Here is a 144,179-nt window from a genome sequence, read left to right as displayed (position 1 = left end):
ATGAACTTGGACAAAAACTCACAGTGGACAGACAGGCCTATTATCCCAGCCAGTAGAACACACAGCAGCCCCAGACACACTGCAGCAACTAGGAAGGGTCTCTTCCCTGAGCTATCAGGCTCTGTGGACACATACAAGAGACGTTTACGTTTGTGTGTGTGTGTGTTGCCTGATGCTGGTCTTCTGGTCCATTGTTAGGAGCAGTGTCTGGTTCTCTGTTGGTCCTCTCTCAGGGTGTCTGATGACGTAGTTCTCTATTTTACTTGACCTTCTTGTTCATATCTGTCTCAGCATAGATTACCTTTGACATCTTTAACAATGCCTGGTCTTTCTTTCTATATAGGTCAACTATACATTATCTCTCTTCTAGAATTAATGTGTGCTCTTAACATGGCCGAGGCGTCGTATGTCAACTGCAAACCCTCTATACGTAAAGTCTCTGCTTCTAGTGATATCTCTGTCTCAAAGTCATCTGTTTGTCTCTGTCTGTGTGACTGCTGTAGGTGTTAACTCTAAGGAAGTATCAACATAATGACACAGGTAGTTGTGGCTATGCTAATACAAAAAATTGAACAAATTTGAGTACTTGTGTGCATGTATGCTTGTGAGAGATTATTACAGTGGTTATTATTAAACCATTTTCTGTGGCACAATATAAATCATTTCATGTCTCTACATGGTCATCTTATCCAGAGTTTATCTCAACACAGTCCTCCTGCCCAGGGAATGAGACTTACTATTTGTGATGATGGACAGGACACTATCATACCAGGAAGATATAGATAATAGAGTGGAAGTGGAGAACAAAGTCTAGCTGTTAACATATATTACATATCATATGTAACAGCCCCAAGATAATTCAGGGGGTTTCCAGAACTCCGCCTTCCTTTCACCTTTCTGCTGATTTGGACCCTCTGTTTACTCTGAAATATACATCAACATGTTCAGGAGGTCCAGGACTACAAACATGGGTCATTATAATGTCCATACAATAGATTTGACACTACAAACTGCTCCAAGTGGATATTGAGGGGGGGTCGGCTTAACCAGTGAAGATGAGATGACAACAGTAACCACCAGGGCTCTGCTCTACTTTTACAGATAAGTCATTTAAGCAGACGCTCTTATGCAGAGCGACTTACCTGAGCAATTAGGGTTAAGTGCCTTGCTCAAGGGCACATCGACAGATTTTTCACTAAGTCGACTCAGGAATTCAATCCAGCAACCTTTCGGTCACTGGACCAACGATCTTAACCGATAAACTACCTGCCGCCCTCTCTCTTAATTAACTTGATTGGTCGAGGAGATTTTGAGTGACAGCTGGTTGAAAATGTGAAAATATCCACTTCACTTCCCTCTTTTGGGACCCATATAGGGGAACAACAGTCAAATATGATCATTTGATATTGTGCTTCTATGTAACTTGACAACAAAGACTGACTGTCAAGATTGTTAGGAGAACACACAGCAGCCCCAAACACACTGCAGCAACTCCAGAGGGTCTCTTCCACCACTGAACATGTACTGAATCACAAATTATTAAAGAACTTTGGTAATGTGTTTTACTGCATAATCCAGGATTGGGACAAATAAAGCTATAGTACTACAGGGTAATCTCACCTATTTAATATATTGTGTGTAGTGTGTGTGTGTGTGTGTGTGTGTGTGTGTGTGTGTGTGTGTGTGTGTGTGTGTGTGTGTGTGTGTGTGTGTGTGTGTGTGTGTGCAATCTTACCTGAAGCAACAACTCCATCTCTTGGACTGGGCTTGAAGGCTCCTATGTTGGCATATAATTGGCCATCAATGTCTGTGTTCTTCATTGCATCAGGCTTATCGTCTTCAAATCCATCTTGGATTTCATAGACTCCTTCTGACATTTTAACACCCAAATACAGTAACTTCTACTTCTAACCTCAGCTCTAATGTACGTCTGTACCTGTGTCTTCTCCCTGCACTGTCCTTTGTCTGTGTGACTTTGTGAAGTGAAACTCTTTATCAGTCAACCACAGTGAAGGGGAAATTGTGAAATTAACACAACAATGGCCACCACGTGACTCCCACTAGCCTTAGTTTGATAATATAATAAATGATATTACTCTATACGATGCTATAGGATGTATGTGTGAATTCACAAGGTCCCATTTTGGATGTGTTAAAATAAATTGGGATCTTGTTCATACACATATACACTACGTATATCCTGACTGACTTCACAGCCCCCCCAGCCTTCAAATAGAGAGAACATTATGGCTCTCACTCTGTGACCGGTTGTGTAAGGGGAAGTTGCCCCTAGATGCTGATCTTAGGTCAGTTTAGCATTTCCTACACAAATGGTTAAAGTTAGGATTGGGGGAGGGAAACCTGATCCTAGATCTGAGGCTAGGGGAAACTTCACCCGTCGGAGCTTCATTGGCCACCGATGACCATATAGGGATATTTTTTCTATCTATGCTGACCGTGAAGAGTTACTCAGAATTAAACTCTGTCAGTCAACATGGCTAGGAGGGGCATTTCACCAAAATCAGAAGTTGTGACAATATCGCCATAGTTTCAGTTTGACAGATTTAAGAGACAAGAAAGAAGAATAAAAAACATTCACATGTTTTATGACAACAAGTTCATATTTCCACCCTGAGTTTTAGTACAACATTACATTTACATACCGGTTACGTCTAATGACACAACTCTCTTTGCACTGATTCCACTGTTCCACATGACATCTACCTACATTAACAATTATACAACTCTATAGCTCTACTCTATTCCACAGTAGGAGAGAAAGCATCACACATATCCTTAGATACAGGGACAGAATCAAAGGTGGCCCTCTGGTGGACATAGTACTAACTACAGGTACAGCTGTAGTGTTGGTGACAGAGACCTGGGTGGATGTAGTACCAACTACAGGTATAGATGTAGTGTTGGTGACAGAGACCTGGGTGGATGTAGTACTAACTACAGGTACAGCTGTGGTGTTGGTGACAGAGACCTGGGTGGATGTAGTACTAACTACAGGTACAGCTGTAGTGTTGGTGACAGAGACCTGGGTGGATGTAGTACTAACTACAGGTACAGCTGTAGTGTTGGTGACAGAGACCTGGGTGGATGTAGTACTAACTACAGGTAGAGATGTAGTGTTGGTGACAGAGACCTGGGTGGATGTAGTACTAACTACAGGTACAGCTGTAGTGTTGGTGACAGAGACCTGGGTGGATGTAGTACTAACTACAGGTACAGCTGTAGTGTTGGTGACAGAGACCTGGATTGATGTAGTACTAACTACAGGTACATATGTAGTGTTGGTGACAGAGACCTGTGTGGATGTAGTACTAACTACAAGTACAGATGTAGTGTTGGTGACATAGACCTGGGTGGATGTAGTACTAACTACAGGTACAGATGTAATGTTGGTGACAGAGACTTGGGCCCGGTTACCCAAAAGCATATTAAAGCTAAGTTAATCTTAGAACAATAGGATCCTATGGTTGTAACGATGGACTTAGCCTTAAGATGCTTTTGGGAAACCGGGCCCTGGGCTGTAGAGCTCATAACCACCCCCATAGAGTCCTTCACTGAGCCCAGACACACCCAGTTTGCCTGCCCTGTCCACTACCACCAGTTCTACCTTCTTTGAACAGCAGGTGGCGCTGCAGGCCACCCGGGTCACGTTCTCCGCCCTGGGGCCCACCGCCGTAGAAGTGTTGAGGGTCCCGTGCATAGGGTGATGGTGCCCGTCCTGTTGACACCGTCGGTGATGTTGGCAGAGAGCTGCCAGTTGGATGAGCTGCATGCTACCAGGCAGTCGGAGACCACTGAGGTATAATAAGAGCTGGAGACTGTGTCCAAGATGTCCGCCCATTGTTTTCAAGGTAATCATGTTCGCATTCGCAGATTCATGGACGTCTATATCTGGGTTGCATCCGGTTTACAGCCCAACATCACACCAGCACTCAGTGCACACATGGAGCAGCGACAACTTCAGTACATCATCCAAAAACATGGCAGACATTGGATGAATATAAAATGTTTTTAAAAAATAGGCGTCAGTGACAGGTATTTGAATAATTCAATGGATGCTTTGTGCACAATTTTCAAATCTGACTTCTCTATGTGGCCGTGTATGGAAATTGTATTTCTGAGCCGAGGGTCCGTTAAACGGCTGTACCGAAACAAATCTGTAGGAGCAATCGGAACCGTGCTTCTAGGCAAGAACCCTGGTCCCTTGGAGGAGACGCCTGGTAGCCCGCACTGGGGAGCGTTAAAATCTGTCACCTGGAAGGAGGGAGGTGTAGTATCTGAACAGTTTATAATTTTGGCTGACGTTTGCAAATGGTGTGTTAGAGGAATTTTACTCTGCTTTGCTGAAACATCTGGAAAGCATTACTACAGGGGCCCCTTGAAACAGAGGAGACTTGGATATGTGGAAGCCAGGGTTTGGTCTATCAAAATCCACCCATATTATGTTACATAGGATTAAATACCATGGTTGGAACAAAGGATGGGGAGAATAATCATTTTTAGATTGGGTTAGTTGTTCTCCGGATTTCTGCAGAAATCTGTAAATTGACGCTGGAACTTTTGATATAATAAACCTTTATAATCAAGTACAGTGTCAAGCGGATTTCTTGTCTACACAGCATATCAGCATCGTTGTCTTGACTCCACAGTGGGAAGGAAGGAAGGAGAAGGGGGGGATAGATAGAGAGAGCGAGAGAACGAGAGAGCTTAGTCAGACAACTGATGTAGCTGATAATAACTGGAAGCTTACAGCAACCAATTCCTTTCAAATCAGTGGCTGTGAGGGAGAGATGATATGAGAAAAGGAGGCCATTTTAGAGTTTTGAAACAAGACCCTTAACTTGCTGACAACGGAGAGACGCAGGAATGCATTGTTGAAGTCTGCGGCTCCAGCGGCCTCCTGGTCAGGGAGAGGTCCATTCCTGACGGTGTCATGAGGCTCACCGTACCATTTGCCGCGCCGCCCCCAGTCACCATGGAGATGCTGGCAGGGAAGGAGGAAGTGAAGCTGCGGTCATTGGTGGCTCAGACGGTAAAGGTTCCTCAGGTTCCATTGGCCGTTTCCACGGTGAAGGGGACGGAAATGGTGGAAATCTATGTCTGCATCTTAATCAGAAGTTTTAATGGGGAACTTTAAATTATGTTTGTGTGTGTCCGTGTGTGTGTCCGTGTGTCTGTACGTGTGTCTGTACGTGTGTCTGTCCGTGTGTCTGTCCGTGTGTGTCTACATGCTTGTGTGCGTATATGTCCTCTCAATACTCTTCTGATCTCTATCAGTGACCAACTGCAGGTGAAACTGCTCTAAGTATTCAATCACATTCAATCAGGTAGCTGGTAGACCTGCTAGGACATTGTAGGACATTAAATCTCCCCTTTCCACAAAGTGGTCATGTTAGTTTTGTAGGCCAAACCGTTTGGACCCTACAGACATTTTTGTGAGAAGACCGATTTTTGGGATGTCTCATGGTCTGACAAACACCTCTTTAACTCGGGCACCTTCCACTGCAGATGAGGAAGGGCAATATCGGCGGATGTGGTGGATTGAGACGCAGCCCATGCAAAAAAAACAGCTTAAAATTAACAGATTTTGTTGGGGATTTTTTTATTGTGTTCCTTAGATTAATATCTGTAGAAAGTAAGAGTAATATATTTGAACTGGAAATGAGGAATTGCATAAAGTCAAATATGCTAATGTAATGTTGATTTGTCAATAATAATATGCCATTTAGCAGACGCTTTTATCCAAAGCGACTTACAGTCATGTGAGCATACATTTTTACATATGGGTGGTCCCAGGGATCGAACCCACTACCCAGGCATTACAAGCGCCATGCTCTACCAATTGAGCTACAGCTTTTCTGGTATACAGAAAGATACAATCTGAGGAAATAACTAATGGTATACAGGAAGCAACAATCTGAGGAAACAACTACTGGTAAACAGGAAGCAACAATCTGAGGAAAAAACTACTGGTATACAGGAAGCTACTATCTGAGGACATAACTAGCAATTTTATGAATATGCTACTACAATCAAATAAAACAATATGTGTGTGTGTGTGTGCATGTGTGTGTGTTGGCTTGAGAGAGAGCGAGAGAGAGACAGAGAGGGAGAGACAGAGAGAGAGAGAGAGAGAGAGAGAGAGAGAGAGAGAGAGAGAGAGAGAGAGAGAGAGAGAGAGAGAGAGAGAGAGAGAGAGAGAGAGAGAGAGAGAGAGAGAGAGAGAGCGAGAGAGAGAGAGAGAGAGAGAGAGAGAGAGAGAGAGAGAGACAGAGAGAGAGAGAGAGAGAGAGAGAGAGAGAGAGAGAGAGAGAGAGAGAGAGAGAGAGAGAGAGAGAGAGAGAGAGAGAGAGAGAAGACATTGCTCCTGTATTTTTAACAAAAAATATAGATTTAGAGTTAGATAAAGTAGGATTCTTTGGCAGGGACATATACAGGATGCTACCCTCCACAACATAACCTTCATTCCAAACCAAAACTCCAAACCTACAACCTGATTTTGGACGGAATTACCTGGAAGGCTTTCTACTACCAAGGATTACTATTCTCAAACTATACAGCAAATGGTCTGGCAAACAAACAGAAACCTGAAAACACCATCCAACCTGGAACTGAGTGAGTAATGTTTAGTATGAAGCTATTTTTCACTTTCAAAAACCAAGAAGAAAAATACATTACCATGATATATTTTACCTAATAAGGACTGAATGCTAAGGCTACCACGCTTGCTAGTACAAAGAGATACAATTTCAATTAGCACTGACGTGTGAAGTGAGAGGTGTCAAAGCCCTTGAGCCCAACAATGGCAGGAGAGTCGCACAGTCTACCCCAACCAAAAAGAGAGGCCTTAGAAGCACCCCCCCGCTGTTCAGAGGTCATTAAAATACAGTACCCTCTGAATGTAAAAAACGACAAGACACGAAAAGAGTACAAATTGAAACTTATTTTGGGGAAGCAGGAGACACTTTTTGCTGATTTGTTTAAAAATGGGAACATAAGCAACCTTATCTTCCACACAGACCATCCCCTGGCATTGCACAGTGCTATACTATCATACTACCCCTCTGTTAAGAGGGGGGGTGTTAGCGATGGGTGGAAACTCAGGATACTGGACAGCGAGGACTCTGAGTCGTCTAATATTAACCTCTATAAATCTGGAACCGTTTTGGTTCAAGGCAGCACCAAACAGTTCCAGCTGGACTTTCACCTAATCAAAGAAATAGCTCAGCAGGAGAAGCTCTCCCTTGAGAAAGATACCCCTACCCCGAGCGGGTCAGACCAGACCTCTTCATTAAATAACCCCACAGAGCAACCCCAAGCAGAAAGTCAACTTCCCAGTACAGAGTACTACTCCCTCAATGAAATGAAGGAAAAATTCACCCAGCTGGAGGTAAGGCAGGTGGAGCTGGAACAGCAGGTGAACACACTCCAGTCAGCACAGACCCAGAGAATAGTCCAGCACAACAACACCCCCTTAACTAGACCTGGAGAGCTGCAGGTAGAGTGAGACATGTCTGCACTCTGGACTGTGGTGAGACAACATCAACAGGAGAAAGAGCAGGAGCAGGAGAAGAACAGAGCACTAGAGGAGAGGATCAGAGTGCTGGAGGAGAAGGTGAGAACGATGACGGGTGACAGAGAACAACCCATTAGAGAGCTGGCCACCCCCGCAGAGAAGCCAGCAGAACAGCCCACCTCAGATCCTGGCCAAAGTCTCGACACCGCAGCAGAACAGTCCACCCTAGACCCTGACCATAGCCTCGACATCACACCCAGACAAACAAATGAAGCACCCCAAGCCCAGGGGATCCCAACCCCTCTGAGCAACCCCCCAGTCAGACACCCTGATAGCCCTCATGATGACCCCCCCACACCCACTGAGGACATACACAAGCCACAGATTGTACTCCTTATGGACTCAAACGGGAAACACATACAAGAAAATAAACTTTTTCCAAAACACACAGTGTCTAAACTCTGGTGTCCAAACACCCAACTCGCCCTAGACTTTCTGTCTGAGGACCAACTAGGATCACCCAGCCACATAATAATACACACAGGCACAAACGACCTGAGAACACAGCAGGAAAGGCATTTACATTTACGTCATTTAGCAAACGCTCTTATCCAGAGCGCCCTTCAGTTATTTATTTTTATTTTTTTATACTGGCCCCCCGTGGGAATCGAACCCACAACCCTGGCGTTGCAAACACCATGCTCTATCAACTGAGCTACATCCCTGCCAGCCATTCCGTCCCCTACCCTGGACGACGCTGGGCCAATTGTGCGCTGCCCATGAGTCTCCCGGTCGCGGCCGGCTGCGACAGAGCCTGGATTCGAACCAGGATCTCTAGTGGCATAGTTAGCACTGCAATACAGTGCCTTAGACCACTGCGCCACTCAGGAGACACAGCACTCAAGGGAGTGATAGAAAAAGCTTCTTCTACTTTCCCCAACACACAAGTGGTTATCTCAACCCTGTTACCACGAAAATACTTCCACCCTGCTACCATACAGCGGGTAAATGCAAGTATTTCCCGTGACTGTGCATCAAAATCAAATGTCTACCTGGCCCACCACTCCTCCCTGGACGTGAACAGCCTTTATGACCAGGTCCACCTATACAAGGCAGCAGTGCCCACCTTCGCCCGGACCCTAAAGGATATCGCCCTCAACCGCAGACCCAACACCTCACACAGGAGCAACAGATCAACAGACACCCCGCCCAGACCAGCGAGACACTCTCCCAGACCTGCGGGACCCCCCCCAGGACCTACACATAGAGGACCACCGCAGAGAGGACCTACATCCAGACCACAGCACCATCAACCACATCTACACCCCCACCCCCGCCAATTAACTCCCCCCCCCAAGTCAACCATGCCCACACCCCATTTAGGCCCCCTCAGATCAGACCTATGCCCCTCCTACCCACCCCAAGCCCCCCACTCCCACAAAGAGGGCCTCAACATGAAAGTCACACATACGCCCAGGCCGTGAGCAGGCAAACAGGCAAACAGGCCCAACACCCACTCTTACAGTAGCCCAAGCCAATGGCATGTACCAGATGCTCAGCAGGCTCTGCTCACAATTACTGTCCTGAGGCTAAACCACACAACCAACAACATTAGACACTTTATGGAACACAAAGCCTTCACTATTTCATCCTGGAATATCCAAGGCCTGAGGTCATCTGCCTTTGGCCTAAAGAGCAGCAATCTGGACGTCACCAAAGAAATCGGAAATACAGACATTTTCATCATACAAGAAACATGGTATAGAGGAGACGGACCCACTGGTTGCCCTCTAGGTTACAGAGAGCTGGTAGTCCCATCCGCCAAACTACCAGGTGTGAAACAGGGAAGGGACTCAGGGGGTATGCTAATTTGATATAGAGCAGACCTAACTCACTCTATTAAATTAATCAAAACAGGAACATTTTACATTTGGTTAGACATTCAAAAGGAAATTATCTCAACAGAGAAAAATGTCCTCCTGTGTGCTACCTATATCCCCCCACTAGAATTTCCATACTTTAATGAAGACAGCTTCTCCATCCTGGAGGGGGAAATCAATCATTTCCAGACCCAGGGACATGTACTAGTCTGTGGCGACCTAAATGCCAGAACTGGACAAGAACCTGACACCCTCAGCACACAGGGGGACAAACACCTACCTGGAGGTGACAGCATTCCCTCCCCCATATGCCCCCCTAGGCACAACTACGACAACATAACCAACAAAAATGGGTCACGACTACTGCAGCTCTGTCGCAACCTGGGTATGTACATAGTCAATGGTAGGCTTCGAGGGGACTCCTATGGTAGGTACACCTATAGCTCATCTCTTGGCAGTAGTACTGTAGACTACTTTATCACTGACCTCAACCCAGAGTCTCTCAGAGTGACACCCCCTATCAGACCACAGCAAAATCACAGTCTACTTGAACAGAGCAATACTCAATCATGAGGCATCAAAGCCAAAGGAACTGAATAATATTAAGAAATGCTATAGATGGAAGGAAAGTAGTGTTGAAACCTACCAAAAAACAATTAGGCAACAACAAATTGAAGCCATTCTAGACAACTTCCTGGAAAAAAACGTTCCACTGTAATAGTGAAGGTGTAAACTTGGCAGTAGAAAACCTAAACAGTATATTTGACCTCTCAGCTTCCCTATCAAATCTAAAAATCTCTAACAGAAAACCAAAGAAAAGTAACAACAGTGATAAATGGTTTGATGAAGAATGCAAAAACATAAGAAAGAAATTGAGAAACCTATCCAACCAAAAACATAGAGACCCAGAAAACCTGAGCCTACGCCTTCACTATGGTGAATCACTAAAACAATACAGAAATACACTACGGAAAAATAAGGAACAGCATGTCAGAAATCAGCTCAATGTAATTGATGAATCCATACACTCTAACCACTTCTGGGAAAATTGGAAAACACTAAACAAACAACAACACGAAGAGCTATCTATCCAAAACGGAGATGTATGGGTAAACCACTTCTCCAATCTTCTTGGCCCTATAACAGAGAACAAACAGCAAAAAAATATACATGATCAAATGCAAATCTTAGAATCAACTATTAAAGACTGCCAGAACTCACTGGATTCTCCAATTACATTGAATGAACTACAGGGCAAAATACAAACCCTCCAACCCAAAAAGGCCTGTGGTGTTGATGGTATCCTCAATGAAATGATAAAATATACAGACCACAAATTATAATTAGCTATACTTAAACTCTTTAACATCATCCTTAGTTCTGGCATCTTCCCCAATATTTGGAACCAAGGACTGATCACCCCAATCCACAAAAGTGGAGACAAATTTGACCCCAATAACTACCGTGGGATATGCGTCAACAGCAACCTTGGGAAAATCCTCTGCATTATCATTAACAGCAGACTAGTTCATTTCCTCAGTGAAAACGATGTACTGAGCACATGTCAAATTGGCTTTTTACCAAATTACCGTACGACAGACCACGTATTCACCCTGCACACCCTAATTGACAAACAAACAAACCAAAACAAAGGCAAAGTCTTCTCATGCTTTGTTGATTTCAAATAAGCTTTTGACTCAATTTGGCATGAGGGTCTGCTATACAAATTGATGGAAAGTGGGGTTGGGGGACAAACACACAACATTATAAAATCCATGTACACAAACAACAAGTGTGCGGTTAAAATTGGCAAAAAACACACACATTTCTTTCCACAGGGCCGTGGGGTGAGACAGGGATGCAGTTTAAGCCCCACCCTCTTCAACATATATATCAACGAATTGGCGAGGGCACTAGAACAGTCTGCAGCACCCGGCCTCACCCTACTAGAATCTGAAGTCAAATGTCTTCTGTTTGCTGACGATCTGGTGCTTCTGTCACCAACCAAGGAGGGCCTACAGCAGCACCTAGATATTCTGCACAGATTCTGTCAGACCTGGGCCCTGACAGTAAATCTCAGTAAGACAAAAATAATGGTGTTCCAAAAAAGGTCCAGTTGCCAGGACCACAAATACAAATTCCATCTAGACACCGTTGCCCTAGAGCACACAAATAACTATACATACCTCGGCCTAAACATCAGCGCCACAGGTAACTTCCACAAAGCTGTTAACGATCTGAGAGACAAGGCAAGAAGGGCCTTCTATGCCATCAAAAGGAACATAACATTTGACATACCAATTAGGATCTGGCTAAAAATACTTGAATCAGTTATAGAACCCATTGCCCTTTATGGTTGTGAGGTCTGGGGTCTGCTCACCAACCAAGAATTCACAAAATGGGACAAACACCAAATTGAGACTCTTCATGCAGAATTCTGCAAAAACATCCTCAGTGTACAACGTAAAACACCAAATAATGCATGCAGAGCAGAATTAGGCCAATACCCGCTAATTATCAAAATCCAGAAAAGAGCCGTTAAATTCTATAACCACTTAAAAGGAAGCGATTCCCAAACCTTCCATAACAAAGCCATCACCTACAGAGAGATGAACTTGGAGAAGAGTCCCCTAAGTAAGCTGGTCCTGGGGCTCTGTTCACAAACACAAACAGACCCCAGAGAGCCCCAGGACAACAACAACAACAACAACACAATTAGACCCAACCAAATCATGAGAAAACAAAAAGAGAATTACTTGACACATTAGAAAGAACAAACAAAAAAACAGAGCAAACTAGAATGCTATTTGGCCCTAAACAGAGAGTACACAGTGGCAGAATACCTGACCACTGTGACTGACCCAAACTTAAGGAAAGCTTTGACTATGTACAGACTCAGTGAGCATAGCCTTGCTATTGAGAAAGGCCGCCGTAGGCAGACCTGGCTCTCAAGAGAAGACAGGCTATGTGCACACTGCCCACAAAATGAGGTGGAAACTGAGCTGCACTTTCTAACCTCCTGCCAAATGTATGACCATATTAGAGACACATATTTCCCTCAGATTACAGCGATCCACAAAGAATTCGAAAACAAACCCAATTTTGATAAACTTCCTTATCTACTGGGTGAAAAACCACAGTGTGCCATCACAGCTGTGACGACCCTCCCACTCTGTCTGCCGTATTCTCTCTTTGCTCTTGTTTCCTTATTAGGATGCCGGTGGGGCGGAGTTGGGGGTCGATCAGTTACATGGGAAACACCTGGGCCGGGTGTGTCCCGGGATAAATGGACCTCTTCCACATTCATTGGGGAGACTCTCTCCAGGCAGATACTTTGATCTTGGTTGTGATATTTTGAGGCCTTTTTGGGTTGTTTGCTTTGGCACTTTTCAACACTTTTCCATATTACATTTATGCATGCAAACATTCACGTACACTACTGATTACTGATTACACACACCATTGTTATTTGATTTAGTTTACTTTAATTAATAAATATATACTTTGAGTACTCCTTGTCTCCACGTGTCTCCCCTTTGTTACGAACTTGAGCCGGTTCGTGACAAGTGGGGTTCGTCCGGGATCTTGAACTGGTTGTGTTTGGGAGAACGTGGAGTTAATGTCCAATTCTGTAGGGTTTTTTCTTTGTAAATTTTGTTAGTTTGTTTGAGTTTGATAGGCCAGTATTGGTTGCCTTTGGGTTTTGTACTGCGTTGGAGAGAGTACATTGGTTAGTTTCCAGTCCCTGCCCAGCCTGGAAACTCTTGCTCTCCGCTGTTGGGACATCGGTCTGAGGTGAGTACAATCGGCTGTGTACCTCAGTGGGAGATTGGGTAGGGTAGTGACATTTGCTACCCGGAGCTATAGCTTTTTCCCCTGATAGGCTTAGTGACGTGTTTTGTTTTGGGATACGTGGGCATGGTTAAATGTTTGTTATTTTTGTGTGGTGTCAGTGGACTGAGCAGTTGTCTCGGGGCACATCCGTGGCTTGGGGAAATCTACCAGCGTGCTGGGGGTTTAATTCCTTGCCAGCGGGCTACAGTGCGTAATTACCCACCGCAAATCTGCACGAAGACTAGGGTTGAGTTATTGTAGGTTTTGGGGAAGCTCCATATCCCAGCTCTTTTCTGTGGTGCTCGGTGTGATTGTATTTCTCTTGTGTCTGGTGTGCTCAGCAGAGGGGTTGAGCAAGATTATTATGATCTATATATATTTAATTTTTTTCCCTGATTATGGCGTCTAATGTAGACGCAGTTCATTCGCTTTCCATCAGAAGAACTGTTAGAATTATGTACTAAAGAACAGCTGTTGAAGGTTGCTGAACACTACAAGGTTGAAATTAGTGATAAACGTCTAAAAAATTCTATTAGGTTAATATTGAAGGCCAATTTGATGGAGAGTGGTATTCTGGATGTTACCACTGGGGCAGCCTCTGCTGAGGACACGTTGTCTCCCGATATGTTACAATGACCGTTCCATCGGTTAGTCATAGTAGTCTTCTTTTTGAACAGCAGAAAGAACTGCTTCTGTTACAGCTAGAGCATGAAAAAAATGGACAAAGAGCTAAAATGGAGCATGAACAAGCTAAAATGGAGCATGATCGTGTAAAATATGAAAGGGAATTGGAATTTAAACAGGATATGGAGCGTGCTAAAATCAAGCTGCAACAAGAGCGACTAGAGTTGGTTAGGGAAGGAAAGCTCTCAGGGGAGAGTTTGCTCTGGGAAGGTGACCCAGAGTTACCTAGGGGTCGTTCCTCTTTTGGTCGTAATCCAGAGACATTTGATGTTGTAGGGAATTTCACAGTTGTTGCCCCAGTTTAATGAAAAGGACCCGGAGACATTCTTTTCATTGTTTGAGCGATGTTGCTGACGCTAGGAGTTGGCCTGATTCTGATCGCACTTTGATGTTGCAGTGTGTGCTGACTGGTAAAGCGCAAGAAGCATATTCAGCTCTTAGCGTAGCAGACAGTGTTAGTTATGAGAAGGTTAAAACGGCTGTGTTACAGAGTTACGAATTGGTCCCTGAGGCTTACCGCCAACGATTTAGAACTTTAAAAAGGGATGATCAGCAGACTCATGTTGAGTTTGCGCGAATATTATCTTCACAGTTCAATCGCTGGTGTTCTGCCTCTGCAGTTATGACTTTCCAAGGGCTGTGTGATCTGATTATGTTAGAACAATTTAAGGACACAATCCCTGATCGTATAGCGATGTACATTAACGAACGAAAAATAAAGACTGTTGCTGAAGCTGCGGTTTTGGCCGATGAATATGTGTTGACTCACAAAAATGTTTTTGCCGAACCCCGTATTCGGAGTGAGTGTGGGCGTTCGCAGAGATTTGGGCCTCGCTCGCCGAGATACTTCGGTTCCCGGGCAGAGTTTCATTCAAATAGGGTTGAGACTGATACCCGTGGTAAAACTGACGTTGGTCAAGAGTGTCACTACTGTCAAGAATTAGGTCATTGGAAAAATGAATGTCCGATTCTTAGATCTAGGGGTAAATTCAGTACAGGTGCTTATGGTAAATCGAGGCCTGCAGCGTTAGCCGCGCCTGTTCCACATCAGTTCACTCATGACGCATTGTCTCCTGCCCGGAGCCAGGTGAAGGGTTATATTGATCCCGACTATTTACCTTTCGTTACGGAGGGTTTTGTGTCTATGGTAGGAAGTAAGAACCTAGTGCCAGTAAAGATCCTAAGAGACACAGGTGCCTCTGAATCATTTGTGTTGAGTCTGTGTTACCCTTCTCTGCGGAGACTGATTCGGGGAATAGTGTTCTAATCAGGGGAATAGGTTTGAACACTCTGTCAGTTCCATTGCATAAACTGATGTTGGATTGTGGACTGGTGAAAGGTGAGGTTGTTGTGGGGGTGCGTCCTTCATTGCCTATTGAGGGTATTGACGTGATCCTTGGAAATAACTTGGCTGGGGAGCGTGTGTGGCCTATCGTGTCTCCATCTTTAGTGGTTTCCACTAAGCCGTCAATTGTAGGGATTCCTGATGAGAGTGCGCAGGATTTCCCAGAGGTGTTTTCTGCGTGTGCAGTGACGCATTCTATGATCCATGACGACCTGGTCACGGAGCTGGCTAACGAGAATACCATAAAGAAGTCTGTTACTGTTTTCCCTGTTATCCCGTTATCTGTATCCCGCTCCGATTTAATCGAGGCGCAACGGACTGACCCTACATTGGAGGAGTTGCGGGACCAAGTTGTGTCTGTGGAACAGTTGGGAGATGTCGCACAGGGCTATTTTCTCCAAGAGGAGGTCCTGATGAGAAAGTGGATGTCTCATGGTAGTTGTTTTCTGGGGGAGGCGATTAGTCAGGTTGTGGTACCAGTTAAGCTTCGTGAGTTGGTGCTGACAACTTCTACAACGACGTTGCTGGGCATATGGGTGTGAGAAAAACCCTACAATCGCATATTACGAAAATTTTTTGGGCCAAGATTAAAGAGGGATGTTTCTGATTTCATCAAAACTTGTCACACCTGTCAATTAACTGGTAAACCTAATCAAGCTATTAAGCCGGTACCACTGTTCCCTATTCCTGTACTCAGTAACCCTTTTGAGTATCTGATTATTGACTGTGTTGGTCCTCTGCCTCGTTCCAGAAAGGGTAGTAATTATTTGTTGACTGTGATGTGTCAGACCACTAGGGTTTCCTGCCGCCTATCCTCTCAGGTCTATCACGACTAAGTCTGTGTTAAAAGCTTTGACTCAGTTTTTCTCCACTGTTTGGAATCCCTAAGGTCATTCAAAGTGATCAAGGATCTAATTTCACCTCTAATCTCTTTGGACAGGTTCTCCAACAACTCCATATTAAACACAACTTGGCTAGCGCTTATCATGCCCAAAGTCAAGGGAGCACTGGAACGTTTCCATCAAACGCTAAGTCTTTGTTGAGATCTTATTGTACTGAGATGGATAAGGATTGGGAGGAGGGGTTGCCTTGGTTACTGTTAGCTGCTAGGGGAGGTTTCACAGGAGAGCACAGGTTTTAGCCCAAAATGACCTAGTGTTTGGACATAAGGTGCGTGGGCTTTTATCTGTTCTCCAGGATGACTGGAAGTCTCCCGAGCCTCCTCAGTCCCTGTTATCATATGTGTGTGATTTTCGGCGACGCTTGTATGCCGCTGGTGAAATGGCTAAAGAGAAGCTATCATCTTCACAGGACAGGATGAAGAGCATATATGATCGAGCGAGCTGAGCCTCGTCACTTTAGTCCAGGTGATCAGGTTCTGGCTCTGCTGCCAATTGTTGGTTCTCCTTTTCAAGCCAAGTTTCAAGGTCCATATACAGTGGTGCGCCAGGACACTGAGCAAAATTATCTAGTTGCCACTCCAGAACGGAGGAAAGCACATCAACTGTGCCATATAAATTTGTTAAAACCCCTATTATGCACGTTCCTCTGAGACTGAACAGGGGGAGTCTACAGAGGACGGTAAGGCTGTTCTTTTGGCTGATACTGTTTATTCCCTGGATTCTGGTCATGCTAGGTCTGTGCAGGAGCAGGAAGATGTTTCTGGTCCCGACGATTGCATACTGCAGGGTAGATTGAAGAATTCAGAGACACTGGAGATTTTAGATAGTCTTCTTACTCATCTACCTGTTGATGGCGGAAAGAGATGGTGGGTCTGATTCGGAGATTTCCAGGGTTGTTTTCTGATACACCAACACGTACAAACTTAATAGAACATGATATTGACATTGGAGATGCTGACCCCATTCGTCAACGGTTCTATAGAGTTTCTTCAGAGAAACTGCGTTGTCTGGATGCTGAGGTCAGGTACATGCTGGAGAGTAAAATAGCAGAGCCTTCTTTCTCCAGTTGGGCTTCTCCCTGTATCTTGGTCAGTAAATCGGATGGAACAAACAGATTTTGTACGGACTACCGTAAGGTAAACGATGTCACTAAGCCGGATTCATTTCCTCTTCCTCGGATGGAGGACTGCGTTGATCAAGTCGAGCGCAGCTAAGTTTGTGAGCAAATTTGACCTGTTAAAGGGCTATTGGCAGGTGCCACTGACGAGTAGGGCACGTGAAATCTCTGCCTTTATTACACCTTTTGGTCTGTACTCGTATTCGGTTATGAGTTTCGGGCTGCGTAATGCGCCTGCAACTTTTCAGCGACTTATGAACAGGGTTGTCTCTGGTCTGGCCGGGTGCGCTGTTTATCTGGACGATGTAGTGATATATGCAGATACTTGGGAGGAACATCTGTCCCGTATTCAAGCCTTGTTCGAACGTCTGGCTGCGGGTCGTCTCACGATAAATTTGGCTAAATGTGAGTTTGCTCAGGCGACTGTGACATACCTTGGAAAGGTGGTTGGGCAGGGTGAAGTGCGTCCTGTTCGGGCTAAAGTGGTAGCTATTGATGCATTTCCACTACCAACTACTAAAAAGGAACTGATGCGTTTCTTGGGAATGATTGGGTATTATCGTGGTTTTTGTAGGAACTTCTCTACTGTGGTCGCTCCCTTGACAGATTTGCTGAAAGCTAAGGCTGTGTACGTATGGTCTTCTCATTGTCAACAGGCTTTCGAAGATGCAAAGAGGTTGCTTACTTCAACTCCGGTACTGGCTGCTCCTCGTGTGGATTTGTCATTTACCTTGCAGGTGGATGCTAGTCATGTGGGGGGCGGGTGCAGTGTTGCTGCAAGCAGATGTGGCTGGGGTTGAGAGGCCTGTTAGTTTCTTTTCCAAAAAGTTTAACCATTATCAGTTGAACTATTCTGTCATTGAAAAAGAAGCATTAGCACTTATATGGGCGCTACAACACTTTGAAGTGTATGTTGGGTCGGGTGTAGTACCTATTGTGGTTTACACCGACCATAACCCTCTCACATTTTTTGAGGTCCATGAGGTGTCCTAACCAGAGGATAATGAGATGGTGTTTATTTTTACAATCTTTCCATCTAGATGTGCGGCACATCCGGTACTGATAACGTGATTGCTGATGCGCTCTCTCGTGCGCCCTGTTCATGAATATTGATGTGACCGACCAGTGTTTGATTTTGTCATGTTCTATCTTTCCTGTTTGTCCCCTCCTAGTCTTGTGTTTTTCTTTCCTCTTAAAGGTTGCTGAGGTCTGGAGAGGAGGATGATGGGTGGGGCAAGTGGAGGGGTGAACATGTACAACTTGTCGGTTTGGGACGCAGGGGCTGGTACGTTGGGCCGGGGTCCTTGTTGGTCCCCGGTCTTATGGGGGGTGTGACGACCCTCCCACTCTGTCTGCCGTATTCTCTCTTTGCTCTTGTTTCCTTATTAGGATGCCGGTGGGGCGGAGTTGGGGGGTCGTCAGTTACATGGGAAACACCTGGGCCGGGTGTGTCCCGGGATAAATGGACCTCTTCCACATTCATTGGGGAGACTCTCTCCAGGCAGATACTTTGATCTTGGTTGTGATATTTTTGAGGCCTTTTTGGGTTGTTTGCTTTGGCACTTTTCAACACTTTTCCATATTACATTTATGCATGCAAACACTCACGTACACTACTGATTACTGATTACACACACCATTGTTATTTGATTTAGTTTACTTTAATTAATAAATATATACTTTGAGTACTCCTTGTCTCCACGTGTCTCCCCTTTTTGTTACTGAACTTGAGCCGGTTCATGACACAGCTGCAAGATTTGTGACCTGTTGCCACAAGAAAAGGACAACCAGTGAAGAACAAACACCATTGTAAATACAACCCATATTTATGTTTATTCATTTTCCCATTTGTACTTTAACTATTTGCACATTGTTACAACACTGTATATATGCATAATATGACATTTGAAATGTCTTTATTCTTTTGGAACTTCTGAGTGTAATGTTTACTGTTAATATTTATTGTTTATTTCACTTTTGTTTACTATCTACTTCACTTGCTTTGGCAATGTTAACATACATTTCCAATGCCAATAAGGCCCTTAAATTGAAATTGAAATTGAGAGAGAGAGAGAGAGAGAGAGAGAGAGAGAGAGAGAGAGAGAGAGAGAGAGAGAGAGAGAGAGAGAGAGAGAGAGAGAGAGAGAGAGAGAGAGAGAGAGAGAGAGAGAGAGAGAGAGAGAGAGAGAGAGAGAGAGAGAGAGAGAGAGAGAGAGAGAGAGAGAGAGAGAGAGAGAGAGAGAGAGAGAGAGAGAGAGAGAGAGAGAGAGAGAGAGAGAGAGAGAGAGAGAGAGAGAGAGAGAGAGAGAGAGAGAGAGAGAGAGAGAGAGAGAGAGAGAGAGAGAGAGAGAGAGAGAGAGAGAGAGAGAGAGAGAGAGAGAGAGAGAGAGAGAGAGAGAGAGAGAGAGAGAGAGAGAGAGAGAGAGAGAGAGAGAGAGAGAGAGAGAGAGAGAGAGAGAGAGAGAGAGAGAGAGAGAGAGAGAGAGAGAGAGAGAGAGAGAGAGAGAGAGAGAGAGAGAGAGAGAGAGAGAGAGAGAGAGAGAGAGAGAGAGAGAGAGAGAGAGAGAGAGAGAGAGAGAGAGAGAGAGAGAGAGAGAGAGAGAGAGAGAGAGAGAGAGAGAGAGAGAGAGAGAGAGAGAGAGAGAGAGAGAGAGAGAAAAGTTGTGTGCAGTGTAGGCTACTGTATGTGCATGCATCTACACTTCAGTGTTTGTTTGTGTGTGTCGGTTTGAGAGAGAGAGAGTGAGTTGTGAGGGCTACTGTATGTGTTACAGTATGTTGTCATGGTGATGTTAAACCACTTTCTCACAAATCCAGTTGAGTTTCCTGTCACATGACAAGTCATTCCATGCCTTCAGAAGACTCTGATCTTTGAGTATCAAAAAAACCAGTACATCACTGGGCAAAGCTTCCTGCCATCCAGGACCTCTATACCAGGCGGTGTCAGAGGAAGGCCCTCAAAATTGTCAAAGACTCCAGCCACCCTAGTCATAGACTGTTCTCTCTGCTACCGCACGGCAAGCGGGTACCGGAGTGCCAAGTCTAGGTCCAAAAGACTTCTCAACAGCTTCTACCCCCAAGCCATAAGACTCCTGAACAGCTAATCATGGCTACCCCCGACTATTTGCACTGCCCCCCACCCCATCCTTTTACGCTGCTGCTACTCTGTTAAGTATTTATGCATAGTCACTTTAACTCTACCCACATGTACATATTACCTCAACTACCTCAACTAGCCGGTGCCCCGCACATTGACTCTGCAACGGTACCCCCTGTATATATAGCCTCCCTACTGTCACTTTATTTTACTTCTGCTCTTTTTCCTCAACACTTTTTTTTGTTGTTGTTTTATTCTTACTTTTTTTGTTTAAAAATAAATGCACTGTTGGTTAAGGGCTGTAAGTAAGCATTTCACTGTAATGTCTGCACCTGTTGTATTCGGGCGCATGTGACCAATAAAATTTTATTTTATTTTATTTGATTTTATCTCAACACAGTCCTCCTCACCATATTTTGCATGGCCACCACCATTATCAGGCTGTTGATTACACCAGTACCTACAGGGCTAAAAACCATCAGATATCATGGTTAATACCAGTACCTACAGGATTAAAAACAGTCAGATATCATGGTTAATACAAGTACCTACAGGGTTAAAAACTGTCAGATATCATAGTTAATACCAGTACCTACAGGGTTAAAAACAGTTAGATATCATGGTTAATACCAGTACCTACAGGGTTAAAAACCATAAGACATCACAGTTAGAACATCACAATCCTAAATAATATACAGAAATGCTTCATCTTAAAGTTAACTTTGTTAACTGCTGCCATCAATAACAATAACATGTATAGAAAAGGGTTTAATGGATCCTTATTGACAGATTAGTTATCATCTCTCACCCCTGTGGTCAGTGGAGTGCCGTCCACCCATTTCCAGGTCCCCTCATTAATAGAGTCAGTCAGACCAATCCAGACACTCTTCTTGAGGTTGAAGAGAAATGTCTGTTGTGAGAAACATAAATATACAGTGGGGAAAAAAGTATTTAGTCAGCCACCAATTGTGCAAGTTCTCCCACTTAAAAAAGATGAGAGAGGCCTGTAATTTTCATCATAGGTACACGTCAACTATTACAGACAAAATGCGTAAAGAAAATCCAGAAAATCACATTGTAGGATTTTTTATGAATTTATTTGCAAATTATGGTGGAAAATAAGTATTTGGTCACCTACAAACAAGCAAGATTTCTGGCTCTCACAGACCTGTAACTTCTTCTTTAAGAGGCTCCTCTGTCCTCCACTGTTACCTGTATTAATGGCACCTGTTTGAAGTTGTTATCAGTATAAAAGACACCTGTCCACAACCTCAAACAGTCACACTCCAAACTCCACTATGGCGAAGACCAAAGACACCAGAAACAAAATTGTAGACCTGCACCAGGCTGGGAAAACTGAATCTGCAATAGGTAAGCAGCTTGGTTTGAAGAAATCAACTGTGGGAGCAATTATTAGGAAATGGAAGACATACAAGACCACTGATAATCTCCCCTCGATCTGGGGCTCCACGCAAGATCTCACCCCGTGGTGTCAAAATGATCACAAGAACGGTGAGCAAAAATCCCAGAACCACACGGGGGGACCTAGTGAATGACCTGCAGAGAGCTGGGACCAAAGTAACAAAGCCTACCATCAGCAACACACTATGCCGCCAGGGACTCAAATCCTGCAGTGCCAGACGTGTCCCCCTGCTTAAGTCAGTACATGTCCAGGCCCGTCTGAAGTTTGCTAGAGTGCATTTGGATGATCCAGAAGAGGATTGGGAGAATGTCATATGGTCAGATGAAACCAAATAGAACTTTTTGGTAAAAAACTCAACTCGTCGTGTTTGGAGGACAAAGAATGCTGAGTTGCATCCAAAGAACACCATACCTACTGTGAAGCATGGGGGTGGAAACATCATGCTTTGGGGCTGTTTTTCTGCAAAGGGACCAGGACGACTGATCCGTGTAAAGGAAAGAATGAATGGGGCCATGTATCGTGAGATTTTGAGTGAAAACCTCCTTCCATCAGCAAGGGCATTGAAGATGAAACGTGGCTGGGTCTTTCAGCATGACAATGATCCCAAACACACCGCCCGGGCAATGAAGGAGTGGCTTCGTAAGAAGCATTTCAAGGTCCTGGAGTGGCCTAGCCAGTCTCCAGATCTCAACCCCATAGAAAATCTTTGGAGGGAGTTGAAAGTCCGTGTTGCCCAGCGACAGCCCCAAAACATCACTGCTCTAGAGGAGATCTGCATGGAGGAATGGGCCAAAATACCAGCAACAGTGTGTGGGAAAACCTTGTGAAGACTTGCAGAAAACGTTTGACCTGTGTCATTGCCAACAAAGGGTATATAACAAAGTATTGAGAAACTTTTGTTATTGACCAAATACTTATTTTCCACCATAATTTGCAAATAAATTCATTAGAAATCCTACAATGTGATTTTCTGGATTTTTTTTCCTCATTTTGTCTGTCATAGTTGACGTGTACCTATGATGAAAATTACAGGCCTCTCTCATCTTTTTAAGTGGGAGAACTTGCACAATTGGTGGCTGACTAAATACTTTTTTCCCCACCTGCATATGTATGTTTGATCATATCTACCCCCTGCACACCCATACACACACACACACACACACACCCATACACACACACACACACACACACACACACACACACACACACACACACACACACACACACACACACACACACACACACACACACACACACACACACACACACAGTGTCTCTCTCTCTCTCTCTCTCTCTCTCTCTCTCTCTCTCTCCTCTCTCTCTCACCTGTTCCTTATCGCTGTTTATGATCACCAGGTCTGCTCCTCTCTCCAGACAGTCCTCTCTGCTCTCCTTCCAGATTTTAGTCTCAGTGGACAGGAAGTACCAACTGGATGCAAACTTCTGCCAGCCTTCAGAATAAGTTTGTTCTACAAGATGAAAAGATGAATTTCCTTCATCACTTAATGAAAGAATAGAAACACACGATAAGGTGTGTGGGATTAATACCAATTTATTACTGTAGGTTTACTCACTGAGATTGGTAAGCCTCACGCTAAAGAAATCTCTCTTAGCCTGTAGCTGGTCTCTCTCTTCAGTAAGGTTGTTGTAGCTGGTCTGTAGCTGGTCTCTCTCTTCAGTCAGGTTGTTGTATCTGATCTGTAAATGGTCTCTCTCTTTAGTTAGGTTGTTGTATCTGGCCTGTTGGTCTCTCTCTGTTGAGTCGTGATGACCAATGACTCCATCTGTAAAAGGGAAAAGTGAATCAAACATGTAAATACCACACCATTCATGATTAAGTAGGCTACTTAAGTCTCAGTGACAACTTACTAAACTTACAGTAGACAGACAGGCCTATGATCCCAGCCAGTAGGAGAACACACAGCAGCCCCAGACACACTGCAACAACTCCAGAGGGTCTCTTCCACCACTGAACATGAACTGAATCACAAATTATTCAAGTAAGAACTTTGGTAATGTGTTTTACTGCATCATCCAGGATTGGGACAAATAAAGGGTAATCTCTAATAAATAAAAGAAAGGGTAATCTCACCTGTAATGTGTTTGTGTAATTTGTGTGTTTGCGTGCGTGCGTGCGTGCGTGCGGTGTGTGTTCATGCAATCTTACCTAAAGCAACAACTCCATCTCTTGGACTGGGCTTGAAGTCTTTTACGTTGGCATATAATTGGTCATCAATGTCCGTGTTATTAATTGTATTAGGTTTGCCGTCTTTAAATCCGTCTGAGTTTTCATAGACTCTCTCTGACATCTTAACACACTTGTGGTCAAATACAGTAACTTCTAACTTCAGCTCTAATATACGTCTGTACCTGTGTCTTCTCCCTGGACTGTTCGGTGTCTGTGTGACTTATGGTAGTGACACTATTTTTTAAACTGCCAACCACAGTGAAGGGGAAACTGTCAAATCAACACAACACTGGCTACCACGTGACTTGCACCAGCCTTAGTTTCTAATCTAAACATGGTTGTTTCCCATCTGTTTTAAACGATTCAAGATATAATTGAAGTGATCATCTATTTTAGCAGATAAAAAATTGGACCCTCTGAATTTGCACATAGATCATATAACATTACTGAGGCTTTGACATCCCAGCCTTCATAAGGAGTTCACATCAATGGCCATATAGGGTCCTTATTTTTCTATGTATGCTGTCTCTGTGTGACATCAGTGTGAGGAGTTATTCAGAAGTGGTGGGAAATCTATATCTGCATCTTTATCAGAGGTTTAAAAGGGGAACTTTACGTGTGTGTGTGTGTGTGTGTGTGTGTGTGTGTGTGTGTGTGTGTGTGTGTGTGTGTGTGTAGGTGTGTGTGTGCATGTGTGTGTGTGTGTGCCTGCGTGTGGCATGCAGTGTGTGTGTGTCCTCTCAGTACTGTTCTGCCCTCTGTCTGTGTCCAACTGCAGGTCACACTGTTATCAGTATCTAATCACATTCAGGCTGATAGACCTTGTTAAATGACATTGTTGCTGTTTTATTAATACGTCCCTTTGTTTTTCTTGTAAGTATAAAAGCGATATATGTTAATAATTTAATATGAAAACATGTTTAACATGTTTACTTAAATAAATATAATAACTACCATCACTTAACCATTCATCATGACCATCAACATCATAACTATTAGACATCATCACTTAACCATTCAGCAAGACCATCAACATGATAACTACTAGACATTAAGTAACATGCTTTGATATCCTTAGATATCTCTACTATACTCATTGATTGGGGATACAGTCAACTCCTGTACAGTGTATGTACTGGTGGATTGGTACTGTCTGGTATATTTGCACAAGGCCTAAATTGGAGCATGTAAATATCTGCAGCAAGTGAGAAGAATGTATTGAATTGGAGTTGATGAAATGCACTGCATGCAGAGCGTGAACAAAGTCAAATGTACTGACTTCATGTTGTTTCTGATGACGTGTCAAACATAACTACTGGTACACAGGAAGCTACAAACAGGAAAGAAGTAGGACTTTTATTAATATGATACTACAAACAAATACAATAATAGGTGTGTTTGCGTGTGTGCGAGTGTGTGTGTGTGTGAGGTTGTGTGTGTGTGGGTTTCAGACAGAGAGATAGTGTGTGTGAGAGAGTGAGAGAGAGAGAGAGAGAGAGAGAGAGAGAGAGAGAGAGAGAGTGAGAGAGAGAGAGAGAGAGAGAGAGAATGAAGGAGGAAGTTGTGTGCACTGTAGGCTGCTGTATTGTTTCAGTATGTTGTCATGGTGATGTTAAACCACTTTCTCACAAATCCAGTTGAGTCTCCTGTTACATGACAAGTCATTCCAGGCCTTTAGAGGACGCTGATCGTTGTTTATCTCAGCACAGTCCTCCTCCCCAGTAGGACATGCATTATCAGGCTGTGGGTCATACCTGTACCTACAGCGCTAAAAACCTTCAGATATCATGGTTAATACCAGTACCTACAGGGTTAAAAACCATCAGATATCATGGTTAATACCAATACCTACAGGGTTAGAAACCATCAGATATCATGGTTAATACATTTACCTACAGGGTTAAAAACAGTCAGATATCATGGTTAATACCAGTACCTACAGGGTTAAAAAAACAGTCAGATATCATGGTTAATACCTTTACCTACAGGGTTAAAAACAGTCAGATATCATGGTTAATTCCAGTACCTACAGGGTTAAAAACCATCAGATATCATGGTTAATACATTTACCTACAGGGTTAAAAACAGTCAGATATCATGGTTAATACCAGTACCTACAGGGTTAAAAACAGTCAGATATCATGGTTAATACCTTTACCTACAGGGTTAAAAACAGTCAGATATCATGGTTAATACTTTGATGAGGTAATGGAAGGAGTCAGGCGCAGGAGTGAAATAACCGAATAAAGTTTAATCTGTCCAGACACATAAATACGCTGAAAAGCGACAACAATAAATATGGCACAGGGGAACAATCTACCCTGGCAAATATATAGGAGAGTAGCTCAACCGAGCTACTCTACTCACACAATGTACAATCACTCACAAAGACACGGGGCATAGGAACTCTTATACACAGACTAATTAAGGGAATGAGAACCAGGTGTGTGTGATTACAAGACAAGACAAGTGGAGTGGTGATAATGGGAGCGGCAGTGGCTAGTAAGCCGGTGAAGACGAGCGCCGAAGCCTGCCCGAACAAGGAGGGAGGCAGCCTCGGCGGAAGTCGTGACAGTACCCCCCTTGACTCGCAGCTCCAGCAGCGCCAACCCCGACCTCGGGACGGCCAGGAGGACGCGGAGCAGGGTGAGCCGGATTGCGACGGTGGAAATCCCGCAACAGGGAGGGTTCGAGGATGTCCCTCTCCGGGACCCAGCACCGTTCCTCCGGACCGTCCCACTCCACGAGGTACTGAAGGCCCCCCACCCGATGCCTCGAATCCAGGATGGAACGGACCGAGTATGCCGGGCCCCTCGATGTCCAGAGGAGGTGGAGGGACCTCCCGCACCTCAGACTCCTGGAGCGGACCAACCACCACCGGCCTGAGGAGAGACACATGAAACGAGGGGTTAATACGGTAATCAGGGGGAAGTAATAACCTATATGTGACCTCGTTTATTCTCCTCAGGACTTTGAACGGCCCCACAAACCAAGGACTCAGCTTCTGGCAGGGCAGGCGGAGGGGCAGATTCCAGGTCGAGAGCCAGACCCGATCTCCCGGTACGAAGACCGGGGCCTTCTTGCGATGGCGGTCAGCGTTGTCCTTCTGACGACGCACGGCACGCTGGAGGTGAACGTGGGCAGCGTACGCACGACACGCTGGAGGTGAACGTGGGCAGCGTCCCACATCTCCTCCGCACGCCGAAACCAGTCATCCACCGCAGGAGCTTCGGTCTTGCTCTGGTTCCACGGTGCCAGAACCGGTTTGGTAACCTAAAACACATTGGAAGGGCTTTAGGTTAGTGGAGGAGTGGCGGAGAGAGTTCTGGGCATATTCTGCCCATGGCAAGAACACCGACCACTCCCCCGGCCCGTCCTGGCAGTAGGACCGCAGGAACCTACCCACATCCTGATTTACCCTTTCCACCTGCCCATTACTCTCCGGGTGGAACCCAGAGGTCAGACTGACTGAGACCCCCAGACGTTCCATGAATGCCTTCCAGACCTTGGACCTCGGTCAGACACTATATCCTCTGGTAGCCCGTAGTGCCGGGAAGACGTGAGTAAACAGGGCCTCCGCAGTCTGCAGGGCCGTGTGGAGACCGGGCAGAGGAAGGAGGTGGCAGGACTTAGAAAAGCGGTCGACAACGACCAGGATGGTGGTGTTACCTTGGGAGAGGGGAAGATCAGTCAAAAAGTCAATACTTAGGTGAGACCATGGTCGTTGTGGAACTGGTAATGGTTGCAACTTACCCGCTGGGAGGTGACTAGGTGCCTTACTCTGGGCGCACACCGAGCAGGAGGAGACGTACACCCTCACGTCCTTAGCCAAGGTAGGCCACCAGTACTTATCGCTCAGGCAGTGCACTGTACGACCGATACCTGGATGACCAGAGGAGGGTGACGTGTGTGCCCAGTAGATCAGACGGTCACGGACAAGAGCAGCCACATACCGCAGCCCAGCTGGACACTGAGGTGGAGATGTATCTGTGCGTAATGCCTGCTCTATATCCGCATCCATCGCCCCACACTACCGGTGCCACAATGCTGGAGGTCGGAATTATGGGGGTGTTGTCTCTGGGCCTCTCCTTTGTGTCATACAGCCGGGACAGTGCGTCTGCCTTCATGTTCTTAGTACCCGGAATGTATGACAGTGTGAAATCAAACCGGTGAAGAATAGGGCCCACCTGGCCTGGCGAGGATTCCCAGATGTACTCCAGGTTACGGTGGTCCGTCCAGACGAGGAAAGGGTGTTTTGCCCCTTTGAGCCAATGCCTCCACCCGTGTCAAAGCTCGGACAACAGCCAACAGCTCCCGATCACCAACACCGTAGTTCTGCTCTGCCGGGCTGAGCTTCTACACTTGGGTGGTGTGCCCGAGCGTTGAGACAGGACAGCGCCTATCCCTACCTCGGACGCATCCACCTCCACTACGAACGGTAGTGATGGATCGGGGTGGGCCAGTACCGGGGCTGAGGTGAACAGACCCCCGCAGTTTGCTGAAGGCCAGGTCAGCCTCAGCAGGCCAGCGGAGCCTGGATGGCCCACCCCTTCAACAGGGAGGTAATGGGAGCTGCGACCTTGCCAAAGCCCCGGATAAACCTCCGATAGTAGTTGGCGAAGCCAAGGAGCGCTGCACCTCCTTAACCGTGGTTGGAGTCGGCCAATTACGCACGCCTGCAATGCGGTCTCCCTCCATCTCCACCACCTAAGGTGGTAATGCGGTATCCGAGAAGGAGACGGACTGCTGGAAAACACACACTTTTCTGCCTTGGCATAAAGGTAATTTTCCAACAGTCGGACCAGTACTTTGCGAACCAGGGACACATGCTCGGCGCGCGTAGCGGAATACACCAGGATGTCATCGATGTAGACCACCACACCGCGACCAAGCATGTCCCGAAACACCTCGTTCACAAAGGACTAGAGCATTCATCAAACCGTAGGGCATCACCAGGTATTCATAATGCCCCGAGGTTGTGCTGAATGCTGTCTTCCACTCATCCCTCTCCCGAATACGCACCAGGTTGTAGGCACTCCTGAGATCTAATTTGGTGAAGAAGCGGGCCCCATGCATTGACTCAATCACTGAAGGAATGAGGGGGAGAGGATAACTAAATCTTATCGTCACCTTGTTCAGTGGTTGATAATCAATGCACGGGCGTAAACCGCCATCTTTCTTCTGCACAAAGAAGAAACTCGAAGAAGCAGGTGAAGTGGAGGGACGTATATACCCCTGGCCCAGGGACTCGGTGACGTATGTTTCCATAGCCTCCGTTTCAGCCTGCGACAGGGGATACACATGACTCCTGGGAGGTACAGCGTCTACCAAAAGGTTTATCGCGCAATCCCCCACCCGATGAGGTGGTAATTTAGTCGCCTTCATCTTAGAAAACGCGAGCGCCAGATCATGGTATTCAGGGGGAATGCGCACGGTGGGGGGTACCCTTCGGACTTTCCACCGTGGTTGCACCAACGGAAACACCTATGCACCTACCCTGTCACTCTCCCGATCACCCCGTGAGAACCTCTCTGCGGCCATGAGAAAGTGGGGTTGTGGAGTACTAGCCACGGGATACCTAATACCACCGGGAAAGCAGAGGACTCAATGATCGAAAAAAATAACAATGAGTCTCCTGGGTGATCATGGTGACTGGGATAGTAACCTCCGTAACCAACCCGTACCCTATTGGTCGACTATCAAGTGCTCTGATGGGGAGTGGAATGGATAGGGGAACCAATGAAATGCCTTGACGGCGATGCGAATGCCCTGTCCATAAAGTTCCCAGCTGCACCTGAATTGACTAGCGCCTTACACTGGGGAACTACCATGTAATTGGGAAAGTAAATGGTTATGGTACAGTGCGCAGCAAAGGGCTCTGAACAAGTGTGGATGTTCGATACCTGGGGTGATGCGTGAGTGCCCTGCCTACCGCCTCCAGACCCAAAAGAACATTGACTGTGATGTGAGGTGTATTGTCCCTTCGTGTCACCAGAGTGGCACTGTCGCTGTCCTCCTCCGCTCTCTCAACCGCAGCTCCACCCAGCTCCATCTGCTCGGGATCTGAGTTGTCCGGGGTGGGAACGGGCAGACCCCCGAGGACGTCCTCTGGCTGCCAGTAGATTGTCCAGCCGGATGGCCATGTCCACCAGTTGGGAGAACGATAGCATGGTATCCCGGCAGGCTAGCTCCCGTCGGACGTCCTCCCGTAGATGGCACCGGAAATGGTTGATCAGGGCCCGCTCGTTCCACCCGGACCCACTGCCAGCGTCCGGAACGCCAGCGCGTAGTCCTGTGCGGTCCTCGTCCCCAGCCTCAGGTGGACCAGCCGCCGCCCGCCTCTCGACCCTCGGGCGGGTGATCGAAAAACCGCCCGAAAGAGGCAAGCGAACTCCCCGTAGTCCTCCAACGCGAATCGGGCAGATTTGTCTTTGTGAACGACGCATGAATCAAGCCACGTACAAGGTTGTCCTGGATGAAAACTTGCTTCCTTTTGCTCTGACATTGTTCCCCAACTCTGTGGATTGGTTTTTCCAGCAGGACAATGCGCCATGCCACACAGCCAGGTCAATCAAGGTGTGGATGGAGGACCACCAGATCAATACCCTGTCATGGCCAGCCCAATCTCCAGACCTGAACCCCATTGAAAAACTTCTGGAATGTGATCAAGAGGAAGATGTATGGTCACAAGCCATCAAACAAAGCCGAGCTGCTTGAATTGTTGCGCCAGGAGTGGCATAAAGTCACCCAACATCAATGTGAAAGACTGGTGGAGAGCATGCCAAGACGCATGAAAGCTGTGATTGAAAATCAGGGTTATTCCACCAAATATTGATTTCTGAACTCTTCCTAAGTTAGAACATTAGTATTGTGTTGTTTAAAAATGAACATGAACTTATTTTCTTTGCATTTTTGAGATCTGACAACACTGCATCTTTTTTGTTATTTTGACCAGTTGTCATTTTCTGCAAATAAATGCTCTAAATGACAATATTTGTATTTGGAATTTGGGAGACATGTTGTCATTAGTTTATAGAATAAAACAAAAATGTTATTTTCCTTTTATCTTTTACTTATCAAAGACTTAAGTTATATCTTTTTTTTTTACAAGCGGAGTGACCCCTCAGGAGCTACCCAAACACATACCTATAAATAGTAAAACCAGAGAAACTGATAATTTTGCAGTGGTCTCTTAATTATTTCCAGAGCTGTATATAAAGGTTGAATGAACTGAAAATTAGAGCCTTATTGTCAGAGTAGTTATGATCTCTTACTCTGTGGTCAGTGTTGGTCCGCCAGTTGGGTATGGAGGACCTAGACTATGAATAACACAGAGAATCTGTCCTACTCCTTCCACTGTGTTCAGTGTTATTAGAGCAGTAGTGTTTTACCTTGGGGTGGTCAGTGGGGTTCCGTCCACCCATCTCCAGGTCCCCTCAGTAACAGAGTCAGTCAGACCAATCCAGACTGTGTTGTTGAGGTTGAAGAGAAATGTCTGTTGTTGAGAAAGATAAAGATATACCTATTTGTTTGATCATATCTACCATCTGTACACCCATCTCTCTCTCTCTCTCTCTCTCTCTCTCTCTCTCTCTCTCTCTCTCTCTCTCTCTCTCTCTCTCTCTCTCTCTCTCTCTCTCTCTCTCTCTCTCTCTCTCTCTCTCTCTCTCTCTCTCTCTCTCTCTCTCCCTCTCTCTCTCTCTCTTTCACCTGTTCCTCATCACTGTTTATGATCACCAGGTCTGCTCCTCTCTCCAGACAGTCCTCTCTGCTCTCCTTCCAGGCTTTAGTCTCAGTAGACAGGAATTACCAACTGGATTCAAACTTCTGCCAGCCTTCAGGACAGGTTTGTTCTACAAGATGAAAACATGAATTTTCTTCAACTTATCACACTGGACACTTAATGAAAGAATACAGACACATGATAAAGTGTGTGGGATTAATAATAATTTATTACTGTAGGTTTACTCACTGAGATTGGAAAGCCTCCCGCTAAACAAATCTCTCTCAGTCTGTAGCTGGTCTCTCTCTTCAATCAGGGTGGTGTAACTGGTCTGTAGCTGGTCTCTCTCTCTGGTCAGAAAGCTGTAACTGGCCTGTAGCTGGTCTCTCTCTATTGAGTCGTGATGACCAATGACTCCATTTGTAAAAGGGAAAAGTTAATCAAACATGTAACTACCACACCATTGATGATTAAGTATGATTAAGTAAGCTACTTAAGTCTCAGTGACAACTTACTAAACTTACAGTAGACAGACAGGCCTATGATCCCAGCCAGTAGGAGAACACACAGCAGCCCCAGACACACTGCAGCAACTCCAGAGGGTCTCTTCCACCACTGAACATGAACTGAATCACAAATCATTAAAGTAAGATCTTTGGTCGTGTGTTTTACTTTATGATCCTTGATTGGGACAAATAAAGCTATAGAACTACATGGTACTCTCACCTGTTTATTGTGTGTGTGTGTAATTTATATGTGTGTGTGTGTGTGTGTGTGTGTGTGTGTGTGTGTGTGTGTGTGTGTGTGTGTAATCTTACCTGAAGCAACAACTCCGTCTCTTGGACTTGGCTTGAAGGCTCTTACGTTGGCATATTATTGCCATCAATGTCTGTGTTCTTCATTGCATCAGGCTCGTCATCTTCAAATCCATCTGAGTTTTCATAGACTCTCTCTGACATCTTAACACACTTGTGGTCAAATACAGTAACTTCTACTTCTAACCTCAGCTCTAAAGTACGTCTGTACCTGTGTCTTCTCCCTACACTGTCTTGAGATGTGTGGCTATTGGTACTGAAACTCTTTATCAGTCAACCACAGTGAAAGGGAAACTGTCAAATCAACACATCACTGGCCCCCACATGACTCCCCCCACTTTAGCTTCTAATGGAAATATGTTTGTTTCCCGTCCGCTTTTAAACCTTTCAAGATATAATTGAAGTGAATAACTATTTTAGCAGAGAAAAAAATTGGACCCTCTGAATTTGTACATAGATCATTACATTTACATTTACGTCATTTAGCAGACGCTCTTATCCAGAGTGACTTACAGTTAGTGAGTGCATACATTATTATTTTTTTCATACTGGACCCCCGTGGGAATCGAACCCACAACCCTGGCGTTGCAAACGCCATGCTCTACCAACTGAGCTACATCCCTGCTGGCCATTCCCTCCCCTACCCTGGACGACGCTGGGCCAATTGTGTGCCGCCCCATATAACTTTACTGAGGCTTTGACATCCCAGCCTTCATAAGGAGGTCACGTTATGGCTTGTACTCTGTGACCAGCCATCGATGGCCATATAGGGACCTGTTTTTCTATGTATACTGTCTCTGTGTGACATCAGTGTGAAGAGTTATTCAGAAGTGGTGGGGAAAATCTATATCTGTATCTTTATCAGAGGTTTAAAAAGGGAACTTTACGTGTGTGTGTGTGTGTGTGTGTGTGTGTGTGTGTGTGTGTGTGTGTGTGTGCGTGCCTGCGTGTGACATGCAGTGTGTGTGTGTGTCCTCTCAGTACTGTTCTGCCCTCTGTCTGTGTCCAACTGCAGATCACACTGTTTTCAGTATCTAATCACATTCAAGCAGGAGGCTGGTAGACCTTGTTAAATTACATTGTTGATTTTTTTATTAATATGTACCTTTGTATAAAAGCGATATATGTGAATAATGGAATATGAAAACTTGTTTTAATAAAAATAATAATAATTACATTCCGTGTACACACTTAAGCATTCAGCATGACCACCAACATAATAATATGCCATTTAGCAGACGCTTTTATCCAAAGCGACTTACAGTCATGCATGCATACGTTTTTTTTATGTATGGGTGGTCCCGGGATCGAACCCACTACCTTGGCGTTACAAGCGCCGTGCTCTACCAGCTGAGCTACAGAGGACAAACATGATAACTACTAGACATCATCACTTAACCATTCAGTACTGTATCCAACCCTCAACATCACTACTAGCCTACCAGATAGAGAGAGAGAGAGAGAGAGAGAGAGAGAAGAGAGAGAGAGAAGAGAGAGAGAGATGTGTGTATAGCCTACATGCAATGCTACATAGTGAACTATAAATCTTAACATTGACAATGGCTATTGAGTGATATATATGAATATACAGCACATTCGGAAAGTATTCAGACCCCCTTGACTTTTTCCACATTTTGTTACGTTACAGCCTAATTCTAAAATTGATTAAATTGTTTTTTTCCTCATCAATCTACACACAATAACCCATAATGACAAATAAAAAACAGTTTTTTAGAAATGGTTCCAAATATATTGAAAATACAAAACTGAAATATTACATTTACATAAGTATTCAGACCCTTTACTCAGTACACTGTTGAAGCACCTTTGGCAGCGATTACAGCCTCGAGTCTTCTTGGGTATGACGCTACAAACTTGGCACACCTGTATTTGGGGAGTTTCTCCCATTCTTCTCTGCAGATCCTCTCAAGCTCTGTCATGTTGGATGGGGAGCGTCGCTGCACAGCTATTTTCAGGTCTCTCTATCATACCAGGAAGATATATATTATAGAGGGGAAGTGGAGAACAAAGTCTAGCTGTTAACATATATTAAATATCATATGTAACAGCCCCAAGACAATTCAGGTAGTTTCCTGAACTCCCCCTTCCTTTCATCTTTCTGCTGATTTGGACCCTCTGTTTACTCCCAAATATACATCAACATGTTCAGGAGGTCCAGGACCACAAACATAGGTCATTATAATGTCCATACAATAGATTTGACACTACAAACTGCTCCAAGTAGATGTTCAGGATGGGTAGGTTTAACCAGTGAGGATGAGATGGCGACATAATTGGCTGCAGCTCTCTCTTAATGAACCTGATTGGTTGAGTAGTTCTTGAGTGACAGCTGGTTGAACCACTGAAAAGATCCACTTCCCTCTTTTTGGGACCCATATAGGGGAACAACAGTCAAATATGAGCATTTGATATTGTGCTTCTGTGTAACTTGACAACAACAAAGACTGACTGTCAAAGATTATTAAGTAACATCCTTTGATACCCTTTGATATCTCTACTACAGTCATTGATTGGTGATACAGTCAACTCCTATACATTGAATGTAATGGTGGTTTGGTACTGTTCAGAATGTTTGCACCAGACCTAAATTGGAGCATGTAAATATCTGCAGCAAGTAAGAAGAACGTATTTGAATTGGAATTGATTAAATGCACTTCATGCAGAGTGTGCACAAAGTCAAATGTACTAACTTCATGTTGTATCTGATGACGTGTCAAACATAACTACTGGTACACAGGAAGCTACAAGCAGTTATGATACAAAAAAAAATACAACAATAGGTGTGTTTGCACGCATGTGAGTGTGTATGTGTGTGTGTGAGGGTGTGTGTGTGTGGGTTTCAGACAGAGAGATAGTGTGTGGAGAGAGAGAGAGAGAGAGAGAGAGAGAGAGAGAGAGAGAGAGAGAGAGAGAGAGAGAGAGAGAGAGAGAATGAAGGAGGAAGTTGTGTGCACTGTAGGCTGCTGTATTGTTACAGTATGTTGTCATGGTGATGTTAAACCACTTTCTCACAAATCCAGTTGCGTTTCCTGTCACATGGCAAGTCATTCCAGGCCTTTAGAGGACGCTGATCGTTGTTTATCTCAGCACAGTCTTCCCCAGTAGGACCTGAATTATTAGGTTGTGGGTCATACCAGTACCTACAAGGTTAAAAACAGTCAGATATCATGGTAAATACCAGTACCTACAGGGTTAAAACAGTCAGATATCACGGTTAATACCAGTACCTACAGGGTTAAAAACAGTCAGATATCATGGTTATTACCAGTACAGGGTTAAAAGCAGTCAGATATCATGGTTAATACCAGTACCTACAGGGTTAAAAACAGTCAGATATCATGGTTAATACCAGTACAGGGTTAAAATCAGTCAGATATCATGGTTAATACCAGTACCTACAGGGTTAAAAACAGTCAGATATCATGGTTAATACCAGTACCTACAGGGTTAAAAATAGTCAGATATCATGGTTAATTCCGGTACCTACAGGGTTAAATACCATCATATATAGTGGTTAATACCAGTACCTACAGGGTTAAAAACCATCAGATATATTGGTTAATACCAGTACTTACAGGGTTAAAAACAGTCAGATATCATGGTTAATACCAGTACCTACAGGGTTAAAAACTGTCAGATATCATGGTTAATACCAGTACCTACAGGGTTAAAAGCAGTCAGATATCATGGTTAATACCAGTACCTACAAGGTTAAAAACAGTTAGATATCATGGTTAATACCTGTCACACCCTGGCTCTGGGGACTCTTAAATCTTGAGCCAGGGTGTGGATTTTCTATGTTTAGTTTGCTATGTTTTTGTTCTAGATCGTTTAGATCTATGTTGGCCAGGGTGGTTCCCAATCAGAGGCAACTGTAGCTCGTTGTCTCTGATTGGGGACCATACTTAGGCAGCCTGTTTGGCACTAGTCGGTGTGGGATCTTGTTCCGTAAAGGTTTGTGTTGTGTAACCTAGGACTTCACGTTTCGTTGTTTGTTGTTTTGTCGTAAGTTAAGTACCTAATAAAATGTACGCTTATCACGCTGCGCCTTGGTCCGTATCTTCCGTATACGATCGTGACAATACCAGTACCTACAGGGTTAACAACAGTCAGACATCACAGTTAGAACATCACAATCCTAAATAATATACAGACATTTTTCATATTAAAGTTAACTTTGTTAACTTCTATCATCAATGACACTAACCTATATTGAAAAAGGTTGAATGGAGCCTTATTCACAGATTAGTTATCATCTCTCACCCTGTGGTCAGTGGTCTGCCGTCCACCCATTTCCAGGTTCCCTCCTTAACAGAGTCAGTCAGACCAATCCAGACTCTCTTCTTGAGGTTGAACAGAAATGTCTGTTGTTGAGAAAGATAAACATATATACACTACCAGCCAAAAGTTTTAGAACACCTACTCATTCAAGGCTTTTTCTTTATTTTTACTATTTTTTTTACATTGTAGAACAATAGTGTAAACATCAGAACTTTGAAATAACACATATGGTATCATGTAGTAACCAAAAAGTGTTAAAACAAATCAAAATATATTTTATATTTCAGATTCTTCAAATAGCCACCCTTTGCCTTGATGACACCTTAGCACACTCTTGGCATTCTCTCAACCAGCTTCATGAGGTAGTCACCTGGAATGCATTTCAATTAACGGTTGTGCCTTGTTAAAAGTTAATTCGTGGAATTTCTTTCATTCATAATGCGTTTGAGGCAGTCAGTTGTGTTGTGACAAGGTAGGGGGGGGGGGGGTATACCTATTTGGTAAAAGACCAAGTCCATATTATGGCAAGAACAGCTCAAAAAAGCTAAGAGAAACGACAGTCCATCATTACTTTAAGACATGAATGTCAGTCAATACGGAACATTTCAAGAACTTTGAAAGTTTCTTCTAGTGCAATCGCAAAAACCATGGGGGGGTGCTTTGCTGGTTACACTGTCTGTGATTTATTTACAATTCAAGGCACACTTAACCAGCATGGCTCCCACAGCATTCTGCAGCAATACACCATCCCATCTGGTTTCGGCTTAGTGGGACTATCATTTGTTTATCAACAGGACAATGACCCAACACACCTCCAGGCTGTGTAAGGGCTATTTTACCAAGAAGGAGAGTGATGGAGTGCTGCATAAGATGACCTGGCCTCCATAATCCCCAGTCCTCAACCCAACTGAGATGGTTTGGGTTGAGTCGGATCGCAGAGTGAAGGAAAAGCAGCCAACAAGTGCTCAGCATACGTGGGAGCTCCTTCAAGACAGTTGGAAAAGCATTCCAGGTGAAGCTGACTGAGAGGATGCCAATAGTGTGCAATGCTGTCATCAAGGCAAAGGGTGGCTATTTGAAGAATCTCAAATATAAAATGTTGATTTGTTTAACACTTTTTTGGTTACTACATGATTCCATATGTGTTATTTCATATTTTGATGTCTTCACTATTATTCTACAATGTAGAAAATAGTACAAATAAAGAAAAACCCTGGAATGAGTAGGTTCTCCCTCTCCCTCTCTCTCTCCCTCTCTCCCTCTCGCTCTCTCTCTCTCTCTTATACAGTCTTGTGTGCTGTCCTCCCAGGTTCTCTCCTCAGTAGAGAGGAAGTAACAACTGCAGTCAAACGTCTTCCATCCATCAACACGTTTTCTCTGTTTGATGACACAACACAATGCTGATACAATACAAGAAACATCACATTTTATTTTCCATGATTCACTGGACTAGATCTCAATTAAGAAATTGAATTTATATTAAAGAAAACCAGCTCACTCACCAGAAAGCAAATTATGAAGCCTGTCTCTCTGACCAGTCAGGTTGTTGTATCTGGTCTGTAGCTGGTCTCTCTCTTTATTCAGGTTGTTGTATCTGGTCTGTAGCTGGTCTCTCTCTTTAGTCAGGTTGTTGTATCTGGTCTGTAGCTGGTCTCTCTCTTCAGTCAGGTTGGTTTTATAAAGAGAAAAATGCTTCTCTTCAGAGTCTTTGATGCATCTGTTATCTGGAAAGGATTGATATATATAGCAATTTCTTACTGCAACTGTAAGTTACAGGCATTAAAAACAAACAGTCTAAACCAGGGTTCTTCAATTCCGGTCCTGGAGGGCCGAAACACCTCTGTTTTTCATCCTCTCCTTCTAATCAGGGGCTAATTCAGACCTGGGACACCAGGTGAGTACAATTAACTACCAGGTAGAAATAAAAAACAGAAGTGTTTCGGCCCTCCAGCACCGGAATTGAAGAACCCTGGACTAAACAGTGCTAAAAGTGGACAGAATATCTTGAATGTGGTTTGCAAGTTCCTTAAACATGTCTAACAGAGGAGGCATTTAGTGAATTTGGACCTTGACTTGCTATTAGCATTTTTCTGTGTTTGTGTAAGTCTTTGTGTTATGATGAGTTTCTAGGGTATCAAGTGATTACGAATGTAAGGATGTACTTAGACACTTTTGATGGGGAGTTCATATATTTAATATGTACCATGGTTAGTTATAAAGAATAAGGACATAGCCCTGCCTCTGCCATCTTCCTAACTCCAGAACAAAGATCCACTCTCTCTACATATACACTCTGTTACCAGTCTCTTCCCGAACATCTGGTAAACCTCCATGGGCACTCCCATTCTTTGATGTTATTACTCTTTACCCCCAAGTCATATATCCTGTCCATCAATCATTTCTAAGATCAACATCAGTAACCTCCTTTGACATAACGGAATGTAGACTCTGTGGCAGGAAACCACTTACTCTATCTACTAACTCTCCCCTGGTCCACACAATACTATGACATGACATCATTACAATTCACTTTCTTTTTTATTATTTTGTGGTAAGTAAGATTACTTAACCCCCAACAATTCATATAAAATACAATATTCCCAATCAGTAGTATATATCTGACTAGATCCTAACCTATGCTAAATAACTGACCCATCATCTTATACATGCTACCAAGAAAACATCCATAGAAATAAATTGTGACCATCATGACATCATCCCCACAAATACAAAGATCCATAACCATTACTAAATTACATGGATATTATAATCTGGTCACATGAATATAAAAATAACAAAAATGTCCGTCTTCGTCATCCATGCCCAGTCAGATGAACCCCAAGCTTTTCCCTTGTCACTTGGGGCGCTATCTTATCTACTGAGATAGTCTTCTTTCCAAATCTTCAATCCTGTAAACCTTAAAATCCACTTTACACATCTCCATCTTAACATTCCTTATTCCTCAATCAACATTATCAATGGACTCTAAACTGGAATAACACATAGATGAATAATTTATCCTTTCTCTCCTTGCATTTATACTGACTGATACATCTCAATTCATACTCCTAATACCTTCCTATATGTCTATAATATTTCCCATAGCTTTATTTAAATTCCCAATATCTTCCTAATCTTAATGGCCAACATGTATCCCCCATATAATCACATACATTCCCTCTTTATCTACTATAATAGCATCCAATGCTATGTGATTATCACTTACATAGTCTAATGAGTGACATCTCAGACCCAATTGCTTGAAAATCCAAGACTGTTAATAGATACAATGTTTAACTCCGACTTTGTTCTACTATTATTCCTGAGATAGGTACACATTATAACACTCTATTATCACTCCCTGTTAAATCATCACATCCCTAAACTATTCATACTTTAAGAATTCAACCAAAATCAGATCACATGAAAATAGCATAACCCCCTGATAGGAACCAATTAAGTACTTGCCTAGCAACATAAATATTTACCACTCTAAACATCTATATCAATTATCACCCAATACTTCAAAAGTATATACTTACTAATCTATTAATACGTTAACCCAATTAATCAACATATTCATGATTTCATTCACAATCCTCACATTAACTTCCAGGTTTCCAACATTATGATTCAACAATGTCTACTCAAAATAAATCATAAGTGTATCCTAAGACAATACAATAATGTATCACTGTTTTTAACCCATATTATCTATATAAAACTGTTCTAAATTGTACAATCAATATCCTTCATTTTGAAAATATTTATACTAATACATACTAATGATTCACTTAAATCACTCAGTCATCTTATAAATTCTAACCCAAAACCAAATGACTTAACTCAACCAAATTTAAAATGACAATCCTTATTGATTCCCTTTATCCTTATCAATGAAAATTAAAACCCTCAACTTTATCACCCATTACAACTGTCAGAATGTACACTAATATTAACATACATTATAAACATCCATAATTCTATTATGACTTTCCTCATCCTGATAATAAATACAGATCAATATCTCAATGCATTCTTAATACTATTAATTTAGCAGTGTATATACAGTGGGGAAAAAAGTATTTAGTCAGCCACCAATTGTGCAAGTTCTCCCACTTAAAAAGATGAGATAGGCCTGTAATTTTCATCATAGGTACACGTCAACTATGACAGACAAAATGAGATTTTTTTTTCCAGAAAATCACATTGTAGGATTTTTTATGAATTTGTTTGCAAATTATATGGTGGAAAATAAGTATTTGGTCAATAACAAAACTTTCTCAATACTTTGTTATATACCCTTTGTTAGCAATGACACAGGTCAAACGTTTTCTGTAAGTCTTCACAAGGTTTTCACACACTGTTGCTGGTATTTTGGCCCATTCCTCCATGCAGATCTCCTCTAGAGCAGTGATGTTTTGGGGCTGTCGCTGGGCAACACAGACTTTCAACTCCCTCCAAAGATTTTCTATGGGGTTGAGATCTGGAGACTGGCTAGGCCACTCCAGGACCTTGAAATGCTTCTTACGAAGCCACTCCTTCGTTGCCCGGGCGGTGTGTTTGGGATCATTGTCATGCTGAAAGACCCAGCCACATTTCATCTTCAATGCCCTTGCTGATGGAAGGAGGTTTTCACTCAAAATCTCACGATACATGGCCCCATTCATTCTTTCCTTTACACGGATCAGTCGTCCTGGTCCCTTTGCAGAAAAACAGCCCCAAAGCATGATGTTTCAAATTATGGTGGAAAATAAGTATTTGGTCACCTACAAACAAGCAAGATTTCTGGCTCTCACAGACCTGTAACTTCTTCTTTAAGAGGCTCCTCTGTCCTCCACTCGTTACCTGTATTAATGGCACCTGTTTGAACTTGATATCAGTATAAAAGACACCTGTCCACAACTTCAAACAGTCACACTCCAAACTCCACTATGGCCAAGACCAAAGAGCTGTCAAAGGACACAAGAAACAAAATTGTAGACCTGCACCAGGCTGGGAAGACTGAATCTGCAATAGGAAAGCAGCTTGGTTTGAAGAAATCAACTGTGGGAGCAATTATTAGGAAATGGAAGACATACAAGACCACTGATAATCTCCCTCGATCTGGGGCTCCACGCAAGCTCTCACCCCGTGGGGTCAAAAGGATCACAAGGACAGTGAGCAAAAATCCCAGAACCACACGGGGGGACCTAGTGAATGACCTGCAGAGAGCTGGGACAAAAGTAACAAAGCCTACCATCAGTAACACACTACGCCGCCAGGGACTCAAATCCTGCAGTGCCAGACGTGTCCCCCTGCTTAAGCCAGTACATGTCCAGGCCCGTCTGAAGTGCATTTGGATGATCCAGAAGAGGATTGGGAGAATGTCATATGGTCAGATGAAACCAAAATATAACTTTTTTGGTAAAAACTCAACTCGTCGTGTTTGGAGGACAAAGAAAGCTGAGTTGCATCCAAAGAACACCATATCTACTGTGAAGCATGGGGGTGGAAACATCATGCTTTGGGGCTGTTTTTCTGCAAAGGGACCAGGACGACTGATCCGTATAAAGGAAAGAATGAATGGGGCCATGTATTGTGAGATTTTGAGTGAAAACCTCCTTCCATCAACAAGGGCACTGAAGATGAAACGTGGCTGGGTCTTTCAGCATGACAATGATCCCAAACACACCGCCCGGGCAACGAAGGAGTGGCTTCGTAAGAAGCATTTCTAGGTCCTGGAGGCTGCCTAGCCAGTCTCCAGATCTCAACCCCATAGAAAATCTTTGCCGGGAGTTGAAAGTCCGTGTTGCCCAGCGACAGCCCCAAAACATCACTGCTCTAGAGGAGATCTGCATGGAGGAATGGGCCAAAATACCAGCAACAGTGTGTGAAAACCTTGTGAAGACTTACAGAAAACGTTTGACCTGTGTCATTGCCAACAAAGGGTATATAACAAAGTATTGAGAAACTTTTGTTAATGACCAAATACTTATTTTCCAGCATAATTTGCAAATAAATTCATTAAAAATCCTACAATGGTATTTTCTGGTTTTTATTTCCTCAATTTGTCTGTCATAGTTGACGTGTACCTATGATGAAAATTACAGGCCTCTCTCATCTTTTTAAGTGGGAGAACTTGCACAATTGGTGGCTGACTAAATACTTTTTTTTCCCACTGTAACTACTACCCAAATTAGCAAATTTATATAAACCTAATTTTATTATCAACACAGCTAAGCAACCCCTCTATCTCCCAGCACTTAAATCTTCTGGCGTCTCTTCATTATGTACTTCAGACAGCTTCATAGTTCAAAATGACTTGCCCATGACAATGTCACAACTACAATGTATCATTCCATTCACCACCAACTCCACAACCTCATTGTCTTGTCCATTTGCCAACCATTATGCCCACATCATAACAACTGTTGCATTTGAACATATCTTTCTCCATTCTCACTCAATGGTGGACTCCTGCCCCACTCCTTCGAGATAGAAACATGAGAAAATCCCTTGATAGCTTCGATTGGTTGTTGTAGACCAGTTGCATGTAGAAGTGATATTTTACAAAAACATCTTCACTGATATTCATGTTCAGCCGGTTCATAGTTTGCTACTTTTATTTATTTAGGTTCACACCATGCTAGGCCAAATTATCCCTGCTATGCATCAAGACACCATCTGTATTTACCTCACTAGAAGACAAACATAACAGTTTAATTGATGTCATTTCTAATCCAATAAATCCATACAATCATTGACCATATGACAAATTATTATGTTTTAACAATTCTTCTTAATACCAATTTCTAATATACTTCCCAATTTCTGTTCACATCGCTCTGTATAGCATCCTTCTTGCATCGCACCAATATGGATTCAAGATTCACTGCTGCAACGACACACAGATATAAACACAAAAACCAAAACAATGCTCCACAGTGGCAGTTCCATCTTCCTCCTATTGTTTTTAACACTCCTACAGTGGGACAAATACAGTTGAAGTTTACATACACCTTAGCCAAATATATTTAAACTCAGTTTTTCACAATTCCTGACATTTAATCCTAGTAAAATGTCCCTGTCTTAGGTAAGTTAGGATCACCACTTTATTTTAAGAATGTGAAATGTCAGAATAATAGTAGAGATAATGATTTATTTCAGCTTTTATTTCTTTCATCACATTCCCAGTGGGTCAGAAGTTTACATGCACTCAATTAGTATTTGGTAGCATTGCCTTTAAATTGTTTAACTTGGGTCAAATGTTTCGTGTAGCGTTCCACAAGCTTCCCACAATAAGTTGGGTGAATTTTGGCCCATTCCTCCTGACAGAGCTGGTGTAACTGAGTCAGGTTTGTAGGCCTCCTTGCTCGCACACGCTTTTTCAATTCTGCCCACAAATGTTCTATAGGATTGAGTTCAGGGCTTTGTGATGGCCACTCCAATACCTTGACTTTGTTGTCCTTAAGCCATTTTGACACAACTTTGGAAGTATGCTTGGGGTCATTGTCCATTTGGAAGACCTATTTGCGACCAAGCTTTAACTTCCTGACTGATGTCTTGAGATGTTGCTTTAATATATCCACATAATTATTATTATTATTATTATTATTATATAATTTTCCTTCCTCATGATGCCATCTATTTTGTGAGGTGCACCAGTCCCTCCCGCAGCAAAGCACCCCAACAGCATGATGCTGCCACCCCCGTGCTTCACGGTTGGGATGGTGTTCTTCGGCTTGCAAGCCTTCCCCTTTTTCCTCTATACATAACGATGGTCATTATGGCCAAACAGTTCTATCTTCGTTTCATCAGACCAGAGGACATTTCTCCAAAAAGTACGATCTTTGTCCCCATGTGCAGTTGCAAACCGTAGTCTGGCTTTTTTATTGCGGTTTTAGAGCAGTGGCTTCTTCCTTGCTGAGCGGCCATTCAGGTTATGTTGATATAGGACTCGTTTTACTGTGGATATAGATACTTTTGTACCTGTTTCCTCCAGCATCTTCACAAGGTCCTTTGCTGTTGTTCTGGGATTGATTTGCACTTTCGCACCAAAGTCTGTTCATCTCTAGCAGACAGAATGCATCTTGTTCCTGAGCAGTATGATGGCTGCGTGGTCCCATGGTGTTTATACTTGCGTACTATTGTTTGTACAGATGAACGTGGTACCTTCAGGTGTTTGGAAATTGCTCCCAAGGATGAACCAGACTTGTGGAGGTCTACCATTTTTTTCCTTTTGATTTTCCCATGATGTCAAGCAAAGAGGCACTGAGTTTGAAGGTAGGCCTTGAAATACATCCACAGGTACACCTCCAATTTACTCAAATGATGTCAATTAGCCTATCAGAAGCTTCTAAAGCCATGACATCATTTTCTGGAATTTTCAAAGCTGTTGAAAGGCACAGTCAACTTAGTGTATGTAAACTTCTGACCCACTGGAATTGTGATACAGTGAATTATAAGTGAAATAATCTGTCTGTAAACAATTGTTGGAAAAGTTACTTGTGTCATGCACAAAGTAGATGTCCTAACCGACTTGCCAAAACTATAGTTTGTTAATAAGAAATTTGTGGAGTGGTTGAAAAACAAGTTTTAATGACTCCAACCTAAGTGCATGCAAATTTCAGACTTCAACTGTATATGCACAAATCTATCTTCTACTGTCCCCTCCATTGCGGTAGCCAGCAACGCCTAGTACTAACCACTCCTTCTAGATTCTGTCCAGCTCTGACTTCTATATTCCTCCACTGCCACATAGTCACCCATGCGCAGAAAAATCCCAGATTCTCCTTTCATGTTGGCAGAGTTGCCTTCACCAAAGTCTGCAGAACATTGTTAGTTGAGACACAGTATGCTACTTTACACTGTCTTCTTATCAATCAGTCAGGAAAAGTATCTATTAGGAAGTGCACATCCTTGCATCTTGTTATAGTCACTCTTTCCATAGACATGCCTCCACTACATTCTACCTTATACCACAAATACATTTCCACCTAAAACATGTAATCTAACCCATAACACATTGATTACTACTGCTCATATTCTTACTACAATATGCAAATATACCAATAAATCCTCTTACCATCAGTACTACCCCCTTTTCTGAACACATGAGTCACAACGTGATTCATGCTTTCAAAAACAAAACACCAACATTGTTTATTAAACCATAATAAAAATGAAATAAAAATGACAACATTTGATAATACCTTAACTTACTTATATCCCATAAAGTAATCCAAGATTAGTACAATTAACTAGCAACAGTTATCCCTCATTCAGGGAAAGCTCTCTCTCTCTTTTGTTATTTTATGGTTTGAATCATATATATTATTACCAAATTATAAACTAGTATTATAAATTACCCTCAACTCTGTAAAATAAACTATCTTAAAGTCCTCCTCTCATGCCTTTAGAATTAACAGTGTGGGTGATCAATTCACACTAGAAAGTCAGTACAGAGTGCAGAGGTCATTGAAATCATTCAACGAAATGTTCCATCCTATAGTATACTAATCATTACCAACATTCAAAACATTTCATAAATGTTGTGTACCCCAAGTGTACATTAAGTCCTCATGACATTTCTTCTCATAAGAAATCATGTATAACCAAATCTCATATAATTCACTGTGTGTGCTCCTTTGACCTGTTGAAGCCTTTACAATCAAAATAAGAACCCTATATAAACCTCATCCTAGGTGGGTTGTGTGTTTATTTGAAAAACCCTATTGGAAAACAACATACAAAAATAGTCAGGCCTTACTTAATTTTGTAGCTCCCTTTTACGACCTATTACGGCTTAACTTCACTAAACTGTTCCCCCTAGCCCTGCGCAACATTCCAATGAGATAAGGAAATCCCCTTTCTCCTGGAAGAGAAATTATACATGTCATTAACATCCAATTACAATCAGTAATCCAAAGATAGTAAGTACACACAAAACAGATACAGATATACACAGTCCTATCTCATCAATCATTGTTTGTTCCAATGTAATTCCTCATAACTACTCCATAATAAGATTATATAAAATCTCTAAAAAGATGATAACCACTCAAAATTCCTCGAGTATACAATGATTATTTTTAATTGATTACTCTTCATACTTTATACTCTTTAAATATCACAATGATTATTAAACCCTTAAATCTGCTCCATGTGATCTCATATCAAATGATCCATTATCGTTTACTTGATCAACAACATAGGAAAATCTGTTTCCCCTTCTATTGTTCCTGTCACCCCTGTAAATGTCATATTTAATTCATTAGCCAATACAATCACGTACTCCACATAAGTAAGCCTTGATATTTTATCCCAGGCATCTATTTAAAAATGGTTTGATACATTGTCTCCTACTTTCCCTTAACATATACTGTAGGGGATTTCTATCAATCCTGGAGAAAAATATCTCCCACTCAGAAGACACTAGATACTACCACGTTTTCTTAAGTTCACTACACCTTCTACTATAAACCTATAACCCCCTTTTTGTTAATTTAATCATCGCAACCTGTTGCATTGATGTTTTAAAATATAAACCTATTGTTTAATAACTTCATAACTTACAAAAAATGTTTACTTCTTCATCAGCCTAATAGTAAAAACTATCTCCCATTGTTCAACCTACCATAAACAGATTATTGCTTTTAGAATTAATGAACTGTCTGCATAACTAACTGTTGTTTAAACAAACTATAGAATTTAATAATAAAAAAGTTTTAATTGTCAAAGAACGTTCCATATTCAACAATCTAGACATGTTCTTCATATCATCCCAATGCTTCCTACATATGTCAATATAGCCCAACTATCACTACTTCCTTTCACCCTCTTACGAAATCATGTCATTAGTAAATTGTCTCCACAAAGCACTACTACCTAATAACATATTTTCATTCACCTAAATATAAATAATTATTTTAATACCAGTCTTATTAAACAATCCAATTCAACATCAATTTATCATGTCTCATCATCCAATTAACTTACTTACTTTGTAACACAGAAAACCCTCTACAATATCTATTATTCTCTATCGCTGACCTTCCATCTAACGGTACTTCAACAGATAACAAATTATTGTGAAGTTATAGTCAAAACTAACAAAACATCTATTCACAGATATGCAACTTTAATTACTATGTTATCCTATCCGCTATGTGTTGGTAAGACAATCCCTTTTACATAATGTTATCAATTCACCTAGTGATCTAGGTCAATAGCATCAATGTAAAAGTTTTGCTTTCTGTCCGTACCTGGGCTCGAACCAGGAACCCTCTACACATATCGACGACATTCACCATCGAAACACCGTTACCCGTCGCTCCACAAAATCTGCGGTATTTGCAAAGCAAGTTAAACAACTACTTCCACGTCGCATAGCAAGTTACGTCACCACTCTAAACGTCACTAGTTCTCACCACTAACTAGCTAGCCCTTGCACACCAAACATTCAACCCCCACAGCAACCATTGATCCTTGTACACCTAACGTAACACATCATGTCCCTTACAGCGCTCTCATGTTTCAGCTAGCCCCAATGGTTAACACCCGCAGACAAAAACATGGAAATTCTTCAATTTTTTACTAGCAGACCAAATAACACATTTTCAAACAGCGTTCTACATTTCCCTCTATCATAGGGTTTAAAAACTAACGTAACAACATTAACCATCCTAAATTGCTGTAGTAATGTAAAGTTTGATTCAGCTTATCTATTACGATAGTATGTCCATAATACTTCTGTATTGACCTCAACCAAAAGTTGCCATAGTTCTCAGTCAATGTTATATTTCCTTTTATTCTCAGAATTCCCCTGCTTCACTTCCCATAAAGATAAGACATTCGCTTCTCTATGCTTCCTAAAATACATTATATTTCCCCTGTAATCAACTAAGATCATAGTCACAGCTCATATGAAAGCACCCATCCGCTATTATCAGAATACATCGGATCTAGGTAACTGTCCTTTCTAAGTAGGCTACAAGTAACACTAAACACTTGCTGTAGTTTACCATCATATATTGAATTCATATCCAGTTTATTTATTTATTTATAGACATTACGCCACCATTCTCAATCGTTTAATCTAGCAAACCCTTAGGCAATGCCCCAAAAAATTACTACCACGCAATCGTCTCTCCATACCTGTTAAATAAGTGAGTCTTTCTATTTAAACCACGCATGCTTCAATCTTCCATTCAACATTACCAAACCAAATACTCTGTAGTACCCGTTCAAGCAACACATACCATCAGTTGAATTACACTCATAAATACAGATTTTACTTTATGCCATTGAAATGAGAAATAAATGTATGTGACATCAGTGTGAAAACTTATTCAGAAGTATGAGACATCAGTGTGAAGAGTTATTCAGAAGTATGTGACATCAGTGTTAAAGGTTATTCAGAAGAATGTGACATCAGTGTGAAAGGTTATCAAGGATATCAACCACCTGAGCCACTGCCTGTTCACCCCGCTATCATCCAGAAGGCGAGGTCAGTACAGGTGCATCAAAGCTGGGACCGAGAGAATGAAAAACAGCTTCTATCTCAAGGCCATCAGACTGTTAAATAGCCATCACTAGCACATTAGAGGCTGCTGCTGCCTATTGAAATCACTGGCCACTTTAAGAAATGGAACACTAGTCACTTTAATAATGTTTACATATCTTGCACTACTCATCTCATATGTACAGTGGGGAGAACAAGTATTTGATACACTGCCGATTTTGCAGGTTTTCCTACTTACAAAGCATGTAGAGGTCTGCAATTTTTATCATAGGTACACTTCAACTGTGAGAGACGGAATCTAAAACAAAAATCCAGAAAATCACATTGTATGATTTTTAAGTAATTAATTTGCATTGTATTGCATGACATAAGTATTTGATACATCAGAAAAGCAGAACTTAATATTTGGTACAGAAACCTTTGTTTGCAATTACAGAGATCATACGTTTCCTGTAGGTCTTGACCAGGTTTGCACACACTGCAGCAGGGATTTTTGCCCACTCCTCCATACAGACCTTCTCCAGATCCTTCAGGTTTCGAGGCTGTCGCTGGGCAATACAGACTTTCAGCTCCCTCCAAAGATTTTCTATTGGGTTCAGGTCTGGAGACTGGCTAGGCCACTCCAGGACCTTGAGATGCTTCTTGTGTTTCAGGTCGTTGTCATGCTGGAAGACCCAGCCACGACCCATCTTCAATGATCTTACTGAGGGAAGGAGGTTGTTGGCCAAGATCTCACGATACATGGCCCCATCCATCCTCCCCTCAATACGATGCAGTCGTCCTGTCCCCTTTGCAGAAAAGCATCCCCAAAGAATGATGTTTCCACCTCCATGCTTCACGGTTGGGATGGTGTTCTTGGGGTTGTACTCATCCTTCTTCTTCCTCCAAACACGGCGAGTGGAGTTTAGACCAAAAAAGCTCTATTTTTGTCTCATCAGACCACATGACCTTCTCCCATTCCTCCTCTGGATCATCCAGATGGTCATTGGCAAACTTCAGACGGGCCTGGACATGCGCTGGCTTGAGCAGGGGACCTTGCGTGCGCTGCAGGATTTTAATCCATGACGGCGTAGTGTATTACTAATGGTTTTATTGAGACTGTGGTCCCAGCTCTCTTCAGGTCATTAACCAGGTACTGCCGTGAAGTTCTGGGCTGATCCCTCACCTTCCTCATGATCATTGATGCCCCACGAGGTGAGATCTTGCATGGAGCCCCAGACCGAGGGTGATTGACCGTCATCTTGAACTTCTTCCATTTTCTAATAATTGTGCCAACAGTTGTTGCCTTCTCACCAAGCTGCTTGCCTATTGTCCTGTAGCCCATCCCAGCCTTGTGCAGGTCTACAATTGTATCCCTGATGTCCTTACACAGCTCTCTGGTCTTTGCCATTGTGGAGAGGTTGGAGTCTGTTTGATTGAGTGTGCGGACAGGTGTCTTTTATACAGGTAACGAGTTCAAACAGGTGCATTTAATACATGTAATGAGTGGAGAACAGGAGGGCTTCTTAAAGAAAAACTAACAGGTCTGTGAGAGCCAGAATTCTTACTGGTTAGTAGGTGATCAAATACTTATGTCATGCAATAAAATGCAAATTAATTACTTAAAAATCATACAATTTGATTTTCTGGATTTTTGTTTTAGATTCCGTCTCTCACAGTTGAAGTGTACCTATGATAAAAAATTGCAGACCTTTACATGCTTTGTAAGTAGGAAAACATGCAAAATTGGCAGTGTATCAAATACTTGTTCTCCCCACTGTATATACTGTATTCTATACTATTCTACTGTATCTTAGTCAATGCCGCTCTGTCATTGCTTGTCCATACATGTACAGTGGGGGAAAAAAGTATTTGATCCCCTGCTGATTTTGTACGTTTGCCCACTGACAAAGAAATTATCAGTCTATACTTTTAATAGTAGGTTGGCCGAGGGAGATTGACAGTTCTTTTGTGTTTCTTCCATTTGCGAATAATCGCACCAACTGTTGTCACCTTCTCACCAAGCTGCTTGGTGATGGTCTTGTAGCCCATTCCAGCCTTGTGTAGGTCTACAATCTTGTCCCTGACATCCTTGGAGAGCTCTTTGGTCTTGGCCATGGTGGAGAGTTTGGAATCTGATTGATTGATTGCTTCTGTGGACAGGTGTCTTTTATACAGGTAACAAGATGAGATTAGGAGCACTCCCTTTAAGAGTGTGCTCCTAATCTCAGCTCGTTACCTGTATAAAAGACACAGGGGAGCCAGAAATCTTTCTGATGGAGAGGGGGTCAAATACTTATTTCCCTCCTTAAAATGCAAATCAATTTATAACATTTTTGACATGTGTTTTTCTGGATTATGTTGTTGTTATTCTGTCTCTCACTGTTCAAATAAACCTACCATTAAAATTATAGACTGATCATGTCTTTGTCAGTGGGCAAACGTACAAAATCAGCAGGGGATCAAATACTTTTGTCCCTCACTGTATATATTCTTAAATTCCTTTCCTTACTATATTTGTGTGTATTGGGTATATGTTGTGAAATTGATAGATATTACTTGTTAAATATTAATGCACTGTCGGAGCTAGAAGCACAAGCATTTCGCTACACCCGCAATAACATCTGCTAAACACTTGTATGTGACTTATAACATTTGATTTGATTTGATGTCTAACCCTAACAGTATATTAAGACCAAAAAGCTACTTGTTTTGTACAGCTTTCTTTCCAGAGAGAGAGATGCCTACAGTCCACATTTGTTTTTTAACCTTTATTTAACTAGGCAAGTCATTTAAGAACAAATTCTTATTTTACAATGACAGCCTATTCCGGCCAAACCCTCCCCTAACCCGGACGATGCTGGGCCAATTGTGCGCCGCCTTATGGCACTCCAGATCACCGCCGGTTGTGATACAGCCCGGGATCGAACCTGGGTGTGTGTGTGTGTGTGTGTGTGTGTGTGTGTGTGTGTGTGTGTGTGTGTGTGTGTGTGTGTGTGTGTGCCCTCTCAGTACTGTTCTGCCCTCTGTGTGTGTCCAGGTCACACTGTTTTAAGTATCCAATCACATTCAATCAGGAAGCTGGTAGACTTAGTTAAAGGACATTGTTCCTTTATTGATTCATATGTGACTTTGTTATTCTTATTATTAAAGTGATAAGCAGGTTAATAATTGGTCGCAGCTTTACTTTTTTACTTAGCATAAGCCTATGTCAAATCACATGACATGTTTGTAATAAAATAATGAAGAGTCATTTTCCAGAGTACAGTATGTCTACATCCTCTCCTCTAAATCTAAACACAACTATTATTTGTCTTATTTTTTCTCTCTTCCTCATTCTCTTAATGTTCTTCTTCCTCTTCTATGTCTCTCTGACACTAAGGCTCTATCTCAATTAGTCTTTACTAGATTCCTCTCCTCCTATCTCCTCTCCTCCTATCTCCTCTCCTCTCCTCTCCTCCCATCTCCCCTCATCCTTTCAACCCTATTAGAGGAGAAGGTCCAAGGTCACTCCCCCTAGGATTGTATTCTCCAATGTGTTTTGAGACTGAGTCTGTAATACAATTTCACGTCTATGGTGAGTTCATCTCTCACTTCAACCACTAGGTGGAATCATCACTTAACCATTCAGGACCTTATCCAACCCTTAACATAATAACTATGATAAAAGAAGAGAGATAGATAGGGAGAGAGTTAGAGGGAGATGGAGAGAGAAAGTTTGTTACTGTGGGTTATTGTTACACCACTTTCTCACAGATCCAGTTATGATTTTTGTGACATTTGTCATCATTCCATGTCTTTACAGCGTCATCTTGTCCAAAGTATATCTCAACACAGTCCTCTTGCCCACCAGCATCATCAGGCTGTCCTGCCCCCCAGTACCTAAACAACAGAGATCCAGACAGTCAGACATTGTGGTACAAACATCCTTGTCAATTATTCACATAGACCTATGTTTTCTCAGCTTTAAAGCCACAATCATTCCATTATCAACAGGTCCCCTCAGTAACAGTATCCACCCATTTCCAGGTCCCCTCAGTAACAGAGTCAGTCAGACCAATCCAGGCTCTCAGTTGGAGGTTGAAGAGAAATGTCTGTTTTTGAGAAAGATAAAAAACGGTCACTTTTAATATATTTATCAAATACTGCCCACATATTAGTGTACTGATGAAAATTATACTTGCTCCACTTCTCTCTCTCTCTCTCTCTCTCTCTCTCTCTCTCTCTCTCTCTCTCTCTCTCTCTCTCTCTCTCTCTCTCTCTCTCTCTCTCTCTCACACACACAAACCTGTTCCTCTCTGCTGTTTATGATCACCAGGTCTGCTCCTCTCTCCAGACAGTCCTGTCTGCTCTCCTCCCAGGTTTTCTTCTCAGTAGAGAGGAAGTAGAAACTGGAGTCAAAGTATCTCAATCCCTGCTGACAATGCTGCTCTGTTGAAGAAGAAATGTGAACACATTGAGAAACTTAGCCAGTATCTCTATATTCATAAACCCATTGATCTATAATTACTGTTGATTTTACTTCTAATTTATCACAGTTTATATCTCACCTATCACAAAAAGCTTTGCCTGAATATGGCCTTTCTCTTCAGTCAGGTTGTTGTAGCTGGTCTGTAGCTGGTCCCTCTCTGCAGTTAAGTTGATTTTATAAAAGGAACATTTCTGGAACAAGTTGTTCCTTTTATCCTCAGAATCTTTGATGGTTTTGTTATCTACAAAGTATAAACACATAGTTACTAGCTAAAACACCAGGTAAATAGGCCTAGTAACCAGCACTTCTTACAAGTAGGTGATAAGCTATGAACTTGGACACAAACTCACAGTAGACAGACAGGCCTATGATCCCAGCCAGTAGAACACACAACAGCCCCAGACACACTGCAGCAACTAGGAAGGTTCTCTTCCCTGAGCTATCAGGCTCTGTGGACACATACAAGAGACGTTTACGTTTGTGTGTGTGTTACCTGAGTGCTGGTCTCCTGGTCCATTATTAGGAGCAGTGTCTGCTGTCTCTTCTCTCCTGATGCTGGTCTCACCGTCTCTCAGGGTGTCTGCACTGACGTAGATATCCACAATACTCTCTTCCATCTCACATCTGTTAAACTTGACCCTCTTGTTCATATCTGGTTCAGCATAGATGACCATTGACATCTTTAACAATGCCTGGGTCTTTCTTTCTACATAGGTCTACTATACATTAAGTCTCTGCTTCTAGACTTAATGTGGTGGTCTTCCAACATGGCCGCCAGGAGGCGTCGTACGTCAACTTCAAGCCCTCTATACGTAAAGTCTCTGCTTCTAGTGATATCTCTGTCTCTGAGTCATCTGTGTTTCTCTGTCTGTGTGACTTCTGTAGGTGTTAACTCTAGGGAAGTATCAACATAATGACACGGGTAGTTGTGGCTATGCTAATACAAAAAATAGAACAGGTTTGCATACTTTTGTGCATGTGTGCATGTGTGTGTGTGAGAGATTGTTACAGTGGTTATTGTTAAACCATTTTTTGCGGCACAATATAAATCATTCCATGTCTCTACATGGTCATCTTGTCCAGAGTATATCTCAACACAGTCCTCCTGCCCAGGGAATGGGACTTGCTATTTGTGATGATGGACATGACACTATCATACCAGGAAGATATAGATAATAGAGGGGAAGTGGAGAACAAATTCTAGCTGTTAACATATATTAAATATCATATGTAACAGCCCCAAGATAATTCAGGGAGTTTCCAGAACTCCCCCTTCCTTTCACCTTTCTGCTGATTTGGACCCTCTGTTTACTCCCAAATATACATCAACATGTTCAGGAGGTCGAGGACTACAAACATGGGTCATTATAATGTCCATACAATAGATTTGACACTACAAACTGCTCCAAGTGGATATTGAGGGTGGGTAGGCTTAACCAGTGAAGATGAGATGACAACAGAAACCACCCGGGCTTTCCTTTACTTTTACAGTTTAGTCATTTAGCAGACGCTCTTATGCAGAGCGACTTCCTGGAGCAATTAGGGTTAAGTGCCTTGCACATCGACAGATTTTTCACGAAGTCAGCTCGGGAATTCAATCCAGCAACCTTTCGGTTACTGGCCCAACGATCTTAACCGATAGACTACCTGCCGCCATCTCTCTTAATGAACTTGATTGGTTGAGGAGATTTTGAGTGACAGCTGGTTGAAAATGTGAAAATATCCACTTCACTTCCCTCTTTTGGGACCCATATAGGGGAACAACAGTCAAATATGAGCATTTGATATTGTGCTTCTATGTAACTTGACAACAAAGACTGACTGTCAAGATTGTTAGGAGAACACACAGCAGCCCCAAACACACTGCAGCAACTCCAGAGGGTCTCTTCCACCACTGAACATGAACTGAATCACAAAATATTAAAGTAAGAACTTTGGTAATGTGTTTTACTGCATCATCCAGGATTGGGACACATAAAGGTATAGTACTACAGGGTAATCTCACCTATTTAATGTGTGTGTGTAAATTATGTGTGTGTGTGTGTGTGTGTGTGTGTGTGTGTGTGTGTGTGTGTGTGTGTGTGTGTGTGTGATCTTACCTGAAGCAACAACTCCATCTCTTGGACTGGGCTTGAAGGCTCTTACGTTGGCATATAATTGGCCATCAATGTCTGTGTTCTTCATTGCATCAGGCTCGTCATCTTTAAATCCATCCGAGTTTTCATAGACTCTCTCTGACATCTTAACACACTTGTGGTCAAATACAGTAACTTCTACTTCTAACCTCAGCTCTAATATACGTCTGTACCTGTCTTCTCCCTGGACTGTCCTGAGTCAGTGTGACCTATGGTAGTGACACTACATTTTAAACTGCCAACCACAGTGAAGGGGAAACTGTCAAATCAACACATCACTGGCCCCCACATGACTCCACCCACTTTAGCTACTAATGGAAACATGTTTGTTTCCCGTCCGTTTTAAATGAGTCAAGATATTGTCAAAGTCGCGTCAATTCAAATCTGGTATTAGGAACAAAAGAGGTCAACACGACTTCTAAGATCTACTAGTTATTTTAATTAATGCAAAAACCTTCAATGGTAAATATGATGTTTCGTATATACGGGCTCTCTGTGATGCCTCGCAGGACACTCCAGAGAACTAACACATTGTTTCAGAAACAATACCCAAATACTCTGACAGAGGAAGTTTCCCACTTCTCTGCTGGCCAATTAGAGTAAAGACTTGAGCGTGGTTTAAACTTTCTCAGCCAATCCGTTGGTTCAGGGGTGGGTCTCATCTCCTCGGCGCCATTTGTTGCACACTTCAGCCAGGCACAAGATTATCATAACAACCTATCATAGTGAGAAGAGCCAGCTCCCTTAGACATCATTCCTATGTCCAAGGAAGGCTCACAGATCACAAAGAACCATTATAGTCTAGCATTTGAAGACACAATCCTTATCTTATTTTACCCACTAAAACAGCTCTTCACATCAATCACAGCCTCCCCAGGTGTCACAACCTACATTAGCCCAGTCAAGAATGCATTCTTTCTAAGTTAGTCATCCCATCAGTTTAGGAGAATAATAAATCCCCAATAATCCCCCTTTTCACACCTAATAAGGTGTGATTCAAAAAATAAGAAAACACAGATTGTCATTCATTATAATACAATACAAACAAAAAATCACACTTTTATTAATAGGCCATAATGATACTAAAAAATTTAAACCCTCAGTCCATCTACACCCAACTTGCACATTGTTACCAGTCACCAAGGAACTTCAAACCATCACATAAGGAAAGACAAACATTCACATAATTAACTTGATTAATAAAGCATAAAACACAGGATTAATAGAACACAAAACATACGACCATTAAAACATAAAACACAAACAGAGAAGTATATTTTGGCCCCCCTTTAGACACCCTCTAGTGTCACTCCACCAAGCCTGGTAGGTCATATCCTCCATTCCTAGGTTGGAGTCCAGGATTGGGCCTTATCTCACCATCTGTGGGAAATCACCTTCTCCACCTCCTTTCTCACCAAACCTCAGACACAGGAAATAAGACAACATCCACAAAGAACAAGTATACCCATAGAAGCTATAACTTCACCCAGAATAGTTACAACAATAGTTTTCCATTTATCAAATATGTTATCAAACCAACCTTTTATGGAGCTCTCACTACCAGAGTTCTCAGCCAGTTTGTTCGTCAGTGTAGTTACTCCCATGAAGCTCTTTTGTCACTGACCCGTCCGGTGCTATATTGTTTGAGGATGAAAATACAGCACATAGATCCAAACAGAACATAAACTCCGCCCCTCTCAGCCAAAAGCATATCTAAAGCTATTCTATTCTGCCTTGTCATTAAGATAGTTGCCGCTGTCTGCTCATCTAATCCCTTTATTGCATCACAAGTGTGGTTTATAAATCTTTGCTGGTTATAGTAAATATAATTTATCCAATCTACGTTTTTATTAATTGTTGACCACCAAAAAATACTTGATTCAAACTCAACTGCGATCTGATTCCTAGCTTTGAATTGTTCTGGAACCTCTCGAGGTACTCCTATCCCATCACAGGATCCTTTCATCAAAGGATCCCGGGAGGAGGTCCTACTTTCTACGTGACAACTCACCAGTCTCTGACATGTTTGATTGTTTACATATGTAGTTGAGTTCACAATCAGTTATCACCACACAACCATCAGATGTCAGCACGGGCCTGGTTTTAGTTCCTAAAATCCTCTGGCTGCAACAAAGAGGAGAGATTAGTCATGTTCTCTTTCAGTTGTGATATTCTCTGTGTAGGAGCAGAGCTAAGATGCCCTACTCTGTATCCTATCTTATTAGTCCTAGAAAAACAATTAGAATCCCCTGAGACTTCAAACGTAGGCAACCTAGGTCGGAATGACCTTGTTATCGGGGATACTGATAGTTCAAGTTACTACAAGACTCTTTCACCACATTCCCAGGTGGCTTGCATGGAGGATAAACCTGTTTTTGCGTACTTCAGACTTTCAGACAGTACCTACCCTTCTATGGGTCGCACTGCCATTTCTGGTAATTCCCTATTTTCACAATACTTCACCTGTCCCTAAACTGTGCACAGAGACCTACACATCCCCCACGCTCTCGACATAAGCAACTACATAGTCCCAGGATGTACACGGCGACACACATATAGTAATGTCCTCCCCTAAAGTCCCTAATCTTCCCCTTTCCCTACGTCTAGCTGTCTCCTATGCCTTCGTAGACTGTGCTCAGGTATTATTTTATCAACTTGTTTTAGGTTAACTACTACTTTTGGCTGATCAGAAGGGTTTGAGTGTGTTAGGAATATGGCCCCCACAATCAGACAGCTACCTACCATCAGGAGACCTGTGAATCCCCATCCTCGCCCTGAGAACATGTCAGACGCCAACCCATTGGTTCACCTTCTACCGAACTCACACAGGGATGATCAGACAGGGTAAGGGAATCTTCGTTAAGGAGCCAACCCCCGAGCCCTAATGGTGATCGGATCTTTCTCCTAACTCTGTGTTTGTTCATCAGGTGTAACTGGGTTTACCTTTTTGCAGTGTGTGACATGCACCCAGATTGATCTAATAGGACTTGATAGGGCCCTTCCCAACAGGCCTGCTTCCAGTTTTTCTTCTTTTATGGACTGGATCCACACCCAGTCTCCTGGTGTGATAGAGTGGGTCACCTTCTCCTTTAGTTCACCTGTGGGGCACAAAACCTCTGACATACGGGTGTGGTTAATAAACTATCTTCACACATACATGTTCAGCTCTCAATTTCTATTGTTGTTTTTTCTTTTTAAGTATTTTTATTTAATCCTATCATTATTATTTAATCCTATCACTATTATTTAATCCTATCAATATTATTTAATCCTATCACTCCCCCTTTTTGACACATGATTTGCCCATATGTCAATATTACCACCTTTCTAAACCATTCCTTATGTAATTTATCATCCTATTGCCATGCCTTTCATTTTTGGGATTATCTTTTGCTTCTTTATTGCTCCTCCCACTTCCTTTGTCTTTTATGGCAGCTAAATTCAACTTTCATCCAGTTCAGAATCAATTAGTAATCCAATCAATCAATCTCTTATCTTGTAAAAACACTTATGTTTAGTTCAAACTCTGTTCTACCCAGGCTCTCCCGGGCTTGACCTGAAGACTAATTGTTGGACATGACAAGTCTATTTTTTAAGTCACCTAAGTCTTCTGTCTAGCAACAAAGAATAAAAATCTTTATGTTCATGATTAACCCAGTTATATCTAATAGCCCACCAAAAAACTTTATCATCTTTAAATCACTACCAATGTCATATCCCTCGTTACTCTCTACCATTTGGATAACATCCCTGATGTATGTATGCCTCCTTAGAGTTCCAAATTACTTTACCATGGGCTACCATTGCCTTCCCATAGATAAGATCACTTAATTTACCCGTATGCAGTACATAATGGAGTACGCAAACTTTACAGCACTTTATCATTACCAATAAGCTCATCATTTGTTTTTAGTTTTAACGGTTTTGGCGCTTCAAATATAGCAGTTTTCCTGGATGAGTTTAACATTCGCCCCTCCTGTGTTATAGTGTGTCCTAGGTAAATGACCTCGCTCTGCCAAGGAAGGTTAACAATTGGATTGTATCCCTCTTACATCCCTCCTGAGTGGGATTAGCCAATAGAATATCACCTACATAAACTAACATTTGCGTCCTTCCCTATGTTCAAACTTTCCCAAATTCTTAGTTATAGCCTGGGCTAAGATTGTAAGACTTTCCGAGTAGCCTTGAGGCATCCTAGCCTAAGTCCATTTCCTTCCCTGAAAAGTAAAGCCAAACCACCCCTGACTATCCGGATGAACTTGGATACTGAAGAAAGCATTAGCTAAATCTATCACTGTAAAATAGGAGTTCTCTGGTTTCAATTGGTTCAGCATTGTATGTGGATCTTGTACACATGGAACTCTGGGAATGATATTTCTATTAAACTAACTGTAAGTCCATGACCATCCTCCAGTCGGCGCTAGGTGCCTCCTTTCTAACAGGAAAATATTGGAGAGTTGCATTGTACCACATCTCCAGGAATTATCACCCCTCCCTTAAGTAAATGCTCAAATGTAGGTGTTATCCCTTTTATTGCTTCTGGTTTCATAGTATATTGCTTTTGGTATGGTCTATTATCGAATCGAGGAATCACTTGTACTGGAGCTACCCCCTTAATTAGTCCTACATCTGTTGTCCTTGTGACCATAATTTGAACGGAATTGCTTCTAACTCAGCCTCCTGTTCCTGAGTTAAGAAAATCTCTTCCTGTCATCCGTTAAAATTTATCTCCAGATGGACACTGGGCTGGGTTTTTTGCTCTCCAATTTAACTTTCTTCTATATCTCCCAGTGGAGTGGCCATACTGATCCCCATTTGGTGTATTCTGCCAGTCAGTAATGTTTTTCCCCTGTTTTATCCATTTACCTAGTGATAACCATTCCTCTGAATGTTCTTTCACTAGGGCAACATGGGGGCTCCACCTTTCTCTGTACAGCCTCTGGCTCTGTGAACCCATTTTAACCCAATTTGAAAAAACAACAATCACAAATAGCCAGGCCTCACTCAATTTGATAGCTCACTTTTATGACCTAAATACCGCCTAACTGAGATGAGCTAATCTCTTTCTCCTAGTTGTAATCTAAAGATGGTAGTACACACAAAACATGATAGATATTCCCAGTCTTAACCCATCAATAATTGTTTGTATCATTCTAATTCCTCCTAACTAATCCATTAAACCACTCAAAATTCCTCGAGTATACAATGATTATTTAATTGATTACCCTAACTCTGCTACATGTGATCTCATCTCAAATTATCCATTTATCAATTATTTATTCAACCCCCTAGGAAAACCTGTCTTCCCTTCTATTGTTCCTGTCCTCCCTGTAAATGTCATATTTGAGTTTTTAGCCAATACAATCACGGTTACATCAAATGTTCCCTCATTTAATGGTATTTTCTTCCTAATATAACTTCCCTAAATGAGATTAAATCCCCTGCCTTCCTCTACTATCCTTATATCATTACTGGATCAATGATAATAACTGTAATAACTATCAATAACAATTGTAATAACTATTTCACATTAAATTGTGTATTTTTTCTGATAATGTTATAATTGTAGCCTATTCCATCACCCCAGTCCAAAATATAATTTGATGTAACAAATCCATAACCCAACACAGGCTGGCGCTATTCCCCAGCACAACAGCCAATGCATACTTTCATCCTAACCAAAATAAATTATCGTTTTAAAATCGTCCAATTATTCTGTATTTTCCCGCTAACCCATTTCAGTTCGCTATTCAATTTATTTAACTGTTCTCTCTGATTAGGCCCTAATTAATAAAACAAATACTTGCTATCGTTGGTCAGCATACGCTTAATGATATTCCTACCATCTGAACTATACTGTCTCTCACCCTCCCCTTGCTCCTTCGGGGAGAGCGCATGGTAACCTTATAACATATTTTCATAGACTTTTTTAGAATACTTCTATTTAAGCTATCTAATTCAACCTTTCACATTTCTCAATCCATAGTAATCTAGGTATATAGCCCCACTACGAAAGCTTTGTCTACTGTCCCTACCTGTGTTCGAACCAGGGACATCGCCAGTCACTCCACACCATCTGCGATGCTCTCAAAGTAACAACTCCCAGTTCATAGAGCAAGTGACGTCACCAAATAAAAATCGCAGTAGCTTTCACCTCAGCAAAAAACTCTCTCTCTCTTTGATTCCCTATTGAATATGTTAGTTTTTCTATTTAACCCCTAAACACGCTTGCTACAAATAGTCCATTCAATATTACAAACCAAATACTCATCGTACCCATTCAATCAACACATCAGCCGTGGAATTTACACTCATAAATGCAGATTATTACTCCATGCCTTGAAATGATAAATAGATTTCCACTAATAGTACCATTAATGATCTCATCTTACCCTCTGACACAAAATGAAGTTCCCTCACTGTACTACGTTAGCTCTACCATGATAATTAGTTCAATGTAACCCTCTATTTGCTTTGTACTATATTATACATTACGTCTAAAACAACATTACTTATGGTCAGTTTATTTCAATCACATTATCCAACAACGCAACAATCTTAAACTCATATGGGCGGCTGGCAGTTTAGTGACCAATAGCGCAGGCTTCAACAACGCGAGGTCGCTCGGTTCCAATCCCGAGCCCGACCAGGTGAAAAATCTGCCGATGTGCCCTCGAGCAAGGCACTCAACCCCAATCGCGTCCCATAAATCGCTCTGGACAAGAGCGTCTGCCAAATTACCAAAAACGCAAATGTAAATATTCTCTACTTTCTCACCCAACGCACGTCTACGCTTGGTGAGCAAGTTTAGAACATTCTCTCGTCAGATACCACATGCGTTCCCAGCCAACTGCCAGTCTTTTCTGGCTCAAAAAGCCACACTTTCGCTCTCTCCAGCCCTCCCTCGCAACTCTACCCTTTTGAGGAGCTGTGAGGAGCTGCTTCGTCCCCAGCGCGCCTCCAATATTCCGCCGTTACTCAAAGTACTCCAGTCCATTTATTTAAATCAAATAATTCCCACCTAATTAGTTTAAATTGGGCACGTTTATAAACCGAATTATTTCGGTCTAATTGTTTAACCAGTATTTTGCATGGTCAAACATCAAACGTTAAATCAAATAATAAACCAATTGCTTACACAACTATTCAAAAGCAGTATTATGCTATGTCAAACACCAAATGTTATATTTCAAATATCAAGGTACTTTATCATTCACACCCTCATGCATACAGTAACACTCTAGCTTTAAAGTACCTCCTATGGATCTCTAACCATAGCTCGCACGTTTTTAAAGGTACCTCCTATGGATTTTTCTATCCGCTAGCCCGCACCGTCTTTAACACTCTAGCTTTAAAGTACCTCCTATGGATCTCTAACCATAGCTCGCACCGTTTTTAAAGGTATCTCCTATGGTTGTCTAACCATAGCTCGCACCTCCCATGGGTTTTAACCATCACATTTACCAAAGGTTTGCATGTCACAATATTGTGCTTATCTACTCATAATAGTTTCATAATTTAGTTCACTTACATCAGACAGTTGTTTCACAAAATTAATTTGGATAAAGCCAATGTGCAGATCTTTGGTTATTTAACAACAGGTATCTGCTTACCTTTTTAGAAGCCCGGGCAGTTTGTGAAACATACGGTTCGATGAAAGAGTTGACCAAATGTGCCGGACATTACCCAGCAAAGTCCCTTCACCAGACCGCGTCGTACCAATTGTCAAAGTCACGCAATTCAAAACTGGTATTAGGAACAAAAGAGGTCAACACGATTTCTAAGATCTACTAGTTATTTTAATTAATGCAAAAACCTTCAATGGTAAATATGATGTTTCAGTATATACGGGCTCTCTGTGATGCCTGCAGGACACTCCAGAGAACTAACACATTGTTTCAGAAACAATACCCAAATACTCTGACAGAGGAAGTTTCCCACTTCTCTGCTGGCCAATTAGAGTAAAGACTTGAGCGTGGTTTAAACTTTCTCAGCCAATCCGTTGGTTCAGGGTTGAGTCTCATCTCCTCGCGCCATTTGTTGCACACTTCAGCCAGGCACAAGATTATCATAACAACCTATCATAGTGAGAAGAGCCAGCTCCTTAGACATCATTCCTATGTCCAAGGAAGGCTCACAGATCACAAAGAACCATTATAGTCTAGCATTTGAAGACACAATCCTTATCTTATTTTACCCACTAAAACAGCTCTTCACATCAATCACAGCCTCCCCAGGTGTCACAACCTACATTAGCCCAGTCAAGAATGCATTCTTTCTAAGTTAGTCATCCCATCAGTTTAGGAGAATAATAAATCCCCCAATAATATAAATCATCTATTTTAGCAAATACAAAATTGGACCATCTGAATTTGTACATAGATCATATAACATTACTGAGGCTTTGACATCCCAGCCTTCATAAGGAGTTCACATCAATGGCCATATAGGGTCCTTATTTTTCTATGTATGCTGTCTCTGTGTGACATCAGTGTGAGGAGTTATTCAGAAGTGGTGGGGAAATCTATATCTGTATCTTTATCAGAGGTTTAAAAAGGGAACTTTCTACGTGTGTGTGTGTGTGTGTGTCGTGTGTGTGCTTATGTGAATGCATGTGTTTTGTGTATGTGTGTGTGTGTGTGTGTTGGCATGCAGTGTGTGTGTGTCCTCTCAGTACTGTTCTGCCCTCTGTCTGTGTCCAACTGCAGGTCACACTGTTATCAGTATATAATCACATTCAGACTGGAAGACCTTGTTAAATGACATATATTTTTTTAATGAATATGCGACTTTGTATAAAAGTGATGTATGCAAATAATTGAATATGAAAACATGTTTAACATGTTTCTAATAAAAACGAATAACATTTTACATTGCGTATACACTCTCTCCTACAATTATTTGTATTTTTTCTCTCTTCCTCTAGGTGGCAGCTTAACCATTCAGCATGACCATCAAACATGATAACTACTAGACATCATCACTTTACCATTCATCATACCATCAACATGTCCTCTGTAGCTCAATTGGTAGAGCATGGCGCTTGTAACGCTCAGGGAGTAGTGGGTTTGATCCCCGGGACCACCCATACATAAAAATGTATGCACACATGACTGTAAGTCGCTTTGGATAAAAGTGTCTGCGAAATGGCATATTATTTTATATTATACTAGACATCATCACTTAACCATTCATCTTGACCATCAACATGATAACTTCACTAGACATCATTACTTAACCATTCAGTACGCAACTCCAACCATCAACATCACTACTAGCCTACCAGATAGATAGAGAGAGAGAGAGAGAGAGAGAGAGAGATTTATGTGCATGCAATGCGACATAGTGAAATATAAATCTAACATTGACAATGGCTATTGAGTGATATAATGAATATACAGCGCATTCGGAAAGTATTCAGACCCCTTGACTTTTCCACAGCCTAATTCTAAAATTCGATTAAATTGTTTTTTCCCTCATCAATCTAAGCACAATACCCCCATAATGACAAAGAAAAAACAGATTTTTAGAATTGGTTGAAAATGTAAAAAAATACAAACTGAAATATTAAATTTACAAAAAAGTATTCAGACCCTTTACTCAGTACTTTGCTGAAGCACCTTTGGCAGCGATTACAGCCTCAAGTCTTCTTGGGTATAGACGCTACAAGCTTGGCACACCTGTATTTGGGGAGATTCTCCCATTCTTCTCTACAGATCCTCTCAGCGTGTCATGTTGGATGGGGAGCGTCGCTGCACAGCTATTTTCAGGTCTCTCCAGAGATGTTCGATCGGTTTTCAAGTCCGGCTCTGGCCACTCAAGGACATTCAGAGAGACTTGTCCAGGCCACTCCTGCATTGTCTTGGCAAGTGTGTTTCACGGTCGTTGTCCTGTTGGAAGGTGAACCTTCACTCCAGTCTATGTTCTTGAGCACTCTGGAGCAGGTTTTCATCAAGGGATCTCTCTGTACTTTGCTCCGTTCATCTTTCCTTCGATCCTGACTAGTCTCCCAGTCCTGCCGCTGAAAAACATCCCTACAGCATGATGCTGCCACCACAATGAACAAATAAGGTATTGGCTTGATGATGAGCGGTGCATGGTTTCCTCCAGACGTGACGCTTGGCATTCAGGCCAAAAGAATTCAATCTTGGTTTCATCAGACCAGAGAATCTTGTTTCTCATGGTCTGAGAGTCCTTTAGGTGCCTTTTGGCAAACTCCAAGCGGGCTGTCATGTGCCTTTAACTGACTGAGGAGTAGCTTCCGTCTGGCCACTCTACCATAAAGGCCTGATTGGTGGAGTGCTGCAGGGTCTCCTACTCCACAGAGTAACTCTGGAGCTCTGTCAGAGTGACCATCGGGTTCTTGGTCACCTCCCTGACCAAGGTTCTTCTCCCCCGATTGCTCAGTTTGGCTGGGTGGCCAGCTCTAGGAACAGTCTTGGTGGTTCCAGACTTCTTCCGTTTAAGAATGATGGAGGCCACTGTGTTCTTGGTACCATTCCCCAGATCTGTGCCTCGACACAATCCTGTCTCGGAGCGCTATGGACAATTCCTTCGACCTCACGGCTTGGTCTTTGCTCTGACATGCACTCTCAACTGTGGGACCTTATATAGACAAGTGTGTACCTTTCCAAATAATGTCCAATCAACTGAGTTTACCACAGGTGAACTCCTATCAAGTTGTAGAAACATCTCAAGGATGATCAATGAAACAGGATGCACCTGAGCTCAATTTCAAGTCTCATAGCAAAGGGTCTGAATACTTATGTAAATAAGCTATTTCTGTTTATTATTTATTTTTTAATCAATTTGCAAAGAATCCTAAAAACCTGTTTTTGCTTTGTCATTATGGGGTATTGTGTGTAGATTGATGAAATAAATATATAATGTAATCTATTTTAGAATAAGGCTGTAACTTAACAAATGTGGAAAATGTGAAGGGGTCTGAATACTTTCCGAATGCACTGAACATGTAAAAATAAATAATAAATATTTCCTGATCTTGCTTATATCTCTCAGATATAGGACAGACACTTCAGAACAAACTTCCTTTAAAATGTGAAATCAAAAGCAAAATGATTATCAGTAAATATGACCTTAAAACAATTCCATATAGCTTAGTTGTCCCCCATGTGGTTGATATCATTCCATTGGCTCCATTCCGGCCATTATTATGATTCGTTTCTCCCCTCAGCAGACTACACTGGGGCTAAATTGAGATTCTCTACCCTTCTCTGAAGTGTACACTCGTACACCCCCTCATGGATTGAAATGAACTGGTTGAGGAACATGGTGTAAACTCCCTCCAGCCATGCTTGTCCTCTAACTCTTCATTGGAGCGGGCTGAAAGAAAGAAAAGAGAAGCTTCTAGAATGCATCCCAAATGGCACCCTATTTATTATATAGTGCAGTCATTTGGACCAAAGCCTTATGTGCCCTGGTTAAAAGTAGTGCACTTTAAAGTGGATAGGGTGCCATTTGGGACACAGACCTGGTTGTGGTGTAAACATTGTACACCAGTTACCGTAGTTACTCAGTTCTCTGAGGACGATGTCGACATTCTTTCTTGTGTGTGCCAACAATATTGACAAACTACTGGTCCCACAAGCTATGCAGCATCAAGTCTCATTTGAATTGTGATCCTTGCTTTGTGAGAACAGAACTATAGTGTGATAATGAAATACATGTATCTGCATCACAAATTGCACCCTATTCCTTGTAGTACCCTACTTTGACCAGAACCCTATGAACCCTGGTCAAAAGTAGTGCACTAATAGAGTGTCATTTGCGACACATCCCTCACTCAAAGACAGCCATCCTCAGGGAGTTGTTGAGAATGACTTGTAGAACACACATCAGCCAGCCTGTAGAGTCTTGGTCTTCCATCTGCAGAGGAACACACACACACACACACACACACACACACACACACACACACACACACACACACACACACACACACTAAATACACACACACACACACACACAAAACACACACACACACACACACACACACATACACACAACACACACTACACATACACACACACACACATACACACACACCACACACACACACACACACACACACACACATCACCTTACATCACTAAAGCTGACAGCTGAACAAGTGTGAATCAAAACTAGAACTGACGCCTGTGCCCAGTGGGATGCTTTTACCAACTGAGACACACAGAAGAATACTTTGACTACTTGAATACTTGTTCCTCTCTGCTGAGGAGAAAACCTGGGAGGAGAGTAGACAGGACTGTCTGAAGAGAGGAGCAGACCTGGTGATAATAAACAGCAGAGAGGAACAGGTGAGATATATATATATATATATATATATATATATATATATATATATATATATATATATACTAGAGAGAGAGAGAGATAGAGAGAGAGAGAGAGAGAGAGAGAGAGAGAGAGAGAGAGAGAGAGAGAGAGAGAGTAGAGAGGTGTAGAATTTGTCTGGTGGAACCAACAGAAAATATTTCCTAAATTCCTCCTACCAACCTCTCTCTTCCCCCTCCTTCTCAAAACAAATTGGAGAATACAATCCTAGGGGAGGACCTGGACCTTCCTCCTCTAATAGGGCTGAGTGTGGTGTGTGTGTGGGTGTGTGTGTGGGTGTGGTGTGTGTGTGTTACCTGAGTGCTGGTCTCCTGGTCCATTATTAGGAGCAGTGTCTGCTGTCTCTTCTCTCTTGGTGCTGGTCTCACCGTCTCTCAGGGTGTCTGCACTGACGTAAATATCCACAATCCTCTCCTCCATCTCACCTCTGCCAAACATGACCTTCTTGTTCATATCTGGCTCAGCATAGATTACCTTTGACACCTTTAACAATGCCTTGGTCTTTCTTTGATGTAGCTCTATTATACATTAAGTCTCTGCTTCTCTAATTACAGTTTTTTTCAATTGTTTAAGCACAATTTTGAAAACAGGGCCCGGTTTGTCAAAACACTACGCACAATTAGCACATCCCTACACCAAAGTAGCACAACACTTCAGATCATTTGCAAAATGGAACACTTTTGTCAAAACTATACACAACTTCATAAAAACAATATTTTGTTACCATACGAAACACACACATTTCATATGACTTCAATATTTTGAACCAGTTACACACTGCTGTTGCTAACCTAAAAAACTTTTAGCAAGTCTAATTCTCAGTGATTAGAGTACTGTAAATGAAGTACACAGAGAAAGTGCAACTATACAAACACTACACAAGACCAATGCTGCAGACTGAGGAAAACTATCATTTATTTCCCTCTCCATATACCCAAATCAGTCAACTGTCAACATGGAGAATCACAACAAAACATGTCCCAGTTTTCATGCTACTACAGTAGTGTGCATAACACTGTTAGCTCAGCAAACAGACAAACGTAAAATACTGTATCCAGTACAGGTTACAATTACAGTAAATAACAACAACAACAAACATAAAAAAATAATCTGAAAAAAACTGACAATATTGTACAGAAAATACTACAGTTACAGTTTTTTCCAACTGCTTACACACGTTTTCAAAACTATGTCTCCTTTTTTTCAAAACTCTACACACAATTCCCAAAACTGCACACACAAAATGCAAAATGCCTCACATCTCCTTCAAAATGTAACACTGCATTCAAAATGCCATAAACACATGTCAGAATGAAGCATTTGCATCAAATGGCAAACACTTCTTTCATAATAGTGAATTTTTGGATATACCATGTAAACACTGTTGTTCTAAGTGTAAAGCTCTTTGGTCTTTCATAGGCTTATATATACATTTCAATACAATGTTCTACAGTGAAAGTAATCTGCTGAGAGGGGTAACAAGTACACTGTAAACACCAATGCAATTTAGAAACAGAAAATATTTATTAGGCCAAACATTACTGTTGTATACAGTAGCATACAACAAAACCATAAACATATGTAAACCAAAAGTATATTCTTTAGAATACAGTAAAGAACACAATTGTGTGTGGGGTCCCGGGGGCAGTCCAGGAAATGGTAGGGGGGAGGAGGCAGTCACCAGTGCTAAGCTACGCTTCATCTCTTCTCCGGGCTGGGTCTGGCCACAATACTGCGTCCACATCACAAGATACGTTTTCTCTTGCCAAACATCGAGGGAAGTATCTCCTAGCATGGCGTATCCAACCTTGGACAGAGGAAACCTCTATGTCCCCACATGCGTCCTCCATTGCCTGGAGTAGCGGCATGCGGGCATAGGGGTTGGCGATCATACACTTTCCAGCGCCAGGCTGAGAAGAATTCCTCTATGGGATTTAGAAAAGGTGAATATGGGGGTAGGTACAAAACTACAAATTGTGGATGGGTGGCAAACCAGTTTTGGACCAGAACAGCCCGGTGAAAACTAACATTGTCCCATATAACCACAAATCTAGCAGGCTCCTGATCTGGATCAGGGACAAGCATTGTGTAAATTGCATCCAGAAAAGTGAGCATATGGCCGGTGTTGTACGGACCCAGTGTGGCATTGTGATGGAGGACCCCGTTTTGAGTGATGGCAGCACACATAGTTATATTACCCCACGCTGTCCAGGGACATTGGTAATTGCCCTCTGTCCTATTACATTTCTTCCACGGCGCCTGGTTTTGGTGAGGTTAAGCCAACCTCATCCACATAAATAAATTCATGGCGAATTACATGGGCATCCATCTCCAATACTCTCTGTAACAGACAAAAGGATATACAGATGAGTAAATATGGTATGTCTGAAGTACTGGAAGTAGTGTTGCATACATACCTCTACAAAGTCATGCGCAGAATTCTTGACTCTGTCAGAGTTTCTGTCAAATGGCACCTTGTAAAGTTGTTTCATCGTCACTTGGTGCCGTTGGAGATGCGTTGTATGGTCGACAGGCTTACAGCATTGATGTTGTTAAATATGGTGTCATTATTCAAGATATGCTCTCTTATCTCTCGAATCCTAATTGCATTGTTGGCCAAAACCATATTTATAATTGCAGTCTCTTGTACATCTGTAAACAAGCGTCCTCGTCCTCCATGATGTCTTTGCCTTTCCACTCTGTACAGAATTCAAACACAGTATGTGTTCAGCATAGGAACTGTAAACAATGTACACAAAAATGTAGTACAGCATGATAACCAACCTCATTCATTCAATGCAGTGCAGTAAATGGATGGCTTAGAGTTACAAATGTTTATGCAATACTATGCAGTCATACGTATTTTACAGTACATTGCTGTAATGCTAAAATAGTCATTAGATAGTTGCATACCTGTTCTCATTTCTGAAGGTTCGAATTATGGACGCCACTGTAAATCGACTCCGAAGTTGGGCTGGACTCTCAGTCCAGCCTCTCTCATGGTCAAACCGTGGTTGATCACATGATCAACAAGTGTTGCCCTAATCTCATCAGAGATGGCTCTCCTTCCTTCTCTTCTTCTGCCGTCATCCTCTTCCCTCTTCCTCTTCCTCTCACTCCTCTTGCTCTCTGTCCATTGTTGGCATCCATTGTTCAAAATAGGTAATCTGACCTTTGACCTATTTATAGGCCTATACTACAGTAAAGCAGTGATTGGTTAGTGATCAGTTAAGCAATTAGTGTTTGCACATGTGAGGAGTGTGTGTGTGACCTGGTGAATAAGTGTAGCATTTTGATTGGTTGTGTTTGAAAAAGGAAAGCAAGTCACTTCCTGTTAGATTTTTGTGTTTTAGGTAGAGAATTGTGTGTAGTGTTTTGAAAAAGTGTTTTATGCAATTGACAACTGAGTCAAAGGCTGAGAAATAGCTTATGGTTTTGGAGATTTGGTGTGTAGTTTTGCACTTTGAGTGAGAGGTTTCAAAACCGTGTGACATGAAAAGATTTTGTGTGTAAGCAGTTGGAAAAAACTGTAACATACTATACATTATCTCTTCGCCTAGCTGGATCTGGCCAGAGAATTCCATCAACATCACAAGTAATATCCTCATTAGCAAGACAACGCGGGAAGAACCGTCTTGAATGTCGAATCCATCCTTGCACAGCTGCGGCGTGGACTTGGTCACAGGCATCCTCCATGGCCTGAATGAGGGGTACCTGAGCCTGGGGCTGGAGATCATAAACCTTCCACCGCCATGCAGAGAAAAACTCTTCGATAGGGTTTAGAAACGGAGAGTATGGTGGAAGGTATAGTACTGTCAACTGTGGATGGTGTTGAAACCAGTTCTGGACCAAAGCAGAGCGGTGGAATGACACATTGTCCCAGATGACAGTGTATTGCATCTGGTGCATTTCATTACCTGCTGTGACGATGTGGTGCAATCGGTCCAAAAATGTGAGAATGTGAGGTGTGTTGTAAGGGCCCATTTTGGCATGACGAAGGAGAACCCCATGCTGTGAAATGGCAGCGCAAAGGGTGATGTTACCCCACGTTGCCCTGGGACATTGATTATAGCCCTGTGGCCAATTATATTTCTGCCTCTCCTTCTTGCTTTTGTGAGGTTGAACCCTGCCTCATCAATATATATGAATTCATGCAGGATTTCATCAGCATCCATCTGCAAAACTCTCTGAAATACAGTGAAAGACAAGATTGTGTAGTTCAGGATAGGTCTAGTATACAGTCAATGTAAAAAAGTCATGTGTGCAGTATGCAACATCACAGTGCTAAAGTGAACAATACAAACCTCCACATACTCATGCCGCAGCCGTTTGACCCTCTCTGAATTCCGCTCAAAAGGCACTCGATAAAGTTGTTTCATTTGAACCTGATGTTTTTTCAGGATGCGTGCCAGTGTTGACTGAGAGACCTGATGGACATTATTGAAAATGGCCTGGTCACCGATAATGTTGGCTTGTAGTTCTCTGAGCCTGATAGCATTATTGGCCAAAACCATGTTTATTATCTCTCTCTTGTTCTTGCGTGAATATGGGCCCCCTTCCTCCTTGTCGTTCCCGACCCTCAATCCTATGTAGAGAATAATACATGTAACTTACTGTACAATGTCACAAGAAGGGGTATCACAAGTGCTGATATGGTGCATACAATTAGCTGCTGATTACTGTAACTGCAGACAGATCTTCTTTCACCTGTTTTCCTGCTCGAAAAGTCCTTATGACAGATGCCACTGTATATCTGCTAAGATTTGGCTGAACTCTCAGTCCAGCCTCCCTCAGCTCAATCCGTGGTTCACAACATGGTCCACTAGTGTTGCACGGATGTCATTTGATAAGTTTGGTCCTCTTCTTCTTTGTGCACGTTCTCCTCCTGCTTCAGGTCTTCCTCGACCTCTGGCTCGGCCTCTGCCTCTTCCTCTACCTCCTTCTCCTCCTCTGTGTACTCCTCCTCTCACCCTCACTCTTCTTCTGACTCCTTCCATTTTGGTTGAAGGCAGGTGAACCTACCTGCTGCATTTTTATAGTGCTTAAACCTGATTGGTGTGTCTACAATTTAGCAATCATGTGTTTGTGCACCTGATGGCTGTGTTTAACAGATTGGCTCATAGGTGTGGTAATTTGACAGTCAGTGCTTTGGAATTGCAAGGAAGTGACATCATGATATACTTCTGTGTCTGATGTATACAAGTGTGTTTAGTGTTTTGCAAATCACTGTGTGTAATGTTTTGCCAATAGTGTGAAGCTGACAATGTGCTTACAGTTGTGCAAATATAGCCTTGTGTTTTGCTCCTTGAGTGTAAGGTTTTGCTAATTGTGGGAAAAGTTAAATTTTAGTGTGTAAGCAATCGTAAAAAACTGTAATATGGTGGTCTTCCAACATGGCCGCAAGGAGGCATCGTTCATCAACTGCAACCCCTCTATACGTTAAATCTCTGCTTCTAGTGATATCTCTGTCTCAGTCATCTGTGTATCTCTGTCTGTGTGACTGCTGTAGGTGTTAACTCTAAGGCAGTATCAACAAAATGACACGGGTAGTTGTGTCTATGCTAATACAAAAAATAGAACAAGTTTGTATACTTGTGTGCATGTGTGCGTGTGAGAGATTGTTACAGTGGCTATTTTTAAACCATTTTCTACGGCACAATATAAATCATTCCATGTCTCTACATGGTCATCTTGTCCAGAGTATATCTCAACACAGTCCTCCTGTCCAGGGAATGGGACTTGCTATTTGTGATGATGGACAGGACACTATCATACCAGGAAGATATAGATAATAGAGGGCAAGCATAAAAAAAATGCTAGTTGTTAACATACAGCTCTGGAAAAAATTAAGAGACCACTGCTAATTTTTCTTAAATCAGCATCTCTACATGTATGACAGCCATTCCATTCCAGTGTCTGTTGATTTCCAACACAGGCACACCTCATTCTACTGAATTAGGTACTGATTAGGTGATCACCTGAACCAAATCTTATTTAACGAGGGATACAGTGCTTCCATCCTTAAAATTTCAAAGATGGCAGTTTATAAGAACAAGGTCAAGCAGCAGACATTGGGGACAACAAAGTTACAGACTGGCAGAGGGCGAAAACGACTCTCTACTGACCGGGATGACCGCCAACTCATTCGAATGTCACTCAACAACCGTGAGATGACATCAAGTGACCTACAAAAAGAATGGCAAACGGCAGCTGGGGTGAAGTGCACGGCGAGGATGGTTCAAACAGGCTCCTAGGGGCAGGGCTGAAGTTGTTCAAAGCTAGAAAAAGCCCTTCATCAATGAGAAGCAAAGAAGAGCCAGGCTGAGGTTTGCAAAAGACCATAAGGATTGGACCGTAGAGGACTTGGAATAAGGTCATCTTCTCTGATGAGTCCAATTTTCAGCTTTGCCCAACACCTGGTCGTCTAATGGTTAGACGGAGACATGGAGAGGCCTACAAGCCACAGTGTCTCCACTCCACTGTGAAATTTGGTGGAGGATTGGTGATGATCTGCGGGTGCTTCAGCAAGGCTGGAATCGGGCAGATTTGTCTTTGTGAAGGACGCATGAATCAAGCCACGTACAAGGTTGTCCTGGAAGAAAACTTGTTTCCTTTTGCTCTGACATTGTTCCCCAACTCTGAGGATTGTTTTTTCCAGCAGGACAATGTGCCATGCCACACAGCCAGGTCAATCAAGGTGTGGATGGAGGACCACCAGATCAAAACCCTGTCATGGCCAGCCCAATCTCCAGACCTGAACCACATTGAAAACTTCTGGAATGTGATCAAGAGGAAGATGGATGGTCACAAGCCATCAAACAAAGCCGAACTGCTTTAATTTTTGCGCCAGGAGTGGCATAAAGTCACCCAACATCAATGTGAAAGACTAGTGGAGAGCATGCCAAGACGCATGAAAGCTGTGATTGAAAATCAGGGTTATTCCATCAAATATTGATTTCTGAACTCTTCCTAAGTTAAAACATTAGTATTGTGTTGTTTAAAAATGAACATGAACTTATTTTCTTTGCATTATTCGAGGTCTGACAACACTGCATCTTTTTTTGTTATTTTTACCAGTTGTCATTTTCTGCAAATAAATGCTCTAAAATGACAATATTTATATCTGGAATTTGGGGAGAAATGTTGTCAGTACTTTATAGAATAAACTAAAATGTTATTTTTACCCAAACACATACCTATAAATAGTAAAACCAGAGAAACTGATAATTTTGCAGTGGTCTCTTAATTTTTTCCTGTATATTAAATATCATATGTAACAGCCCCAGGATAATTCAGGGAGTTTCCAGAACTCCCCCTTCCTTTTACCTTTCTGCTGATTTGGGCCCTCTGTTTACTCCCAATATACGCCAACATGTTCAGGAGGTCCAGGACTACAGACATGGGTCATTATAATGTCCATACAATAGATGTGACACTACAAACTGCTCCAAGTAGATGTTCAGGATGGGTAGGTTTAACCAGTGAAGATGAGATGACAACAGTAACCACCAGGGCTATCCTCTCTCTTAATGAACCTGATTGGTTGAAAAGATTCACTTCACTTGTCACGGTTCTCTAAGACAGAACCCAGAAGCAGACCAGGACACGGTGAGTTGAACGAAGGTGAGGGTTTATTTACAGATTCAAAGGATGCAGAATAATCCAGGAGACGGAGCGGGTGGCGGAGATGAGTAGATGGAGGTGAAGTGGCAGATTAAATGATGGCACGGCAGGGGTTGGGTGAAGGTTCCGGGAGAATGGCTAATGTTAATGGCTAATGATCCGGCAGGGAATGGATGTCAGGTCAGAGCTTAAGAAGGGGTGATGATCAGGACCAAGTGTGCCGAGGCTGATGAGAAGCAGGTGCGGTTCGAACACCCGCCTAGCAACGCCGCCCGCAACCGGACAGGGTGCGTTCAGGCACCTACAGGAAACAGGAGATACCGAGCAGAAAACGGCAACACAGGCAGGAACAGACTCAGGACTGGAGGGTTCATGACATCACTTCCTCTTTCAGGACCCATATACAGTGGGGGAAAAAAAGTATTTAGTCAGCCACCAATTGCAAGTTCTCCCACTTAAAAAGATGAGAGAGGCCTGGTAATTTTCATCATAGTACACGCCAACTATGACAGACAAATTGAGGAAAAATCCAGAAAAACCCCATTGTAGGATTTTTAATGAATTTATTTGCAAATTATGGTGGAAAATAAGTATTTGGTCACCTACAAACAAGCAAGATTTCTGGCTCTCACAGACCTGTAACTTCCTATTTAAGAGGCTCCTCTGTCCTCCACTCGTTACCTGTATTAATGGCACCTGTTTGAACTTGTTATCAGTATAACGACACCTGTCCACAACCTCAAACAGTCACACTCCAAACTTCACAATGGCCAAGACCAAAGAGCTGTCAAAGGACACCAAAACAAAATTGTAGACCTGCACCAGGCTGGGAAGACTGAATCTGCAATAGGTAAGCAGCTTGGTTTGAAGAAATCAACTGTGGGAGCAATTATTAGGAAATGGAAGACATACAAGACCACTGATAAGCTCCTCGATCTGGGGCTCCACGCAAGATCTCACCCCCGTGGGGTCAAAAAATGATCACAAGAACGGTGAGCAAAAATCCCAGAACCACACGGGGGACCTAGTGAATGACCTGCAGAGAGCTGGGACCAAAGTAACAAAGCCAACCATCAGTAACACACTACGCTGCCAGGGACTCAAATCCTGCAGTGCGAGACGTGTCTCCCTGCTTAAGCCAGTACATGTCCAGGCCCGTCTGAAGTGCATTTGGATGATCCAGAAGAGGATTGGGGAGAATGTCATATGGTCAGATGAAACCAAAATATAACTTTTTGGTAAAAACTCAACTCGTCATGTTTGGAGGACAAAGAATGCTGAGTTGCATCCAAAGAACACCATACCTACTGTGAAGCATGGGGTTGGAAACATCATGCTTTGGGGCTGTTTTTCTGCAAAGGGACCAGGACGACTGATCCGTAAAGGAAAGAATGAATGGGGGCCATGTATCGTGGAGATTTTGAGTGAAACCCCCTTCCATCAGCAAGGGCATTGAAGATGAAACGTGGCTGGGTCTTTCAGCATGACAATGATCCCAAACACACCGCCCGGGCAACGAAGGAGTGGCTTCGTAAGAAGCATTTCCAGGTCCTGGAGTGGCCTAGCCAGTCTCCAGATCTCAACCCCATAGAAAATCTTTGGAGGGAGTTGAAAGTCTGTGTTGCCCAGCGACAGCCCCAAAACATCACTGCTCTAGAGGAGATCTGCATGGAGGAATGGGCCAAAATACCAGCAACAGTGTGTGAAAACCTTGTGAAGACTTACAGAAAACGTTTGACCTGTGTCATTGCCAACAAAGGGTATATAACAAAGTATTGAGAAACTTTTGTTATTGGCCAAATACCTATTTTCCACCATCATATGCCAATAAATTCATTAAAAATCCTACAATGTGACTTTCTGGATTTTTTTTCCTCATTTTGTCTGTCATAGTTGACGTGTACCTATGATGAAAATTACAGGCCTCTCTCATCTTTTTAGTGGGAGAACTTGCACAATTGGTGGCTGACTAAATACTTTTTTTCCCCCACTGTAGGTGAACAAATATGAGCATTTGATATTGTGCTCATATGTAACTTGACAACAAAGACTGACTGTCAAAAATGATTAAGTAACATGCTTTAATACCCTTTGATATCTCTGCTACACTAATTAATTGGTGATGCAGTGAACTCCTATACACTGTATGTAAGGTTTCGAACTGTTGAGAATGTTTGTCCACTGTGGGCAACTGTATGTGTTACAGTATGTGGTGATGTTAAACCACTTTCTCACAAATCCAGATGAGTTTCCAGTCACATGACAAGTCATTCCATGCCTTCAGAAGACTCTGATCTTCACGTATCTCAACACAGTCCTCCTCACCATTTTCATCTCCAGTAGGACCTGCGTTATCAGGCTGTGGGTCATACCAGTACCTACAGGGTTAGAAACAGTCAGATATCATGGATAATACCAGTACCTACAGGGTTAGAAACAGTCAGATATCATGGTTAATACCAGTACCTACAGGGTTAGAAACAGTCAGATATCATGGTTAATACCAGTACCTACAGGGTTAGAAACAGTCAGATATCATGGTTAATACTAGTACCTACAGGGTTAAAAACAGTCAGATATCATGGTTAATACCAGTACCTACAGGGTTAACAACAGTCAGATATCATGGTTAATACCAGTACCTACAGGGTTAGAAACAGTCAGATATCATGGTTAATACCAGTACCTACAAGGTTAAAAACAGTCAGATATCATGGTTAATACCAGTACCTACAAGGTTAACAGCAGTAAGATATTATGGTTAATACCAGTACAGGGTTAAAAACCGTCAGACATTACAGTTACAACATCACAATCGTAAATATTTTTTCAGCAGAAAGTTAACTTTGTTGACTGCTGCCATCAATGACAGTAACCTGTATAGATAAAGGTTGAATGGAGCCTTATTGACAGAATAATTATAATCTCTCACCCTGTGGTCAGTGGTGTGCCGTCCACCCATTTCCAGGTCCCCTCAGTAACAGAGTCAGTCAGACCAATCCAGACTCTCGTCTTGAGGTTGAGAAAGATAAATATATAGACATATATGTTTGATCACATCTACCCCCTGCACACTCATCTCTCTCTTTCTCTCTCTGACCTGTTCTGCATAGCTGTTTATGATCACCAGGTCTGCCTCCTCTCCAGACAGTCCTCTCTGCTCTCCTTCCAGGTTTTAGTCTCAGGAGACAGGGAAGTACCAACTGGATTCAAACTATACAAATACAGGTATAGTACTGCAGGATAATCTCACCTGTTTAATGTGTTTTTCATGTGTAATTTGTGTGTGTGTGTGTGTGTGTGTGTGTGTGTGTGTGTGTGTGTGTGTGTGTGTGTGTGTGTGTGTGTGTGTGTGTGTGTGTGGTGCAATCCTACCTAAGCAACAACTCCATCTCTTGGACTGGGCTTGAAGGCTCCTATGTTGGCATATAATTGGCCATCAATGTCCGTGTTCTTCATTGCATCAGGCTCATAGTTTACAAATCCATCCGAGTTTTCATAGAATCCTTCTGACATCTTAACACACTTGTGGTCAAATACAGTAACTTCTACTTCTAACTTCAACTCTAATGTAGGTCTGTACCTGTGTCTTCTCCCTGCGCTGACCAGCATCTGTGTGATTTGTGGTAGTGACACTATTTTTTTAACTGTCAATCACAGTGAAAGGGAAACTGTCAAATCAACACGTCACTGGCCCCCACATGACTCCCCCCACTTTATCTTCTAATGGAAATATGTTTGTTTCCCATCCGTTTTAAATTATTCAAGATATAATTGAACTTATCATATATTTTAGCAGATAATAGATTGGAGTAAGTGAATTTGTACATAGATCATAAACATTACTGAGGCTTTGACATCCCAGCCTTCATAAGGAGGTCACGTTATGGCTTGTACTCTGTACCGGCCATCATGGCCATAGGGGCCTTTTTTCTATGTATGCTGTCTGTGTGTGACATCAGTGTGAGGAGTTGTTCAGAGGTGCTGGGGGAAATATATGTCTGCATCTTTATCAGAGGTTTAACATGGGAAATGTACCTGTGTGTGTGTGTGTGTCATGCGTAGTGTGAGTGTGTGCCTGCGTGTGGCATGCAGTGTGTGTGTCCCTCTCAGTACTGTTCTGCCCTCTGTCTGTGTCCAACTGCAGATCACACTATTATCAGTATCTAATCACATTCAGGCTGGTAGACCTTGTTAAATTACATTGTTGATTTTTTTATTAATATGTACGTTTGTATAAAGGCGATATCTGTGAATAGTTGAATGAAAACACGCTTTTAATAAAAAAATTATAGTAATTACATTCCGTGTACACACTTAAGCATTCAGCATGATTACCAACATGATAACTACTAGACGTCATCACTTAACCATTCAGTACTGTATCCAACCATCAACATCACTACTCAACGTACTTGGATAGATAGATAGAGAGAGAGAGAGAGAGAGAGAGAGAGAGAGAGAGAGAGAGAGAGAGAGAGAGAGAGAGAGAGAGAGAGAGAGGAGAGAGAGAGAGAGAGAGAGAGAGAGAGAGAGAGAGAGAGAGACGCGAGAGAGAGAGAGAGAGAGAGAGAGATTTATGTATAGCCTACATGCAATGCTACATAGTGAACTATAAATCTTAACATTGACAATGGCTATTGAGTGATCTATATGAATATTCAGCAAATTCGGAAAGTATTCAGACCCCTTGACTTTTTCCACATTTTGTTATGTTACAGCCTGATTCTAAAATTGATTAAATATGTTGTCATGGTGATGTTAAACCACTTTCTCACAAATCCAGTTGAGTCTCCTGTTACATGACAAGTCATTCCAGGCCTTTAGAGGACGCTGATCGTTGTTTATCTCAGCACAGTCCTCCCCAGTAGGACCTGAATTATTAGGTTGTTGGTCATACCAGTACCTACAGGGTTAAAAACAGTCAGATATCATGGTTAATACCAGTACCTACAGGGTTAACAACAGTCAGATATCATGGTTAATACCAGTACCTACAGGGTTAACAACAGTCAGATATCATGGTTAATACCAGTACCTACAGGGTTAAAAACAGTCAGATATCATGGTTAATACCAGTATCTACAGGGTTAACAACAGTCAGATAGCATGGTTAATACCAGTACCTACAGGGTTAAAAACAGTCAGATATCATAGTTAATACCAGTACCTACAGGGTTAATAACAGTCAGATATCATGGTTAATACCAGTACCTACGGGTTAATAACAGTCAGATATCATGGTTAATACCAGTACCTACAGGGTTAAAAACAGTCAGATATCATAGTTAATACCAGTACCTACACGGTTAATAACAGTCAGATATCATGGTTAATACCAGTACCTACAGGGTTAACAACAGTCAGATATCATGGTTAATACCAGTACCTACAGGGTTAAAAACAGTCAGATATCATGGTTAATACCAGTATCTACAGGGTTAACAACAGTCAGATAGCATGGTTAATACCAGTCCCTGCAGGGTTAAAAACAGTCAGATATCATAGTTAATACCAGTACCTACAGGGTTAAAAACAGTCAGATATCATGGTTAATACCAGTATCTACAGGGTTAACAACAGTCAGATAGCATGGTTAATACCAGTACCTGCAGGGTTAAAAACAGTCAGATATCATGGTTAATACCAGTACCTACAGGGTTAACAACAGTCAGATATCATGGTTAATACCAGTACCTACAGGGTTAACAACAGTCATATATCATGGTTAATACCAGTACCTATAGGGTTAAAAACAGTCAGATATCATGGTTAATACCAGTACCTACAGGGTTAAGCAACAGTCAGATATCATGGTTAATACCAGTACCTACAGGGTTAAAAACAGTCAGATATCATGGTTAATACCAGTACCTACAGGGTTAACAACAGTCATATATCATGGTTAATACCAGTACCTACAGGGTTAAAAACAGTCAGATATCATGGTTAATACCAGTACCTATAGGGTTAAAAACAGTCAGATATCATGGTTAATACCAGTACCTACGGGTTAATAACACTCAGATATCATGGTTAATACCAGTACCTACAGGGTTAGAAACAGTCAGTTATCATGGTTAATACCAGTACCTACAGGGTTAAAAACAGTCAGATATCATGGTTAATACCAGTACCTACAGGGTTAAAACAGTCAGATATCATGGTTAATACCAGTACCTACAGGGTTAAAACAGTCAGATATCATGGTTAATACCAGTACCTACAGGGTTAAAAACAGTCAGATATCATGGTTAATACCAGTACCTACAGGGTTAACAACAGTCAGATATCATGGTTAATACCAGTACCTACAGGGTTAACAACAGTCAGATATCATGGTTAATACCAGTACCTACAGGGTTAACAACAGTCAGATATCATGGTTAATACCAGTACCTACAGGGTTAATAACAGTCAGATATCATGGTTAATACCAGTACCTACGGGTTAATAACAGTCAGATATCATGGTTAATACCAGTACCTACAGGGTTAGAAACAGTCAGATATCATGGTTAATACCAGTACCTACGGGTTAATAACAGTCAGATATCATGGTTAATACCAGTACCTACAGGGTTAGAAACAGTCAGATATCATGGTTAATACCAGTACCTACAGGGTTAAAACAGTCAGATATCATGGTTAATACCAGTACCTACAGGGTTAAAACAGTCAGATATCATGGTTAATACCAGTACCTACAGGGTTAAAACAGTCAGATATCATGGTTAATACCAGTACCTACAGGGTTAAAAACAGTCAGATATCATGGTTAATACCAGTACCTACAGGGTTAACAACAGTCAGATATCATGGTTAATACCAGTACCTACAGGGTTAACAACAGTCAGATATCATGGTTAATACCAGTACCTACAGGGTTAGAAACCGTAAGATATCATGGTTAATACCAGTACCTACAGGGTTAACAACAGTCAGATATCATGGTTAATACCAGTCCCTACAGGGTTAAAAACAGTCAGATATCATAGTTAATACCAGTACCTACAGGGTTAACAACAGTCAGATATCATGGTTAATACCAGTCCCTACAGGGTTAACAACAGTCAGATATCATGGTTAATACCAGTCCCTACAGGGTTAAAAAACAGTCAGATATCATAGTTAATACCAGTACCTACAGGGTTAAAAACAGTCAGATATCATGGTTAATACCAGTACCTACAGGGTTAACAACAGTCAGATATCATGGTTAATACCAGTCCCTACAGGGTTAAAAACAGTCAGATATCATAGTTAATACCAGTACCTACAGGGTTAAAAACAGTCAGATATCATGGTTAATACCAGTATCTACAGGGTTAACAACAGTCAGATAGCATGGTTAATACCAGTACCTACAGGGTTAAAAACAGTCAGATATCATGGTTAATACCAGTACCTACAGGGTTAACAACAGTCAGATATCATGGTTAATACCAGTACCTACAGGGTTAACAACAGTCATATATCATGGTTAATACCAGTACCTATAGGGTTAAAAACAGTCAGATATCATGGTTAATACCAGTACCTACAGGGTTAACAACAGTCATATATCATGGTTAATACCAGTACCTATAGGGTTAAAAACAGTCAGATATCATGGATAATACCAGTACCTACAGGGTTAACAACAGTCAGATATCATGGTTAATACCAGTACCTACAGGGTTAAAACAGTCAGATATCATGGTTAATACCAGTACCTACAGGGTTAAAACAGTCAGATATCATGGTTAATACCAGTACCTACAGGGTTAAAACAGTCAGATATCATGGTTAATACCAGTACCTACAGGGTTAAAAACAGTCAGATATCATGGTTAATACCAGTACCTACAGGGTTAAAACAGTCAGATATCATGGTTAATACCAGTACCTACAGGGTTAAAAACAGTCAGATATCATGGTTAATACCAGTACCTACAGGGTTAAAAACAGTCAGATATCATGGTTAATACCAGTACCTACAGGGTTAATAACAGTCAGAAATCATGGTTAATACCAGTACCTACAGGGTTAAAACAGTCAGATATCATGGTTAATACCAGTACCTACGGGTTAATAACAGTCAGATATCATGGTTAATACCAGTACCTACAGGGTTAGAAACAGTCAGATATCATGGTTAATACCAGTACCTACAGGGTTAAAACAGTCAGATATCATGGTTAATACCAGTACCTACAGGGTTAGAAACAGTCAGATATCATGGTTAATACCAGTACCTACAGGGTTAAAAACAGTCAGATATCATGGTTAATACCAGTACCTATAGGGTTAAATACAGTCAGATATCTTGGTTAATACCAGTACCTACAGGGTTAAAAACAGTCAGATATCATGGTTAATACCAGTACCTACAGGGTTAACAACAGTCAGATATCATGGTTAATACCAGTACCTACGTGGTTAAAAACAGTCAGATATCATGGTTAATACCAGTACCTACAAGGTTAAAAACAATCAGATATCATGGTTAATTCCAGTACCTACAGGGTTAAATACAGTCAGATATCATGGTTAATACCAGTACCTATAGGGTTAAAAACAGTCAGATATCATGGTTAATACCAGTACCTACAGGGTTAAAAACAGTCAGATATCATGGTTAATACCAGTAACTACAGGGTTAAAAACAGTCAGCTATCACAGTTAGAACATCACAATCCTAAATATTATACAAAAACGTTTCAGCTCAAATTCAATTTTGTTGACTTCTGCCATCAATGTCAATAACCTATATAGATAAAGGTTGAATGAACTGAATATTGGATCCTTATTGTCACAGTATTTATAATCTCTTACTCTGTGGTCAGTGTTGTTCCATCCACCCATTTCCAGGTCCCCTCTGTCTCTCTGTCAGTCAGACCAATCCAGACTCTCTTGTTGAGATTGAAGAGAAACTCCTGTTGTTGAGAAAGATATATCTATATATACATGGAGCTCCAAAGGTGTTGACACATTTTGGTTTGTTTTGTCTCTGTACTCCAGCACTTTGATACATGATAATGACTATGAGGTTAAAGTGCAGGCTGACAGCTTTCATTGTAATTTTCATCCACATCGGGTGATCCGTTTAGAATTTACAGCCCTTTTTTTTACATAGTCCCCCCATTTTAGTGTACCAAAAGTATTGTGACAAATTCAATTATATGTGTATTAAAGTAGTCAAAGTTTAGTATTTGGTCACATATTCTTAGCACGCAATGACCACATCAAGCGTGTGACTCTACAAACTTGTTGGATGCATTTCCTGTTTGTTTTGGTTGTGTTTCAGAAGATTTTGTGCCCAATAGAAATTAATGGTAAAGAATGTATTGTGCCATTCTGCAGTCACCTTTATTGTAAATAAGAGTGGAATATGTTTCTAAACACTTAATGATTACGGAAAGTGCTGAATGAACTGTGAATAATGATGAGTGAGAAGGGTAAAGATGAACAAATATCATACCCCCAAGACACGGTAACCTCTCCTGTTACTGTAATGGTGAGAGGTTAGCGAATCTTGGGGGTGTGATATCTGTGAGTCTGTAACTTAAGTAGACATATGTGAATAGTCCCAATAAAATGGGGGACTAGGTACAAAAATAACTTTTATTTCTAAACGGTTCACCCGATATTTGTTGAAATTACACTAAAATGAAAGCTGTCAGTCTGCACTTTAACCTCATAGTCATTGTATCACTTCAAATCCAAACTGCTGGAGTACAGAGCCAAAACAACAAAACATTTGTCACCGTCCCAATACTTTTGGAGCTCACTGTTTGATCATAACTACCCCCCTGCACACACATATCTACACCCCCCCTCTCTCTCTCTCTCTCTCTCTCTCACCTGTTCCTCTCTTCTGTTTATTATCACCAGGTCTGCTCCTCTGTCTACACAGTCCTGTCTGCTCTCCTCCCAGGTTTTCTCCTCAGTAGAGAGGAAGTAACAACTGCAGTCAAACTTCCTCCATCCATCAAAACAACAGGGTTTCTCTGTTTGATGACACAACACAACACAACACTGATACAATATGATACAGAACAATAAACATCACATTTTATTTTCCATGATCCACTGGACTAGATCTCAATGAACAGATTGACATTATAATAAAGGAAAATATGATAACCAGCTCACTGACCACAAAGCAATTTCTGAAGCCTGTCTCTCTCTTTAGTCAGGTTGTTGTAACTGGTCTGTAGCTGGTCTCTCTCTGCATCTGCATTGGTTTTATAAAGAGAAAAATGCTTCTCTTCAGTCTTTGATGCATCTGTTATCTGGAAAGGATTGATACATAATAGTGCATTCGGAAAGTATTTAGACTCCTTCACTATTTTAGAAATCTACACACAATATCCCATAATGAAAAAGCAGTTTTTGTTTTGTTATTAATTTTAGCATATTTACATTTACATAAGTATTCAGACCCTTTACTCAGTACTTTGTTGAAGTATCTTTGGCAGCGATTACAGCCTTGAGTCTTCTTGGGTATGACGCTTACAAGCTTGGCACACCTGTATGTGGGGAGTTTCTCCCATTCTTCTCTGCAGATCCTCTCAAGCTCTGCCAGGTTGGATGGGGAGTGTCACTGCATAGCTATTATCAGGTCTCTCCAGAGATGTTTGATCGAGTTCAAGTCTGGGCTCTGGCTTGTCCCGAAGCCACTCCTGCATTGTCTTGGCTGTGTGCTTAGGGTTGTTGTTCTGTTGAAAGGTGGACCTTCACCCCAGTCTGAGGTCCTGAGCGCTCTCTGGAGCAGGTTTTTTCATCAATGATCTCTCTGTACTTTTCTCCGTTCATCTTTCCCTCGATCCTGACTAGTCTCCCAGTCCCTGCTGCTGAAAAACCCACAGCATGATGCTGCCACCACCATGCTTCACCGTTGGGATGGTGCCTGGTATCCTCCAGACGTGACGCTTGGCATTCAGGTCAAGGAGTTCAATCTTGGTTTCATCAGACCAGAGAATCTTGTTTCTCATGATCTGAGCATCCTTTAGGTGCCTTTTGGCAAACTCCAAGCGGGCTGTCATGTGCCTTTTACTGTGGAGTGGCTTCCATCTGGCCACTCTACCATAAAGGCCTGGTTGGTGGATTGCTGCAGAGAAGGTTGTCCTGGAAGGTTCTCCCATCTCCACAGAGGAACTCTGGAGGTCTGTCAGTGACCATCGGGTTCTTGGTCACCTCCATGACCAAGGCCCTTCTCCCCTATTGCTCAGTTTGGACGGGCTGCCAGCTCTAGGAAGAGTCTTGGTGGTTCCAAACTTCTTCCATTTAAGAATGATGGAGGCCACTTTGTTCTTGGGGACCTTCAATGCTGTAGAAATATTTTTGGTACCCTTCCCCCATATCTTTGCCTCGACACAATCCTGTCTCGGAGCTCTACGGACAATTCCTTCGACCTCATGGCTTGGTTTTTGCTCTGACATGCACTGTCAACTGTGGGACTTTATATAGACAAGTGTGTCCCTTTCCAAATAATGTACAATCAATTGAATTTACCACAGGTGGACTCCAATCAAGTTGTAAAAACATCTCAAGGATGATCAATGGAAACAGGATGTACCTGAGCTCAATTTCGAGTCTCATAGCAATGGGTCTGAATACTTATGTAAATAAGGTATTTCTGTTTTAATTTTTAATACATTTGCAAAAAGTTATAGAAACCTGTTTTCGCTTTTGTCATTATGGGGTATTGTGTGTCGATTGATGAGGAAATTTTTTTATTTAATCAATTTTAGAATAAGGCTGTAACGTAACAAAATATGGAAAAAGGGAAGGTGTCTGAACACTTTCCGAATGCACTGTAGCTACTGACTAAATAAAATGTCTTACTGCAACTGTAAGTGACAGGCGTTAAAAACAAAGAGTCTAGACAGTCTGCTAAAAGTGGACAGAATATCTTGAATGTGGTTTGCTAGTTCCTTAAACATGTCTAACAGAGGAGGGACTTAATTACACAGATAACAACACTCCCCATTGGTTGAAATAACGTTGTTTTGACATCATTTCAATGAAATGATGTTGAACCAACGTGGAATAGACATTGAATTGACATCTGTACAAAGTGGATTATCTGCATTTGGGACCTGATATAGTGTAATGATTAGAAAACAATACACTCACAGACAAGTCTCAGGAAGATGTTGAGAGTGACTTGTAGAAAACACAGCATCCCAAAGCTCACAGCAACCATCCTGTAGAGTCTTCTCCCTGAATCCTCAGGTCCTGAGGAGGTACACACTGATGTGAGAACACACATACAGTCATGTATTCAAGCAAACAAGCAAGCACGTACACACACATGCCCCCCACACACGCAAGCACACACAAACGGGCACACACTTGAGGGTGTGACATAATCAGCAATGAGAGGACTGTTTCTAACAGCTGCTTTAGAGGAAGTTACTGTATCAGTATAACACGTTAGAAGCACATCATTACATTAAAGGGTCAATCTGCAGTTGCTACATCAATATTTTATATTTACCCATAGATTCTTAATGATTATAATTTATAAATGTCTCATGAGCTTAGTTCAACATACATTTTTTTACTCCATTGTAATTGTAAACAAACACTGTGTAGCCTCAAAACATGGTTAAAACAACCATTTTGAACTCATGGATGGTCAGTCCCACTCTTGGCATTCTCTCAACCAGCTTCATGACATAGTCACCTGGAATGCATTTCAATTAACAAGTGTGCCTTCTTAAAAGTTCATTTGTGGAATTTCTTTCCTTCTTAATGCGTTTGAGCCAATCAGTTTTGTTGTGACAAAAGGTGGAGAAAGAATATATTGTACATGAAAACAAAGAGCCCTTCAAAAATTAACTTTTAAGAATGCACACGTGTTAATTGAAATGCACCTCATGAAGCTAGTTGAGAGCTGGTTGAGAGAATGCAAAGAGTTTGCAAAGTTGTCATCAAGGCAAAGGGTGGCTATTTGAACCTCAAATATAAAATATATTTTGATTTGTTTAACACTTTTTTGGTTACTACATGTGTTATTTAATAGTTTTGATATCTTAAATTTTATTCTACAATGTAAAAAAATTGTAAAATAAAGAAAAACCCTTGAATGACTAGGTATGTCCAAACTTTTGACTGGTACTGCACATATTTTTAAAGGTAAAATCCTATTATAATATTGTTTCCACTAAGACTTGCTATCAGCATTTTACCTGAGCGATGGGTCTCAGTCTTCACTCTCCTCGTTGCTCTGTTCTCATTTTCTTCAGTTACCTGGTTGTTGATGTAGTCATCCATCTGACCTAACTGTATGATTACCTTTCTAACTGACTCCTAATGGTAATATCTACTGTATGATTCTAACTGTACTGACAAATAGTTAAGTAGTTGGTCTGATGTGTTCTCCACCAGGTACCTCTCTGATCTCTGTCTGTGGTCCACTACAGTTGATAGAATGTGTCCAATAAACATCAAGCAGGAAGTTATACTTTGCAAGCCCCCTGTTTGTGGCATCTTTCATAAGGAATTCACATAATGGCTTGTACTCTGTGGCCAGCCACTGATGGCCATATAGGGTCATTTTATGTGTGTGACATCAGTGTGAAGAGTTAGGAAATGTATATCTGCGTTATTATCAGAGGTTTAAAAGGGGAAGTTAAAACGTGTGTTTCTGTGTTGTGTGTCTCTGATTGTATGAGTGTGTGGGTGACTGCATACTTGCCTGCACATGTGGCTGCCTTCTGTGCGTTTGTTTCTTCTTAGTACTGTTCTACCTGTGTTCAGGTCACATCCAATCACATTCAATCAGGAAGCTGGTACACCTGCTGGGACATTGTTCCTTTATTACTTTACTTTCAGAGCCTTGAAAATGATCACTGTGTAAGACTATGGCAAATCACATGTTCCTAATAAAAACAATTAATACAAGCATTTTACAGATTAAAGACCCACTGGGCAGAGACGTCAATTCAATGTCTATTCCACATTGGTTCATGGTAATTTCATTGAAATTAAGTGGATACAACGTTGATTGAACCAGTGTGTTCCCAGTGAGTTATGTCTACAGACTCTTTATTAAATCTTAAGATAATTATTCTGATTTTCTTTCTGTCATTCTCTTAGTTTTCTTCTCCTCATCTAAATTTTTGGTTCTTTGTTTCCTCTCCTCCTCTCTCTTCTCCTCCTCTCTCTTCTCTTCCTGTCTCCTCTCCTTCTCTCTCCTCTCCTCCACTCTCCTCTCCTCCTTTCTCCTCTCCTCCTATCTCCTCTCCTCCTCTCTCCTTTCCTCCTTTCTCCTCTCCTCCAATCTCCTTTCCTCCTCTCTCCTCTCCTCCACTCTCCTCTCCTCCTTTCTCCTCTCCTACTTTCTCCTCTCCTCCTATCTCCTCTCCTCCTCTCCTCCTCTCCTCCTCTCTCCTCTCCTCCTTTCTCCTCTCCTCCAATCTCCTTCCTTCTACCTCCTCTCCTCCTTTCAGCCCTATTAGAGGAGAAGGTCCAAGGTCCCTCCCCTAGGATTGTATTCTCCAATGTGTTTTGAGAAGGAGGCGAGGTGTCAGGTAGCTTAGTGGGTAAGAGTGTTGTGCCAGTAACCGAAAGGTCGCTGGTTCTAATCCCCGAGCCGACTAGGTGAAAAATCTGTCAATGTGCTATTGAGCAAGGCACTTAACCCTAATTGCTCCTGTAAGTCACTCTGGATAAGAGCGTCTGCTAAATGACTAAAATGTAAATGTGTCACTTCTCCTCCCAATGCTCCCCTCCGGCGCTCTGATTCGCCAGTCTACTGAGCCACCGGTCTGAGCGCACCACCTCGGCAAACACAGGAATGAAAACCCAACGCACCCTAATCACCTCCAGCGCACCTGCACCTCATCACCACCACTATATAGCCCTGGACTGTTCGTTTATTGTTGTGTCGTTTACTCACTCTTTGTTATTCTCTGTCTCATTGTTAAGTAAACCTTTACCTTGTTAATTCCTGCGTCTGCGTCTTCGTATACTCACTACTCGTCACACGAGGAGAGAGGATTGGAGGAGGAATCGAGGAAAGATGAGTTGAGAAAGAGCCCATAGACAAGTCTGTAATACCATTACCTGGCCAAATAGCAAAGTCAGAAAACCTGCCTATTTCAAAAATGTCTCTTCTTCAAATCTGATTGTAAACCTAACCACTGCTAATTTTATGTCGAACCCTAACAGTATATTAAGACACACTTTTTTTTAGAGAGAGAGATATACAGCATACATTTATTTTATTACCTTTATTCAACCTGGCAAGTCAGTTAAGAACAGATTCTTATTTTACATTGACAGCCAATCCCAGCCAAACCCTCCCCTACCCGGACGACGCTGGGCCAATTGTTCGCCGCCCTATGTGACTCCCGATCACCGCCGGTTGTGATACAGCCCGGGATCGAACCCTGGTTTGTAGTGACGCCTCTAGACCGCTGCGCCACTCAGGATCCCATGCAATGCTACTGTCCATAATGAGCTATTGTTAAATCACTTTTTCACAAATCCAGATACATTCGTGTCTACATCCTACGTCATTCCATGTATTTACAGGGTCAGGATGCCCATAATTATTCTGAGCACAGTCCTCCTCTCCTATGTGTATTATAGGACCATCACCATTATCAGGCTGGTTTCTCCCCCAGTACCTAGAGGGAAAACAACACAGAGAACCAGACAGTCAGACACTGTGGTAAACACAACATTATAAATCACACCCAGATGTTGTTGAACTGGTTAGAGTCCTACGGCCGGATTGTTATCTCTCACATTGTGGTCAGTGGTGTACCGTCCACCCATTTCCTGGTCCCTTCTGTCAGTCAGACCGATCCAGACACAATCAATGTTCCTGTTTAATTCAGTTTGGAATTTATGTTATTGAGAAAGATGAAGATGTCATTTACATGTGAGTATTAATAATATACCTGATTCATAAGTCTCCCTCTCTCTCTCTCTCTCTCTCTCTCTCTCTCTCTCTCTCTCTCTCTCTCTCTCTCTCTCTCTCTCTCTCTCTCTCTCTCTCTCTCTCTCTCTCTCTCTCTCTCTCTCTCTCTCTCTCTCTCTCTCTCTCTCTCTCTCTCTCTCTCTCTCTCTCTCTCTCTCTCTCTCTCTCTCTCTCTCTCTCTCTCTCTCTCTCTCTCTCTTCTCTCTCTCTCTCTCTCTCTCTCTCTCTCGCTCTCTCCCCCCCTCTCTCTCTCTCTCTCTCTCCCCCTCTCTCTCTCTCTCTCTCTCTCTCTCTCAATTCAATTCAATTCAATTTAAGGGGCTTTATTGGCATGGGAAACATATGTTTACATTGCCAAAGCAAGTGAAATTGATAAAAAAACTAAAGTGAAATAAACAATAAATAATTTACATTAAACATTACACTCACAAAAGTTCCAAAAGAATAAAGACATTTCGAATATCATATTCGAAATGTCAGTGTTGTAATGATGTGCAAATAGTTGAAGTACAAAGGGAAAATAAAGAAACATAAATATAGGTTGTATTTACAATGGTGTTTGTTCTTCACTGTGTCAAGGTCGAGGTAAGGAGTAGACCAAGGCGCAGCGTGATGAACAAACATGACTTTAATTAGTTAAAGCGTCAAAATACTAAACAAAACACGACTCGTGACGTCCACGGTATCAATGACCGAACACGGAACAAAAACCCACAAACCCAAAGGGAAAAACATACAGTTTAAATATGGCTCCCAATCAGAGACAACCAGCCAACAGCTGACACTCGTTGCCTCTGATTGGGAGTCACTCAGGCAAACATAGAATTAAACACAACAGAATTACCAACATAGAAATACACACATAGAATGAACACACCCTGGCTCAACATAATGAGTCCCAGAGCCAGGGTGTGACACACTGGTTGCTCTTTTCTTGAGGCAACAGGTCACAAATCTTGCTACTGTGATGGCAAACTGTGGTATTTCACCCAATAGATATGGGTGGTTGTGTAATTTGGCAGGAGGTTAGGAAATGCAGCTCAGTTTCCACATCATTTTGTGGGCAGTGTGCACATAGCCTGTCTTCTCTTGAGAGCCAGGTCTGCCTTCGGCAGTCTTTCTCAATAGCAAGGCTATGCTCACTGAATCTGTACATATTCAAAGATGTCCTTAATTTTTGGTCAGTCACAGGGGTCAGGTATTCTGCCACTGTGTACTCTCTGTTTAGGGCCAAATAGCATTCTAGTTCGCTCTGTTGTTTTGTAAATTCTTTCTAATGTGTCAAGTAATTATCTTTTTGTTTTCTCATGATTTGATTGGGTCTAATTGTGTTGCTCTCCTGGGGCTATGTGGGGTCTGTTTGTGGTTGTGAACAAAGCCAAAGGACCAGCTTGCTTAGGGGGCTCTTCTCCAGGTTCATTTCTCTGTAGGTGATGGCTTTGTTATGGAAGGTTTGGGAATCGCTTCCTTTTAGGTGGTTGTAGAATTGAACGGCTCTTTTCTGGATTTGACAATTAGCGGGTATCGGCCTAATTCTGCTCTGCATGCATTATTTGGTGTGTTACGTTGTGCACAGAGAATATTTTTGCAGAATTCTGCATGCAGTTTGGTGTTTGTCCAATTTTGTGAGTTCTTGGTTGGTGAGCGGACCCCAGACCTCACAACCATAAAGGGCAATGGGTTCTATAACTGATTCAAGTATTCTTTAGCCAGATCCTAACTAGTATGTCACATTTTATGTTCCTTTTGATGGCATAGAAGGCCCTTCTTGCCTTGTCTCTCAGATTGTTCACAGCTTTGTGGAAGTTACCTGTGGCGCTGATGTTTAGGCCGAGGTATGTATCGTTTTTTGTGTGCTCTAGGGCAACGGTGTCTAGATGGAATTTGTATTTGTGGTCCTGGCAACTGGACATTTTTTGGAACACCATTATTTTTGTCTCTCCTTTCCTTCTCTCTCTCTCTCTCTCTCTCTCTCTCTCTCTCTCTCTCTCTCTCTCTCTCTCTCTCTCTCTCTCTCTCTCTCTCACCTGTTCCTCTCTAGTGTTTATGATGACCAAGTCTGCTCCTCTCTCTAGACAGTCCAATCTGTTCTCCTCCCAGGTTTTCTTCTCAGTGGAGATTAAGTAGAAACTGGAGTCAATGTATCTCTATCCCTGCTGTGATGGGAGTTTATATGTGTATCTAATATGGTCATGCATTTGGCAAGAGGTTAAGAGGTGCAGCTCAGTTTCCACATCATTTTGTGGGCAGTGTGTACATAGCCTGTCTTTTCTTGAGAGCCAGGTCTGCCGACGGTGGCCTCTTTCTCTCTCTCTCTCTCTCTCTCTCTCTCTCTCTCTCTCTCTCTCTCTCTCTCTCTCTCTCTCTCTCTCTCTGTCTCTCTGTCCCTCTCTCTCTCATGTTGATAGTACAGTGCTGAATGGTTAAGTGATGATTCCACCTAGTGGTTAAAGTGAGAGATGAACTCACCATATAGTTGAAATAGTGGTATTACAGACGTGCCTATGGGCTCTTTCTCAATATATATTTCCTCTATTCCTCCTTGCATCCTCTCTCCTCCTCTCCTTCTCAAAACAAATTGGAGAATACAATCCTAGGGGAGGGACCTTGGACTTTCTCCTCTAATAGGGTTGAGTGTGTGTGTCTGTGTGGGTGTGTGTGTGTGTGTGGGTGTGGGTGTGTGTGTGTTACCTGAGTGCTGGTCTCCTGGTCCATTATTAGCAGCAGTGTCTGCTGTCTCTTCTCTCTTGGTGCTGGTCTCACCGTCTCTCAGGGTGTCTGCGCTGATGTAGATATCCACAATCCTCTCCTCTCCATCGGTTTTTAGAGACCGATGGGACTTTTTTTTCCAGAAAGTACAGATTGGATTATCAGATACCGTTTCCCAAAAACCAATCGTATAGGATATTTTCGAGGATTTAAGACCTATCTAATAAAGGCAAACACATGTCATTCCGCTGCACATCAAGTGCCATTCAGCCTCGGGTTTTTGGCAACAGACACTTTTCAGCGGGAGCTTGTCGATCGGCATTTTACATCCCTCGATTAGCCAATGTTTTGGATGCAATCATCAGCAAAATAAACAATAACATACAATTTCCATACACCATCGCACAACAGGTTGAAATCAAGAGGGGTTTCTTTCCCATCAAACCGAGCAATAGACGGCACCCACATTCCCATCACCATCCCAAAACGAGTTCAACGACGTGAACAGAAAAGGCTTCCACTCTTAATGTGCAGGTGAGACGTTATGTGATGCGCAGAAAACACTTGGAACGCACGACTAGTTCATTCTCTAGGACAGCAATGTTGGCCTATACGGCTACGGGGGGAGCTGAAGAGGATGGATGGCTTATTGGTACTCATTTGAAGTACATTTGCCATTGCTGAATCAACGTGAATTGTGCTAATGGTCCTCTATTTGTAGCTATATTTTTATTTTTACTGGTCAAACCACAACTGAACGAGCCAAATAAAACCTTTTGGTTATACTCAATCTCTGACACTAGCACCTGTATGGCAGTCATGAAAAAATATTAAAATACTTCTAAGCTTCTTTTGGTACTCCACTGTAGGCTATTCATGGTACAACGTTGTATATTCCCACGGGCTCTAAAGGGATGATTTTGACCATATATGGTTAATTAGGGGCGATTCAGAATCCATATAGCCAGGGTCGTGGACGAGCACTGAGGCTGAGAACAATTGTATTTATCAAAGGTTATCTTCTACTGGTGTGCATATGATGCTGGTAGGATTGTTTGATTCCCGGGACCACCCATACACACAAAAAAATGTATGCACGTACGACTGTAAGTCGCTTTGGATAAAAGCGTCTGCTAAATGGCATAGCCATTGTTTGATAAAGCAGTGAATTGGGATCTTAAAGAGTGTGCCGGCCTTTCTGTTCTTTACTAGTATTCTTTATTAGCCCAGCACCTATGTTTTTAAGGATCTGCGTATGACCACAAATTTTTCTAAGGATTGTTAGATAAATCACACTTTTTCTATGCGTACCAACATTCTTTATTCAGTTCTTAAGTAGTATTGATAAATGAGGCCCCAGGTCTATTCCTCTGTTAATACAGTTCTGTCTGCTGTCTGTCCAGGTTTTCGTTTTGGTCGAGATGTAGTACCAGCCTTCAAAATCATCTCTCTCCTGCTGTAGCTGGTCTCTCTCTTTAGTCAAGTTGTTGTAGCTGGTCTGTAGCTGGTCTCTTTCCTCAGTAAGGGTGGTGTAGCTGGTCTGTAGCTGGTCTCTTTCCTCAGTAAGGGTGTTGTAGCTGGTCTGTAGCTGGTGTCTTTCCTCAGTAAGGGTGTTGTAGCTTGTCTGTAGCTGGTCTCTTTCTTTAGTCAGGGTGTTGTAGCTGGTCTGTAGCTGGTCTCTTTCCTCAGTAAGGGTGTTGTAACTTTCTGCAGATGTGTCGTGCTGCTGATCTCACCATCCCTTAGGGTGTACACACTGATGTAGATATCCACAATCCTCTCCTCCATCTCACCTCTGTCAAACCTTCTTGGTCATATCTGGCTTGGCATAGATGACCTCAGACATTTTCAACAATGTTTTCTGACTATAGCTACAGTGCCTTAAAGCAGGGTTTACCAAACCCGGTCCTGGGGCCCCCCTTGGTGAAAGTTTTGGTTTTTGCCCTAGCACTACACAGCTGATTCAAATAACCAACTCATCATCAAGCTTTGATGATTTGAATCAGCTGTGTAGTGCTGGGGCAAAAACCAAAACTTTCACCAAGGGGGGCCCCAGGACCGGGTTTGGGAAACCCTGCCTTAAAGAAATCTTCAACAATGTTTTTGGACCATAGCTACAGTTACTTAAAGTACACAAGACAATTCCCCTGGTTCAGGAGAGTATCTCTGCCCTGTGTCAGTGTCTGAAACGAACTGCTTTTGACCCTGTTGTAGGTGGGGGTTATCCCCAGCACACAGGAAGTATCAAATATCAAAAGGGGAAGATAACAACAACATTTACTAAAATGTAAATGTAATTTACATGGATTTGTGGAACAGAAACATGTCCTGGCTGGTTATAGTTGGGTCACTTTCTTCTTCTTTTCACATTTTTATCTGATTCCTGAGTAACTTCCTGGTCTACTGGGGGAAGTTCCACCCACATACACCAGGTAAACACACCCTCTTATATGGTCTCTTACTGCTCTATATCACTGATTAACATATTGGATGTATACATCTCAACAATGACTCTGGTTGCTTTAAAAAATAATGAATAACCAGACCTGGGTTTAAAAACTATTTTAAATCTGTCAAATACTTTGAATGTTTGGGACTATTCTATTGGTTTCATTAAGCCATGCAAGCTCATTCAAGCACAGCTAAAGTATTTTGGTCATATTCATTAGGCACCAAACGGAAGAAACCAAACTGAAACAGGACTGTACCTGTCCAATAAAAAAAACATGTTTTCATTTGCCGTTGAAAAATGTTTTGCTTTGGTGTGCCCTAATGAATACGTGACCCAGGTCTGCTAATAACCACCAACCACTGACAGACAGACAGTAAGCTGTTATTGAATACCTACTTTTATAAGTGTTTGTCTCCCCCTACTGGCTGTTTTCTACAAGCTCAGTTTATTCCTTCTATTACTGTAACCTTGACCCATAGAGATAGATAGAGGACTCATCTTTATATCTGTACCCTTATAGGGTCTGTGACAGTACGGGCAACGCCATGGAGGCTACAACCCCATAGGAAAACCCACCCAGTTGACTACTTTGACTACTTTAAAATGGTGGAAGGATGGAGGAAGCCCAGGTTTTCTTCTCAGTGGAGAGGAAGTAGAAACTGGAATCAAAGTATCTCCATTCATCTTGACAATACTGCTCTGTTGAAGAGCAAAGGTGAACACATTGAGAAATTTAGCCAGTATCTTTATACTCACAAACCCATTGATATATAATTACTGTTGATTTTACTTCCAGTTAATCACCTATCACAAAAAGCTTTGTCTGAAGATGGCCTCTCTCTTCATTCAGGTTGTTGTAACTGGTCTGTAACAGAGGATGAACTTAGCTACTGTACACAGATTACATCTGAATATAGGACCTTGTTGTGAAAGTCTGATATAGTGTAATGATTAGATAACAATACACTCACAGACTAGTCTCAGGGAGATGTTGAGAGTGACTTGTAGAACACACAGCATCCCAAAGCTCACAGCACCCATCCTGTAGAGTCTTCTCCCTGAATCCTCAGGTCCTGAGGAGATACACACTGATGTTTGAACAAACACACACACATACCCACACACACACACGTGGACATTCACACACACACATACCCACACACAATCACATGCACGTACGCACACACACACCCACGTATATGTGTGGGTGTGACATAATCAGCCACAACAGGAGCGTTTCTCACAGCTGTTTTATGATATAAAGTCTTCCAAACCATTCTTAAAGATGATAACTTAGAAATGCCTCATGAGCATAGTTCAACAGTTGTACCCCATCAGAACCCAAATACAAGCTTTTTTATTGTGTTTGTAAACAATGATATTGTAAACTAACTGTATGTATAGCCTGAAAACATGGTTCCAACTATAATGTTGATCTGATGGATGATCAGTTGATGCATCCATAGCTCTGTCTATGAATTTAAGAGAGGTTACATATCTCCAACCCCATTCCTCAGCCTTTTACCAAATCAGTGGCGGAGTGAGCGCTTTGTTTAGGTTGGAAAGCAGATAACCTCTTTAATACCTCTGAATACAAGCATACATCTATTTGCATAATTGAAGGTAAAATCATACAGATACGATCAGTTAGCATTTTTCTGTTTTTAGTCAAGTGTTTGTGTAAGTCTGTGTGTGTGTGTGTGTGTGTGGTCGTTGATGTAGTCATCCATCTGAACTAACTGTATAATTACCTTTCTAACTGACTCCTAATGATAATATCTACTGTATGATTACCTTTCTAACTGACTCCTAATGGTAATATCTACTGTATGATTACCTTTCTAACTGACTCCTAATGGTAATATCTACTGTATGATTACCTTTCTAACTGATTCCTAATGGTAATATCTACTGTATGATTACCTTTGTAACTGACTCCTAATGGTAATATCTACTGTATTCTAACTGTACTGAGTAGTAGTAGTAGTAGTAGTAGTAGTAGTAGTAGTAGTAGTAGTAGTAGTAGTAGTAGTAGTAGTAGTAGTTGATCTGATGCGTCTCCACCATCTCCCTCTCTGTTCTCCCTCTTTGGCCCACAGCAGGTGACAGGATGTTTCAAGGCTCTATCCACCAATAAGAAGGAGACTTGATATGTGTCCCAAATGGCACCATATTCTCTATATAGTGCACTACATAGGGAAATAGGATGCCATTTGGGACGCAAGCTTGTAGACCAGACAGTTGTGTGTAACGTCCTCTCCATCCCTTGTTCATTCTGTTCTGTTCCATCTTTCTTCCTCTTTTTAATGGTTTTGGAAGGCTATTTATGATCCAACCCTTCATACACACAGACCATGGGGAAAACAAATCTCGCTTAAGGTCCCCAAAAGGCTAGAGCCGGCCCTGGGCAGAATAACGTGCTTAAGTAAAAATGTAACTTAGTCATTCCATTATCATCAATGTATGACTAAGTGAAGATGTGACTTTAGTGGAAGATAGGATTCACCTCATAGTCTCGCTTAAGGTCCCCAAAAGGCTAGAGCCGGCCCTGGGCAGAACAATGTGAGGTGCTATGTGTTGTCGTCTTGGTCAATTTAGCTCGGAAAATGCTGCCCTCGTCAATCTGCCTCTCTAGGCGGCTGCCTAAACCTGCCTAATGTCCGGGCCGGCCATGTTTATATCCAGCATTTACCAAGCACAGCAAACTGAAGCCTGTCTCGGTCTCTCTGTGGCTGGTCTCTCTATTTAGTCAGGGAATCGTAGTTTTTTATTTTATTTATTTATTTATTTCACCTTTATTTAACCAGGTAAGCCAGTTGAGAACAAAGTTCTCATTTATAACTGCGACCTGGCCAAGATAAAGCAAAGCAGTGCGATAAAAACAACAACACAAAGTTACATATGGAATAAACAAAACGTACAGTCAATAACACAATAGAAAATCTATATACAGTGTTTGCAAATGTAGTAAGTTATGGAGGTAAGGCAATAAATAGGCCATAGTGCAAAATAATTACAATTATAATTTAGTATTAACACTGGAGTGATAGATGTGCAGAAGATGATGTGCAAATAGAGATACTGGGGTGCAAATTAGCAAAATAAATAACAATGTAAATAACAATATGGGGATGAGGTAATTGGGTGGGCTAATTACAGATGGGCAGTGTACAGTTGCAGTGATCGGTAAGCTGCTCTGACAACTGATGCTTAAAGATAGTGAGGGAGATAAGTGTCTCCAGCTTCAGAGATTTTTGCAGTTAGTTCCAGTCATTTGCAGCAGAGAACTGGAAGGAATGGCGACCAAAGGAGGTGTTGGCTTTGGGGATGACCAGTGAGATATACCGCATACTACGGGTGGGTGTTGCTATGGTGACCAATGAGCTAAGATAAGGCGAGGATTTGCCTAGGAGTGATTTATAGATGACCTGGAGCCAGTGGGTTTGGCGACGAATGTAGTGAGGGCCAGCCAACGAGAGCGTACAGGTCACAATGGTGGGTAGTATATGGGGCTTTGGTGACAAAACGGATGGCACTGTGATAGACTACATCCAATTTGCTGAGTTGAGTGTTGGAAGCTATTTTGTAAATGACATCATCGAAGTCAAGGATCAGTAGGATAGTCAGTTTTACGAGGGCATGTTTAGCAGCATGAGTGAAGGAGGCTTTGTAGCAAAATAGGAAGCAGATTCTAGATTTAACTTTGGATTGGAGATGCTTAATGTGAGTCTGGAAGGAGAGTTTACGGTCTAACCAGACACCTAGGTATTTGTAGTTGTCCACATATTCTAAGTCAGACCCGCCGAGAGTAGTGATTCTAGTCGGGCAGACGGGTGCAAGCAGCGTTCGATTGAAGGGCATGCATTTAGTTTTACTAGCGTTTAAGAGCAGTTGGAGGCTACGGAAGGAGTGTTGTATGGCATTGAAGCTCGTTTGGAGGTTTGTTAACACAGTGTCCAATGAAGGGCCAGATGTATACAAAATGGTGTCGTCTGCATAGAGGTGGATCTGAGAGTCACCAGCAGCAAGTGCGACATCATTGATATTCACAGAGAATAGAGTCGGCCCGAGAATTGAACCCTGTGGCACCCCCATAGAGACTGCCAGAGGTCCAGACAACAGGCCCTCCGATTTGACACATTGAACTCTATCTGAGAAGTAGTTGGTGAACCAGGTGAGGCAGTCATTTGAGAAACCAAGGCTATTTAGTCTGCCAATAAGAATGCGGTGATTGACAGAGTCAAAAGCCTTGGCCAGGTCAATGAAGACGGCTGCACAGTACTGTCTTTTATTGATCGCAGTTATTATATCGTTTAGGACCTTGAGCGTGGCTGAGGTACACCCATGACCAGCTCGGAAACCAGATTGCATAGCGGAGAAGGTACGGTGGGATTCGAAATGGTCGGTGATCTGTTTGTTAACTTGGCTTTCAAATACTTTTGAAAGGCAGGGCAGGATGGATATAGGTCTGTAACAGTTTGGATCTAGAGTGTCACCCCCTTTGAAGAGGGGAATGACCGCGGCAGCTTTCCAATCTCTGGGGATGTCAGACTATACGAAAGAGAGGTTGAGCAGGCTAGTAATAGGGGTTGCGACAACTTCGGCGGCTAATCTTAGAAAGAAAGGGTCCAGATTGTCGAGCCCAGCTGATTTGTAGGGGTCCAGATTTTGCAGCTCTTTCAGAACATCAGCTATCTGAATTTGGGTGAAGGAGAAGCGGGGGGGGCATGGGCAAGTTGCAGCGGAGGGTGCAGAGCTGGTGGCCGGGGTAGGGGTAGCCAGGTGGGAAGCATGGCCAGCCATAGCAAAATGCTTGTTGAAATTTTCGATTATCCTAGATTTATCGGTAGTGACAGTGTTTCCTAGCCTCAGTGCAGTGGGCAGCTGGGAGGAGGTGCTCTTATTCTCCATGGACTTTACAGTGTCCCAAAACTTTTTGGAGTTAGTGCTACAGGATGCACATTTCTGTTTGGAAAAGTTAGCCTTTGCTTTACTAACTGATTGTGTATATTGGTTCCTGACTTCCCTGAAAATTTGCATATCCTGGGGGCTATTCGATGCTAATGCAGTACGCCACAGGATGTTTTTGTGCTGGTCAAGGGCAGTCAAGTCTGGGGTGAACCAGGGGCTATATCTGTTCTTAGTTCTGAATTTTTTGAATGGGGCATGCTTATTTAAGATGGAGAGGAACGCACTTTTAAAGAACAACCAGGCATCCTCTACTGACGGAATGAGGTCAATACCCATCCAGGATACCCGGGCCAGGTCAATTAGAAAGGCCTGCTCGCTGAAGTGTTTTAGGGAGCGTTTGACAGTGATGAGGGGTGGTCGTTTGACCGCGGACCCATTACGGACGCAGGCAATGAGGCAGTGATCGCTGAGATCCTGGTTGAAGACAGCGGAGGTGTATTTAGAAGGTAAATTAGTCAGGATGATATCTATGAGGGTGCCCATGTTAACGGATTTAGGGTTGTACCTGGTAGGTTCCTTGATAATTTGTGTGAGATTGAGGGCATCTAGTTTAGATTGTAGGACGGCCGGGGTGTTAAGCATATCCCAATTTAGGTCACCAAGCAATACGAACTCTGAGGATAGATGGGGGGCAATCAAATCACATATGGTGTTCAGGGCACAGCTGGTGGCTGAGGGGGGTCTGTAGCAAGCGGCAACAGTGAGAGACTTATTTCTGGAAAGGGGGATTTTTTGAAGTAGAAGCTAAAACTGTTTGGGCACAGACCTGGATAGTATGATAGAGCTCTGCAGGCTATCTCTACAGTAGATTGCAACTCCGCCCCCTTTGGCAGTTCTATCTAGACGGAAAATGTTGTAGTTGGGAATGGACATTTCAGAATCTTTGGTGGCCTTCCTAAGCCAGGATTCAGACACTGCTAGAACATCAGGGTTGGCGGAGTGTGCTAACGCAGTGAATAACTCAAACTTAGGGAGGAGGCTTCTGATGTTAACATGCAAGAAACCAAGGCTTTTGCGGTTACAGAAGTCAACAAATGATAGCGCCTGGGGAGCAGGAGTGATACTGGGGGCTACAGGGCCTGGGTTAACCTCTACATCACCAGAGGAACAGAGGAGGAGTAGAATAAGGATACTGCTAAAGGCTTTAAGAACTGGTCTTCTAGTGCATTGGGTACAGAGAAAAAAAGGGGCAGATTTCCGGGTGTTGTAGAATAGATTCAGGGCATTATGTACAGACAAGGATATGGAAGGATATGAGTAGAGTGGAGGTAAACCTAAGCGTTGGGTAAAGATGAAAAAGATAGCATCACTGGAGGCACCGATTGAACCGGTCTCCGCGTGTGTGGGGGGTGGTACAAAGGAGCTATCTGAGACAGGTTGAGCAGGACTGGGGGCTCTACATTGAAAAAGTACAGTTAAAACTAACATAAACAGCAATAGGCAAGGCATATTGACATGGAAGAGAGGCATAAAGCAGTCACAGGTGCTATTCGAGAGAGCTAAGACAACAGCTGGTAATGGCGACGAAAGTTTGAGCTGAGGCTAAACAGATGAACAGGATGGGGTACCGTATAAAGGAACAGTCCAGCAGGCATCAGCTGTGTAGCTGAGTGATCATAAGGTCCAGTGAACAGCAATAAGTAAGTCCGGGAGCAGTTCAGTGGCTGCTACGCTACAGGCGAGCTGGAGGCACGGCTGTTGATTGCGTGTGCTAGCGGGCCGGGGCTAGCAGATGGACCTTCGTGGTCGTCGCAACGGGAAGCCTGTTGAAACCACATCAGACAATTACGTCGGCAGACCAGTCGTGATGGATCGGCGGGGCTCCATGTCAACACCAGGAGGTCCCGTCCGGTTGACAGAGAGGTAGATAGCCAGTAGATGGGCCTGGCTCGAGGCTAGCTCAAGGCTAACTGGGGTTAGCTTCAGGACAGTGGTGAGTAGCCAACAACAACAACAGCCATTCGGTTGCAGCTAGCTAGTTGCGATGATCCGGTGTTAAGGTCCAGTGATTCAGTGATTCCGGCAGAAAATCCGATATGCTCTGGCTCGATAGCGCGATGTGCAGACTGGCCGACAATTGTCCAGGCTAGAGCTGGCTGGTAGGTAGTGCAGGCTACGGCCACGGACAATGGTGAAGACCGCTAACGGTGGCTAATAGCAAGTAGCTAGTTAGCTGGCTATCTGGCTAGTTTCAGCCAGAGGTACTGGATAAAAATGTATGAAGAAACAACAGAATCCGTTCCACATTGGGTGAGGCGGGTTGCAGGAAAGTATATTTAGTTAAAGGATGGAAAGTGAGATTGAGAAATATATACGAAAAAGACAAACAAAAAACAAAAAACAGGCTATTTACATGAGGACACTACAGAAAACACGACCGCACTGCTATGCCATCTTGGAATGAGTTGGTCTGTAACAAGTTGTAGCTGGTCTTTATCTGCTCTCTCTCTCTACAGTGTAGTTGTGGTGCAAAATACTGTGTTTCTTCTCAGGATCACCAATCACTCTGGTATCTGTAGAGAGTAATAGTAACCAAACATAACAGCCCTAACCAATAACATACACTGCTCCACAGAAATCACAAAAACTGAAATGACACAGCCTATGTGAGGTTTCGTGTAACATAAAGTTGAGATGCTCACAGTGGACAGACAGGCCTATGATCCCAGCCAGTAGAACACACAGCAGCCCCAGACACACTGCAACAACTAGGAAGGGTCTCTTCCCTGAGCTACCAGGCTCTGTGGACACAGATACTGTACATAGTATCATCAATGAGACACAATCAAACATTGATTATAGTGATTGATATAGGGGTGAACCCTAACTTCAGCTTTAGTCAGAATTTCACTTAGTCTCCTATTATCATCAATGCATGAATAATTGAAAATGTGACTTAAGTGGAAGATAGCATTCGCCCCATAGTGAGAGATCCCAAAGTATGAATAATCTCTTCTGTATCATCTGTAAATGGAAGAAGAACCGGTGCACTTTTAAAGTGCTGGTTTCTCGCCCCCATCTCTCTTCCTGTTGAGGGGGAATTGTGGTTGTTAACGTTACAGGTTCTCACAGCAACAGGAAGTATACAGTGGCCAGTTACATAGGACTATATGAACATTAAAATTACTGTTTCAGCAGTTAGCATACATCCTAAACGTAGGAGCCTCCAACAAAGACTGTAAATATGGGACCAGATGCGTCTCTGCTTGCCACTCAACATTAAAAAGATAGATTGGGCGTAAGGCCCTACTATAGACTAGCGTCCTGTCCAGGGGATGTATTTGTACATCAAGCTGCCTCATGCTACAGAAACAGAAGATAGGCTCCTGCTCCTATGAGCCGTTCCAGCTCCCACAAGCCAAGACTTGTGCAAGGCTACCATAGAGATAGATAGAGGACTCATCATGGCTATAACCCATTTTAGGATGGACATTGCCATTGTTATTGGACATTGCCATCATCCAACATTTTAATGTGGTCAAGTAGTCAACTGGCTGGGGATTCCTATGGGGTAGTCAACTGGCTGGGGATTCCTATGGGTTGTAGCATCAACGGCTCTGCCAATGCTGTCACAGACGCTATAGTGGCACAGATATAAATGTGTCCTCTATCTAGCTCTATGAAGGCTACTTATTTCCATTGGCTGTGTGCTCTCTCACACACCTTTATGTCTAATTAGAGAGCCACACCACCAAGCAGCAATGCCACATGGGGATTGAGGTTTTTTGTTGTAGTATGGCCATCAATCCACACTACTGTTATTGAAACATTTACCAAATTCATGTAAACATTTGCTTGATTTGTTCAAGTGAATTGGAGTCAACTCATCCCTTGGTCTTGGACCACAAACAAACTCCCAGTCCTCAGCATTATGTCAAGTCAGATGCCTTTGGTTCCAATCTTGTTGACTGTTGCTCCAAACAGGGACTTAATGCTGTTGGTGCTACATAGCATAATGATGCACGTTGTTGAAACGTTTGTTAAATGTGACGGCAGCGTGTCAGATGTGTGTCTCACCACCTGAATGCATTACTCTGGACCTCTTTCTGTGGCTTTGGCATCTCATCAGACCGTTACAGCTCTCACAGATATGGGCCCGGTTTCCCAAGAGCATCTTAAGGCTAAGTTCATCGTTAGAACCATAGGATGAACTTAGCGTTAAGATGCATTTTGGGAAACCGGGCCCTGTTCTGTGACTGCCTAGTGGTGGGTGGATGTTGGTGTTAGGTCTAGCGCCGGTGCTGTGGCTTTGCAATAGATTGCTTTCCCAGTGGCGATTTAAGAAACGTAAGAGAAGAGCGTCTCAAGAGTAGGAGAGCAGATTTAGGATCAGGTTTGCCATTTAAATCACCACAAATAAGATTACCTGGACAGAGGGGACCTGATCCTAGATCAGAAATATTACTATAGGATGGTTGATACATATGGGCCCAGATGTTAATGTATCTGCCTACCTTCGCTAAGAGAAGACAGGGGAAATGTCCATTTTTATTCTGCAATTGAGATGACCAAAACTCACTACAAGATGGCGCCAACACAACATGCAATTCTTGATTGACTCTTTAGTGCTGTAGCCACTAGCCTGGCTGACGAGCGACCCATGTGAGGGTAGAGGCTGGTGTTAGCAAGACTATGTAGCAAAAAGAGAGAATAGGAGAGAAATTCCAAGGTCAGGCAATAATTATAAGCTATTTGTTACAAAAACCAGACAGCTGCATTAAAACAGACTACTTATTATTGAGACTACTCACTATCAGTCATTTTCTCAGACACAACTTTTCATGTTCAATGCTGTGCAAGCAAATAAAAAATGCATCTAGACTAGTGTTTGTGTAGCACTTTGCAACATTTATTTCCACACAAAATCCACAGTTTGTTTCATAATAAGCATTGCGGATGACCAAGTCCAATATCGCAAAAACCAGGAGCTGTAGGTGACAGTATGATATGAAGAATGCATGGATATTCAACCTAATACGCAATGAAGCATCTGAAAAAGCACTGGTTGAGATAGGAAAGAAATAACTCAACAATGTCAGTACATAGTACAGTTTTAGCATGTGTTACACCGAGAGATGGATTAGAAATCATCATGTCATGAGTCTGTATATTTGCCATACACAGGAAATATAAAATGAACCAATGAGATATTCATAATGACACGTTTCTGAAAAAAGGGCTAACTGGTCAACGGACAATATCATCAAATCAACAAATATCACCATCAATAAGCTTTAAGCTATAGGAAGCTTATTATAATAAATAGCTTTATCATTAATATGCTTATTATAATCAATAGCTGCAATGATGACACATACATTGACACTGGTGACAGTGCTGTCAACCCTCTCTCAGAATCAAACATGCATGATAGACAGAAGAAACAGAATTGCAATTACTTGTACAGTAGCATACCCTCAAGGAATATACATTGTTCAATATAATTAACTAACAGTCACATAGTTGCTATAGCTACATGTATATCATATAGTTGCTATAGCTACATGTATATCACATAGTTGCTATAGCTACATGTACACTGAGTGTACAAAACATTATGAACACCTGCTCTTTCCATGACAAAGACTGACCAGGTCAATCCAGACTTAGCCTTGAGCCAATTGAGACATGGATTGTATATGTGTGCCATTTAGAGGTTGAATGGGCAAGACAAAACATTGAAGAACCTTTGAACAGGGTATGGTAGTAGGTGCCAGGCACAATGCTGCAGGGTTTTTCACGCTCAACAGTTTCCCATGTGTATTAAGAATGGTCCAAAACCCAAAGGACATCCTGCCAACTTGACACAACTGTGGGAAGCATTGGAGTCAACATGGGCCAGCATCCCTGTGGAACGCTTTCGACACCGTGTAGAGTCCATGCCCCTACGAATTTAGGCTGTTCTTAATGTTTTGTACACTTAGTGTATATCACATAGTTGCTAAAGCCTGCTATCAGTCAATGGCAGGATAGTGCGGAATCCATATTAGGAAGTCGGTGAAACATTCTTCCCTATGTGGAGCAAAACCAACAGTCTTCAGACATCCTGGCACAACAGTGTCATATTCATTATGTACCAAGCGGTAGAAAACAGACTGAAACAGAGAAGGACTTTATTATTTTGTCCAATAAGAAACACTTGTTTCCCCCCCCCACCCCTAATGAGTATGACCCAGGTTTCCACAAAATTAACTTGGCACTACTGTACCAATGCTTCTAATTAAATTATCTGGCTTTACAAAATAAAGGTAGTAGCTAGCAGTACAAATATAGAGGAGGCTATATAGTATCAGAATAAGGAAGGGTAAACATCCAATCGCAGTCATAATTACTTGGCGATGTAACAGTCTGACGTTTGGCCTTGGCCAATCAACAAAGGGAATGGGGAGGAGGGATGGGCATAGCCTGGTTCCAGATCTGAGAAGACAGCACAAACAGATTGGGGACCAGGCTAGAAGAGGCATACTGTTCATAGGAAACCACTGGCAGCTGACAAGGCAAAATAAATGGCCATAGTCACAAAAAGAGCTGCTCTGAGGTCAGCTTTGCTTCTCATGTCCCAATGGTTAAGATTAGGAGTGGGGGTCGAGTCAGCTGGTCTAAGACATGTACTTAAAGGGTGTCTTTGAAACACACAGGGTTCTTATTAAAATGTAGTTTCACAAGTGATTGATCACTATCGAGAGGTAAATGTTGTCATTACAAGTTTTCAACATATAACATGTTTACAACTTCTTTACAACATGTTTTTAACCTACAATGATCATAGGAAGGGATAACAGTTAATGCCATACTATTGCTAAACATGTACTTTTTTTTGTGCAAGTCTCGCATTTCATAGTTGTACTGTGAGTATCTTTAAAAAAGAGACTGCTGAAATAGTACTGCTGAAAAAGGGTTTTGGTATACGACTAGAAGACAACCACACATAGGACAGTACAACATGACAGAGAACAACCCAAAGAGCTGTACATTTAGGCACGAAAACAGCCTCTCAGCAAGACACAGATGAGCAATGAGCCCACTGGCTGTTCATGTTATGTCTCAACTCTCTCTCTCTCTCTCACTCTCTCTCTCTGCCCCCCTCTCTCTCTCTCTCCCTCTCTCTCTCTGTCCCCTCTCTCTCCCTCCCCCTTTCTCTCCCTTTCTCCCCCCTCTCTCTCTCCCTCTCTATCTCCCTCTCTCTCCTTCTCTCTCTCTCCCCCTCTCTCTCTCTCCCTCTCTCTCTCTCCCCCTCTCTCTCCCTCTCTCTCTCTCCTCCCCCCTCTCTCTCTCTCCCCCTCTCTCTCTCCCTCTCTCTCTCTCCTCCCCCCTCTCTCTCTCTCTCCTCTCTCTCTCCCTCTCTCTCTCTCCTCCCCCCCTCTCTCTCTCTCTCCCCTCTCTCTCTCCCTCTCTCTCTCCCTCTCTCTCTCCCTCCCCACACTCAGCTATGCAGCTGCACTGACTGACGTGATGACATGACATCATGCTTTGTGACAGTCTCTGAGTCCCACCATTCACACGTACACAATGTTTTCTTTAACCGTACAGGATGTCTGAACATGGAAATCTGGTCAAAAAACCTTTCCCCAGAAATGTCCACCCAGGTGAATGAGCCAGTGGGAGTGAGTGACTCATCAGCAATAACTGTAATTATACATACGCTGCCGAATAAGAGCTTTACACAAGCACACGTGCACACACACATGCACACACAGTGGTGAAAGAGAGATGTAGAAAATGCAAGGATAATATCCTGTCTGTGGTTATAGTCACACTAAGAGGTCGACAAGCTAACATGCTATTGCTCTGCAGCTCCAGATAACAAGATATCCATTATCACCTTGATGATAGTCGCAGAGAATAGTCCAACTGGTTACAGTATTCAAATAAATCTACTGTAGCTTTGAGCCAATCTAGAGGTCAATAGCTTTGAAGTTAGACTTGGGTCTCACACAAGACTCAGTACATGGGAAATCCATGGCAACCATTTCTATGAAGCCACTGCTTGTTACCAGAGAAACTAAATGTAGCTTTCAGATAACTACATATATGTGACAATAACAACAACTTGAAATGAAAGCTGTGATTTTCTCATTTTCACACTACGCCTGTTCAGTTCAATAACATTTGTCAGTATATTTTGATCGCTGTTTAAATTCAGTCATTTTGTAATTGACTATTGAGCACTCAATCTGTACCAATCCTTAGGCGATTATGGTAAAATGGTTCTGTTAAATGATAAAATAAATGATTAATGATTGTTAAAGCTCCAAGAAGCTGGTTGAAAGATGGTGCTATCACTTAGCAAATACATGTAGTGTATATCTGTTGGCAGAGCAGTCTATAACTTCGAAAAGCAAATGAACTGCAACACACAACAGCAAAGCACACGAGAGAAAGCCCTATCGTGGTTCCAGTTTGAAAAGCTCACAAAACAACTCCTCCATTCACTCTAGGACAATACGGGAGAGGGCACTATTTAGGATGAAACAGTCTACATCATGACAAAATGGCCACTTCAATTCAGATGATGAAATTCGAGTACACTGCCTCGTAACATCTGATATTAAGAGTCCTTTGTCCAGTTAGCACTTCATTTCCAGTTAGAGGTTTCCATTTAACTTCCGGCTGTTGCAGGGTCAAAGGTTACAGCTTGGTGTCCTTTGCTTGGTGTTGCTATGAAAATTTTTACATTCAATATCAGTGGTGAAGGTTTAAAGTCAGAGTTAGGCTGTTGAATGAGCAATTCAGCGGAAAAGGAAACTCCATCGCTAGAGGACTTAGAGCGGATGGTGTAGATCGGGTAGAGAGCACACTAAGATCAATCCACATGGTTCATAGTTCTAGACCTTGGGAGAGATACACACCACATTTCCTCTTTTGAAATGTTAGAATAGGATAACGTCTGTATGTGTTCTAGTAGCTAACAGTGAAACAGCACTAGAATACGTATCAGAAAACCAAAATCTTGGCATGTTGTAACTGTACACACCACCTCTTTCTCAGTGTTCATATTCTTGTCACTGACCACTCAGAATCCAATGAATCCCCTCTGTGACTGTGGATAGTCAGACAGTCTTGGAGTGATTTCATTAGTTATCATAATCATTGTTCATCTCATTATTGCCGATGGTCCGAGCAGCAGCGCAACAACAGATCAATGTGGGTGTCAGACAGTGAGGTCAGTCTGTACCTGTTATTAGACTAGACCCAGTCTCACCTTGTCAATGACTGTACATCCAACAGCAACATCAACTACTGGCCCTCATCAAAGGCAGGCTGCTCTGAGAGAGAGGGATGGGAGAGGAGGAGAGGAGGAGAGGAGCAAACGGTACTGTGATGGGAGGATGGGGAAAAGAAGAAAGCAGGAGGTATTTTTGCAAAGCAAAAGGGCAGGTGCAGCAGAGCCACAGACACAGCAGGTGGGTTGTGTGTGTGTGGGTGTGTGTGCGAGGGAGACTGTGTGAACATTATGCTGACTTCATACTGTCTCATGCAGCTGTTGCTCCTCTTCCTGTGATGAGAGAGAGAGAGAGAGAGAGAGAGAGAGAGAGAGAGAGAGAGAGAGAGAGAGAGAGAGAGAGAGAGAGAGAGAGAGATGGTGAGAGAGCGACAGAGAGACAGAGAGATGGTGAGAGAGAGACAGCGAGAGAGAGAGAGAGAGAGAGAGAGAGAGAGAGAGAGAGAGAGAGAGAGAGACAGAGACAGAGACAGAGACAGAGAGAGAGAGAGACAGAGACAGAGACAGAGAGATGGTGAGAGAGAGACAGAGAGAGAGAGAGAGACAGAGAGAGAGAGAGAGAGAGAGAGAGAGAGAGCGAGAGAGAGAGAGCATGATTAGCATTTTCACTGCCGCATTTGTTTCTGCTCTTTGAGAAATAATAAAAGGTGTCTTTGTTGCCAGTGGCAGCGCAGCGGGACAGAATGATAATGATCGTCAGAAAGATCAACACAGATAAACAGTCTGACTCCCTCTGTACCGACTTCCTTCCTCCTGTCAATTAGAAGGCTCCTCTTCCTCTGTGTCACTACAGTGACTTGACATTACTACAGTAAGCCGTTAACACAAGCAGGCCCATACTGGTTGATGTGGGCCTTGGCTTCCTTCCTGGCTTGAACAGTAGGGGGCGCTACTGGGTCAAAGTAAACACTTAAGCTCCATTTGTTGTCAGTCAAGTGAGGTTTGGTCACCTGACCGAATTAGTTGGCCCTCATTGGCTGTCCTCATGACGACTCCACGGTGATGATGGCGTCCCCGCCCCTGGGGATGGCCGAGGAGACGTGGCCACACTGGGCGACCTGCTGCGCTCGGAGGGAACAGTCCACGCTGTCGTGGAGGAAACCCGCCCCCTCCTCTCGATCCCCTCCTCCATCTTTATCTTCTTCCACCTTCTTCTCCTCATCCTCTTCCTCGCTCTTCACTTGGCAGCGGCAAACTTCGATGCCGGAGTCGCCTGTGAGACGGCGGTGACGGAAATGATCCTCATCCTCCTCTTCCTCCTCCTCTTCCTCTCTCCTCTCTTTCTCCACGGGCTCGAAGAAGTCCACGTTGGTGGAGAAGAGGGCGTGTTTGGGGGGAGACTGGGTGGGCTTGGGGGGAGAGAGGATGGAAGGGCTCTGTCTCTCTTTGACCCCCCCTTCACTCAGGCCGCCCTCCACCCCTCTCTGCTCAGCCATCACAGCCAGTGGGTCCATGAGGATGAGTGGAGGGAGTGGCGGGTGATGTGAAGGAGGAAGTGGAGAGGGAGAAGATAGTTTGGGATGGGGGAGAGTGGGAGGGAGAGGAGAAGACGTTGTGGCTGTGGTCTTCTTACTTCCATTTGGAGAAGGCGTAGGTAGAATTTCAGGGGGAGGAGGGGGCAGAGAAGGAGGTGGATATCCTCCAGGAGACAAGGGGGACCTGGCAGACACAACCCCCTCCAGAGATGAACCCTCCCTGGGGAAGCCTCTCAGGACCTCCCCCCCTCCTCCTCCAGCCTCGCTATCGGGTGTGGAAGCATGGCTGGTATTATCCGTCTCGTAGGTCACCTGGACAGAGAAGGAGGTGCTGGACGGGGAGGTGAGGAGGGAGCAGGACTCGCAGGAGCAGCTGGTGTAGTTGTCCGAACTCTGGGACGAGGTCAGGCCACCACCAGCAGCGCTGGGGCCCGCCCTGGAGCTAACCAAGTAGGAGGGAGGGCCGGGTGGTTGTTGCTGGTGGTGATGGGGGTAGGCTGAACCGTAAGGGGTGGCTGTGTAAGCGGTGGCGCCCCCCATTGCCCCCTGCAGGGCAAAGACGGAGCTGTAGGATGGAGGGGGTGAGGGGGGTTGGGCTGCCACCTCCTCATAGGACGGCAGCTTGAAGGAGGCCAGGAAACCTACAGTATAACACATGATAGACAGACAATCAATTTAATCTTCTAACCACTTGGGTTACATGAGCAGCAATTGGGGCTGAGACACCAAGCTCCAAAGTAGTAGTTGAAATTGTGCAGTGCAGTCAAAAACTTAATTTCTTGTTTTTTGTTCAGGTGGGATGGAGTTTTTGGCCCAGATCATGACATCACAATCAGATCTGATTATTCTGATCAATCAGGGTTGTGTATGTAAATACTGTATATTAACATTTGTATCACGATCAGACTGAGCATTTCAATGGCAAATGGAGGCTCAGGAAAATAAATTATACAAAAATATATCTGGAGTTGTTTACATGAAATAAACACACACAGTGATTAATTAGACATACAGTGATGATTTGAAAATAAAATTAAGAAGACTGCATTGGGGGCTTTAAGTTGTACTTCCTTGAGCTTCTCTGGCACAATGCAACCAATGGAATAGTCCCAAAAGTTCAAAGCCAGCCAGCTAGCACCCTACACAGACTCAAGAAAATGATCAAACATTTCAAATACTATTTGAACCCAGGTCTGCTAACAAGACAATAAGGTGACCCAGACAATAAAAGGACCAGGGAGAGAGGCGACCGTAGCTATACGTACTGAGGTCCAACATGGATGCAGGGTAGTTGCAGGCTCCGTGGTAGGCGATCAGGTTGATCTCCCTCTGTCTCTGCTGCTGCTGGACACGCAGCTTGGCCCGTCGGTGACGGTAGGCACAGCAACAGCTGAACAGGATCACAATGGTCCACAGCAACCAGAACCCTGCAGGATACAGACACACAGAGACACTGTCAATACTGAATTGAATTCAAGCAACTTTATTCATCCCAATTATTGAACAGCATCTGGTAGCTATACTGCTGCATAATCACCTTGAGAAAGCTTTTTTAAAATGTCATTTATTATACTTGAGGTCCATAATAAGACAAACCCTCTACAGTTTAATCGCAGGACCAGCCTTAAGGGCTTGCTCATGTTGAACTCCCGATCTGGCCTTGTTACATACCACAATGCATCAGTATAGCTGTTTGACAGCCAATGCTGACAAGACAAGCCTCTTGGCTGGTGCTCGGTTTGTTGTTACTCACACCACAGCTCGTAGTAGTAGGTGCAGCAGCCTGTCTCCCCACAGCAGTGGCCGGTCTCACACAGGTAGCCTGGGTTGTTGTTGACCCCAGGGCAGTACTTATGACTGAGCATGTGCTGGCTGCCTGAGCCACCCTGCTCCTTCACCCCCTAGTGGACAAGACATGACATGACAACAACGTACATGGTAAACAACAACAACATGGTCGTTTATAATATAATAATAATATTATGCCATTTAGCAGACGCTTTTATCCAAAGCGACTTACAGTCATGTGTGCATACATTTTTGTGTATGGGTGGTGTTGCTTGAGCATGGTGTTTCTCAACTTTCCAGTTGTGGGGATGGAGACGAGTACCCCCAGGGTTGCACTCTTTTGTTCCAGCCCAGCACCAACTCACCTGATTTAACTACTTAACTAGTCATCAAACCCTTGAATAGTTGAGTGGGTCAGATGTGTTAGCGTCGAACAAAAATGTATTCATGACCTTTATTTAACCAGGTATATATGTTTTATTGAGAAACAGTGGATAGCAGACGTAAACAGAGTGCATCTCTGACCTTGTTGATGGTTCCCATGTCTGAACCCTTTGGAGACACAGTCGTCTGCAATGAGAAAATAAAACGTTATCTAGGAAGTCTTCATCTGGTCTTTACACACATTCATCATCGTTGACGTGTAATGTAAAACCGCTGAATCACTAGGCTACTGCTTCGACCACTTTGACCAAAACATCCACACGACGGTGGGCTAGCCAAAGTGAAGGTTGTGGGCAAGCTGGATTGAAGCTCTTAAAGGGATACTTCAGGATTTTGGCCATGAGACCCGTTATCTAAACCATAGTGAATATTATGCTGAAGAGGCTTCTACATCTTGTTATATGTACATAAGTCAGAGGCTTAAAGGGATACTTCAGGATTTTGGCCATGAGGACCGTTATCTAAACCATAGTGGATATTATGCTGAAGAGGCTTGTTATATGTACATAAGTCCGAGGCCAGTTTGCGTGTTAATTCAAGGTTAGTTAGCTTGTTAGTGATACCAGGAGAGGGTTTTGCAGAATACACACCCACACCTTGTTCACAGGAGCTGGACCAATTGCAGATCCAATATGTAGAAACCCTGCAGCTTTGAGAGCAGGTAGCAACACAGTGTGAGATGGACATTCCTTGTTTTTTCAGAATGCTTGTTAGCCCTCTAGTGTCCTCCCTCCATCCGTTTTTCTCTTCACCCCTCCCTCTCTCTCTTTCTCTCATCCCCCTTTTTCTTCATTTTGCTTGTTAACCCCCTAGTTCTCTCCATCCCTAACTATTTTTTTGCACTCGCTAACTCCTCCCTCCCTCCCTCCGTCCCTTCCTCCCTTCATTCCTCCCTCCCCTACCCCTTTCCCCCTCCCTCTCCCTCCTCCCTCCCTCCACTACCCCTTTCCTCCTCCCTCTCTCCCTCTCTCCCTCTCTCCCAACCCTTTTCTTGTTAATCATTGTCCTTGTTTTCCCCCCACCCCTAGTTCCTTTCTCTGTGTTGTGCTGGTTGTTGTGAATGAATGAATGAATGAATGGGGATTGAAAGGTTAGACTCCTTACTTTAGCTGCTGGTCCATCCGGCCACTGCAGGGAGATGGTCATCTAGGAGAGAGAACAGAGGGGGGAGAGAGGAGGCAGAGTTAATACTGCTGACATTTACACAGGCAGAGCCAGACTGACTGACAGACAGACAGGCTGCACATCAGTGAAAGAGAGGAATTGGGGGGGGGTATAGCCTCGTTATTGTTATTTTATTGTGTTACTTTTTATTTAATTTTTTACTTTAGTTTATTTAATAAATATTTTCTTAACACTTATTTTCTTAAAACTGCATTGTTGGTTAAGGGCTTGTAAGTAAGCATTTCACGGTAAGGTCTACACCTGTTGTATTCGGCGCATGTGACAAATACAATTTGATTTGATTTGATTTGATTTGATTTGATTTGAGAGAGCGAGAGAGAGAGAGAGAGAGAGAGAGAGAGAGAGAGAGAGAGAGAGAGAGAGAGAGAGAGAGAGAGAGAGAGAGAGAGAGAGGGGGAAGCCATAGAGTATTACATTTGTGACCGACCGCCTTGATTCGGTCTTATGTAGGAAAACTTGAAATTGTGTTTTTTACATTGGATAAAAGCAGAGACACAGAGCTGCAAAATGGTATATCATACACTGCATTTAAGGAACAATGGGAAAGTAATTCTGCTTTGAAAGTTGATAAACACTTTTGAGAAAATGGCCTTTGAATGTTTTGGTACCTACTGAAGAGCTCTTCTTTGTCTACACCCATTCAGCATCGTTCACACCCTCTTAAGCTTTAGCCCCACCCATCTCGTTTCGCTCTCGGAACGTTCAGAGCGCACACTTGACGCTCTGGCCGATGAGTAGGGTTGATCCGAGCGTTCTGACCTCACAACGGCAGTCAAGCACCCAAGCTAACTGGCTAACATTGGCTAGCTTGCTAGCTACTTCCAGACACAAAATTGGGATTATGGTTCATTGTTTACCTCTGGATAACATGAAAACAGCCTAACAAGCACCCCACTGACCATTTTTAGGCTGTTTTCATGTTATCCAGAGTGTTGGTGACTGTAACTGTGCTGCTGGCAACAATTGTTTGCCGACGTTTACTGACACCGGCCATATTCAACGGGTGATGTGCGTTCGTAAATTCATCAGTTATTCTGCGCTCTGGCATACTCAGACTGAATTTACGAACGCACCCAAAATGGTTACTTGCATAATGGAGTCAAGACATGTAGCTAGCTAGCTAGGTAAACAATGAACCTAGCTAGGTAAACAACGTCTCAAATCATACGCGTAACGTTAGCTAGCGAGCCAGCCAGCTAACGTTAGCTATCTAGCTAAATTAACCATAATCCCAACTCATGACTTTACTACCCTGCATGAATCTGCAGGTAGCTAACCAACCAGGTTCAATGTTAGCAAGCAAATGGCTCTGATATATTAATAATAATAGCATAACTACACTTAACATTAACTAGCGAGCTAGCCAGCTAATGTTAGCTAGCTAATTAAACAATGAACCATAATCCCAACTCATGACTTTACTACCCTGCATGAATCTGCAGGTGGCTAACCAACCATGTTCAATGTTAGCTCTTAGTGGGTAAGAGCGTTGTGCCAGTAACCGAGCCGACAAGGTGAAAAATCTGTCGATGTGCCCTTAAGCAAGGCACTTAACCCTAATTGCTCCTGTAAGTCGCTCTGGATAAGAGCGTCTGCTAAATGACTAAAATGTAAATGTTAGCAAGAAAATGGCTCTGAGATACGAATAATAAGAGCATACACGTAATGTTAGCTAGTGAGCCAGCCAGCTAGCAGTACAGTACACTTTAACTTGAAATGAAACCACTTTCTGTCAAAATTAGAAACGTGTAATATCTGAAAATGTACACGTATAGATCATGCATGATGGACGCGTCTCACTGTCACGGATGCCATGGTTGCCCTTACTTTGAAGATGTAATCCGGAGACAGGTGTTTTCTCCATCTCGGTAGCTTTCATACTCTAATTCCACTGATTTCAAAACTCGATCCTCCAGAAAGTGGAGAGCAACACTTATGCAGCTCCACTACACAATACATATTTTTTTTAAGCAGCCTTAGACAGGTTTACCTACACATACTAACCAGATCAAATAGACAGAAGCGTGCTATATGTCAGATCAATCTAAACTCCTCTCTCGGCATGTCCAGCCCACTCATTATCTCAGCCAATCATGGCTAGTGGGAAGGTTGCTGTCTTTTTATGTGGCTAAACCAACTAGGCTCGTAATTTAAATTTTTTATTCATATTTACAGATGGCATACAAGTTTGTTATTAAGGCACATGAAAGTTCCAGAAGGCATTTCTGCCAAAAAATGCATTTTGATTAAAAAAAATAAGTTTACTTTCAAATGGCTCTCCTTTGAACTAGTGACCCGCGACATATGCCTAGTTTCCTGAAACAAGTCACATTTACAGTTTTGTTAATAAATACAGTCTCCCCAAAAAGCTTGTCCATTTCATGTAACATCTATAAGCCCTATATTTTGTTTTCTTTCTCCAACATGCCAATATTTAGAAGTCTGTTTGTTGCGGTATACGATCCCCCCCAAGTGGTCCTATATACACACGTTTGTTTAAGTTTTGTTTTCCATTCTGTGAGCCATTTAGTTTGGGATTTTGCATGCAAATGTCACAGCCATAAGGAATTACACGTAACTGACCCCAATTCACCTGTGGATATTCACCTATCCAGACAGCCTGACCATGTCAGTCCCTGTGTTAAATGTGTGTTATTTCTGTTACTGGGAAGGGAGTCTGGTAGCAAGTGTACAAAGGTCGTATGTGTGGTCTCTAATCAGCAGGCAGTAATCAGTGTGCTCTATTTTCACTAGCTTCTCAAGGATACTCGCAGGACAATCACTTTTTAACAGAAACTCTCTCTCTCTCTACATCTCTCTCTCTCTCTCTCTCTCTCTCTCTGTCTCTCTCGCTCTCTCTCCCTCTCTCTCTCCTCAATAGGCCTTTAGTGAGATCCCAGACAGCCAGCACCTAAAAGATTAACTCTACAGGGCCACCACAGTCAACCCCCCTACACACTCTCAACCAGATACATACAAACACACCACACACACAAACAAACAACCTCTCAGTGTTCCTGCAGTGAAAGGGAACAACAAGGTACCCTGAGTCCAAAACAACCGTGATGTCATTTTCAGGTTATCATTTATCAATTTCCCAGCCTGTCGTCTCCTTACAGACAGACAGACAGACCCTTACAGACAGATAGGCCCTTACAGACAGACAGGCCCCTACAGACAGACAGGCCCCTACAGACAGACAGGCCCTTACAGACAGACAGGCCCCTACAGACAGACAGGCCCTTACAGACAGTCCCCTACAGACAGACAGACCCCTATAGACAGACAGGCCCTTACAGACAGTCCCCTACAGACAGACAGACCCCTATAGACAGACAGGCCCTTACAGACAGACCCTTAAAGAAAGACAGGCCCTTACAGACAGACAGGCCCCTACAGACAGACAGGCCCTTACAGACAGTCCCCTACAGACAGACAGCCCCCTATAGACAGACAGGCCCTTACAGACAGTCCCCTACAGACAGACAGCCCCCTATAGACAGACAGACCCTTACAGACAGGCCCCTACAGACAGACAGGCCCTTACAGACAGTCCCCTATAGACAGACAGGCCCTTACAGACAGACAGGCCCTTACAGACAGACAGGCCCTTACAGACAGACAGGCCCCTACAGACAGACAGGCCCTTACAGACAGACAGTCCCTTACAGACAGACAGGCCCTTACAGACAGGCCCCTACAGACAGACAGCCCCCTATAGACAGTCCCTTACAGACAGACAGGCCCTTACAGACAGGGTTATGTTCAGTAGTAGGGCACATTTTGCAACGGAAAATGAAAACCTGTGTTCTTATTGAGCAAGTTTAGTTGGTACTAACTTCACTGATTGACTACAGTTAAAACGCCTTTTTCCTTACTGAACGCGACCCAACATTCACATGAACTGGAGAACAGGACAGTTCCTGTAAAAGGGATTTGTCCATAATCAAGTCAAAAGCACATATTGGTTAAAGGATTTGTATAACCAAAAAAGAGCACTGTGATTGTGATCACTTGTAAGTTTACTATCATCCCAGATACCAGAGTCCATCTGCAATGGAAATCAGTGAGCGAGCCCACTTCACGCTTACAATCCCCAGATACAATAACTCCATTGTACTCGGCACGTCTACCTCAAACACACAACGCAACACAACACACTGTACTGAGCACGCCTGTGTATGTGAATGTCAGACAGACAAGAGAACGGTTGCATAACAGTAAAAGGAAAATGCCTATCTGTTTAGAGCTGCAGTGGGGTGGGGGGGCCCAGCCACGGCCACAGAGGACACAATGCTCGCATGGATGGAGACACTGGGCTTTTTTTTACACCCGACTCAGTCCGACCCGGCCGGCCTGTGACCAAACATGCAAATGAGCAGTCAGCCTTTTGGTCTCTGTTGGCCAGGCTGCACTGGGCACTGCATCTCTGTCCCCAATCCTGCATCTCTCTCCCCAGCACTGCATCTGTCACGGTTCAGACAGACGACCAGAGGACCACAATTGCGTCACACCAGAAAGTTTATTAAACTTAAGGGAAAAGGGAAGTAGGGAGTGAATGAAGGCTCCAGGGGTAACAGGGATCCCGTCCAATGCGCTGGGTCTGTGCCCCCCAGTGGCAGCGATGCGTCCCTATGAAGCCGGTGGTGGGTGGTCCAGAAGTCCTGGGGGGAGACACAGACACAACAGGGCGGAATGAAACCAGGCAGCAGTACAGTTCAAGGGAAATCCAAAATACGTAGTAGCAAGGCAGAAGGCTGGTCAGAGTTACCGGGATTGAAGAGTAGTCAGGAGTCGTAATGGCAGAAGCAGGTCTGGATCTCCTGAGGCAGAAGAGTATCCAAAAAACAGGCAGGTCCGGGGTCACAAAACCAGGGTGAGCCAGAAGCGCGAGCAAACAGGTTCCGGGTGTGAGCTTTGCAGACGATCTGACACCGGAGAGCTGAAAGACAGGGCCTTAAATACTGGGAGAGGTAGTGGGTAATGCAGCGCAGCTGGCAGAGTAATTAGAGCAGAGCAGAGCAGGGACAGGTGGAGCTAGTTAGGCTGAGTAGAGAGAGTGGTGAGCAGAGTGGAAGAAAATTAAGGTGGTAACCCGGTGGAGTGAGAGGCCCATGACAGAACCCCCCAAGGGACGGCCCCAGAAGTCCCAAGAGCAACACCACGCCGGGCGGGAGGAGGGGAGCCGGAGGAGGGCTAGAACTCCTCCGAACGGTCCGAGTGAACGTCCTCATCCTCGGAGGAAGCCGGAGGGCCGTGGTCGGGAGATGGGACAGGTCCCGAGACAGGATCAGGCACAGGACAGGAAGCCGAGCGGGCCGGACGGTTAGGGACCCCTCTGGGGCGGCCCCTACGGATTGCAGGTTGATCAGGATGCCGTTGGTGGAAAGCGGTGATGAGAGTCCTATCCACAATCCGACTAGCTGGCACCCAGGTCCTTTCCTCAGGTCCATAGCCCTCCCAGTCAATGAGGTACTGGAGACCCCTACCCCTCCGTCTGGACCCGAAGCAGGCGGCGGACGGTGTAAACCAGACCACCTTCGACGAGCCGTGGAGGAGGAGGACCAGGCGCAGCAGGGACCAGCGGACTCTCATGGATGGGCTTAATCTTGGACACATGGAAAGTGGGGTGCACCCTCAGGGGAATTAGGCAGTTGGAGCCGGACAGCAGTTGGGCTAATCACTCTTATGATAGGGAATGGGCCAATGAACCGAGGTGCCAGCTTCTGCGACTCCACCCTGAGTGGCAGGTTCTTCGATGACAACCACACCCTTTGACCAACATGGTAGGTGGGAGCAGGAATTCTCCGACGGTTGGCCCCGGTAGTGTAGCTGGCAACGGACCTGAGGAGTGTGGCTCGGGCTTGTGACCAGGTGCGGCGACATCGACGGGCAAAAGCAAGTGCAGATGGGCAAGTAACCTCCTCCTCCTGGCTGGCAAATAGAGGAGGCTGGTATCCATAAACACATTGGAAAGGGGACATACCGATGGCAGAGCAGGTCAGAGAATTGTGTGCGTACTCCACCCATGTCAATTGCTGCGACCAGGAGTGGGGGTTGCGTGAAGTCATGCATCGCAGTGCCTTCTCGAGCTCCTGATTAGCCCGCTCTGACTGCCCATTGGATTGGGGATGGAATCCGGAAGTCAGACTGACTGTGGCTCCCAGCAGGTGACAGAACTCCTTCCAAAAAGCGGAGGAGAATTGTGGACCACGGTCAGAAACTACATCCTTAGGCAGTCCGTGGATCCGGAAGACGTGTTCCAGGACCACCTGGGCGGTCTCCTTGGCGGTTGGGAGCTTGGGGAGGGAATGAAGTGTGCCATCTTGCTGAAACGGTCAACGATGGTGAGAATGACGGTCATGCCACTTGAAGGGGGCAGCCCCGTGACAAAGTCAAGGGCGATGTGAGACCAGGGACGTCTGGGCACAGGCAGGGGCTGCAGCAATCCGGCTGGGGGCTGGCAGGACGACTTGTGTTGGTTGCAGATGGGGCAGGCTTGGACGAATTCCCGTACATCCTTCCTCAGAGAGGGCCACCAGAACCTCTGGGCGAGCAGGTTGTAAGTGCGGGTGGAGCCAGGGTGACAAGCTAGGCGGGAGTCATGTCCCCACTGAATGACCTGGGACCTCAGGTCTTCGGGGACAAAAGGCGGTCAGCTGGGCAAGTGCTGGGACCTGGCTGGTTACGGAGAGCCTCCAGCACCTGTTCCTCAACAGCCCAGGTCAGAGCTGCAACGATGCAGGGACTTGGCAGAATCGACACAGGGTCCTTGGAGGGGGTGTCATCCTTCTGGAATTGACGGGAGAGGGCGTCTGGCTTGGTGTTGCGTGATCCAGGCCGGTATGACAGAGTGAAATTAAACCTGGTGAAGAACAGGGCCCAGCGGGACTGCCTGGAGTTCAACCGTTTGGCCGTGCGGATGTACTCCAAGTTCTTATGATCGGTCCAAACGAGAAATGGAATGGTGGACCCCTCCAGCCAGTGACGCCACTCCTCCAAGGCAAGCTTCACAGCCAGCAGCTCACGGTTCCCTATGTCGTAATTGCACTCAGAGGGGGACAACCGACGTGAGAAAAAGGCACAGGGATGGAGCTTCCTATCCTCCGCAGCCCACTGAGAAATCACAGCACCAACTCCCACATCCGAGGCGTCCACCTCCACAATGAATTGCCGGTCCACATCAGGCATCTGGAGGATGGGAGCGGAGGTGAACCTCACCTTGAGGGTACTGAAGGCTTTGTCGGCTGCTGGGGTCCAGGTGAAGGGGTTGCTTGGTGCTGGTTAGAGCAGTGAGAGGGGCAGCAACGGTACTGTAGTTCCGGATAAACTTCCTATAGAAGTTAGCAAACCCCAGAAACTGTTGCAGCTTCTTTCTGTTCTCCGGAACTGGCCATGAAGTGACTGCTGATACTTTGGCAGGATCCATTTGGATACTTCCCTCTGCCACTATGTACCCCAGGAAGGCCACTGTCTTGACGTGAAACTCACATTTCTCTGCCTTGGCGTAGAGGGAATTCTCCAGAAGACGATGAAGGACTTGCTGGACATGGCGGGTGTGTTCAGACAGGTTTCTGGAGTAAATTAAGATGTCATCCAGGTAAACGAAGACAAACTTGTTTAACATGTCCCGCAGTACATCATTCACTAGAGCCTGGAACACAGCAGGAGCATTGGTGAGGCCAAAAGGCATAACCAGATACTCGTAGTGGCCTGTTGGTGTATTGAATGCGGTTTTCCATTCATCTCCCTCCCGGATCCGCACTAGGTGGTAAGCGTTTCTGAGATCCAACTTGGTAAAAACAGTGGCTCCCTGGAGCAACTCAAAAGCAGAGGTGAGCAGAGGCAGAGGGTAACGGTTTTTCACTGTGATGTCGTTGAGTCCCCTGTAGTCGATGCAGGGGCGAAGAGATCCGTCCTTCTTCCCCACAAAGAAGAAGCCAGCACCAGCAGGAGATGAAGATGAACGGATTAATCCTGCGGACAGAGAGCCATTGATGTAGTCCTCCATGGACTTTCTTTCAGGAGCAGACAACGAATAAAGACGACCCCTTGGAGGAGCTGTTCCAGGGAGGAGGTCGATGGCACAGTCGTACGGTCGGTGAGGGGGCAGAGATGTGGCTCTTGCTTTGTTAAACACCTCTCTGAGACCATGGTAGCATTCTGGGACATTGGAGAGGTCAGGAGCGGAGTTAGTAGGTACTGGCCGAGGGGGGTAGTGCGGCAGCAAGCAGGCAGGTTCGGTGGCAGTCCTCTCCCCACTCCCCTGATCACCCCGGTCACCCAGTCGAGCTGAGGGTTGTGCCGGCGGAGCCATGGGTAACCCAGGATGAGGGGTTGGCCTGGAGAGGGGAGCAGGTGAAACTGGATAGTTTCTTGATGGTTTCCGGACAGACCCATCGAGACCGGGGCCGTGACATGAGTGACCGATCCGAGTAAGTGTCCGTCCAGTGCCCGGGCAGGAATAGGAGGTGTCAAACGGAGGTTCTCCAGTCCCAGTTGGCGTGCCAGCTTGATGTCCATTATGTTGGCTTCGGCGCCAGAATCCACCAGAGCAGCCAGGGTGTGAGTAGAGTCAGAGAGGCGGAGGTGAACTTGCAGCAGGGGTTTGCGGTCGGAGGACTGGATGGTCATTGAACTCAACCGGACTCCCCCTACGCCCGGTGAGCTTCGGCCCTTTAAAGGGCAGGTTACCACACGATGTCCATCACCTCCACAATAGAGGCAGAGGTTTGAGGTGAAGCGGCGCTGGCGCTCTGCAGGAGTGAGGGAGGCTCGCCCAATCTCCATAGGCTCAGACTGATCAAGCTGACCTGGGTGAGTGGCAGTAGATGACAGGAGCCCAGTCGGATCTCTCCGAATGCCGGTAGTAGGTGGACCTTGGCGCCCCCCTCTCACGACGACGGGTCTGTATCCCTCTGTCGATCCTGACAGTCAGTGCGATGGCTTCATCAAGAGTGGAAGGCAGTTCATGGGAGACCAACTCGTCCCTTGATATAGTCAGCCAAACTATGGAAGAACGCGTCCACCAACGATGGTGTGTTCCAAGAACTTCGTCTAGCCAGGGTTCGGAAGTCGATGGAATGGTCTGCGACTGTACGTCTGCCTTGTCGAATACTGAACAGTTCACGAGACGCCTCTGCGGTGGGTGAATCCAGGTCAAACACCTTCAGCATCTCCTCAGCAAACAGGTCGAAGGTTGCACATGCGGGGGTTTGACGTTCGAACTCTGCTGTTCCCCAGAGTCGAGCTCGGCCCGTCAGGTGAGTGATGGCATACCCAACTTTAGCCCCCTCCGTGGCGAAGGTCCTTGGCTGCAAGGAGAACTGAAGTCGGCAGCTAGTCAGGAATGGCCGGACCTGGGTTGAATCGCCGTTGAACCGCTCGGGGTTTCCAATCTTGGGTTCCGGAGCAGCGGCTGCAATGACCGGGGCAGGTAACTCGGGGGCTGGGCTGGTGGGCAGACTGGCTGGGGTAAGGTTGGTGAGGAGTTGAATGATCATGGCGAGTTGTTGTTGCTGCTGCTGGAACTGCTGCTCATGCTCATCGGTTTCCATGTCGGGAAAGTGTGCGCTGAGTCCATAATGGTCAGATCGTACTGTCACGGTTCAGACAGACGACCAGAGGACCACAATTGCGTCACACCAGAAAGTTTATTAAACTTAAGGGAAAAGGGAAGTAGGGAGTGAATGAAGGCTCCAGGGGTAACAGGGATCCCGTCCAATGCGCTGGGTCTGTGCCCCCCCCAGTGGCAGCGATGCGTCCTATGAAGCCGGTGGTGGGTGGTCCAGAAGTCCTGGGGGGGGGGAGACACAGACACAACAGGGCGGAATGAAACCAGGCAGCAGTACAGTTCAAGGGAAATCCAAAATACGTAGTAGCAAGGCAGAAGGCTGGTCAGAGTTACCGGGATTGAAGAGTAGTCAGGAGTCGTAATGGCAGAAGCAGGTCTGGATCTCCTGAGGCAGAAGAGTATCCAAAAAACAGGCAGGTCCGGGGGTCACAAAACCAGGGTGAGCCAGAAGCGCGAGCAAACAGGTTCCGGGTGTGAGCTTTGCAGACGATCTGACACCGGAGAGCTGAAAGACAGGGCCTTAAATACTGGGAGAGGTAGTGGGTAATGCAGCGCAGCTGGCAGAGTAATTAGAGCAGAGCAGAGCAGGGACAGGTGGAGCTAGTTAGGCTGAGTAGAGAGAGTGGTGAGCAGAGTGGAAGAAAATTAAGGTGGTAACCCGGTGGAGTGAGAGGCCCATGACAGCATCTCTGTCCCCAATCCTGCATCTCTCTCCCCAGCACTGCATCTCTGTCCCAAAGCCTGCATCTCTCTCCCCAGCACTGCATCTCTCTCCCCAACACTGCATCTCTCTCCCCAACACTGCATCTCTCTCCCAAGCACTGCATCTCTCACCCCAACACAGCATCTCTCTCCCCAACACTGCATCTCTCTCCCCAACACTGCTTTTCTCTCCCCGGCACTGCATCTCTCTCCCCAGCACTGCATTTCTCTCCCCAACACTGCATCTCTCTCCCCAACACTGCATCTCTCTCCCCAGCACTGCATTTCTCTCCCCAACACTGCTTTTCTCTCCCCAGCACTGCATCTCTCTCCCCAACACTGCATCTCTCTCCCCAGCACTGCATCTCTCTCCCCATCACTGCATCTCTCTCCCCAACACTGCATCTCTCTCCCCAACACTGCATCTCTCTCCCCAACACTGCATCTCTCTCCCCAGCACTGCATCTCTCTCCCTAACACTGCATCTCTCCCCCCAGCACTGCATCTCTCTCCCTAACAATGCATCTCTCTCCCCAGCACTGCATCTCTCTGCCCAGCACTGCATCTCTCTCCCCAACACTGCATATCTCTTCCCAACACTGCATCTCTCTCCCCAACACTGCATCTCTCTCCCCAGCACTGTTTGAGTTCACACATAGATTTAGTACTAGGCCTATCACCAGAGCCTGCGCTGTATTGGAGTCATCCCATAATCACCCATAATCACATTGCATAATGCAGCCCCAATCACATACTAGATCAGGGGTATTCAACTCTTACCCAACGAGGTCCGGAGCCTGCTGGTTTTCTGTTCTACCTGATAATGAATTGCACCCACCTGGTGTCCCAGGTCTAAATCAGTCCCTGATTATAAGGGAACAATGAAAAAATGCAGTGGAACTGTCTTGGAGGTCCAGAGTGTAGTTTGAGAGTACTAGTGCAGGTTAGCAGAAACTAGTCAGTAGCTAATGGCAATGACTGATGTCAAATCAGTTAGTAAGGGAAATCCTCCATCTTAACCTTCACACATAGTCAAAACTGTAGCTAATCTACATGTTTCACGATTACACACTATCACACACTACTACACACTATTACACACTACTACACACTACTACACAATATTACACAATATTACACACTACTACACACTATTACACACTACTACATACTATCACACACTACTACACACTACTACACACTATTACACACTACTACACACTATTACACACTATTAAAACACTATTACACACTATCACACACTACTACACACTACTACACACTATTACACACTATTACACACTACACACTACTACACACTACTACACACTATCACACCCTACTACACACTACTACACATTACTACACAACTACACACTATTACACACTATCACACACTACTACACACTACTACACACTACTACACACTATTACACACTACACACTATTACACACTACTACATACTATCACACACTACTACACACTATCACACCCTACTACACACTACTACACATTACTACACACTACACACTACTACACACTATTACACACTACTACACACTATTACACACTACTAAATACTATCACACACTACTACACATTATTACACACTATCACACACTACTACACATTACTACACACTACACACTACTACACACTATTACACCCTACTACACACTATTACACACTATCACACACTACTACACACTACTACACACTATCACACACTACTACACACTTCTATACACTAATACACACTACTACACACTTCTATACACTTCTATACACTACTACACCCTATCAGGGTTGACCCAGAATCCTCCTAGCAGTTCAGTCTCCATCCATCCCTCCTGCTGCTCCTTAACAAAGTGAGGCACTGCAGCAGCAGGAGAGTACAGGGGGATGACAAGCAGCTGGCATCTGTGCCAGGTATTGATCAAACAGTAGCAGAGCAGCACACACACACTCACACACACACACACACACACACACACACACACACACACACACAGCAGTAGCAGAGGAGTGTGAGACCAGTTTGGAATAAACATTACACAGGCAGCTCCGGACTGGAAACCCCACTCCATCAACGGCAGGACCACTAACAGCAGATGTCAGCCTGGTTAGAGGAGTGAAGATAGTAATGTACTATTACTGGACAGTAAGAATGGAATACTAGAGATCTTAGAAAACATCGAAATAATATTGTATCCCTTTGTTTGGTCACACTTTTTTTATTTGGATAGTTCCCTTTGGTGTTCTTCAGATCAATCAAAAAACTATCAACTGTAACTCTGTTGATGGAAAACAGCTTTCAAGTTATGGTTATGGTCAGGTTTATGGTAAGAATAAGCTGTATCCCAACACATTGGAAATTGTGATTGGCTGAGTGACGAAGAAAAAGAAGAAGAATTGCTCTTTAGGTTGGTTGCAACTTATACCAGTCCATCTTGGCTCAAGATGTAACCAGGATGAAGACTGCAGTATTGACAGTTTGATGCGATTACCACTGAGAGCAAGAGAGCTGTTGTCAACAGTGTCAGCAGGACTGTGAACTGGGTGCTGTAGAGCGAGCGTAAGACCTGCTGTATCTGACTGGGAGTGATCGACAACTCAGTAAAATGATGCATTTCACTGGCATAGGAGGGGATTCCAGGCAGCCAAACAGTCTTATCTACAGGAAGAGAAGTCTTGTAATATCACAGGCCTCCACTCTACTGGAAAGTAGCCCACCACATCATACATCATCCATTTCTGTATCTGAAGTGGTCATTCAATCATCCCCCCGAGACCATCTTAAAAACCACAAGAGACTTCTACTAGAAGTTATAGATGTCTACCACACCTAACCACGGTGCAAAGCCACAGACAGACTGCGAGACAAACAGCTTAACACACTTCCTCACTTCCTGCCTGTTCACCAGTGTGTGTGTGTGTGTGTGTGTGTGTGTGTGTGTGTGTGTGTGTGTGTGTGTGTGTGTGTGTGTGTGTGTGTGTGTGTGTGTGTGTGTGTGTGTGTGTGTGTGTGTTAGATAACGGCAGCGCTGGCCTTGTGAGATATGATGTCCTGTATAGACAGTAAGAAAACAAGCCAGACTGAGAGGAGACACAGTTAACCCTGGCACCTCTTACACAAGAGGCTATACACGCAGAAACAAAGGTGCTATCTAGAACCTGAAATGGTTATTCGGCTGTCCCCATAGGAGAACCCTTTCAAGAACCCTTTTTGGGTCCAGGTAGAACGCTTTTGGGTTCCATGTACATAAAACCCTTTCCACAGAGGGTTCTACATGGAACCCAAAAGAGTACTACCTGGAACCAAAAAGGGTTATCCTATGGGGACAGCGGAAGAACCCTTTTGGAATCCTTTTTTCTAAGAGCGTAGCTAAAGTGACCACAGGAGCATCCTGGACAGATCCAAAGGGTCTGATTGTTCTGGCAGAAGAGACCGTTAGCTAAGACCACTTAAACAGTGACCGATGGAAGTTATGAAGAAACATTGTCAGAAGGTGCTTAGGAAAGTTCATAGCACAATGCCTGGTGGACAGTCAACAGTGTGTGTGTGTGTGTGTGTGTGTGTGTGTGTGTGTGTGTGTGTGTGTGTGTGTGTGTGTGTGTGTGTGTGTGTGTGTGTGTGTGCAAGATATTAAACTAAATATATGATAGTAAACACCTACATTAGCGGAGTTTTCTTCTTAGTGTGTGTATTCAATAGGAGATCACTTTTCCAAATATTATGTAAACATACACACTAACACATGAATAATACCCACTATAACTAAGTCTACAATAAATGTAAAGATCATCTTGAGAACGGTAATTGCACATATTCTTGTAGCTGACTTGCAACACACTGTACTGTATATACAGTGTGTTTAGCCATGCAGAGAAGACCTCTAGGCCTATACAGGGCTGGATTATGAAATCATAGCCCCCCTCCCCGCCGCCGCCCCGCCCATTGCCAGGGTAAGAGGTTCCAAAACCCTTCTATGGATTATACGTCTATGGTCACAATACAACAAGCTGTAGCCGATATTTGGCGCACATGCTGCCCAAACTGTGGCCTTCCTGACTTTAGGCATACCGGTAACTGCCTAAATAAAGGAAACACTTGAGTAAACAAGGGATACAAAGTAGATGTTATGGTGTTGGTTTAGGTCCACTTGTAGAATCTATGCCAAGGTGCATTGAAGCTGTTCTGGCAGCTGGTGGTGGTGCAACACCCTTTTAAGACACTTTATGTTGGTGTTTCCTTAACGTTCGCAGATTTTATGCGTGTGATCAAATTTAATGCAGTTATTTTTTACAAACATTTGATTCTCTGTGGCTAACTTATGCTCTCTGGAGTATTTTGAACATTGAGGGTGGGCTCCTGTGGTTGTATAAAAAAGAATAACAATACAAAGAATAACGTCATTTGTTTTTTGTTGTTGTTTTTTTCGCCTCTTGGGCCCCCTATGGTCTTGGGACCAGCCCATGACTCACACAACTGACCAGTCATTTATTTATTATGCATTTATTTATGTTTTTTATTAATCAGTTATCCAATCAAGGCAGGTCCCCCCAGTTACCCATGTGTGCCCCATACCTCCTCTCCTCCCCCCATCTGATGATTAGCAGAGCAGCAGCAGCAGGCTGTATACAGTCATTGGGAGCAGGAGTCTTCCTGTGGTTGGTGGTTGCAGTGAAAAAATATCAAATATATACTACATATATAATATATACAGTATATATTTCCTTCATATTTGTTTGTTTTTTGCCTCTGGGGCCCCTCACGAGCCTGGGCCCAGGGGCTTCAGCCCCGGTAAGCCCCTGCATTAATCCGGCCCTGGACCTACAGAATCAGCACTATAGTATTTCACCATTGGCAGAGGGGTTATAAATTACCTTTATTTCCCGGGTCGGGAGCTAAAAGCACTTTTAATTATGGGCTGTATAAAATTGAGGTCATTCTTTGGTGCATTACAGCAATTTAATTTCCAGACAAAGAGATGAGGAAATCAACTTTCCGATATCAGCAATACATCTTCAGCAAGGAATTTGTATTGAGCATAAATTAAAGGAAAAGCATGCAGTGGTGTGTGTGCAGTACAACAAAGCTGTGTCTATCTATGCTCAAAAAGCCTGATTTAGAAAAACTTGAACTTCAGACTGTCCACAAGATCTTAGTCTTGTGTACCCTAAATATTTGTTGCAATATCAATTTAATTTTTTTGCAACAATAATAAATATCCACTGAAGCGACGGTATGACAACAAACCCGTGCAATCTAGGAACATTGCTTGGTAAACACCACGGTGGCATACACAGTAGCCAAATACCCCTGCAGTATAATATTGCCCAGTTGTTGACAAAATTACCACAACTCACAGCAATCATATCAAGCGAAGATGTTGATAATACAAAATCTGTAAGTGAACATACCGCCTCTGCTTTGAGTCCTAGGCAGAACGTCAATGTTTTCTCTGGATCCATGGCCAGGGGCAGCAGAGACTTAGAACGAAAACAGAGAGGACTGGGATCTATGTTATTGTGCTAAGCCCCCATCTCTCTCCCACACTGAATCCACAGCACAGCAGTCTGCCGCTCCGCCATTCCGCCGTGCGGAGAGAACGCCCCTCCCCGAATCCGATACTATCTGGGATACCGCCGCGGCCAATCCAAAAATGGTACAGGCTGCGCTATTTCGACAGGGGATGGGAAAGCGTCCCAATTCCAAACGGCGCTCGGGTGTTTTCTCTTCCAGCTCGTGGGAAGATGGAGGTTTGAGGAATCACGTTTTTTTTTCTTCTTCTCGTTGGTGGTACGGGGGCGCTCTTTAAATGATGTCATGTAATTCCAACCCTCTCGAACTAGCAAAAGAGGAGAGGGCTGTGCAGATGATTGGACGTCGCGGGTCTATCTCCGGCTCCTGGCAACAGTCGCAGAGGCTGAGAACGAGATGGGTGCTTCGTAGAGCTCCGTTTTAAACGACTTTTATTCCAACTTCAATATCTTGCATTGTGTAGATTTGCAAGCAATTTATTTTATATTTATTTTCATAGGGGCCTAATTCTTCCAGCCATCATGCGGTGGCAAGGTCATCCGATAAAGACATGCATGTTGAAATAGAAAGAGGGGGATATACTCATTTAATTCCAAGTAACACAAGAAAACAACAGTGAATACACACGCTGTACATTGACTGAGACAACAATGTGTTGCTTATTCCTTTCCTGTTACATACCCCTACACAGTGTAAAGTGTGCAAAACCCCTGTGTGTGTGTGTGTGTTTGTGTGAGTGTGTATTGTAGTTGTTCATGTGTGTGTGAACTGCAGATGTCTTATGTAGGACAGGTTATCCTATCCTACCACCAATCCATCAAAAGGAAATACCTTACATAAACGCTTGGGGAAATCCACAAGACAAACGCTGCAACTTTCCTATTGTCCACAAGGTGGAAGCAGACTATTGGAAATGTAATTGTGCTGCCTAAATTTACTGCGGTGAGGAAAACCCTTTACAATTAGAAATAATAATGCTTGACTTGCGGTAAAATTACCTAAGTGAATATTGACAGAAATAATGTAAAATGTTCATCTCATGTAATGGATATCCACCATCAAGCTTAACGCTTTTATTTTCACATATTTTTACAATTATTTCTGCCAATATTCACTTAATGTTCATGGCCTCAGCTAATGATGGTGTGTGTTTGTGTGTGTGTGCGCGAACGCACGCGAGTGCGTATGCTTGCATCTGTGTATGTGCGTCTGTGTGAGTGTACATGCAAGAGTGTATGCGTGTGTGTGTGCAGTGTGTAATCTTCCTAATGAGTCACTGGGTATTGGTGATTGGGCAGGGCCCTGGCTAGCACGATGTGGCTTTATGACACTAAGTATGTCGCCATGGAAGAGTAGGCGAGCAGAACAGGATTTACCTCCGCCACTAATCTTGACCTTAGCAACATTTATTATGACATATGTTACCAGTTACCGCACCCCTACCCTCACACACCACTACCCTCGCACATCTCTACCCTCACACATTCCTACCCCGGTGGTTGTCATCTCTGGTGGTAAAGCCTGATCGTGACACATTGACTTCAGTTCTAAACAGGGATAGGCCAAGGCATAACTCCTGCACCTTATCCTTTAGAGGCAAATGTACATAACTTGTTGTGCGAGATCAGCCAGATTAAAGGCACTATTAGTTAGGAACGGGCGTGTCTCTACTATGAAGTGTTGGATTTAACCACCAATGGGTGACAAGGTAGTCAAGATGATGTTTTTTTAGGAATTTATTGAAACGTTGCATAATAACGCTCTTTCGTGCTCGCCAATGAGTCGCGTGCAGCAGTAGTCTGGCTGGTATTTAATGTGTGTGTGTGTGTGTGTGTGTGTGTATTTGCCTTTTTAACTCAGTCTGTTTACTCACTAATGCTAAGGCTAAGGGTAAGGTTGGGCTATTACGTGGAACTGATCCCAAATCAATTGTAATAGGGAGATTAACACTGTCATGCCATCTGAGTAACAGGACAAAGTGTTATACACACCCAGAGACGAGGGCCTGGTCAGCATGAACTAAACTCACACACAAACACACTATGTGTACTGGTGTACACCCAGACACACACACTGTATCCACTACATGTCGTCCCGGCACGTCCCCCCCTCTCTCTCTCTCTCTCTCTCTCTCTCTCTCTCTCTCTCTCTCTCTCTCTCTCTCTCTCTCTCTCTCTCTCTCTCTCTCTCTCTATGACTCAGCCAGGGGGAATGGTATCAGGAGGGTGTAATGACAGCAGCCCAGCATTCCTCTCACATTGTTCATCTCTCTCACTCACACGCCAGGGTCATCCCCTTTCTCAGCCCCCACAGTGGGAGTGTGGCTCCGAAACAGCCAGCCAACTATCCAGCCAGTAAGCTATTTAGCCAGTCAGCCAGCCTTATCTATCACATTTCATTTACATTTCAGTCATTTAGCAGACGCTCTTATCCAGAGCGACTTACAATTAGTGAGTGCATACATTTTTCATATGGCCCCCATGTATGAACTAACACAGAACAAAGTAAAATACACACACCAGACCTGGGTTCAAATACATGTCTATTTGAGTATCTGATATTTAAAATACTTTTTCTGCAGCCAACAAGTGCTCAGCATATGTGGGATCTTCTTCAAGACTGATGGAAAAGCATTCCAGGTTAAGCTGGTTGAGAGAATGCCAAGCGTGTGCAAAGCTGTCAACAAGGCAAAGGGTGGCTATTTGAAGAATCTCAAATATAAAATATATTTTGATTTGTTTAACACTTTTTTGGTTACTACATGATTCCATATGTGTTATTTCATAGTTTTGATGTCTTCACTATTATTCTACAATGTAGAAAATAGTAAAAATAAAGAAAACCCTTGAATGAGTAGGTGTGTCCAAACTTTTGACTGGTAGTGTAAGTGATTGATAGTTGGTATTCAGCAGTCATAAAAGTATGCCTTATATACTTTGAAGAGCTACTGAAATAGTGATTTTGGCAGACAGGATAGGCAGCAGCTCTATAGAGACGAGATGACGACTTGGAATGAAATAATAAAGGAATCTAATAAAACAAATGTACACAACAACTGAAATATTGATAAAAGTCACCTTGTCTGAGAGAGATTTACATGGTTATCAAAACGTCACGCCAAGGTAAGCCTACACATTTACATTTTAGTCATTTAGCAGACGCTCTTATCCAGAGCGACTTACAGTTAGTGAGTGCATACATTATTTTTTGTATATATATTTTTTCAATACACAAAACAAAGCCCTTATTTTAAGTGTTTCTAAAATCCCTTATGGAGAAAAATGAATGGTGGAAAATTGATTGGAACCATTTCCCTGTTTGACCGCTAGGTTTTATGGGTATTATGACATCTCCACTCTGGGGCTCTATTACGGCAGGGCGCAACTCATGAGGTCAGTGCTGCTTTTATCTAACCCAACACACACACCCACACACACACACACCCTCACTCAGGGAAGTAAACTCACACACGATTGCACACACATATCTCCAGAAAATGAGTGTGTCAGTCAATGCCAGCCGGTGACAGCAGTGTCAGGAATGACAAAACACATGTTGTCTTTGATAGATGACATGGAGAGGCAGGCTACAGTTCTGTCTTTGAGAGATGACATGGAGAGGCAGGCTACAGGTCTGTCTTTGAGAGATGACATGGAGAGGCAGGCTACAGGTTTGTAAATTGTCATAAAAAAAGCCTCCAGATGACGTCGGAAAGTTTCGGTTGCCATGCCGTTGCTATGATGTTATTTTGAAAAGCCGTACGTCAAAAGTCACGAGCCTGACTGATGATGTCACAGTTGAAAAGAGGAGGAAAGGAAACACGCACGCACACACACACACACACACACACACACACACAAGGCGCTACGCTCTGAACTATGGACTTTCCTTTTGACTCGAGGCATTTTCTAGAAACAGCAGGGCAACACTGTAGCATGCTGTGCAACAGATGCAGGTTGTTGCAAATTACATTGTAGCCTAACACAAATGGCAAATTTGCATCTGCACTCAACACAACCTCACATCCTACACGTTATCAACATCGCTCTGACGTTTAGAAAATGCCACATCATAAATATTGACAGTACATGGCAGCCCCAGGCATGGCCCCTTGCAGGGCAGAACTGACGGAGGGAGCCCCAGAGAGGCCCTCCCACGCTGAGGCCCCTGACCCCCCTTCGGCCCACTATAGCCCTGGAAGCCATGTGGAGGCCCGGGGGGGTTATCTGGTGCTCTGCCCCCAGGGTTGTCCATCATCATGGGGCCACTAGAGCAGGAGACGGCAGGGAGGATGTTCCTCTTCCTCCACCCTTTCCTCCAACTTTACTTCTCCAAGTCTGTACATTCCATGCCAGCCTCCCCAGTCAGGTTGCTCAGTTAACCAGTTTGTTGTATCCAGTTATTCAACAATACTACACAATCACATAAAGCCACATGACTTGGCTGCCTAGCCCTAATTAATTTCTGTCACGCTATGGACAAAAACATCAGAAAGACTTGTCCATTGTGGTGCCTGTACTTGGAATGTTAAGAGTGGCACCAATACTGCCCTACCCACCAGACGCACCCATCACACCACAGTCCTCCCATACCATCCATCACCTGGCTATCAGCCCTGTCTGTCTACTCTACCGTACAGTCACCTAACCTGCTCTAATGTACAGTCACCTGACCTGCTCTAATGTACAGTCACCTCTACCTCCCAGTCACGCCACTCACAGGGAGACAGGGCAGGGTGAGCCAAAGGAGGAATCCCCCAGACTAGCAGAGCCCTAACTAGCAGACATACAGACACTGGCAGAGACAGACAGACACATCCTGCTGTTGTCATTGGGCAAGACAGACCTGAGTCACTGAACATGTTTGGTCGCCACGACGACGCTGGCTGAAGAGTGGCTAGCCAGGTTGAGTGTGTTTGAGGAGCCAGCACCTCTAATCATCATCATTAACCTGAATGTAAGAACATAGAGACACGCATCAGTGTGTATCTAAGTACACTGAGTCTACAAAACATTATGAACACCTTATGTGGCACACATACACAATACATGTCTTAATTGTCTCAAGGCTTAAAAATTCTCCTTTAGCCAGTCTCCTCCCGAGTGGCGCAGGGGTCTAAGGCACTGCATCTCAGTGCTAGGGGAGTCACTACAGACCCTGTTTCGATTCCAGGCTGTATCACAATCTGGCCGGGATTGGGAGGCCCACAGGGTGGCGCACAATTGGCCCAGCATCGCCCGGGTTTGGCCGGGGTAGGCCGTCATTGTAAATAAGAATTTGTTCTTAACTGACTTGCCTTGTTAAAGACAAATTAAATGAATCTACACTGATTGAAGTGGATTTGACAAGTGACATCAATAAAGGATCATAGCATTCACCTTGGTCAGTCTATGCCATAATGTTTTGTCCACTCAGTTTATATAAACTAAGGAATGCAGAGGAACGAGTTGTTCCAAGTTCAAATGTACTTCCTGATTAGGGAAACATCCAGGCCTATAATATGGGTGTTCTTGTCATTGCCATCCTTTCAATACTATCAGTATAAAAATGGAAGAAAGAAGTTTGAATTGTTCCGTGAATCAGAAATTGAGTAAGTGAGTTGATTGTCAAATAATCCTTATTATGTTCAGTATTTTCTCTTCCTTTATAAGAGCCACTAAAATGATTATAAGAAAGAAATGGAGTCATATAAAGAACCATTTATAACTGAATGACTCCTCTCTCTAGAGTATGTTACCTGATCATGTGATGTAGCGAGGAGTGGAGACTGCTGATCACAGTCTGTCTCCAGAGAAGTAGGTGTGTGTGTGTGTGTGTGTGTGTGTGTGTGTGTGTGTGTGTGTGTGTGTGGTGTGTGTGTTGGTGTGTCCATAGAGAAGAGCAGAAATAGCTGTGTTTATTATGAGTGAGTCACTCTCTATGGGGAGAAAAGTGTGTGATCATGTCTTCCTTATGAAGACTGTGCTGAGTTACAGTGCCTTGCAAAAGTTGTTTCTATTTTATTGCATTACAACCTGTAATTTAAATTGATTTTTATTTGGATTTCATGTAATGGACATACACAAAATAGTCCAAATTAGTGAAGTGAAATGAAAAAAATTACGTGTTTAAAAAAAATCAAAAATCTAAATAACGGAAAAGTGGTGAGTGCATATGTATTCACCCCCTTTGCTATGAAGTCCCTAAATAAGATCTGGTGCAACCAATTACCTTCAGAAGTCACATAATTAGTTAAATAAAGTCCACCTGTGTGCAATCTAAGTGTCACATGATCTGTCACATGATCTCAGTATATATACACCTGTTCTGAAAGGCCCCAGAGTCTGCAACACCACTAAGCAAGGAGCACCACCAAGCAAGCGGCACCATGAAGACCAAGGAGCACTCCAAACAGGTCAGGGACAAAGTTGTGGAGAAGTACAGATCAGGGTTGGGTTATAAAAAAATATCCAAAACTTTGAACATCCCACGGAGCACCATTAAATCCATTATTAAAAAATTGAAAGAATATGGCACCACAACAAACCTGCCAAGAGAGGGCCGCCCACCAAAACTCACGGACCAGGCAAGGAGGGCATTAATCAGAGAGGCAACGAAGAGACCAAAGATAACCCTGAAGGAGCTGCAAAGCTCTACAGCGGAGATTGGAGTATCTGTCCATAGGACCACTTTAAGCCGTACACTCCACAGAGCTGGACTTTACAGAAGAGTGGCCAGAAAAAAATAAGCAAACACATTTGGTGTTCGCCAAAAGGCATGTGGGAGACTCCCCAAACATATGGAAGAAGGTACTCTGGTCAGATGAGACTCAAATTTAGCTTTTTGACCATCAAGGAAAACGTTATGTCTGGCGCAAACCCAACACCTCTCATCACCCCAAGAACACCATCCCCACAGTGAAGCATGGTGGTGGCAGCATCATGCTGTGGGGATGTTTTTCATCGGCAGGACTGGGAAACTGGTCAGAATTGAAGGAATGATGGATAGCGCTAAATACAGGGAAATTCTTGAGGGAAACCTGTTTCAGTCTTCCAGAGATTTGAGACTGGGACGGAGGTTCACCTTCCAGCAGGACAATGACCCTAAGCATACTGCTAAAGCAACACTTGAGTGGTTTAAGGGGAAACATTTAAATGTCTTGGAATGGCCTAGTCAAAGCCCAGACCTCAATCCAATTGAGAATCTGTGGTATGACTTAAAGATTGCTGTATACCAGCGGAACCCATCCAACATGAAGGAGCTGGAGCAGTTTTGCCTTGAAGATTGGCCAAAAATCCCAGTGGCTAGATGTACCAAGCTTATAGAGACATACCCCAAGAGACTTGCAGCTATAAAAGGTGTCTCTACAAAGACACCAAAGACTTTGGGGGGGGGGTGAATAGTTATGCACGCTCAAGTTTTTTTCTTTTTTTTTTTCTTCTTATTTCTTGTTTGTTTCAAAACATTTTTATTTTGCATCTTCAAAGTGGTAGGCATGTTGTGTAAATCAAATGATACAAACAAAATCCAATTCCAGGTTGTAAGGCAACAAAATAGGAAAAATGCCAAGGGGGGGTGAATACTTTCGCAAGCCACTGTAGTTAGTGGGACTTGTGATCTCTCTACTTTGCTGAGTCAGTATTAGAGGCAGTTTGAAATTATTTTCTCTAGTTTAAAGACCCAATCTGGGATTTATGATCATTTAGATTATTTATGTACTGTTTACCCATTGATTTTTGAAGAATATCACTTAGAAATGCCTCATGATGACAAACATAGACAAGGGACGTGTATTTGTTACAATGCAAAGGGGAAAGAAACGTAACCACCATTACCCATCTCCCATCTTTCCTAATGCAATACATACACACTACACACACACGCATGCACGCACACATGCACCAACACACACAAACATGCACACACAAACACACACACACACACACACACACACACACACACACACACACACACACACACACACACACACACACACGTATTGACACACAGGGGGGAGAAGGCACATGAGTACTACCCCTCCACTAACCTCTCCCCCTCTGACACACACACACACACACACACACACACTGGCAGAAAAACATGAGTCTGGCACCTTAGGCCAGGTCTCGTGACAAGTCCTGGCAAGTCATCCGCAGTTAACTGGATAAGGAGGGGAGTATACTGTACCTTCACAAACACACACACGGTAATTACATTGCTGTGGAGTAAAACGTCCTGTACTAATCAGTAGGAAAACCAGCTGTCATACGACACATGCTGGTAAACAAACACACTAAGAATAAATCATTATGACACCTCAACGTAGTCACATTAAATGATCGTACTCTGTTCACTTCACTTTGATGATACCTGGAGTCCTGTAGTTAGGTAAGTATATTCATTAGGAACCAAGGCTACATCCCAAATGGTACCCCTTCCCCTACATAGTGCACGATGTAGGAATAGGGTGCCATCTGGAACGCATCCCAAAAGGGCCCAACTCTTGTTCTGTTCTGTATTGTGGCAGCATCTTATTTAATATTGTTATGCAATGATGTTTTGTAATACATTTGAAACTTGGATTGTGATGTCAGACTAATCTAGATAAATGTCCTTAAAATGATTCATGGAGGACAGGGAGGATAGGGCTTTTTCAGCAGCTCTCACCCCCACCCATCCCTCCTGTCCCTGGGAAGACACTCTCGAGATGCGTCCTGATGTTTAAGTGGGTTCACTACGTGTATGTATGTGTGTGGTGTGTGTGTGTGTGTGTGTGTGTGTGTCTTTGTGTGTGTGTGTGTGTTAATCAGTTCCTCATGTGGGTCTTATTGCATTCCAGAGCCAGCACACTCCTCCGGGTTTAACCTCTGACCCCTTCTGATACGCTCACGCCAGATAAACACACACACACACACATGCACACACACCCACTCTCTCACACACGTTACACACTCATACACTCAAGCATGTAGAGTCACACACACACTTTTTCACAACAAAAACACATACTGTAAACACGCACACACAACTCACCAACGTATTATGTGGATACACTATGCATGAACATATGAATAAGAATGAAAAAGAATGAGAAAGCTTTATTGCCATAGAACACAAGACAGAGTGGACCAGCACTGACAGTGAGTAGGAGGCCTTCCACCCACCATTAGAGTAACATTCTCCTATTATCCCCTCCCAAATGAATTATGCAGGTTATGCAAGTCGATTCATTATGGAATTGTGTAGGGGGGAAGGAGGCCTAACCAATGCCAGAGAGAAAGGGGGAGATGGGGGAGGGGGATAGATAAGAGAGAGAGAGAGAGAGAGAGAGAGAGAGAGAGAGAGAGAGAGAGAGAGAGAGAGAGAGAGAGAGAGAGAGAGAGAGAGAGAGAGAGAGAGAGAGAGAGAGAGAGAGAAAGAGAGCGAGAGAGGAAAAGAGATAGAGAGCCACACAGAGAGACACAGAGAGCGAGAGAGCAAGAGAGAGAGGGAGGCAGAGAGAGAAACAGAGAAAGAGAGCAAGAGAGAGAGAGAGAGAGAGGGAGGCCCTCTGTAATTCCAACCCTCTCTCTCCAAGTCTTCTCTCTCTCTCTCTCGCTCTCTCTCTCTCTCTCTCTCTCTCTCTCTCTCTCTCTCTCTCTGTGCTGCTGACACAAGGCCTTTGTCTCGGCCTCCACAAAGCATGAGAGCCCCATAGGAACCTGGGTAAAGCCCACTGAGGCCTGAATCACAAACAGGAAACCAGCTCCTCAGAGAGAACATCCGTCCGGACAGGCGGCACTCTTAACTTCAGCAATATGTGCTACTGTGGTCATAAAGGCGAACAGATGAGACACGCCATGGAAGTTTCTCTGAATTTCTCTGAGAGGCTGATTTAAAGGAGTGGAGGAGACATGATGAATAAGCCCTGCATTACACTTGCAAGTGTTTTGGTTGTCAGTTTGAGACTGATGGTCCATGATACACAGCCAGGGGCTTTGTGACAGCGAATGCAGACAACTCTAGATTCCACGTGTCAACCTAAGTGTCAACATTGTGTCAACCTGAGTGTCAACATTGTGTCAACCTGAATGTCAACATTGTCAACCTGAATGTCAACATTGTATCAACTTGTGTCAACATTGTATCAACCTGAGTGTCAACTTTGTATCAACCTGAGTGTCAACATTGTGTCAACCTGAATGTCAACATTGTGTCAACCTGAGTGTCAACCAGTGGAGTCTGATGAGGGGAGGATGGCTCATAATAATGGGTGGAACAGAGCAAATTGAATGGAATCAAACACCTGTAAACCATGTTTCTGGTGTATTTGATACCATTCCACTTATTCCACTCTAGCCATTACCATGAGCCCGTCCTCTCCAATTAAGGTGCCACCAACCTCCTGCGGTGTAAACATTGGGTCAACCTGAGTGTCAACATTGTGACCGACCCGAGTGTCAACATTGTGTCAACCTGAGTGTCAACATTGTGTCAACACTGTGTCAACATTGTGTCAACCTGAGTGTCAACATTGTGTCAACCTGAGTGTCAACATTGTGTCAACCTGAGTGTCAACATTGTGTCAACCTGAGTGTCAACATTGTGTCAACCTGAGTGTCAACATTGTGTCAACACTGTGTCAACATTGTGTCAACACTGTGTCAACATTGTGTAAACCTGAGTGTCAACATTGTGTCAACCTGAGTGTCAACATTGTGTCAACCTGAGTGTCAACATTGTGTCAACCTGAGTGTCAACATAGTGTCAACCTGAGTGTCAACATTGTGTCAACCTGAGTGTCAACATTGTGTCAACACTGTGTCAACATTGTGTCAACCTGAGTGTCAACATTGTGTCAACACTGTGTCAACATTGTGTCAACCTGAGTGTCAACATTGTGTCAACCTGAGTGTCAACATTGTGTCAACCTGAGTGTCAACATTGTGTCAACACTGTGTCAACATTGTGTCAACCTGAGTGTCAACATTGTGTCAACCTGAGTGTCAACATTGTGTCAACACTGTGTCAACATTGTGTCAACCTGAGTGTCAACATTGTGTCAACACTGTGTCAACATTGTGTCAACCTGAGTGTCAACATGGTGTCAACCTGAGTGTCAACATTGTGTCAACCTGAGTGTCAACATTGTGTCAACACTGTGTCAACATTGTGTCAATCTGAGTGTCAACATTGTGTCAACCTGAGTGTCAACATTGTGTCAACATTGTGTCAACATTGTGTCAACCTGAGTGTCAACATTGTGTCAACATTGTGTCAACCTGAGTGTCAACATTGTGTCAACCTGAGTGTCAACATTGTGTCAACCTGAGTGTCAACATTGTGTCAACCTGAGTGTCAACATTGTGTCAACCTGAGTGTCAACATTGTGTCAACACTGTGTCAACATTGTGTCAACCTGAGTGTCAACATTGTGTCAACACTGTGTCAACATTGTGTCAACCTGAGTGTCAACATTGTGTCAACCTAAGTGTCAACATTGTGTCAACACTGTGTCAACATTGTGTCAACATTGTGTTTACAGAGTGGAATCTCAACTTGAAGTCTGGTCCTCTCTGCACCACCACAGAAAAGCAGTTGAGTCGCGTGTCACACATCACACCTGCCTTTGGTGACATGAAAGCCTGTGAAAGACAGACACGTCAGGCAAATACCAGCAATTTGTTGCTCTCTCTTTCTCTCTCTCTCTCTCTCTTTCTCTCTCTCTCTCTCTCTCTCTCTCTCTCTCTCTCTCTCTCTCTCTCTCTCTCTCTCTCTCTCTCTCTCTCTCTCTCTCTCTCTCTCTCTCTCTCTCTCTCTCTCTCTCTCTCTCTCTCTCTGTCTCTCACTCTCTCGCTCTCTGACTCCTGAAACGGTTTCCCCTCACATAACCTCGATCTCTGATTACCCTGTCCTCCCTTTCCCTCCCCCTACTTCCTCTTGATTTGTGGCTGCAGCGCACTTCCATCCAATGAATTCCTAAGTAGTGGAGTAAAAAGCTGGACCGTCTTTGCTGCTCTGTCTCTCTCTCCCTCTGTCTCTCTCCCTCTGTCTGTATCTCTCTCTCTCTCTCTCTCTCTCTCTCTCTCTCTCTCTCTCTCTCTCTCTCTCTCTCTCTCTCTCTCCTTCTTCACCCCTCTCCCCCTCTCCGGCTCTCCACCCAGTCGCCCTGTGCCCAGGAAAGCAGCCTCCGTTGGGGGGAGAGGGAGGGAGGTTGGTGGGTCGATACAATAAGATCCCTGGTTCTCTGTCTTCTGTTCCTCTCCTCTGTGTTTAAGGAATGCTGCTGCGGCACGCTAACTTTAATGAAAGGATCT

The 144,179-nt window shown here is 43.4% G+C and overlaps 3 protein-coding genes, 1 long non-coding RNA gene and 1 pseudogene across 7 annotated transcripts in view; 1 reads left to right on the top strand and 4 right to left on the bottom strand.

The window, feature by feature from the left end:
- The window catches only part of LOC121566546 (CD209 antigen-like protein E), a 15,059-nt gene extending 13,115 nt beyond the window's left edge, over positions 1-1,944 (bottom strand). For both annotated transcript variants that reach the window (XR_006658531.1, XM_045214799.1), the window contains exons 1-2: positions 1,736-1,944; positions 23-121 (exon numbers count right to left, since the gene is read on the bottom strand). Coding sequence is in view for 1 of the 2 variants with exons in the window: in XM_045214799.1 (XP_045070734.1) it covers positions 23-121; positions 1,736-1,877 (241 nt within the window). In the remaining variant the exon portion in view is untranslated. The remainder of the gene's footprint in view (positions 1-22; positions 122-1,735) is intronic.
- Positions 1,945-31,391: 29,447 nt separating this feature from the next.
- Positions 31,392-56,040, bottom strand: LOC123481123 (annotated as a pseudogene).
- A 24,437-nt stretch (positions 56,041-80,477) lies between these two features.
- LOC121562116 (C-type lectin domain family 4 member E-like) lies at positions 80,478-89,350 on the bottom strand. The gene is made up of 6 exons (XM_045214800.1): positions 89,095-89,350; positions 88,037-88,138; positions 86,055-86,132; positions 85,760-85,905; positions 84,731-84,831; positions 80,478-80,820 (listed from the first exon to the last, which is right to left on the bottom strand). The coding sequence occupies exons 1-6, from the start codon at positions 89,177-89,179 to the stop codon at positions 80,676-80,678; spliced, it is 657 nt and encodes a 218-aa protein (XP_045070735.1). The 5' UTR covers positions 89,180-89,350; the 3' UTR covers positions 80,478-80,675.
- Positions 89,351-96,409: 7,059 nt separating this feature from the next.
- Positions 96,410-107,661, top strand: LOC123484436. The gene is made up of 3 exons (XR_006658532.1): positions 96,410-96,420; positions 100,164-100,169; positions 107,423-107,661. It is a non-coding gene; the product is annotated as an uncharacterized LOC123484436 (long non-coding RNA).
- A 4,048-nt stretch (positions 107,662-111,709) lies between these two features.
- On the bottom strand, positions 111,710-132,180 carry si:ch73-290k24.6 (WW domain binding protein 1-like). 3 transcript variants are annotated; one of them, XM_041870633.2, is made up of 7 exons: positions 131,784-131,831; positions 116,002-116,043; positions 115,488-115,546; positions 114,979-115,023; positions 114,419-114,566; positions 113,931-114,092; positions 111,710-113,306 (listed from the first exon to the last, which is right to left on the bottom strand). In XM_041870633.2, the coding sequence occupies exons 4-7, from the start codon at positions 114,994-114,996 to the stop codon at positions 112,174-112,176; spliced, it is 1,461 nt and encodes a 486-aa protein (XP_041726567.2). In that variant the 5' UTR covers positions 114,997-115,023; positions 115,488-115,546; positions 116,002-116,043; positions 131,784-131,831; the 3' UTR covers positions 111,710-112,173. The 3 variants fall into 3 exon arrangements, with proteins under 3 accessions (XP_041726567.2, XP_041726568.2, XP_041726566.2); XM_041870634.2 differs by having other exon boundaries at positions 115,494-115,546; XM_041870632.2 differs by lacking the exon at positions 115,488-115,546 and having other exon boundaries at positions 131,784-132,180.
- Between the last annotated feature and the right edge of the window lie 11,999 nt (positions 132,181-144,179).

This window comes from Coregonus clupeaformis, unplaced genomic scaffold (assembly GCF_020615455.1).
Source record: "Coregonus clupeaformis isolate EN_2021a unplaced genomic scaffold, ASM2061545v1 scaf0315, whole genome shotgun sequence".
Taxonomy (NCBI): domain Eukaryota; kingdom Metazoa; phylum Chordata; class Actinopteri; order Salmoniformes; family Salmonidae; genus Coregonus; species Coregonus clupeaformis.
Note: the sequence above shows the minus strand (reverse complement) of the source record. Positions and strands in the feature narration are given on the sequence as shown.

What these genes read in the sequence shown, in the direction of transcription:
- LOC121562116 (XM_045214800.1), bottom strand. Translation starts at nt 89,179, where the DNA reads ATGGATGACTACATCAACAACCAGGTAACTGAAGAAAATGAGAACAGA. An exon ending in GCTTCAGAAATTGCTTTGTG is followed by an intron (nt 85,906 to 86,054) that starts GTCAGTGAGCTG and finishes GTCATCAAACAG; the next exon opens with AGAAACCCTGTTGTTTTGAT. An exon ending in TAAACAGAAGAGAGGAACAG is followed by an intron (nt 84,832 to 85,759) that starts GTGAGAGAGAGA and finishes TCTCAACAACAG; the next exon opens with GAGTTTCTCTTCAATCTCAA.
- si:ch73-290k24.6 (XM_041870632.2), bottom strand. Translation starts at nt 131,834, where the DNA reads ATGGATCCAGAGAAAACATTGACGTTCTGCCTAGGACTCAAAGCAGAG. An exon ending in CTACTACTACGAGCTGTGGT is followed by an intron (nt 114,093 to 114,418) that starts GTGAGTAACAAC and finishes TGTATCCTGCAG; the next exon opens with GGTTCTGGTTGCTGTGGACC. An exon ending in TGCATCCATGTTGGACCTCA is followed by an intron (nt 113,307 to 113,930) that starts GTACGTATAGCT and finishes GTTATACTGTAG; the next exon opens with GTTTCCTGGCCTCCTTCAAG.